Source organism: Lissotriton helveticus, chromosome 6 (genome assembly GCF_964261635.1).
Source record: "Lissotriton helveticus chromosome 6, aLisHel1.1, whole genome shotgun sequence".
NCBI classification, from domain to species: Eukaryota; Metazoa; Chordata; class Amphibia; order Caudata; family Salamandridae; genus Lissotriton; species Lissotriton helveticus.
The window spans coordinates 7,044,743-7,188,921 of NC_136067.1; positions in this window are offsets into that span (position 1 = coordinate 7,044,743).

The window sequence follows — 144,179 nt, forward strand, 5'->3', positions numbered from 1 at the left end:
AAGTCAGAGTGTGGTAAGAAATGGGGGGTCAGAGTCCCAGGCTGTAGATTCACAGACACAGCAGAGACGTAATTGCCTCTATTTCAATTTCAGCCGACCTATCTCTACTCTCCAAGCGCTGACAAACTCCAGTTTCTGGTTGTTAGACCTGTCAGCCCTAGGGTGGTCTTTCCCTATTTTCTTTCGCCCATGCGTCATTTTTCCCACCTTCTTTTTGTTGGCCTTAGGTCTCCGTGCACCTTCCCATTGCCAATCAATGCTAAGGTGCAGGTGCTCTCTACTTCAAACATGGCTGCCACTGACCCCTGCTACTGCAGCGTGGTCTTTTTCTAGTAGCACCCTAGTTGCCAGGAGCTGGCTGGGACCCCAAACATTGTTGAAATGCCAGCCTTCCATCGACTGCCCATAGATAGAGTGGGGAAGCTCCTGGAACCTTCCAGAATAAAGGCGGAGCCTATTTTTGCCGCCTTAGAGAGTTGTCACCTGACCTGGGCATATATAAGGAAGGGAGGGAAACTTTTTAGTCAGTTGGGGCATCACTGACCTGGGGGACCCACGCAGGAGATTTAGGCGGTAGGGCCTAGTCAGGGGCCTATGCCACTGGGGGTGACAGGGCTTAGGTTCTGCCTTCCAAGTAGAGTGAGGAACCCTGAACTAGCCCACTGATCTGGCCCGGCGGGAGGGGAACCCAGGGACCATCTGAAGTGACCTGCTGACAAGCCCTCAACTCACCCCCCCCTCTTGTAAGAAACCAGGAACCTGCTTCCACAGAAGGGCGCCAGAACCATCAAGCGCCAAGAAGAAGACCCCTTTCTTATGGAACCAGGACTACTGGGTATCAACCGGGTACTGGGCTGTGCCATCTCTGCGCCCCCTAGCTTCAACCTGTGTCCCCAGCGCTGTCCTGCCTCATCCCCCTGACTGAACTGCCTTGCTTGCCGACCTGTGAAACCTGTCTAATTGCTCCTCAATTGCTCTCCTGCTGGGCCATCGGAGAAGCGCCGCTATCCCCAGGGCTGTAATGTCCTTAAAAGCGCTGTAACCCCCCGCCCCTAAGCGCGGGGCTGTGAGAAACTGCCTCCACTTACGAGCGCGGCCAACTAGGCACTTGAGTGCAAAGACTGGCCCCTCGTGATCGCGCCGTGACCTTAGAGGCGTTAGCTGGCCATCACCGCCGCCGCCGGTACCTGTGGTGAGGTGCTGTAACCCGGGAGGCGCTGGTCCGCCTTACTCACCGCCGCGGCCCCGAACTGTTTTGCTCCGCTGTGGCCGCTGCTGTTGGGCCTGTGAATCACCGCCCCGTGCGGAGGCCTATGCTGACATCGGTATTCCCCCGGCGGCCCTCAGAGCCAGGAGAGGGCCGCCGTTGCATTCCCTCAGGCCATGGTAGGCCTCGAAGCCGGTAACCAGCAGCATGTGACGGGCGTCAGAAGAAATCCCGCCCCCGCCGTGCACTCATTGGCTCCCTGCGGGCGCGCCCTTGCCCCTGATTGGTCCCCGGGGCTCTGCAAGGCCGAGAGAGGCCCGGGACCGGCGTGAAAGCCCCCACCAGCCCGGAGGAGCGCCGCACCACCGCAACCCAGAGAGGGGGGGCCCGAGGAAAGCCCGAGCCCCTCCCAAAACCGCCGCAAGGGGCCGGAGAAGGCCCGAAGAGCCAGGTAACCCCGGGGAGGAGGGCGGAAGGCTGGAGGAGGCCCGAGTTCGCCCCTCTCCTGGGAAAGCTGTAGTAGGGCCCTGTTGGCCCCATTTAACTCGAAGAAGGCCTCCTTAAGTGGAAGGGAAGGGGGGGGGGAAAGTACCCACAGGCCTGCCAGGCCTTTGAACTGAGCCAGGATATTAATTAGGCCCTAGTGAACTGCCTACAGAGACCCCTTCTTATCAGAAAGGCCATGTTTTATATGCATAAGCCAAGTTTTATATGCTTAATGAAATGCACATTTTCACTTGATGCCTAACTTATGGTTCCCTTAATGAGAAGCACATTTTTTACCTGATGCCTTGTTCCCTTTGCCTGATGAAATGTACTTGATTTTCAATGACATGTTTTAATCCTGTCCAAGGCAGTGGCTTCTGAATGCCTACAGGTATATGATGAAAAGTTTACTGCCGGGTAATGAAGCCTGTGTTCCCCTAAGGCAATGGTTATTGAAACATGCGATGGTGATTACTGAATTGCTCCCTTTTGTTCCCCTGATGAGATACCTTAATGGGTTATTGCTACTGTGTTATTGATTGCTCTAAATGAATTACCAGACATGACCTTGATTTAGATAAAATTCATTGATTTGAATCAAACTTACTGGTGTGGTCTCCGTCATTGTGTGCGCTCCCTGCCTCAGTGGATGTGTGTGTTGTGTAGTCACTTAAGACCTGAGCTTTCGGGTGCCTACCCGCTGTGGTTCTGAAAATCTGGACCTTGTTGTTTTCCCGGTATCGAGGTCCAATACCCGTGTCACAAAACCTCAACGTACCATGACGATTTTTGGTGTCTATGAACCGATAATGATTAGGACATCATTCCTATGTATTTGCGTCACAATCGAGGGTTGCCAACACCCCAAAATCGTAGTCTCCGTCCCAATCCCTTAGACTCCATTTTGTGAACGGCATCCATCTTACATCTTGCCCTCATGTTAAGTCAATTAAAGGTCGAGCTTGATCAAAAGGGACACGTCGACCTTCCTTGACTTCCCCCTGACCTGTCCCAACTGACTCCATTGCCTTAAGCCAAACCTGTTTGGGCAGCTCCTCGCCCAGTGGCCGAATACGATAGCATCAATACATAACATTCCACAAACCATTCACTACATACAGACCATGCTTTCTGCAAACATGCACCTGTCCACGTTCCTTGTTTATGGCCAGTTTAATGACTGGGTTGTACCTTTCTTTATTGGTGTTTCATCGATATCTGATGGGAGTTCCAGATCTAACTGGGTAATCTATCAGCAAACTGGACATCTAAAATATGGGCTTGCTTACATGACTTCGCTCTTTGTATTATTGTAGAAATATGTGTATAGCCATATCATAAACTCAAGAATTCTTGCTTGGAGCCATATATCTTGTATATAAGGAGAAGGCTGGTTCTGTAAAAACGAACAGTCTCCCGAGAACCTACTCTCCGTGTGGTGTACTTCTGGGACACGTGTTACTAGGTAGCTACCAATAAAACTTGATCTTTGACCGTGACTAGAAGACTCAGTGTTTCTGTGGTCCGGAACAAGGGAGAACTCAGAGGTCTTCGGGTGTTACCCCCTGGCACCACCGGGTTCCTAAAAACCCGGCACCTCACCGCTCGTGCCAGGCTACCCCCGGGGAACTGGTGACCCCAGTTCTACACTGGTGATACCAGGAGTTCTCAGATTTCCCAGAGAATGAAAATGTAGAATCGAATGTACTAAGAGTTGAGCAACGCAGGGCAGCAAGCAAAGTTCCTGTGCCACATTGGGTCAATTAGAGAGCGCAGAACTGAACCATATCGACAAAGCCATGATGCAGTTCTGCTCTCTCCGTGCGCGGGCACACTGGGTGCTGCTGAGCAACAACGCAGAGACTTTGGAGGCATAGTGCACAGGTGTGGTCAGGGTTGATTTAGGCATACCTTCCTGCACAAAAACTGTCATTTGAGGCTTTTTTTTCTGTTTGTATGTGTGCTGCACAATGCACCACGCATGCAAAGAGGACACAGCGAGGGGAAATGAAGATGTTTCTCCTCATTACACCTGCGTTAGGCAAGTGCACGGTTGGAGCAAACTCATGTCTGCAACTCTTTGTAAATATGGATTTGCATCAAAATTCACAGGTGGTTCATGGGAACGCCCGTGCGCCACCGGTGGAACGCATCCCTGGTGCTGAGTATGAAAGGCAGCGAAATGCCTCCTTCATCCTTATGCAAGGGGCGGAGCACACACACTCAATGTAGAGGCAGCAGGCTTCCCATAAACGATAGCAACAATTCCAGTCAAAAAGCAATCGCCTACATTGGCACTATTGCCAATGTAGGCGATTGCTTTAGATTCACTTTAGAGCAGGCTAGAAAATATATATTTTTCATCAATGTCTGTACGGTGGGTCAGAGCAGTCTGGAACAATTGCCCCTCTATGAACTACCTGACATTCTTGTCAGGGGACCGAGATCAGGTGAAGCTGTTGATTTGAATGGTGCAGTTTCTGGGTCATTAGCCTGTGCATGAAACTTGAGAGCAGAGACGAAGAGGCATATTTACAATGGCTGGCGCATCTCTGCAAATCAGCAGGGATGCGCCAGAACAGGTACGACACGCAAGTCTCCACTGGCGCCACCATGGATGTGTCGCATTTACAATGCAGCGTTCCATGGCGCAAAGATAGGCAGATGCGTGTCGCATCTTGTGGCATAAGGGCGGCGCAATGCTGGAGTCGTGTCGCAAGCACGACGCAACTCAAGCATTGCACAAGGGCCACCCATACCTAACGTGGTGCGCCACTCGTTACGCCTGGTTCAAGCAGGCGTAAGGTTTTGTGGCAGCGGCCTCGGAAAAGTGACTCAGTGAAATTCACTTTTACGAGGCATTCCTGCGACGGAACGCCTACCCTGCGACGGAACACCCACGTGAAACCTAACGCAGGTTTCATGTTGCGCAGGGCTTTATAACGTGACGCATCTCCCTAGATGTGTCACGTTGTAAATAAGGCGCAAGGTGGCGCATGTTTTACGCCGCCGCTGCATCACAGAAGTGTGTCAAAGGTAGGAGCAAGCTTCCGCAAAAGAAAAATTATAATCCTTGATCAAACAACATTATAAACGACTCCCTGAGCGGGTGTGTAGAGATAGCACGTGGTGTGTGATTGCACCAAAATGTCCATTACCCCACCTTGCCGGGTTGCGTCATGGGGAAGCCTACGTTGGTAGGGATGCCATGATATGTCCCGCAGCGACTCACAGGTATGCAGGATTCTTTTCTTCCTTAGCCCAGACTTACTGCCAATTTTGTTCCATCTGCCTGTAAGACATGTTGGGAATGGGACTGAGGTCGCCCCGGCTGCTCCCCTCCCCCTCCCCCCTTGGGGCTCCTCTGTTCTTATGCAGATGCATTTCATCCAAAATGCTAAATGCAGGGCACAAGTCCTTAAAAAAGAAGTGGGGGGACTAACCTAGTTAATCAGTATGCAAGTGGCATCACAGCTCGTGGCATCGCTGCGTGTGACATCACGGCGCGTGACATCACAGCGAGTGACATCACAGGAAGTGGCATCACAAGAAGTGATATCAGATCTTAAGCCCTCACATATATGTTTAGCGGTTGTATGTCGTTACAACACATACTTTTACAACGCATGCCATTACAACGCATTTTTTACAACGCAACATCCATTACAACGCATTCCATTACAACGCATGCCATTAAAACGAATTTCCTTAAACTACCATTACAACGCATTCCATTACAACGCATACTACCTTTACAACACATACCATTACAACGCATACCATTACAACGCATAATTGGTAAGTATTGGATAGTATAGTGGTAAAAATGACTATTCTAACTCCAGAGGGTGCAACAGTAGGGTAAGTGTTGGACAGTGTAGGGGTAAAAATTGCTATTCCCACTCCAGGGAGTGCAACAGTAAGGTAAGTTTTGGATAGTGTAGGGGTACTATGCGTTGTAATGGTATGCGTTGTAATGGTATGCGTTGTAGTGTCATGCATTGTAATAGTTGCATTTTAATGACATGCGTTGTAAAAGTTGCTTTGTAAATGTTGTTCCCTATGTTTAGCAGGTGTATTATGAGTACATTTGAGCACATTTCGAGTATACTTGCAAATCCTCCTGATTTAGGCAGAAGATTCACACTTTTGTAGCTACACATAAAACAATATTACCTGTCAGCGTTAAGCTTTCTATAGCCATAGTTCTTTAAAATAAATAGTGATATTTAAATTATTACAAGGCCTCCTCAAGGGTAATAAGCGTATATAAATGCAATTTATTTTGTGCAAATACTGGGAAAGATCAACACATCTGACGCTCTTACAGTGCATGCAAATCTCCGAAACAAGCACTGAACAAAGTGCAAAGCTGCCTCTCCTAAGTATGTGTGAAGTGGTAACAAGGTGCGAGCCTTTGTTTCCCCTCCGCTTCATTTGCATCCGGTGTGAGGCTCCTGACTTCTCCCAGCAACGAGACTCCAACAAAAGGAGGCTTGAAGACCCCTCAGACTCGGCCTTTGTTATGGCCGCGTATCCCAGCAGGAGTCAGAAATAAGAGAGCCCCGCCCCGCCTGCACGTTGTTGTGATCGAAAGCAGACAACACCGTGCAGGCGCTGCTGAAAGTGTCACGGTGTTTGGAAATTACAACGGGACGAATTCAGCATCTTTTTCAGTGGGGCCCAACTTCTTGGCAGGGTGGACGGTGTCCACCCTGTGAAAGAAGTGGGGGGACGCCGTCCACCCACGTGGACCCCCCCCGACTCGTGCCCTGCCTAAATGTGCAAACTAATCTTATGCTCTTCTCATCTTGTGCATGTTTTCAGGATTAAGAGAAGTGTACTTTGTGCATGTGCAGATGACATCACAGTAGCTATGTGGTTACTCAGAGACTTAATCTCTCCGCTCGTGGTAGCAAACAGTCAAGCAATCAATCAGAGGTTTGTTAAGCGCGACTACTCACCCGTAAGGGTCTCAATGCACTGGGGGTGGGGGGGGGCAGGTTCTAGTTAGAACATATCCTATCCCTTCTGATATTTATGAAGCGGTTCATTTCTCCATTCTACTAAGTCCCTCACAAAATTTTAAAGGAATTCTTTTATATAGACCTCCAGGAGCACGGACTGACTTTCTAGCTAACTTTAACACGTTATTAGAATCATTAGCGTTAGATGAGTCATTCACCGTACTGGGTGATTTTAATTTTCATTTGGAGAAAACAGACGGCAATGACACCCTCACATTACTGACAGATATGGAATCCTTAGGCCTGGTAAGAAAGAGTTAAAAAAGCGGCGGAAACAGGTCATTGCGCATTTAGAATTTGGAAGGACATAAACAATTTTAAAAAAATTTACAATTTGCATTTATCCACCCTTCTAAATGACACTCGTCCGGCCATTTCATCTGACCCTAACATAGCTACCGAACAGTTCATGGACTGGATAAGTAATGCCATGAATCAACTGGTACCAAATAAAACCATCTCTAAAAACAGATCTTCCCCCTCAGCACCTTGGTTCACTAACGCTCTCCGAGAACAAAAACAGAAGTGTAGAAACTATGAGAGACACTGGCGTAGATCGTATTCCATAGAACAAAAGATGCAGTATAAACAAGAACTCAATAAGTACAAAAAAATGATTATGGAAGAAAAAAGAATGTTCTATACCACACAGATTGAAACAGCTAAAAACTCCCATAGAGAACTGTACCAAGTTGTGAAGCAACTATCTGGAAGCACACCAGTTGTTGCTCCCTCTCCAACGCAAGCACTTACTGATGCTCTGGCTCTATACTTTTTTGAAAAAGTTAATAATATCTATGCAGAGTTTTCTTCTAAAATAACCACTAACAATAACCTATCTAGTATCAACTCCCCTGACCACTGCTTATCACATTTCTCGGAAGTTAATGAACCGAACATAGTGGACATAATGAAGGACATAAAATCGGGATCGGCGCTTGACCCTTGCTCTCTCCCCTGTCATCAATCTGATTGCGCGGGTGATAACTCAAATTTGTAATGCCATGTTTGAGACAGGTATATACCCAGCCGTACTGAAAAACACGCTTTTCAAACCTCTCCTAAAGAAACCCCACCTGGAGGCAGATGAACTGAAAAATTATAGACCTATAGCTAGTCTGCCTTTTCTGGCTAAGGTTGCAGAGAAGGCAATGAATACGCAACTTTCGGAATTCAGTGAGAATCATCATTTATTAGATGATACGCAATTTGGGGTCCAGTAAACTTCATGGAACTGAAACCGCTCTCATTGAAGCTACAGAGGACATTAGAATAATAAGAGACCAGGGAGGCACTGCAGTGCTTATACTACTGGATTTGTCTGCAGCCTTTGACACGGTCGATCGTGCTATCTTGATTGAACGTGTCACGGCAATGGGCGTCCAACACAGAGCCAAGGATCTGCTGACCTCCTTCCTGTCGGAAAAAACGCAGGCAGTTAGCCTGGGGCCATTTCGATCGGCCGAGCTAACCCTCCCCTGTGGAGTTCCTCAAGGCTCATCCCTAAGTCCGACAATTTTTAATATCTATGTGTCGGACTTAGCCAGAGTTATAAAATCTCATGGGATGGGCCGTACCTCCTATGCCGACGACACCCAGCTGGTGTTGGCAATTAACAGGAATGGAGATCAAGTGGAAAAATGTTTCCAAGAAGGCATGCTGGCCATCAAGGACTGGATCGCCAGTAACTGCCTCAAACTTAACTCCGAGAAGACAGAAGTGGTTATTTTAGGGAAACTATCCCCAGTCTGGTCCAGCTCCTGGTGGCCTCCATCAATGGGGCCGATACCTCAACCAGTCTCAAAGGTTAGGAATTTGGGAATAATATTTGACGATAACCTAAATTTCGTTTCCCATGCCAACCAAGTCACTTCTACAGCCTTCTTTAAACTTAGAATGATCAAAAAACTCATCCCATTCCTACCAGAAAGTGCAGGGAAGACACTGATTAGCACTCTGGTAATGTCGTCATTAGATTACTGCAATGGACTGTTTGCAAATGCACAATGCAGGGTCATCAAAAAAATGCAAACGGTCCAAAATGCAGCTGCTCGTTTACTTTCAGGGCCACCTAAATTTCAGGCCATCTCACACGTTATTCGTAACTACCACTGGCTGGCGATCAGGAATCGCATAAAATTCAAGACCTTATGTCTGACTTACAAAGCTGTTCACAATCAAGGCCCAAATTTTTTATCTAAACAGCTGGTTGTATACTGTCCTACTAGACAGCTCAGATCTACAACTGTCTACCAGCTAGTGGTGCCTCGTACCAGGACAATGGCTAGGGGAGACAGACGTTTTGTGGTGACAGCAGCCAAGCTATGGAATGCATTACCATTAAAGATCCGCGTTGCTCCTTCACTGCATCAATTCCGCAAAATGATAAAAACGCAGCTGTTCAATCAGTAAACCCAGCCTTTTTTCTTTACATCCTCACTGAATCTGTAGCGCCGAGACTCCCAAGGGCATTTGTTTGCGCTTTACAAATCTCAAAAATGAATAAATAAATAAATAGTCCATCAATGAGGGGGGCTGTTGAAGAGCCAGTTTTGAGGTTTCTTGTGCAGATGGGGAGCAATGTTGTCTGTCTGAGGTGGAGCGGAAGGTCGTTCCAGGCTCGGGCCGTGCGGAAGGAGAAGGAGTGGTCTCCCGATCTGGTCTTTCTGGTGCAGGGGACCACAGGATGGGAGAGCTGGGCTGATCGTAGGGTCCTTTGGGGTGCGTGGATTGTGAGTCGGCTACCTTTGGTTGCTCTTAGTTTGAGGTGGGACTTCTTTTCCAGGAGACATTGTTTCTGCCATGAGACATTTTGATGATCCCCCTTTTGTTAACAAAAAAGATAGAGGTGGCTGTTTCAACTAAAACTAGGTTCTTTTCTGCTTTAATTGGCCTGCATGGAATGACTATTGTTTTAGAGGCAATGAGGAAAAGCAGAGACTTTAGATGGAATAGTTAATTCTACTGCAATAGCTTTGCTGTTAGTGACAGAACTACTAGACGCTGGTGCTAAGGTGATCATTCAAAATAGGATGGCGTTAGATTACCTTTTAGTGGCCAAAGGCGGGGTCTGCACCACTGTGGGTAGTGAATGTTGTGCCCATCTACCAACACTAGCCTTAGCACACATGAACAGATAGATCACAGTAAGGGAAGCATCAGAAAAGTACAGGAGGTGCAGACTGGGCCAGATCTAAGCCCCCGTGGCATCTGGACATGGCTAAGGAAGGTTTGGACCTTAGGTAATGAAAATATTTGAATCAACTGTTGCAATTGTTTTTATTACGGTAGTTATATATATATATATATCTATTAGGCTAATATTGTGCAACATCCAATGCTCTTGCAAAAATAAAGGCCCACGCAGCTCCCATCTGCTTTTTGACACCGCTTCAGATTTACAAAGATCTGTGAATCTGTGAATTTGAGGCAGCGACAAATACTTACGACTCTCCAGGGGAGGTGTAAGAGTGGCACCATGAGAAAAAAAGACTTTTATTTCTCCTAGTTTTTTACTCTTTCTATGTTTGCTGCATTCTGCAGCACACACAGAAAATGCAAAACGCCACTGATGATTGTTTATGAGCATGAAGGTGTCCCTTCCTGCACAACAACAATCTTCCCCAGCAACGCAGGCACCCTTTCTCCATGGTGCATGGGTGCCCGCACTGGCGCTAGGCTGCTTGGGTTTGCACCGGCGCAGGGGTGAGTAGAGGAAAACACAGTATTATTGTAAATACGGTGCATTCCTGTACTTTGAAAATGACGCAGCGTGGCACAGCAAAATTGCTTGCATCACCACGCTGCACCATTGTCTTATAAGAAAAGCGTTTGTAGAAATATGTTTGGAATAATGCCCCTCTGTATTCTAGAAAGAAAGGTGCTCTCTCTCTCCCTCACTCGCTTTGGCCCTCCCTTCCTTACATGGTTTCTTATTCTCCCCTTCGCTACCTCTCTCCCCCTCACACACTTTGCCTCTCTCTACCCCTTTCTTCCTCTCTCTCTCTCTCTCTCTCTCTCCCTCTCTCTCTCCCTCTCTCTCTCCTTCTCTCTCTCCTCTCTTCTCTCTCTCTCTCTCTCTCTTCCTCTTCCTCTCTCTCTCTCCTTCTCTCTCTCCTCTCTTCTCTCTCTCTCTCTCTTCCTCTCTCTCTCTCTCTCTCCTTCTCTCTCTCCTCTCTTCTCTCTCTCTCTCTTCCTCTTCCTCTCTCTCTCTCTTTCTCTCTCTCCTTTCTTCTCTCTCTCTCTCTCTCTCCCTCTCTCTCTCTCTCTCTCTCTCTCCTTCTCTCTCTCCTCTCTTCTCTCTCTCTCTCTTCCTCTTCCTCTCTCTCTCTCCTTCTCTCTCTCCTTTCTTCTCTCTCTCTCTCTCTCTCTCCCTCTCTCTCTCCCTCTCTCTCTCTCCTTCTCTCTCTCCTCTCTTCTCTCTCTCTTCCTCTCTCTCTCTCTCTCTCTCTCTCCTTCTCTCTCTCCTCTCTTCTCTCTCTCTCTCTCTTCCTCTCTCTCTCTCTCTCTCCTTCTCTCTCTCCTCTCTTCTCTCTCTCTCTCTTCCTCTTCCTCTCTCTCTCTCCTTCTCTCTCTCCTTTCTTCTCTCTCTCTCTCTCTCTCCCTCTCTCTCTCCCTCTCTCTCTCTCCTTCTCTCTCTCCTCTCTTCTCTCTCTCTCTCTCTCTTCCTCTTCCTCTCTCTCTCTCCTTCTCTCTCTCCTCTCTTCTCTCTCTCTCCCTCTCTCTCTCTCTCTCTCTCTCTCTCTCCTTCTCTCTCTCCTTTCTTCTCTCTCTCTCTGCCTCTCCCTCCCTCTCTCTCTCTCTCTCTCTCCCCCTCTCTCTCCCTCTCTCTCTCTCTCTCTCCTTCTCTCTCTCCTCTCTTCTCTCTCTCTCTCTCTCTTTCTCTCTCTCTCTCTCTGTGTCTCTTTCCTCTCTTTCTTGCTCCCACTCTCTCTCCTCTTGTAAAGCCCTCTCCCATTCCCCAGTATCTGGGCCAGAAGCTCCCTTACAAGCCCCCACCCCCTCACCCCCAGGGATGACGCATAAATGGACTCTTCTTGGTGAAGGTGCGTCTCCCTTCTCATCCTCACGGTGCTGCTTCCCTCTTGTGCACGCGCAGCACCCCAAGCTTGCTACAACCCCCCCCTCCCCCCCCCCCCCGACAGTGGCCTCAATAAATCACAGACTCTGGCGGCTCTGAGAGTGACCCGGATGCTCGCGTCCTCCCACAGAGCGCCTAGGAGTCTCATTAGACGATTTGTGGCCGCTTTACGAGGCTTCGGGACCCGCCTCCTCTTAAAACGCTGAGCCGGGGGAAGTGCTGAGCCCAGGATTAAAGGGGTTTACTAGAAAATAAAAGCATTACGAGGCAGCCGATACGGCAGAGAAAGACTGCACTCCGAGAGCCACTAAAAACACTCTCTCAAAGAACTGGGTGGGATAGACCCCCTCTGTGGAGCCCTGGGGGAACGCAACAGACGGCATCCGCACCTTACTGGACAAAGGAGAAACTGTGGCCTCGTCCTCCTCGACCTCTCAGCGGTGTTCAACTCAGTCTCCCAACGCACCCTAATATGCAGACAAGTCCCTCGACTGGATCCGCTCCTTCCTCTCAAGCAGAACGCAGCGGTCAGACTCCCTCCTTTCCTACACCAACCACCTGCAGAGTCCCCCAGCGGTCCTCCCTCAACCCTACACTCTTCAACTTCTACATGGCTCCGCTCGCCCCCATCATAAGAACCTGGACTCAACATTGTGTCGTACGCAGACGACACCCAAATCATCCTTTCCCAACTAACGAACCCAACACCGCCAGACACAACTTTCGAGAAGGCATGGAAGCCGTCACCAAATGAATGAAAAACACCTGCCTTCCACTAAACACCAACAAGACAGAAGTACTCATCATGGGCCCAAACCCCGGCGCATGGAGTGACACCTGGTGGCCCCCCACCCTCGGAAGCCCGCCAAACCCCATGGACCACGCATGCAACCTTGGAATCATCCTGGACTCCGAGCTCAAAATGGACCGCCAGATCAACGCTGTCTCGTCCTCCTGCTTCCACACCCTCTGCCTCCTACGTAAGACCTTCAAATGGATGCCCCTCAAGCACAGAAAGACCGTAACTCACGCCCTCGTCACCAGCAGACTCGACTACTGCAACACAATCTACGCCGGAATAACCAAAAACCTCACCCGCAAGCTACAGAACATCCAGTCCTCGACCTGCCAAGGCGCTGCCACATCTCACAGCACCTGCGCACACTCCACTGGCTCCCCATCAAAGCTAGAGTCATTAAATTAGGGTAGGCTTCTGATGCACAAATTAAATTTCAGGTAGTGTCTGTGAAACAACAAACCATGAAGAAGGCAACACTTAAAAGCAGGTGCTTCAAAGGGAATGTTCTCCATTGTTAAATCACACTAGAGACATTGGCTTCATGTTGCTCAAAACGAAATCCTTGCTCCGTCATTTCAAGAGGAGTCACATCCAGCATGTTGCAGTGCAAACGAATGTCAAAACTTGATACATTAATTGCATCAAGCAGGGTTGATAGCAGTAATGTAACAAACATTAGCAAAGCCAATAGGTTTCGCCTATGCAAAAGCTATTGGCTGTGTCAATATGTTTTAGCCGGTTTGTAAACCAGAGGTGGTGCTGTACAGCATGGCTAAAAGTTAGCGGCCTACAGGAGAGTGGCGTGAAGTGGAGTGTCGTTTAGTGGAATAGAGTGGAGTTTGATGGAGTGGCGTACAGTAGAGTTCAGTCCATGGAGACGAGTGAAGTGGAGTGTGATGGAGTGGCGTACAGTAGAGTTCAGTCGCATGGAGACGAGTGAAGTGGAGTGTGATGGAGTGGTGTACAGTAGAGTTCAGTCGCACGGAGAAGAGTGAAGTGGAGTGTGATGGAGTGGCGTGCAGTAGAGTTCAGTCGCATGGAGATGAGTGAAGTGGAGTGTTATGGAGTAGAGTATAGTAGAGTTCAGTTGCATGGAGACGAGTGAAGTGGAGTGTGATGGAGTGGCGTACAGTAGAGTTCAGTCGAATGGAGACGACAGAAGTGGAGTGTGATGGAGTGGCGTACAGTAGAGTTCAGTCGCATGGAGACGAGTGAAGTGGAGTGTAATGGAGTATAGTAGAGTTCAGTCGCATGGAGACGAGTGAAGTGGAGTGTGATGGAGTGACGTACAGTAGAGTTCAGTCGCATGGAGACAATTGAAGTGGAGTGTTATGGAGTGGCGTACAGTAGAGTTCAGTCGAATGGAGACGATTGAAGTGGAGTGTGATGGAGTGGCGTACAGTAGATTTCAGTCGCATGGAGACAATTTAGGTGGAGTGTGATGGAGTGGCATACAGTAGAGTTCAGTCGAAAGGAGAGGATTGAAGTGGAGTGTGATGGAGTGGCGTACAGTAGAGTTCAGTTGCATAGAGACGAGTGAAGTGGAGTGTGATGGAGTGGCATAAAGTAGAGTCCAGTCGCATGGAGACGAGTGAAGTGGAGTGTGATGGAGTGGCATACAGTAGAGTTCAGTCGCATGGAGACGAGTGAAGTGGAGTGTGATGGAGTGGCATACAGTAGAGTTCAGTCGCATGGAGACGAGTTAAGTGGAGTGTGATGGAGTGGCGTACAGTAGAGTTCAGTCGCATGGAGACGAGTGAAGTGGAGTGTGATGGAGTGGCGTGCAGTAGAGTTCAGTCGCATGGAGACGAGTGAAGTGGAGTGTGATGGAGTGGCGTGCAGTAGAGTTCAGTCGCATGGAGACGAGTGAAGTGGAGTGTGATGGAGTGACATACAGTAGAGTTGAGTCACTTGGAGACGAGTGAAGTGGAGTGTGATGGAGTGGCGTACAGTAGAGTTGAACCGCTTGGAGACGAGTGAAGTGGAGTGTGATGGAGTGGCGTACAGTAGGGTTCAGTCGCATGGAGACGATTGAAGTGGAGTGTGATGCAGTGGCATACAGTAGAGTTGAGTCGCATGGAGACGAGTGAAGTGGAGTGTGATGGAGTGGCGTACAGTAGAGTTCAGTCGCATGGAGACGATTGAAGTGGAGTGTTATGGAGTGGCATACAGTAGAGTTGAGTCGCTTGGAGACGAGTGAAGTGGAGTGTGATGGAGTGGCGTACAGTAGAGTTGAGTCGCTTGGAGACGAGTGAAGTGGAGTGTGATGGAGTGGTGTACAGTAGAGTTCAGTCGCATGGAGACGATTGAAGTGGAGTGTGATGCAGTTGCATACAGTAGAGTTGAGTCGCATGGAGACGAGTGAAGTGGAGTGTGATGGAGGGGCGTACAGTAGAGTTCAGTCGCATGGAGTGGAGTAGTGTGGCTCACTGGTTAGAGGCGGCAGGCCTGAGAGCAGAAGTCAGCCCGGGACCAGGGTTCAATTCCCGACGCGGCAGGGTCGTGGACCTTGGTCAGCGGACTCGATAATTCTCGCTTCGGTGCTTACTCTAATCAGGGGTTCCACTCGGCAACTCTGGGCATTAGCTTGCCTAATCTCCACAACGGCCCCACCAATTCCAGGGATGCCTGGCTCCACCTTGGGGACTCCCAGCAAGGGACCATCCCACAGGGAAAGCCAGGACGGGTTCCCCAGAGTTATACAGCGCCGGGACGCCCCGTTGCTGGGGCAGCTGTGCGCTTTACAAGTATACTACATTTACATTTACATTTACGATTGAAGTGGAGTGTTATGGAGTGGCGTACAGTAGAGTTCAGTCGAATGGAGACGATTGAAGTGGAGTGTGATGGAGTGGCGTACAGTAGATTTCAGTCGCATGGAGACAATTTAAGTGGAGTGTGATGGAGTGGCATACAGTAGAGTTCAGTCGAAAGGAGAGGATTGAAGTGGAGTGTGATGGAGTGGCGTACAGTAGAGTTCAGTTGCATAGAGACGAGTGAAGTGGAGTGTGATGGAGTGGCATAAAGTAGAGTCCAGTCGGATGGAGACGAGTGAAGTGGAGTGTGATGGAGTAGAGTATAGTAGAGTCCAGTTGCATGGAGACGAGTTAAGTGGAGTGTGATGGAGTGGCGTACAGTAGAGTTCAGTCGCATGGAGACGAGTGAAGTGGAGTGTGATGGAGTGGCGTGCAGTAGAGTTCAGTCGCATGGAGACGAGTGAAGTGGAGTGTGATGGAGTGGCGTGCAGTAGAGTTCAGTCGCATGGAGACGAGTGAAGTGGAGTGTGATGGAGTGACATACAGTAGAGTTGAGTCACTTGGAGACGAGTGAAGTGGAGTGTGATGGAGTGGCGTACAGTAGAGTTGAGCCGCTTGGAGACGAGTGAAGTGGAGTGTGATGGAGTGGCGTATGTTATGTTATGTTATGTTACGTTGTTTTTGTATAGCGTACGGCTACTCGAACTGGAGTGTCCCGACGCTTTTTATTTTCCACCAACGGCTGATAAAAGGTAACATAACACAGTAAAAACAGAGAGAAAAAAAAATAATAAACCAGTTAACGTACAGTAGAGTTCAGTCGCATGGAGACGATTGAAGTGGAGTGTGATGCAGTGGCATACAGTAGAGTTGAGTCACTTGGAGACGAGTGAAGTGGAGTGTGATGGAGTGGCGTACAGTAGAGTTGAGCCGCTTGGAGACGAGTGAAGTGGAGTGTTATGGAGTGGCATACAGTAGAGTTGAGTCGCTTGGAGACGAGTGAAGTGGAGTGTGATGGAGTGGCGTACAGTAGAGTTGAGTCGCTTGGAGACGAGTGAAGTGGAGTGTGATGGAGTGGTGTACAGTAGAGTTCAGTCGCATGGAGACGATTGAAGTGGAGTGTGATGCAGTTGCATACAGTAGAGTTGAGTCGCATGGAGACGAGTGAAGTGGAGTGTGATGGAGGGGCGTACAGTAGAGTTCAGTGGCATGGAGACGATTGAAGTGGAGTGTTATGGAGTGGCGTACAGTAGAGTTCAGTCGCATGGAGACGAGTGAAGTGGAGTGTGATGGAGTGGCGTACAGTAGAGTTCAGTCGCATCGAGACGAGTGAAGTGGAGAGTGATGGAGTGGCGTACAGTAGAGTTCAGTCGAATGGAGACGATTGAAGTGGAGTGTGATGGAGTGGCGTACAGTAGAGTTCAGTCGCATGGAGAGGATTGAAGTGGAGTGTTATGGAGTGGCGTACAGTTGAGTTCAGTCGCATGGAGACGAGTGAAGTGGAGTGTTATGGAGTGGCGTACAGTAGAGTTCAGTCGAATGGAGACGATTGAAGTGGAGTGTGATGGAGTGGCGTACAGTAGATTTCAGTCGCATGGAGACAATTTAAGTGGAGTGTGATGGAGTGGCATACAGTAGAGTTCAGTCGAAAGGAGAGGATTGAAGTGGAGTGTGATGGAGTGGCGTACAGTAGAGTTGAGTCGCATGGAGACGAGTGAAGTGGAGTGTGATGGAGTGGCATACAGTAGATTTGAGTCGCATGGAGAGGATTGAAGTGGAGTGTTATGGAGTGGCATACAGTAGAGTTCAGGCGCATAGAGATGATTGAAGTGGAGTGTGATGGAGTGGCGTACAGTAGAGTTCAGTCGCATAGAGACGATTGAAGTGGAGTGTGATGGAGTGGCGTACAGTAGAGTTCAGTCGCATAGAGACGATTGAAGTGGAGTGTGATGGAGTGGCGTACAGTAGAGTTCAGTCGCATAGAGACGATTGAAGTGGAGTGTGATGGAGTGGCGTACAGTAGAGTTCAGTCGCATACAGACGATTGAAGTGGAGTGTGATGGAGTGGCGTACAGTAGAGTTCAGTCGCATGGAGATGAGTGAAGTGGAGTGTTATGGAGTGGCGTACAGTAGAGTTCAGTCAAATGGAGAGGATTGAAGTGGAGTGTGATGGAGTGGCGTACAGTAGAGTTCAGTCGCATGGAGATTATTGAAGTGGAGTGTGATGGAGTGGCGTACAGTAGAGTTGAGCCGCTTGGAGATGAGTGAAGTGGAGTGTGATGGAGTGGCGTACAGTAGAGTTCAGTCGCATGGAGACGATTGAAGTGGAGTGTGATGCAGTGGCATACAGTAGAGTTGAGTCGCATGGAGACGAGTGAAGTGGAGTGTGATGGAGTGGCGTACAGTAGAGTTCAGTCGCATGGAGACGATTGAAGTGGAGTGTTATGGAGTGGCATACAGTAGAGTTGAGTCGCTTGGAGACGAGTGAAGTGGAGTGGGATGGAGTGGCGTACAGTAGAGTTGAGTCGCTTGGAGACGAGTGAAGTGGAGTGTGATGGAGTGGTGTACAGTAGAGTTCAGTCGCATGGAGACGATTGAAGTGGAGTGTGATGCAGTTGCATACAGTAGAGTTGAGTCGCATGGAGACGAGTGAAGTGGAGTGTGATGGAGGGGCGTACAGTAGAGTTCAGTGGCATGGAGACGATTGAAGTGGAGTGTTATGGAGTGGCGTACAGTAGAGTTCAGTCGCATGGAGACGAGTGAAGTGGAGTGTGATGGAGTGGCGTACAGTAGAGTTCAGTCGCATCGAGACGAGTGAAGTGGAGAGTGATGGAGTGGCGTACAGTAGAGTTCAGTCGAATGGAGACGATTGAAGTGGAGTGTGATGGAGTGGCGTACAGTAGAGTTCAGTCGCATGGAGAGGATTGAAGTGGAGTGTTATGGAGTGGCGTACAGTTGAGTTCAGTCGCATGGAGACGAGTGAAGTGGAGTGTGATGGAGTGCCGTACAGTAGAGTTCAGTCGCATGGAGACGAGTGAAGTGGAGAGTGATGGAGTGGCGTACAGTAGAGTTCAGTGGAATGGAGAGGATTGAAGTGGAGTGTGATGGAGTGGAGTACAGTAGAGTTCAGTCGCATGGAGACGATTGAAGTGGAGTGTTATGGAGTGGCGTACAGTAGAGTTGAGTCGCATGGAGACGAGTGAAGTGGAGTGTGATGGAGTGGCATACAGTAGATTTGAGTCGCATGGAGAGGATTGAAGTGGAGTGTTATGGAGTGGCATACAGTAGAGTTCAGGCGCATAGAGATGATTGAAGTGGAGTGTGATGGAGTGGCGTACAGTAGAGTTCAGTCGCATAGAGACGATTGAAGTGGAGTGTGATGGAGTGGCGTACAGTAGAGTTCAGTCGCATAGAGACGATTGAAGTGGAGTGTGATGGAGTGGCGTACAGTAGAGTTCAGTCGCATAGAGACGATTGAAGTGGAGTGTGATGGAGTGGCGTACAGTAGAGTTCAGTCGCATACAGACGATTGAAGTGGAGTGTGATGGAGTGGCGTACAGTAGAGTTCAGTCGCATGGAGATGAGTGAAGTGGAGTGTTATGGAGTGGCGTACAGTAGAGTTCAGTCAAATGGAGAGGATTGAAGTGGAGTGTGATGGAGTGGCGTACAGTAGAGTTCAGTCGCATGGAGATTATTGAAGTGGAGTGTTATGGAGTGGCGTACAGTAGAGTTCAGTCGGATGGAGACGAGTGAAGTGGAGTGTTATGGAGTGGTGTACAGTAGAGTTCAGTCGCATGGAGACGAGTGAAGTGGAGTGTTATGGAGTGGTGTACAGTAGAGTTCAGTCGGATGGAGACGAGTGAAGTGGAGTGTGATGGAGTGGCGTACAGTAGAGTCCAGTCACATGGAGACGAGTGGAGTGGAGTGTGATGGAGTTGCCAGAAAAGCCTTTTCAAGCTGGAATGCCTCAGCATGGGTAATACATGACAACCATAGCTGAAATGCCTCTGGCACCAAGGTAATATTAGTCATATTGAAGGATGTTTCACTAAAATATCATCTTTAAATATTGTTTGCAAATCTGATTTTCTACAAGCATCAACTTTTCTAAGATCTGAAAATATACACTTTTATATCTCCAATATTTGGGATACCCATCTTCATTCAAAACCATCTCTTCTAATGTGGCAGGCTCTGCTGCACACAGGAGAGCTACTTACAAGTTGCTGGAGAGCTACTATTAGCCCACAAGCTACTCGTTGGAGAAGTTGCTCTAAGGCTTTTCCCAACCCTCTCTTTGTAGCTTAAGCATAGGATTAGATTTAACATTTTGATATGTGTAAGAATGAAAGAGTTAATCAATGAACGTAAAGCCCTCTGCAAATATTCTCTTTACATCTTCAATCTTTTCTTGAAACTGAGCAACGAGAGACATAGCAGCGAGAGACATCGCAACAAGAGAATTGAACTGCATTATTACGGAGCACCGACTGCGCTGCACAGATAAAAAATGTTCTTTTAGTCTTGAGGAGTGAACTCTGCTCCGTTCGCGGAATTTGCTGAGTCTTCTGCACTCCGCACTCCGCGGATTTCATGGAGTGCAGAAAACTCCACTCCGCATAGTGCAGCAGAGTTTTCCCCGCTCGCGAACGGTAAGTTTGCGAGCACGATCTACTGCTCGGGTAGAATTTATACCCGAGCGGCAGGAAGACCAGCGCGAACGGCAGTTCGCACTGCACTCCGCCACTTGCGGAACTCTGCGGAGATCTTTTGTCACTTTACGGAGTTCTGTGTAGCAAAACTCAGCGAACTACACCCATACCATGTAGCACAGCAAGAGCGAACTACAATTTAAGGCAACTTCAATCGCAGCTTACATGTAAATTGTTGGAGCGGCACAACTCATGGCTTACAGAAACTCTCCAGAATCAGAGAGACTTCGAGACATTGGTTGACAGGGAGAGAGTTTATTAGAGAGGGAACTAAGTGGGACGCCAGAAAAAGAAGGATCGAACCTCAGGATCTGCCTTTTGAATGCATCACAGGTGGGTTTCTGATCCCCGAGCTGGAGCCCTATCGAAGTTGTAGCTGCGACAGCTCTGGCAGTAGCGGCTCCTACGGTATGGCGAAGGAGCGTCGCCCCACTGAACAAAAGAAAAAAATGAAATGATAAAAGCTATCGTTATTATCTATTTAGTTTTCCTATTGTAGTCAGCGGCTCTCGGGCGGGGCTTGCCAGAGCAGGGAGAGGAGTGGTATACACTCCCTACGTGCTCACGACAAACAGTCCTGCACACTTTGCATCGTCCCCATGAGGCTGCATTTCGCAGCATGGTGTGGAACATGCCCAGCCTCCCATTCCCCGTCTGAGTGCCGAACCACAGCGCTCAGACCAATCACAATGCTGCATTGCAGCGTTTTGATTGGCTCAGGAGAGCTTGGGAACACGGGTCTTTCCTGCTGCTGGCCAGGACTGGAGACGAAAAGAAGGAAGATGATGGAGGCCGGAGAGGCGGTGGCCAGCCGTTACAGAGAACTGCTCTTTTCTTTGTTGTCGTCCCCCCTTTACTTCCTCCCCCCACTCGCCCTACCACCCTGGTCTGGTAGCAGCCACCACTGAGCTCTGGTACTGTGCGCACAGTCGATGAAACAGCCAGACAAGACTGTTAATCCGAGTCCCAGGCGTGCGGCACTCTTCTCTTCCAATGACTGCCTTTGATAAAGGGCATTCACGAGCTTCAGCCTGCTGCTGCCTGATAGGCACAGACAGGCTTTCTAGTGGTAGACACTGAAGACAGACGGCCGGGCGCAATCTTCCAGCCTGCCGAGCGCAAACAGGTGGAGTAAAAGCTCTTGAGTGATATAGGGTCGAGCAGGCAGGGTTTCATCGGAAAATGCTGAATAGTCTTGATGGGAATTAAGGGCTTTTAAAAGGTAAGACCCGCGTAATGACGCCAGCAGCACGCTGAAGAGAATCTATGTGTGCACTAATGTACTCGTAACCACAACAGGCCCTCATCGGGCAGTCAGGCACCACACAGATAATCAATTAGGTGTGGGCGGAATTTGCGAAATTCACTTTCGCAAGCTATCGCACAAATGTCAAAAATTTACACAAACACGCGGAAATATCGCAAAGACACATTTTTTTTCCCCGCCTATTCGCAATATTTTCTGCGAGATCGCGTTGAAAAATGTCTAAAACTTGCCCCTGCGGTCACCATCTTGTTTTCACTTGTCCCGCCCGCTCGCGATGCTTATTTTCTGTTCGGGGTCTCGAATGACGTGTTCGCGATTGCAAACTCACGTGGGATAGCGCAACCGGCTACCAACAATCCAACATCTCATGGCGAACGCGAACGGATAGGAAAACTCTTCGGCGAATGCAGGGACCCGTAAGTCACTACCGTGCGCGCAAGAACGCATTTTTAAAGTGCGAGCAAGAAAAACTTCAGTTTCACGGCAGATTACGAAAGTTTTGACATTTTCGCGCTCTCCGCGGAACGCAAAAATATCAAATTATCGCAATATCCGCGAGCGGAACGAAATTTACCACCCAGGCCTAGTGATCATTTTGAACTGTGAACTAAAAATGCGTAATAGGTACTGGTCATCAGTGGGGCAGTGCCATACATTCTGAACACCTTCTTGACCCACAGACATTACACTGGGAGAACCTCACACTGCCTTCAGCCTCAACTACAGAGCTCTCAATTGTGGCCCGTTACAAACACCTGGAGACGACTCAGTTCAAATGGGAGAGGGTGTGGCCTAACGGCTAGGGAGGTCGACCTCAAATCTGAGAAACTGGGCATGAGTCTCGGCAATGACGCTCAACATCCTGTGATTCTGGGCAAATCACTTAATCTCCCCGTGCCCAACAAAAAATGAATGTATCCTCGTGTAACACAACTGGTGTTCATGTAAAGCGCTCTGATACTTTAGGGTGAAGTTGGTGCTAAATTAAACGCCCCCGCCGACCTCCCCCAAAAAAATATATTAAACTCAGGAAAAAAAAGTAAGCACAAGTGGTAATCTCAATATGATGCCCTGAAAAAAATACAGCCCCACAATTTTTGGAGAAAGCAACCACTCTTAGGGAATTCAAGATTAAGCAAGAGACGCAAAACGTAGACGGGGAGCACGTCGCGTCTATGGATCGCCTTAAAAGCTTTTACAGTCATTGTTAAGAAATCGATCAACGTTTTTAGCAGTAAAGTTAAAGACACAAATATAGGACCCGAAAGCGACCCGTTCCAATGTCAGTTTTTAATTACTACCAGGTCTGAGACCCTGAGGGAACTGGCCTACTTAAATCCCTGACTGCGGCGTTAATTTAAAGTGCTCCCCCACCCTGTGAGCTAAAGCAGAGACTTCACTTCCAGTTTACCCGTTTAAAAACAAAGGGGCATATTATCAAGGGCCTTATCCCCGCTTTAGCTGGACTGTTTCCCGCTAAAGCGGCGATAATTTTATCGCCCTATTAGCAAGCTGTCGCTAACAGCAGTTAGCGACAGCTTTTAGGCGATAACGAGCGGTTTGGGGCCCACTTTGCATGTAAGCGATATTTATTCCTAATGACATGCAAAGTGGGCGTACCCAACCTGTTAGCGACTGAAAGCAGTCGCTAACATCGCTATCTCCTATTATCAACGCAGGCGTAGTGATAAAAAAATTCACACTAAGCGCGAATATCTCTGAAAACTAACGCCTGCTTAGACCACTTCTTAACCTGTATATCCAATGGGAGTTGGATATTCAGGTTAAGACCCTATTAGCGTTTATGCCTGAATATCGCTGGATTTCCAGCGATATTCACGCATTAAGCCGATATCGCCGGATATTTTATCGCATTTGAGATAAACGTTGCTAATAGCACGTTATCTCTGCGATAAAATCCGGCAATGCACGGCGATAGAAAAAATTTCGCTAAGCTTATTTAGCGATAAATATCGCTAGTTGTTGATAATATGCCCCAAAGTGAGGTACCCCAGGTGACAACACTCTTACTGCATAACTTTGTACATCTGTATGTTCGTACGTCCGTGCAGCATTTGGATGATGGTAAACAGGCACAGCTTTGTTATTCCGTCCTGCAATTTTATCTTGACATCTACAGACATCATTGGCTATATCTAAACAGGCCCCCATGCACTCATTAACTGTGGTCAGCACTGCACCTCTCTCAGGCTGGGTCAGCACTTTAGAAACACGCATCCATGTATCCATTGTATACATACAGTCCTCTGGTTAAAGTGGGCACCTTGCACCAGTCCAGAAAACCCTTATGGTGATTTATAAGGTCAATGATAACCTTAGAAAGCTATCCAAGTGGTAGCTGTGGAGAGCAGCCTTCAGGCTAAGTCTTGAAGGAATGTTATGCCGCTTGTTTTGCCAGAATGCAACCTTATAGTATTGGTTAAATGAAAAGAGTAGCACACATTAGTTATAAAAATAGGTATTTATAAAAATATAACACTATCTAGTACGACACAGTATCTCCTACATGGAGATAATGACAAAACACTCAATACTTAAGCACAGAAACGACAATAAATAGCACTAATACACAGGGGGTCCCGGGGGGGGGACCAGACCATATACTAAAATAGTGGTATAAGAGCCACAACTCGAGTCAAGACAGTGTCTAGAGGACGTAGAATCACTGGGACCCCAAGGAACCACCCTAGGTGAGTAAGTAGGGACCCCACGGAGGACGTGTGCTGTGTGGGAACATGACCGCCTGCGACGTACAATTCTATGGGAAAGTCGCGGTTGAAGTTTTAGGGCCCGATTCACAGAACTAACTTAAGACAAAATCCTAAACTTACTACTTTTGGTATTCACAGAAGGCATTTAGTAGTAGTAAAGTTAGGATTGTGTCTTAAGTTTGACGTAAGACAAACTCCACGTCCACCACCAGCACCACCACCATGGCCACCACCACCATATCCAGCACCACCCCCACGTCCACCACCACTACGTCCACCACCACCACATCCAGCACCACGTCCACCACCATCACATCCACCACGCCCATGTCCACCACCAACACCAAATCCACCAACACCACCACGTCCACTACCACCACGTCCACTACCATGTCCACCACCACATCCACCACCACCACCATGTCCACCACCACCATGTCCACCACCACCACATCCACCACCACCACCACATCCACCACCACCACATCCACCATGTCCACCACCACCATCACGTCCACCACCACCACATCCACCACCACGTCCACCATCACGTCCACAACCACGTCCACTACCACCACCACGTCCACCACCACCATCACATCCACCACCACCACATCCACCACCACCACCACCGCCGTGTCCACCACCACGTACACCACCACCAAGTCCAACACCACCTGTGACAGGTAAAGTGTCACTGGAGGGCAGGGGTAATAGGAGTGTCAACCCCGGCTGTATATGGGACATTTAAGGATGCATTTGGTGCGAGAAGACGGGAATAGGGGTTGGAAGTATTACACCAAACCCAAGATACATTTTGCAGAGGCGCAATGTCACAGGGGCTCCTATAAAAGCACTTGCAGCATCTCTACCTCACAGTGGCATACCTGCAAGAGCCACTCACTCACAACAAGCATTGGCATAGCCAATAGGTCTCGCCTTTGGGACCTTATAAGTGTTTAGCCATGCAACACTTGATGTTGTTGCACCAAGGATATTGTGCTGGATAACTAAACACTTATAAGGTCCCAAAGGCGAGACCTATTGGCTGTGCCCGTGCTTGTTGTTCTGTTGGAAGAGCAGGTGAAGGCTTAGGTAGCACTTAGAAGCTCTAGTGCTTTCTGCATTATGCTCAGCTACATAGGCAGCACCGTTCCTCTTTCGTAAGCCCGCCCCTCCAAGGTCATCAACCAGAACGTAGCTGTAGTCCATCTAATGCATTGGTATAGGCCCCCAGATGTTTTAGGAGCTCACCGCGTCCAAACAAAGCCTTTATTTTGCTACCCAGCTTATGATGGGAGAGGCCTTTCCTAACTTGCGTTAAGGGCCCATGGCACATTTGCTAGGCCACTGACACCCTCTCCAGCCCCCAAATATTGCTTCCCCTGCCAGGAATACATCTTGGGAGTTCCTACAAGGAGGGCGGGTCACTTCGTGTTGTCCATCCGTGTAATATGTACTCCAGAGGATGCCTTCTCTGAGCACAGCCGCAGCGTACAGAGTGTCTCCTTTGTGTCCTCGCTGTGGTCTAGCATAATAAGAAGCACAGGATCTCAAGTTTCGCAACTTCAATATACCTTTAAGTGGCTCGCCTCGGAGACGCAATATCACAGAAGGATGTATAAGTGCCTTTTATATTATTGACCCGAAACATCGGGACACATTATATTGATCGTAACTGGGAGTCTCGGCCGTGGGGATTCCTACAGTGCTGTGAGAAGGCGGTGCTGCCTGGAATAGCGGAGGAAGGCCCATCTGGAGAGAAGCCAGCATTAACAAAACGCCGCTGCACTTGAGACCGCTCCCCAGTGGACATTTCCTTTCATGCCTCATGGCCTGAGATGGGAAATCCTGTTTTTGCACCACACATTCCAGAACCAGAGGCAATTAAACCATGAACGGAGCTGCAAGCACCGAGTGCGCTACCAGAATAGTATTAGAGGGGGTAGGATCGGGAAGAGGGCGGCTGCACACGTGACTGAGGTACATTATTAGTGCTGAGTGCAGGAAAAACAAGGGTTTACTCAACAGAAATGCCCTGTGGGAGTTACATGCGGATCACCAGCAAACTTTGCCTCCCCACCCCTGCTCACCTATGTTCCTAATGCTGCCAGCAGTGCGTGTTTAGTTGCCAAGCAGAGAAACACAACATTCCTAAAACACGAGCGAGACGGAAAACTAAAACAGTGCACCGCCACGAGCATAAATCGATAAGAGTGAAGATTACATGTGATAGGGCCATTCCCCATGGGAGGAAACCAACCACACAAAGGGTGGACAAATACAACCAATGCACCAATGAAAACCAGCATTTCAGAATGGCACACAAAATAACCAATGGAAATCAATGGGCGTGCCAAAAGCCCACAGAGGAGATACAGCATGTTGAGACCGCGCATGTGCGCTACCTAGGATCGACCTAAAAAAGACTTTTAAAGGCGAAATCCAAAAAATGAGTAGATGGCATCACCGCGGCCAGTAGAGAGCAAGAGCGATACATCCAAAGGACCCAAATGAGAAGCACCGGGGGCAGTGGGAAGGGGGGGCAGAGGCACAGCTGGAGACCGCCCTCTGCACTCCACAGGTAGGCGGAGGGGAGCGGCAGCCTTCTATCTGGCAACAAACCCCACATGTCCAAGTATGTGATATTTTGTATAACCCCAACTGGACGAATCAGCAGCTCTCGCTGTGCAGCAAGACAGATCAGACAGCCTCAGCCTACTGTCTTGGGTCAGCCCTTGTCGCGATACGTCACTCGTCATACCCTGAGGGTAGAAGCAACTCTGGATATGTCACACACTAATGGTGGGGGGGCAGGGAGGGGGTAGAAGCATCTCTGGACATGTCACACCCTGAGGGTAGAAGCAACTCTGGACATGTCACACACTAATGGGGGGGGGGCGGGGAGGGGGTAGAAGCATCTCAGGACATGTCACACCCTGAGGGTAGAAGCATCTCACAAGCTTTGGCAATCACAGACTTAATCCCTCTACAGATGGAAGGGGCCGGGGACTCTCATTGGGTGACCCAGAATACAAACAAGGTGCCCACCTTAATACAAAGGGAAGAGGTCCCAGCTACAGTGTGTGAGGTACCGCCTCCTCCTCCTCCTCCTCAGGGGTGGAACAGGAGGGACATGTCCGAATCAGCGTGAAAACTCGACACCACCTTAGGCAGAAAAGCTGAGCTAGGCCGGAAATCCCCTTATAAGAAACAGGGCACCTGGCCAGTGGCGGTTGCTCTGCTGTGGCACTAACCCCTATGTGCCTGCCTCACCACTCGCTAGCCATGCTGACCGCCACTTCACCTGACAATAATGCACCAATCTCACAATCCTCCTACCTGAGCAAATGGGCACAAGAGCCCCCCTCTTTCAGTGAGAAACTTCAAGTCCACCCCCTGCCCGGGCTCAAAGGTGGGACGAGAGAGCTTTAAGGAGCAGCGGCAAATCCCACACAGGAGAGGAGGGCCCAGCAGAAAAAACTACACAGCTGCTTAGAAGTAAAAGGTGCTAGTCTAGCAACCCTTGCGTCCCTTACTGCCCCATGGCAGCCCACCGGGTCCGATGGTAGAAACAGCGAGGCCGAGCACAAAACAAGGGGCAAATTTACAAGCTCCAGTCACCACAGGAACGTTACTTTTAACGGCATTCTTGTGGTGATGGGGGCCTTGCCTTATTTACAAAGCAGCGTTAAGCCACTTAATGCGGCTTAACTGACCTTGTGAATATTCACAAATTTGCTCCTTAGTATGAAAGGGATGGGTAATGGGTGTTGCCGTGGGCGTTCCACCTCAACACCCATTCATTTTGATGCTGCTGCCTCTTTACACGGGTGGCGTATATAGGAGGCAACGCTAGAACTAAGACCAGTGAAAACCCGGTCTTAAACAGCCGAAACGAGGAGAAATGCTTTATTTCTCCTCGTTTTTGCTATTTCTAGGTGTGCTGCGTTGATGCATCACTCATAGAAATAGCACAACGCCAATGACTGTTTATGTGCAGGAAGGTGTCCCTTCCTACACATAAACAATCATTAAAAGATTGACCAGTTCCTACTTCTATGTGTGCTGCACAATGCAGAGCACGTATTTATTTATTTATTTATTTATATAAAATTTATAATGCGCTCAGTTACCCAGGGGCATCCCGGCGCAGTACAGAACAAGAAGAAGCGCAAGTTGTCACTACACTGGAAACAGATAGGTTTTCAAAAGTTTCCTAAAAGGTAGGATCTTGGGCTCTGAACGGATGTTAAAGGGAAGGGAATTCCACAGTGCCGCCACTTGCACTGAGAAGCGCCTCCCCCCAGAGCGAGCTCTCTTTACTCTAGTTGACTGCAAGAGATGTCTTTGGTCCGAACGCAGTGAATGTGTAGGCTTATAGGGACGAACCATGGGGGCAAGGAGCGGAGGGCCCTTACCATGCAGAATTTTATGGGCCGTACACAGCGCTTTGAATTTCACCCGTTCCCTGACGGGAAGCCAATGAAGCATTTTCAAGGCCGGGGCAGCTGATTGTCTTCTGGGAACATCCATCAACACTCTAGCAGCTGCATTTTGTACCTGTTGGAGGGTCTTCAGAGTCGCTTCGGGGGCGCCAAGAAACACCATGTTCCCATAATCGAGCCTCGACAAGATTAAGCCACGAATCAGGAGCTTCCTCGCTAAATCAGGGAGCAGTGGCAGAACCTTGCGAGCTGACCGAAGCAGGCCGAAGCACACCCCTGCGGTCTTCCTGGCGTGAGTCCTCAGGGACAAGTCTTCCTCCAGCCATATTCCCAAGGTCTTGATCTCCTTCTTGGGAGATGGAGGATCACCCAGAGACCGGGGCCAGCAGCTAGCGATAATAGAGGGACTGGACTTTCCCAGGAGCATCAGCTCGGTTTTTTCCCCATTCAGCTTGAGGGCGGAGTGGGACATCCAACGATGAACATTGGCAAGGCAGTCATGAAGGATTTCAGGTTGTTCCGCCAACTGGGTAAGCCCCACCGCCAGCTGAGTGTCATCAGCATAGCTAATGAGCTTCACTCCTGAAGGGGCGACCACTCTTTCAAGCGGAGTCATATAAGTATTAAATAAGGTAGGGCTCAAAGATGAGCCCTGCGGAACTCCACATTGAAGAGGGAACCAGGCTGACTGCTCTACCCCTTCCCAGACTTGGTAACAACGATTAGAGAGGAAGGATTCGAACCATTTCAAAGCCAGCCCTGTCACACCAACCTCTGACAGTCGCTGGAGGAGCACCTGATGACTTACGGTATCGAAGGCAGCACTCAAGTCCAGGAGGATCACTGCCACTGACCCTCCTGAATCAAGAATGCTCCTAGCTTCCTCCACTACAGCCAGTAAAGCTGTGTCTGTTCCCTGACCAGGGCGGAAGCCCGTCTGGGAGTCTCCCAGGAGATGCTGGGACTCAAGATGGTGGGAAAGCTGACGATTGACCAACTTTTCGGCAATTTTCGAAAAGCCGGGCAGAAGAGAAATCGGCCTATAGTTGGCCAGGTTAGTAGAATCTAAACCTGGCTTCTTCAGTAATGCCTTTACCACCGCCTCTTTCCATCTTTGAGGCACTGTGCCCTGGGAAAGTGAAAGATTAATGAGATCCGACAGCGGGGAGGACAAAGAGTCTGCCACTGATTTAAGATATTTCATGGGCACTGGGTCACTGGGGGACCCACTCCTCATCCCCTTCAAGACGTTTGTGACCTCTTCCTCTGAGAAGGGGCCAAAGGAGGTTAACTCAACAGGGCATATTACCGGTCTAAAGTCCAACTCCGGATGTTGAGAGGTCATCGGCAGTGAGAGTAGGATCTTCTCTATTTTCGAGTGGAAGAAACCTGCAAGTTCTTCACATTTTTCCTGAGGGTTATTGTGAACAACTGGGGGGACAGGGGCCTTCAGGAGTTCCTTAAAATTTTTAAAGGATTCCCCTGGACAGTTGCTTGCTTTCTCGATCCTGTCACTGAAGAAGCTCCTTTTGGCATCCTTCCGCGAATTTTTGTATTTCCTCATCGCTCTCTTGTAATCTGATCTACAATCTTCCGTCTGTTTCCTTCTCCATGCACGTTCTAATCTCTTGCATAGAGTTCTAAGACTCCTGAGTTTGGGAGTGTACCAGGGGGCGGAGCCCACTCGTCTTTCTCTAATAGGCCTTCTCTTTTTCGGAATTAGTAAATCCAGGGAATTCGTCAACCAATTCCCTATATGTTGATCGGCCGTAATGGGGTCTGTGGCAGGAGGAGGACAGGTTCTAGCTAATTCTGCCACCCAGGTATCCACTGGCAGCCTCGACCAGAGTCGTTCCACTATGTGCTGTATAGGGACAGGGTTTTTCCACTTCCCCAGCTGCCATCTAAAAGAGACTAAATAATGATCAGTCCAGGGAAGCGCCAGCGGCTGGGGGGCTAACAAGTTCTCAAAATTAGCAAAAACCACGTCCAGCTGATGACCCCTCTGATGGGTGCTACCGACATTTACAAGCTGAAGATCGAGTGCAGCCAGCGTACTTTGAAGGTCTCTTGCTACATTGTCAGTGGGATCGTCAAAATGAAAGTTGAGGTCCCCAAGGACAACAAAATTGGAGGACGCGGCAGCCAATGGTATCACTGCCTCCATAAAGGAGTCTACAAAATTACCCAACGTTGCGGGAGGCCGGTACACAAGTAGGCCAGACAAAGAGATAGTGGAGGATATGCGTATGGAAAACTGACAGCTTTCCGAGTTATTAATGCTGCAGTCTTTTGCTTTACATACATAATCATCTCTATATATTATGGCCACTCCTCCCCCCCTCCCGTCCGGCCTGTCCAGGTGAAACATAATATATCGCAAAGGAAGAGCTTTGACAATATCTGGATCCGAACAGAAGTCTAGCCAAGTTTCCGTAAGGAACAGGGCATCCAGATTATGATCTAAAATCAGGGAGTTAATTTCCGTGGCGTGGCAAGGTAAAGACCTGCAGCTAAGCAATGCCATAGAAAGCGAAGACCGGTCCATAGGAGAATTGTCAGCAGTACATACGGGGCATTGGGTAAACGGGGAACCCTCAACCCAATGGAAGCTACAACTAAGATGTCTCGAAGCGCGCAGCGACAGCAGGGTGTCCCTAGAGTACCTGTGTTTGACATCAGTATGGGCTGGGGTTTTGAGCAGAGTGGCATGCCCTATGCCCGTCTGGGCCCGGACGGGCACAGACGGGCTTAACTCAGGCGAAACTCCGGCGACATTCCGGTGATGACGCTGCGTGGTGACGCTGCGCGTCAGCATGGCTGCCTTTATGTACGCCGAGCGCCAGTAACCTATCGCGCTAACCGCGCCGCCGACAGTGTCCCCCCTCCCAAGATGGCCACCACAACGAGGCAATGGGCAGGGACCCGCGATGAAACGCGGTGTTCAACCGTTTAAAGTGGGAGTAAGGTGGCAGCAGTGCAGGTAAGCGAGTGGCCCTTTTTCTAAAAACAAGGGGAAATGAATTATTAAAAATAACGCAAATAGCAAAAAACGGTGTTTTTAAAATGGCATTAAGAGATGCAGCTTGCAGCAAAGAGGCTGTAAAGCGCAAAGTTTCTAGCGTTCTGTAAGATGAAAAGGGGAGTAGGAGGAGTTACAAATCACCGTTCTGGATTGTTTATGTGCAGAGAGGGCTGAGGTGGGAACACCCAGGCAGGAGTCACTGCCAGAAGCAATTTCTAAATAAACAAAAACCTCACACACAAGCTACACAACATCCGGAACGCCGCTGCAAGACTGGTCCTCAACCTGCCAAGACACTGCCACATCTCCCAGCACCTGCGCACACTCCACTGGCTCCCCATCGAAGCTAGAGTCACCTTCAAGATGCTAACCCACGCTTACAAGGCCCTCCACGACACCGGACCAGCATACCTGAACAGCCGGCTCAAATTCCACGCACCCCAGAGGACCCTACGAACAGCCCAGCTCTCCTACGCCGCGGTCCCCCGCACCAGAAAGACCAGATCAGGAGGCCGCTCCTTCTCCTGCCTCGCGGCCCGAGCCTGGAAGGCCCTCTCTCCCCACCTCAGACAGACAAATTCGCTCCCGATCTTCACAAAAAAACCTCAAAACCTGGGTCTCCGACAGACCCCATCCTTGATGGACTGGAACCTGTGAAAGGCTGAAGTGGAAACACCCAGGCAGGGGTGAGTGCCAGAAGCAATATCTGAAAGAACCAAGGCCTCCTCATCCATCTTGACGCCACCAGAGGGACTGATGCCGCGTCCGTCCGCAGCAGCCGTGCTGCCGGACTCAGACGCCAGACCGTGGACGGTGCGAGCATTGGGACAACAGAGAGGGCTGAGGTGGAAACACCCAGACAGGAGTGACTGCCAACAGCAATACCTGAGCGAACCAAGGCCCCCTCATCCATCACGAAGCCACCAGAGTGACTGATGCGTGGTCCGTCCAGACCTTGGATGCTGGAGAGGAATCGATGGAAAACATTATAGGAGCCGGGCCGGCCACCAGAACGACAGAGCACTCCCTGCCAATGGCAATGTTGAGGGCTCCAGGGAACCGACCTGGGCAGATGCGCGTTCTCCTCTGTCGCAGAGACGTCCAGGCATGTAAACCCCAAACTTGAGATCAGCTCCTGAAGTACAGCGGGAGTCAGGCATTGGGTCACTCATGAAGGAAACGTCCAGCTCAAAGGGTCGGCCAGTCCATTCTCCCTCCCTGGAAGATAAACAGCCTTCAGGGACCGGAGAAAGAGCCCTGACACCAAACAAACCTTCTGTGTCGGAAGAAACAGAGCAGGAACGCTTCCTTGCTGCTGATTTGGGTGGGATCTCCCCACATGATTGTCCGTCTGGACACAGACAGCCTGACCCTGCATCAAAGGAAGGACAGACACCAAAGCAGACAGTATCGGGTATAAAATTGTAAATTGATACTTGTATAGCGCACTACTCACCCGCAAGGGTCTCAAGGCGCTTGTACGAATACCGCTGTGGAACCCATCCTGGCTTTCCCTGTGAGGTGTCCACTCCTGGGCACCCCCAAGGTGGAGGCCAGGCATCCTTAGCGTTGTGGGGGCCGTTGTGGAGATTAAGCAAGCTATTGCCCAGAGTTGCAGAGTGGGACTCCATGATTGGAATAGGCACCGAGGCGAGAATTATCAGGTCTGCGGAATTTTTTTGAGCTCAAGACCCGCCGAGGCGGGGAATTGAACCCTGGTCCCGGGCCAGACCTCTGCATCAGGGTCTGCCGCTCTAACCATTGAGCCACACTTCTCCATCAGAGCGCCTTACACGAGCATCAGTTGCGTTACACGAGGACACATTTATTTTTGTTAGGAACGGGGAGATTAAGTGATTTGCCCAGAATCACACAATGTTGTGCGTCCTTGCCGAGCTTGGCATCGCACAATTCAGAAGACCGCAACCTTATCTGCCGAGTTCTGCAAGAATCCTCTCTGAGCCCGACCCGCTTCAACTCATTTCCTCATGGACAAGACGGCCAGTACTCAGATCCAGAGAAATGCCCGCATGACTGAAACCGCCCACTGGATGAAGAGCGACTTTCTAAAGCTGAACACGGACAAGACCAAAATGTATAGGAAGGGTTCACCTCGGGACTCCACCTGATAACAAATAGAGCTAGGCCTGAGCCCCCCCCACGTCCATACTGTGAACCTCGGGACCAGCATCAACAGCAAACTCAACATGACCGGCCAAGTCAATGCCGTCTCCACCTCATGCCTCCAAACCCTGAGGCTGCAGAGGAAGATTTTCAAACAATTCCCACTCAGCACCGGCAAAACTCTCATGCACGCCTGAGTCGCAAGCAAGCTGGACTAACGGCAAGACCCTCTGCCGGGATCAACAAAAAAATCACCAGAAGGATGCAGACCATTCGGAACTTGGTGGCCAGGATTACTCTTAACCTGCCACCACCGCCCTCACATCACAGCACACCTGAAGGAGATCCAAGGGCTCCCCATTCGCAAACGAGCACAATTCAAACTCCTCGCCCACCCTTTCAAGCAGGCGCAGCTCCTCCGTTGGAGCAGAGGAGCGTCAGCCCACTTAAGTTACCCTCCAAATTGAACTGATCGTCGGGATGGGGGCAGGGCCACTGCTGAGCGAAAGCAGCAGGGAGGTGAGTGAGGCGTTTGCACTTTTCCAAGTGCACATGTCTCTTTAGTCATCCGTCTTGCTATGACCAGCCAGACATGCGCACTTTGAAACCTCAAACCCAGCTGTCCTAAGACAGCTGGGTCAGAGTAAGTGCAGGGCTCCAGTGTCCTTGGGAGTGCCGAGAGTAGCTGCTCCCTCCAAAAAGGGTGCTACTCTTACAGCATGAGAGCAGCACCAGGATTGGTGTGCGCACTGCAGCATTCGGTTGAGAAGAGGTCCGGAGCAGAAGACGTCGGAGGACGTCAGTTCAGGTAATAAATATATATATATATATATATATATATATATATATATATATATATATATATATATATATATATATATATATATATATATATATATATATATATATATATATATATATATATATATATATATATATTTTTTATTATTATTTTTTATTTTAATTAAATCTTTGCGCACATGCCCACCTGCCCCCACCCTAACCATAGATGCCAGCCGCCACTGCTTTCAAGGCACTACAGAACATTGGCCCAGCATTCCTCAACTTTTCAGAAACCTCAGTTCGTCTTGACTGCTACGTGCACGAATCCCATGCATACGATTAACCAGATCAGGAGGGTGAGCCTTCTCCTACATCGCTCTCAATCAAACAATCAATCAGCATTTGTATAGGCGGCACTGGCGCCCCTAGGGGTATCGGGGCACTGTGGACCCAACGTCGGAACAAAGGTCAGAAACGAGCAGCAAGAGGCAAAACAAAGGCCAACAACAAGCAGAGAAGAGGCCGAAAACGAGCAGAGGAGGCACAAAACCGAAGGCAGCAGAGGGTAGCGACTGCGGGCAAGCGGAACAGGAGGACGGTTGCAGAGACCGCTGGCACAAGGAAGCGTGAAACGACCCGCTGCTACACATAGGAGCCTCCTCCTCACTTTTTATTCTGCAAGAAGCTGAAAACCTGGTTTTCGAGTGGTCCCACGGGAAACAATCTTTACAACGCAACTTTTACATCGCACTACCATTACAACAAAACTTTTACAACGCAAGATCCATTACATCGCTTGCCATTACAACGCAACCATTACAACGCATGACACTACAACGCATGACACTACAACGCGTACCATTACAACGCATACTATCACAACACATAGTACCCTTACACTATCCAACACTTACCCTACTGTTGCACCCCCTGGAGTTAGAATAGTAATTTTTACCCCTACACCATCCAACACTTACCTTACATGCAATATAATGTTATGCGTTGTAAAGGTAGTATGCGTTGTAATGGAATGCGTTGTAAAGGTAGTTTTTAAAAATTCGTTGTAATGGCATGCGTTGTAATGGATGTTGCGTTGTAAAAATGTGTTGTAAGGGTATGCGTTGTAAAAGTATGTGTTGTAACGTCATACATCCGGTCCCACTAGGCCCTAAGTGTGCTTAGGATCACACCTGCTCAGAGCCAGGATACCCCACAGGTGAGAGTCTGCTACATATTTGCATAACTTAGCATAGCAGGGAGCTTTCTTCCTGCGGTGTTGGAGTCCTTTGTCTTCCCAGCCCAGGAGCAAAGGCCTGCATGGTAGAGCAGGGATTTTGCAGATAATTTACAAGCCCAGTGCACATCCGAGACGTGACTTTTAATGACGTTCTGGTGGCACACTGGGCTGACCCATATATACGAGGCCACGGAAAGCCACCCTGCACGGCTTTATATGATATGGTGTAAGGCGACGCAGCACGAGTCACATTGTCTCGCACTATAATGGGGAAGCGTGCCACGGACGTTACAGTGAGTAACACACGCGGTATTTGACAAATTCACAGATTTACAACATACTATAAGCCTGGGAGTGCGTCAAAAGTCCATGCCTCCCAGGGGGGGGGCGTCGGGGTTGATTTCGTGAAGGAAGGTGTCCCTTCTCCTACAAAAACAACCTGATCTCAACTCAGACACCCTTGCACCATGGTGCAAGGGTGTCTGCATTGGTGCATGGCAGACATTTGTGCACCAGTGTTGTGAAAAAGGACAGGAATGCCGCGTACATGATAGATGCAGCGCATTACTGCCCTTTTCTTTTGATGTAGGACAGGGCAGCAGGAAGGGTTTCAGCGCTGCCCTACGACAAAAGTTAGTAAATGAGGCCCTTTATTTTGGCAGTTTTTATAAAGCTCAAACTGAACCCAGAGGTACTGGAGCACTTTACACGAACGCCACTTACATTACACGCGGTCAGATTCATGTCTCAGGCACGGGGACATTAGGGGCCAGATGTACGAGCAGTTTTTACATGCACGAACGGATTTGCGACCAGTTTGCGCATGCAAAAACCTACACGGCTGATGTACTAACACTATTTTGCGACTCGCAAAAAATTGCGACTCGCAAAATAGTGTTTTGCGACTCACTGTTAGGAAGGGGCGTTCCCGTCCTAATAGCGACTCACAAGCCATGTATGAATTTTTTGCGACCAAAATTGTGGTTGCAAAACATTCGCAATTTATCGCCCTCTTCAAGAGGGTGGTAATGGTGTCACAAATGGGAAGGAGTCCCCAGGAACCCCTCCCCCTTTGTGACTGGTTCTAAAAATATTTTTTAAGGGCAGGCAGTGGTCCCAAGGACCACTGCCTGCCCTTAAAAAATTAAACGAAAACGTTTAATGTTTCTTTTAAATGCATCCTGTTTTCCTTTAAGGAAAACGGGCTGTATTTAAAAAAATAAAAACGCTTTATTGAAGAGCAGTCCCAGACATGGAGGTCTGCTGAGCCCAGCAGGTCACCATCCCTGGGAGGGCCAGCCATTCCCAATGGGGTCACAAATTGCGAGAGGCTCATTAATATTCATGAGCCTCGCATTTTGCGACCCCATTGGGAATCGCTAATAGTGTCTCTGACACTGTTGTACATTGGCTTTTGCGACTCGCAAATTGGGACTTGAAATTTTTTCCAATTTGCGAGTCGCAAAAGCCAATGGTCGTACATCTGGCCCGAGGTGATTTGCCCAGAATCACAGGCTGTTGAGCTTACGCCGTGACTCAAACCTGGTTCCTCAGTTCCAAAGTCGGCAGCTCTGGCCATTCCGCCACATCCTCCTTCTAAAAAATGCTAGTTGCCCAGAGCAGAGAGTGACGCAAGCATCACTCTCACTATCGGCCCAGTGGTGAACTTGCAGCCAGTTCCAGGCTCTACAATGGCGGCACCAGCAGCTGCTTCGCGTATGGCGACCCCGCAGTCATCCACCTTTAAATGGGGCGGGGCAGTCAGCAGGTTGGCCACAATGTCAGCTGCCACTTTTGGCTGATACCCTGCATCTACCAGTGCCTAATTTGAGGCGGTGGTAGCTGGCGGGGTCATCACAACTCATTTTTGAGGATCAGGACTGATTTCTCCCCATCAGACTGTGACTTAGAGCATGAGAGAAAAACAAAAAAGACGGAAAGAAGTACGAAGGGAAAGATGGAAAAACAGCGACCAGGGGGGGGGAAGCAGGAATGACAAGAGTAGGGTGGGCGGGACTCACGTAATTTGCAGCAGCGCGTTTATGCGAAATTACAGCAAAATTGCACAAGATTATGCAGAATACGAGAATAGCGTAACACAGCATTCAGTGCTATTTCTTGGCGTAAAAAGCACCCTTGCGTCCAAAATGGACCCCAGGGGGCACATTGAGCTAACAAAATGGCACTAAATGCAACAGAACATGACCATCACACAAAGTTATCAAGATTACTCTGATTGCTTCGGCGGCATTAAAATTGAACCTAGGTCTGTAAAAGAACATTACAAAAGTGATATAACGAGGCCGGTAGTTTCTGATGGTGGATCACAGAGGCGTGAGGTTGAATCAAGTCTGCACAGCCTCGGTATTCGGTACCTCGACCTTCGATAGCGCTGGCTGCAGGCTTCAAAGCACATCTTTGCTCCTTGGCACTTGTTCATTTAGAAACTAAGCACTGTAATTTGCTAACCGCTTAATGGGCGCAATAGTCTGGGAGTTACGCCTTTCCGGCAAACACATGCTCAAGGTCAAACTCAACAAAAAGCCCAGACTGACAATGATGGGTGCCCGTTCTTTCATAAAAAGAACTAGAAAAATAAAAAGCGGGGCCGGAGCAGCAGAAGCAGCGTTCGCGTGCTGGTTCACCGACACCTGAGTCTTCTGAGGGTACTTATGACTTACGTGACCGCACAAAACTGAAGACTCCTGATAGATTTCAAGTCCCTGATCAGTGCTCTCCTAATTTTTTACAGGACGCATCAGACTCTCAAGCCAGTGGTAGGGAATGCCAGGATCGTGGCAAAGGTCCCACCACACAGCAGGGACTGGTTCATCCTTGACAGTTTAACATCAAAGCCACCCCCGTGTCAGAAGAAGAAAGTTGCCGCTTTAATGGCGAAATATGCCTCAGACGATGAGAACACGACTTCTAGATTGGACTCTGCTCGACAGCGCAGCGGAGGTAACCATAGTGCGGGAGGCACTACCTTGTCTGGAGGCGAGAGCAACTGATACTTTTATTACAGAAGAAATAGCAGATACACAAGTTGCCCCCCCCGGATAGACTCGGCATGAAATTGTCTTCCAAATTGAAGGCGATATACAGCGTACAATCCCCTGGGCTTTTTGGGAAAATCTCAGCGCTTGCTATAAGATTATGCTGCAGAGCAGATTGGCCTAAATGTGTGAAGAAAGTGTATTGATGCAATTGTCGACCACTACAAGGACTAACACTACTTTATCCAAAATGATGCCATCGCAACCAGGAAAGCGGGCATTAGACGTCGAGGTTGAGGTTTCCGGATTCCAAGAGATAGCGTTGCATGAAACTGCAGGTGTTACACTATTCAGAATCGGCCAGACGATGTAACGATGACATTGTCCACTGAGATGTATCTGTTGTCTACGGATTTATGCCTCTCCAATACGTCATGTCCTGACCCGGATTTTAACCAGTTAATGGGTTAAAATCCAGGCCCAGCTTGTTCTGGGAATGGCCGTATGTCGCGTGCCGCTGCACTTGTAGTCTTGGCTGAATGGGATATCTGACCAGCTGCGCAGATCCTCTTGCAACGGAGTTTCATCGAATATCACGCAAGTTGCCAATTATGCTCTTGGAAGCATCAGATTACGAGGAGCGTGTCTGTTCCTTCGATCTACTTGATTGGATAGCCTCCCTTTTTTCTACTAATGATAGGGATAAACTTTTGGAAGGAATTGCATTCTTACGTTCACATACTTTGATGGATTTTCCACCTCCTTCATAATAAAGTTTTCCTTGAGATGACATTCTTTTAAAAGTCACAATTTTTTTTTTTTTAAATTTTATTTCCTAATTTTTCCAATATGGTTTTTTCAGGAGCTTCTGAACTCTGCTGACTTCTGAACTCTGTTTTGATGTTTTGTCTGTATACTATGACCTTCTCAAGGGGCGGGTGTTATATGGCCATTATGGTCATTGTCGACTCTGCTAAGTTAGCCTGAGCTCTGCTGTCATGATGCTGCTTTTGCACACGTTACCACAGGACTATATTTTACAAGACTCTGTGTATGCCTTTCACATGAGAACGGTTTGCTTTTCGCGTTCTCTGCTAGTTTCTGGAGTTTAGTCTGAACACGATGTGCAAGGTCGATAAACAATGCCCCTTGTTATTCTGTTCTGGTCACTTCCTAGCACATAGACAAAACATGCTAAACACAGCTGCGGCTGCTGGAAACTCATGCCTTGATATTACGGGAATGGATGTTGTTCAAACACACTTGGAGAGAGTTCTTTCCTTGGATAAGAGCCATGCGGTTCCTGTGATTTAAACCTTCCATCTAGGCACTAAGGTATGGGGTCTGCTGACGAAGCTCAGAGATCTTCTATTATCTAATACAACTCAACCTTACCAAGGGGAGGGTGGTTAGGCCTTATAGTCCTTTTCCCACGGTCTCTATATGATGACATCCCCCTTCATATTCTATGGAAATGTAACAATGCTAATTGTTCTGAATTTATGCATTTTGTTGCTGGTAGTGGCTCGTATATTGTAGAGCACGAACGATAGTTAAAAGAAACATTTTGAACTATTACAGTGACTCTGCCAATTCTTTTTGTGGACAAGTATGAGTGAGTGAGCGAAAGGGTATGTCTTGCCAACGCGATTCCCGAGAGAGTCGGGAGTGTTGTGTTCTGGGTTGTCCAATAATTTGTAGCTTTGTGATTATGTAGGAGAACGAATGAGACACTATAGCTAGTCGGTTTGGGGATTTTGGGCACTAAGATGGTAGGAAGGTACAATCCCTATGCACCAGGTCCTGTTTTCCTGTGCAAAGTTATGTGTATGTGTAGAATCCCCGCAACACCACTTACCTTGCACTGGCCGCATCACCGACGTCGCACGAGGTAAGTGGTTTTATTTATTTATTTGATTCATTTTTACATTCCCATTGTAAGTCGGATTCCACTACCCCCACGCGTCCTGCCCCGCCTCACTGCCCTACAGCATTTACCTCTGCGAGCCGTCGCCGGTTCACCTACAAAATGACATGGGACATGGACGCTTAAGAAAAATATATTTTTTTAAAGGGGTGGAGGAAGCAACATCGAGTAGTTGAGCAACACAGGAGATCAGTGGGCAGAAGCAACACAGAAAGTGCAGGAGGGGAGAAAAGCCATGGACGAGCAGGCAAGGGGGGTACAAGGTGAGGGGAGAAGTACGCGGAAAACAAAACGTAACATGGAGTGCAGGAGGAGGGAAGTATCAGGAAGACGGCTGGAAAAACATGAACTCTCATAAAGTGCTTAACCAAGATTAAAAAAAGAAGTGTTTGAAAAGCAAGTGGTGGAAGCCTTGAAGAGATTCCAATCAAAAGTGACTGCAAAGAGGTCATGCTCCATGAGAGGGACAAAACCAAGATTGAAAAGCTGGAGAACAAATACTACGCAAGGAAATGGGAGTGGCAGTAAAGCCAGCCAATGAGAGAGCTCCAGGACCCTGTATGTGCTTAGTAAGCCCACAATATGTCTTGCAACAGACAGATGTATCATGTCCTGTCTAGCAGGCAAAACTCACTGTCGGACTTCAACATGTACTACACAAGCCCACCCAGGAAACTCACTGAAAGACTGCAACATAGAAACTCAGTGACAGGCTGCAACATAATGTGAACAGACTCCCCAAAGAAAGCTCACTGACAGACGGCAACATGATATGTGGAGACCGACCTAAGAAACTCAACGACAGACTACAACATGATGTACACAGACCCACCCAAGAAATGTACTGTCAGTCATCAACATTATGTGCACAGAACCACCCACCCAAGATACTCACTGACAACTCCACCATAAAACTCACTTACAGACTGCAACATTACGTGTACAGACCCACCCTAGAAACTCACTGATCGACTGCAACATGACGTGCACGGACCTACCGAAAAAAGTCTCACTGACAGACAGCAACATGATGTGAGATGAAGAAAGACGTTCACTGAGACTTACAGAGCAAAAATGGCGACAACACCCTTCATCGCCCCACTTAACCCAACTGAGACAGTCCAGGAAAAGCCTACAATAAAAGCATTCTAAAGTCAAAAAAAGACTTCTTCAGGAAAGAACTGGATAACTCAATAAACAGACCGAGGAAACTATTCGATCTACAAAGATCAATCCAATAAATCTGCCAGATCGGCCCCAGCCACTATGAAAACAATCTTAAACAATGAAGATTTCTCCTCCTTCTTTACAGACAAAGCAAATTGATTGGAGGTGGAGCTAAAAAAAGCAGCTGTAGACCCTGAAAGTGTTGAGAGTAGGGTTGGGCGGAATTTGCGAAATTCACTTTTGCAAATTATCGCGAAAATGTCTAAATTCTCCACAAACACGCGGAAATATTGCGAAGATGCAGAAGTCTTTTTCCCCCCCTGTTCACAATATTTTCTGCGTGATCGCGTTAAAAAATGTCTTGCCAACTTGCCCATGCGGTCGCCATCTTGTTTTCACTTGTCCCGCCCGCTCACAATGCTTATTTCCTGATCGGGGTCTCGAATGACGTGTTCGCGATCGCAAACTCACGCGGGATAGCGCGACCGGCTACCAACAATCCAACATAGGAAAACTCGTCGGCGAACGCAGGGACGCTCGCGCGCGCGAGAATGCATTTTTAAAGCAAAGCGCGAGCGAGAAAAAACTTCAGTTTCGCAGCAGATTGCGAAAGTTTTGACATTTTCGCGCTCTCCGCGGAACGCGAACATTTCAAATTATCACAATTTCTGCGAGTGGAACGAAATTTACCGCCCAGGCCTAGTTGAGAGCACCTTAGGTGAACATCAGTATCAACTAGATTTGGAAAAGCCCAAAAACAATGCTCGTTGGTCAGTATTCAAGCCTCTCAGTGAACTAGACATTGCAAAGATTATTTCGACCATTAAACGTAATAATCATTTTAACGATCCTTTACATGCAAAGTGTTGGTCTTCATTAAACATCTGGTCATCCCGTCATGGACAAAGGTCATCAATGCTTCGTTGACAGAAGGCAAAATACCGGACTGCCTAAAAACTGGGCAAGTCACTCCAATTTTTAAAAAAACAACACAGAACCCCTCTGATCCCAACAATTTCAGACCAGTAACAAACATTCCCATGCTAGCCAAAGTCCTGGAAAAATGTGTGCAACAACAATTGAGCCTTCATATTTTAAAATTCAATCTGTTAAATGACTTCCAATCAGGATTCAGACAAAACCATAGCACCGAAACAGCAATTCTGCACATTGTGGATGACGCTCTACTTGAACTCGACCATAACGAAACATGTCTCCTAATCCTGCTGGACCTTTCGTCGTTGGCTTTCGACACGGTAAACCATGCCAAAATACTGGATCGCAGGAAAAACATAATGGGACTAGAGGGAACAGTCCATAAATGGTTTTGTTCCTTTCTTGAGAACAGATCGCAAAAATTCACAGTCAATCAAACATTGTCAGGTTCAACCAGAAATACAGTCGGAGTTCCGCAAGGGTCAACACTATCCCCGGCGTTATTTAATCTGTACGTAGAGCCACTCACGGAAACATTTCAAAGAGCAAATATTTCCTTCTACATGTACGCAGATGACACTTTGCTGTAAATCAAAGTCGCATCGACAGAAGGGATAGGTATCATGAACCAGGCACTAATGAGAACCATCCAATGGCTAACCAGCAACCACCTGAAGCTTAACCCTCATAAAACCGAATTCCTGCTGATCACGCCCCAGAAAAGATCCAAGAACATTATAGAGTGGACCAATCTGATCACGGCATTAAAGTGTATTCCAAAGATTGTTGATTCCACCAAATCCTTGGGAATTATTCTGGACAAAAATTTGAACTTTAGCATATATCAACACGATGGCAAAAAATGCACGGTTCCATTTAAGCTACCTCAGAAAACTAAAACCGTTCCTAAATAAGAGAGGCGCTGGTCATCTCAAGGATCGAATATGGTTGCACAACTCTGGCCGGGCTCCCCAAGATCTCAACAGCCCCATTGAAAGCATGTCCTAATGCAGCCACAAGGCTAACAGCGAGATCCAAAAAATTCAACCATATCTCCCCTCACTTGAAAGCTCTCAACAGGCTGCTCTTCGCAGCAAGAATTCAATTCAAGTTGGCATGCATCACTCACAAAGCGATACACTACAAAACACCAGGGTACCGAGCCCAGAAACTCACTCTATCAGGAAGGTGCGGGGTTTCCAGGAGCCAAGCAGACCTATGACTGAAACCGGCTCGCTTTTGTAAGAAAAGAACTCACGACCAAGCGTTCTCCGGGGCAGCGCCTAGAATCGGGAACGCACTCCCTCCTAACATTAAAGAGAATCCCATCCATCGCGGCATTCAAAAAGGAAGCAAAATCATTCTATATGAGGAAATATCTTCCTTAATTTCAACAGACTCGCTATCGCCTACGGTCCTGTCATGATCATATTCTTGCTAACTCTGATTGAACATTAACCCTTTCTGGGCTTGTATATATTTATATTAAGCTTAATGTTTAGTTCTAATCATTGTACAATAACTGGTGACTTGGTAACATAAATTGTTTTGGTTTTGGAAATGCAAATGTAAAGCGCTCTGATACCCTACACAGGGTCATGTTCGCGCTATAGAGAACACCAAATAAATAAATAAAAAATAAAAGATGTGCACAGACCCAGCCAAGAAACTCACTGACAGACTGCCATATGATGTGCACAGACCCACCCAAGAAACTCACTGACCGACTGCAACATGATGTGCACAGACCCAGCCAGGAAACTCACTGAGCGACTGCAACGTGATGTGCACAGACCCACCCAAGAAACTCACTGACCGACTGCAACATGATGTGCACAGACCCAGCCAGGAAACTCACTGAGCGACTGCAACGTGATGTGCACAGACCCACCCAAGAAACTCACTGACCGACTGCAACGTGATGTGCACAGACCCACCCAAGAAACTCACTGACAGACAGTTAACCCTTTCTGGGCTTGTATATATTTATATTAAGCTTAATGTTTAGTTCTAATCATTGTACAATAACTGGTGACTTGGTAACATAAATTGTTTTGGTTTTGGAAATGCAAATGTAAAGCGCTCTGATACCCTACACAGGGTCATGTTCGCGCTATAGAGAACACCAAATAAATAAATAAAAAATAAAAGATGTGCACAGACCCAGCCAAGAAACTCACTGACAGACTGCCATATGATGTGCACAGACCCACCCAAGAAACTCACTGACCGACTGCAACATGATGTGCACAGACCCAGCCAGGAAACTCACTGAGCGACTGCAACGTGATGTGCACAGACCCACCCAAGAAACTCACTGACCGACTGCAACATGATGTGCACAGACCCAGCCAGGAAACTCACTGAGCGACTGCAACGTGATGTGCACAGACCCACCCAAGAAACTCACTGACCGACTGCAACGTGATGTGCACAGACCCACCCAAGAAACTCACTGACAGACAGCAACATGGTGTACACAGACCCACCCAAGAAACTCACTGACCGACTGCAACGTGATGTGCACAGACTCACCCTAGAAACTCACTGACAGACTGCCATATGATGTGCACAGACCCACCCAAGAAACTCACTGACCGACTGCAACATGGTGTGCACAGACCCAGCCAGGAAACTCACTGAGCGACTGCAACGTGATGTGCACAGACCCACCCAAGAAACTCACTGACCGACTGCAACGTGATGTGCACAGACCCACCCAAGAAACTCACTGACAGACAGCAACATGGTGTACACAGACCCACCCAAGATACTCAGTGGCAGACTACAACATGATGTGCACAGACCCACACAAGAAACTCACTGACCGACTGCAACGTGATGTGCACAGACCCACCCAAGAAACTCACTGACAGACAGCAACATGGTGTACACAGACCCACCCAAGAAACTCACTGACCGACTGCAACGTGATGTGCACAGACTCACCCTAGAAACTCACTGACAGACTGCAACATGATGTGCACAGACCCACACAAGATACTCAGTGACAGACTGCAACATGATGTGCACAGACTCACCCTAGAAACTCACTGACAGACTGCAACATGATGTGCACAGACCCCCACAAGATACTCAGTGACCGACTGCAACATGATGTGCACAGACCCACACAAGAAACTCACTGACCGACTGCAACGTGATGTGCACAGACTCACCCTAGAAACTCACTGACAGACTGCAACATGATGTGCACAGACCCACCCAAGAAACTCAGTGACAGACTGCAACATGATGTGCACAGACCCACCCAAGAAACTCAGTGACAGACTGCAACATGATGTGCACAGACCCACCCAAGAAACTCACTTAAAGACTGCAACATGATGTTCACAGACCCACACAAGAAACTCACTGACCGACTGCAACATGATGTGCACAGACCCACCCAAGAAACTCACTGACCGACTGCAACATGATGTTCACAGACCCACCCAAGAAACTCACTTAAAGACTGCAACATGATGTTCACAGACCCACACAAGAAACTCACTGACCGACTGCAACATGATGTGCACAGACTCACCCTAGAAACTCACTGACCGACTGCAACATGATGTGCACAGACCCACCCAAGAAACTCACTGACAGACTGCAATATGATGTGCACAGACCCCCACAAAGACCTGTGACCGACTGCAACATGATGTGCACAGACCCACCCAAGAAACTCACTTAAAGACTGCAACATGATGTTCACAGACCCACACAAGAAACTCACTGACCGACTGCAACATGATGTGCACAGACCCACCCAAGAAACTCACTGACCGACTGCAACATGATGTGCACAGACTCACCCTAGAAACTCACTGACCGACTGCAACATGATGTGCACAGACCCACCCAAGAAACTCACTGACCGACTGCAACATGATGTGCACAGACCCACCCAAGAAACTCACTGACAGACTGCAACATGATGTGCACAGACCCCCACAAAGACCTGTGACCGACTGCAACATGATGTGCACAGACCCACCCAAGAAACTCACTTAAAGACTGCAACATGATGTTCACAGACCCACACAAGAAACTCACTGACCGACTGCAACATGATGTGCACAGACCCACCCAAGAAACTCACTGACCGACTGCAACATGATGTGCACAGACTCACCCTAGAAACTCACTGACCGACTGCAACATGATGTGCACAGACCCACCCAAGAAACTCACTGACCGACTGCAACATGATGTTCACAGACCCACCCAAGAAACTCACTGACCGACTGCAACGTGATGTGCACAGACTCACCCAAGAAACTCAGTGACAGACTGCAACATGATGTGCACAGACCCACACAAGATACTCACTGACAGACTGCAACATGATGTGCACAGACCCACCCAAGAAACTCACTGACCGACTGCAACGTGATGTGCACAGACTCACCCTAGAAACTCAGTGACAGACTGCAACGTGATGTGCACAGACTCACCCTAGAAACTCAGGGACCGACTGCAACATGATGTGCACAGACTCACCCTAGAAACTCACTGACCGACTGCAACATGATGTGCACAGACCCACACAAGATACTCACTGACAGACTGCAACATGATGTGCACAGACCCACCCAAGAAACTCACTGACCGACTGCAACGTGATGTGCACAGACTCACCCTAGAAACTCAGGGACCGACTGCAACATGATGTGCACAGACTCACCCTAGAAACTCAGGGACCGACTGCAACATGATGTGCACAGACTCACCCTAGAAACTCAGTGACAGACTGCAACATGATGTGCACAGACTCACCCAAGAAACTCACTGACAGACTGCAACATGATGTGCACAGACCCACACAAGATACTCACTGACAGACTGCAACATGATGTGCACAGACCCACCCAAGAAACTCACTGACCGACTGCAACGTGATGTGCACAGACTCACCCTAGAAACTCAGGGACCGACTGCAACATGATGTGCACAGACTCACCCTAGAAACTCACTGACCGACTGCAACATGATGTGCACAGACCCACACAAGATACTCACTGACCGACTGCAACATGATGTGCACAGATCCACACAAGATACTCACTGACAGACTGCAACATGATGTGCACAGACCCACCCAAGAAACTCACTGACCGACTGCAACGTGATGTGCACAGACCCACACAAGATACTCACTGACAGACTGCAACATGATGTGCACAGACCCACCCAAGAAACTCACTGACCGACTGCAACGTGATGTGCACAGACTCACCCTAGAAACTCAGTGACAGACTGCAACATGATGTTCACAGACCCACCCAAGAAACTCAGTAACCGACTGCAACATGATGTGCACAGACCCACCCAAGAAACTCAGTAACCGACTGCAACATGATGTGCACAGACCCACACAAGATACTCAGGGACCGACTGCAACATGATGTGCACAGACCCACCCAAGAAACTCACTGACCGACTGCAACGTGATGTGCACAGACCCACCCAAGAAACTCACTGACCGACTGCAACATGATGTGCACAGACCCACCCAAGAAACTCACTGACCGACTGCAACATGATGTGCACAGACCCCCACAAAGACCTCAGTGACCGACTGCAACATGATGTGCACAGACCCACCCAAGAAACTCACTTAAAGACTGCAACATGATGTGCACAGACTCACCCTAGAAACTCAGTGACAGACTGCAACATGATGTTCACAGACCCATCCAAGAAACTCAGTAACAGACTGCAACATGATGTCCACAGACCCACCCAGGAAACTCAGGGACCGACTGCAACATGATGTCCACAGACCCACCCAGGAAACTTACTGACTGACTGCAACATGATGTGCACAGACTCAACCAAGAAACTCACTGACTGACTGCAACATGATGTTCACAGACTCACCCAGGAAACTCAGTGACCGACTGCAACATGATGTCCACAGACCCACCCAGGAAACTTACTGACAGACTGCAACATGATGTCCACAGACCCACCCAGGAAACTTACTGACAGACTGCAACATGATGTCCACAGACCCACCCAGGAAACTCACTGACCGACTGCAACATGATGTCCACAGACCCACCCAGGAAACTCAGTGACCGACTGCAACATGATGTGCACAGACCCACCCAGGAAACTCAGTGACCGACTGCAACATGATGTCCACAGACCCACCCAAGAAACTCACTGACAGACTGCAACATGATGTCCACAGACCCACCCAGGAAACTCACTGACCGACTGCAACATGATGTCCACAGACCCACCCAGGAAACTCAGTGACCGACTGCAACATGATGTGCACAGACTCACCCTAGAAACTCAGTGACAGACTGCAACATGATGTCCACAGACCCACCCAGGAAACTCACTGACCAACTGCAACATGATGTGCACAGACCCACCCAAGAAACTCACTGACCGACTGCAACATAATGTTCACAGACCCACCCAGGAAACTCACTGACCGACTGCAACATGATGTGCACAGACCCACCCAGGAAATTCACTGACAGACTACAACATTAGGTGCACAGACCAACCCAGGAAATTCACTGACAGACTGCAACATGATGTTCACAGACCCACCCAAGAAACTCAGTGACTGACTGCAACATGATGTTCACAGACCCACCCAAGAAACTCAGTGACTGACTGCATCATGATGTCCACAGACCCAAGCAGGAAACTCACTGACCGACTGCAACATGATGTCCACAGACCCACCCAGGAAACTCACTGACTGACTGCAACATGATGTCCACAGACCCACCCAGGAAACTCACTGACCAACTGCAACATGATGTTCACAGACCCACACAAGAAACTCAGTGACCAACTGCAACATGATGTGCACAGACCCACCCAAGAAACTAACTGACCGACTGCAACATGATGTGCACAGACCCACCCAAGAAACTCACTGACCGACTGCAACATGACGTGCACAGACCCACCCAAGAAACTCAGTGACAGACTGCAACATAATGTGCAGAGACCCACCCGAGATACTCACTGACAGACCTCAACTTGATGTGCACCGACTAACCCTGGGCATAGTTTGCGTAGTAGCGCTACGCGTAGCTACACGAAGTGCACTTCGCACTATGCAAGCTACGCGTAGCTAAGCGAACTGCGTAGTGCTCTGTGCACAATGCTGTTCGCATTGATTGCACAGTGCCGGATGCTTGTCTGCACTGTGCAATCATGGCAAACTGCATCTTGCACAGTGCAAGCGGTCCTTTCCTGCCACTCAAGTAGATTTGTACTCGAGCTGCAGCTTTCTCAACGCGGACTGGTAGTTTGTTATTGCGAGCGATCGCGAGCATACGCGACATCTTGCAATGTGAAACCTGACCTCCCCCCATTGAGAATCTCGCCAGGAGGTTTATTTTCCACGCTCGCAATCGGCAACTTGATGTTGCTGATTGCGAAGGAGGAAAAAGTCTCACCGGGATGTTATTTTGCACGCTCGCGGTCACTACTTTGACGTTGAGGACCACGAGCAAGCAAAAAATGACCGCTATGCGTTTTTGCACTGTGCTACGTGCAATTCGTGTAGCGCGTAGATGGCAAACTATGCAAGCGTAGCGTAGTCCTACACCCAGGGTTAGCACGACCCACCCAAGAAACTCACTGACCGTCTTTAACATGATGTAAACAGACCCGCCCACACAAGAAAATCACTGACAGCTCCACCATAGAAACTCACTAACAGATTGCAACACGATTTAAACAGACCCACCCAAGAACCTCAATAAAAGTCTGCAAAATGATGTGCAAAGATCCCCCAAAAAACGCAACAACAGACTGCAACGTGATCCACCTGACTACACCCAAACTGAAAGACTTCATTCATCTACATGTGTAAACCCAAAGAACTCACTGACCGACTGCAACATGATGTGCACAGACCCACCCAAGAAACTCACTGACCAACTGCAACATGATGTGCACAGACCCACCCAAGAAACTCACTGACCAACTGCAACATGATGTGCACAGACCCACCCAAGATACTCACTGACAGACTGCAACATGATGTGCACAGACCCACACAAGAAACTCAGTGACCAACTGCAACATGATGTGCACAGACCCACACAAGATACTCACTGACAGACTGCAACATGATGTGCACAGACCCACACAAGAAACTCACTGACAGACTGCAACATGATGTGCACAGACCCACCCAAGAAACTCACTGACTGACTGCAACATGATGTGCACAGACCCACACAAGATACTCACTGACAGACTGCAACATGATGTGCACAGACCCACCCAAGAAACTCACTGACTGACTGCAACATGATGTGCACAGACCCACCCAAGAAACTCACTGACAGACTGCAACATGATGTGCACAGACCCACACAAGAAACTCACTGACAGACTGCAACATGATGTGCACAGACCCACACAAGAAACTCACTGACAGACTGCAACATGATGTGCACAGACCCACCCAAGAAACTCACTGACTGACTGCAACATGATGTGCACAGACCCACACAAGATACTCACTGACAGACTGCAACATGATGTGCACAGACCCACCCAAGAAACTCAGTGACCAACTGCAACATGATGTGCACAGACCCACACAAGATACTCACTGACAGACTGCAACATGATGTGCACAGACCCACACAAGAAACTCACTGACAGACTGCAACATGATGTGCACAGACCCACCCAAGAAACTCACTGACTGACTGCAACATGATGTGCACAGACCCACACAAGAAACTCACTGACAGACTGCAACATGATGTGCACAGACCCACCCAAGAAACTCACTGACTGACTGCAACATGATGTGCACAGACCCACACAAGATACTCACTGACAGACTGCAACATGATGTGCACAGACCCACCCAAGAAACTCACTGACTGACTGCAACATGATGTGCACAGACCCACCCAGGAAACTTAGTGACAGACTGCACCATGATGTGCACAAACCAGGAGAGCACCACCAAATGCGTAGGAAGGCGTGATCACTCCACAACTCACGTAATCATGCCATTCTCGCCGCTTGTGTGGGTGTGACTAACCCGATCAAGAGGGGTTAAGTGCAGGACACTGGGCGCGCCAAGTAGACGGAACGGTCCCGCAAAATTACGGTCCCAGCGTTGCCAAAGGCTTGAAACGCCACTCCAGGATCCGCACTCGCCCCCTCCTGAGATCATGGCAGGGCGTGAGGAGGATAGGCGATGTTAAGTGACCACGCCCAACCAGCCAGCATTACGGCTAACTCTGAAGGAGCTGTTCTCAAGAGTCTAGAGAACAGGCCATGTACTCCTGTCTTCCACAACCTCTGCAAAGCGGAGAGAGACGCCTTGCAGTCCCTTGCTAACGACCCAGAGATAACTATCAAACAGGCAGATAAGGGGGGAGCTACCGTGATAATGTCGATGGTGGACTACGACAGGGAATGTAGGCGACAACTCACGATACCAGTCACTATGCTCCACTAACTGCTGACCCCACACCAAGACTAACAACTATGATTACTACTCTGGTGATGGGTGGTGAAATAAACGGGTGGATCAGCAAAAATTCTGCACTTTTTCTAATAACAGCTAACCCTAAGACACCCTATTTCTATATCCTCCCGAAATTTCACAAAAACACTACACCAGTCCCCGGTAGACCCATAGTGTCTGGTATCGGGTCAGTGTTAGAACCACTGTCGAAGTTTTGCGACAAGTTTCTTCAGGCCCTGGTTAAGAAGATTCCGTCCTTTCTACAGGACACCAGGGATGTCCTCCGCCTTATTGATACCATCGAGGGGAGGGAGGGGGTCGACATGCTGGTGACCCTCGACGTGGAAGCCCTTTACACCAATATCACGCAAAAGGCAACCCTCGATGCAGTAGAGTCTACCCTACTCAAAGAAGAATGGTCCTCCCCCACGCCCATCACTTTCATTATGGAGTGTGCTGCTATTGCTCTCGAAGAGAACTTCTTTAAGTATGAAACCCCCCTGTACCACCAAATACAGGGGACTTCGTTGGGGAGTACCTTTGCCCCTAGCCTGGCCTGTATTTATACGGCTGCCTTCGAAGAGACCATCATCTGGAATGTGATAACCTGACCATCCGGCGCAGGTATATCGATGACATTTTGATACTATGGAAAGGGGACCTCAATACCTGTACAGTTTTCTGTAATTGGATTAACACACAGAACCCTTTCCTTAAGTTCTCTAGTATAGCCTTATTGCCCGCCGTAGAGGGCTATACCGGCTATTAAAGGCCCTCTCCAGCGTTGAAGGCCCGAGCCGAAGGCGAGGGCCTTTAACAAGGGAGAGGGACTTTAATATCCGGTATAGCCCAGCTACGAAGGGCTATAAGGCTATTAGAACAAAGCCTTTTGGGAGCGTGAGGGGATTGGAATCCCCTCAGGCTCCTTGAAGCCTTTGTTCACAGCCAGAGCAGTGAACAAAGAAACATTGGAATGTTGGAGCTCCGGGCTTATACCAGCCATTATAAGCCCGGAGCACTCCATTGATTTCAATGGAGCTCCCAACATTCCAATGTTCTAATACAGTTTCTGACATCAGTATCCCCTTCCTTGACCTCAGAATCTGGCACTCGGAGAGTGGTATCATGACCAACCTGCATAGGAAAGATACTGATAGAAACAGTCTCCTCCTTTACAGTAGCCACCACCCCAGGTCCCTTAGGGACAATCTCCCTTTTGGACAGTTCCTCAGAATCAGGAGGAATTGTTCCACCATGTCTGACTATAAAAAAGAGGCGGGGACACTTCAACATAAACTACAATATAGGGGCTACCCCTCAAGATTAATCCGAAACTCCTACAAACGGGCTATGAACAATCCCCGAAAAGCACTGCTAGAGACTAGAACCAAGGAACAGACTGACACACTGACCTGTGTTACATCGTTCACCAGAAATTCCCCATTCCTGAAGAAGGCCATTAATAAACACTGGGGCATCGTTAACTCAGGTGAACTCTCCGTCCCTCACCCAAGGTTTGCCTTCAAACGCACATCAAACCTAAAAGAGGCACTGATACACACTAAACCCAAGAAAGAGCCAGTGAACACACAAAGAACCCTTTGGGCCCTTCCTCCAGTAACAGGCCATTACCCCTGTGGCGGCTGCGCGATCTGCAACCTAACCAGTCCATGCAAAGAGATAAAACTCACGGAGACTTTCGTCTGGCGCCCCAGATCACACACTAATTGTAATACCTCTAAGTGCATCTATCTCCTGACATGACCCTGCGAGAAAAGATATGTGGGGATGACCATGAGACAGGTCAAGCTCCGAATTGCCGAGCATAGGAGCAATATCAGGTGCCAAAAAACCCACACGAGACTCTACGATCACTATAAAGAAAAGAACCATTCGGTGGACAGCCTTAGGTGGACAATACCCGAAGCCCATCAGAATAACACAAGAAGCGCTCTTTAAGGTAGAGCAGAGATGGATTCTCCGTTTATCTACAGATACTGAGGGCTTGAATGATTCAATCCCTTGGAGTTCTCTGGCCATTACACACTGATCCATAACTTTATGATATCCCAGTTATAGGATTAGCAAACCTACAACACAGTTAGTTGTTAAGTATCCAGCTGTTCTTTTGTCGGGGTAACTGTCACCATTACCCCCACTACTAAACTGTTTTGTTTCTCATGTGACAGCGCCGGGACGCCCCTTAGCTGGGGCAGCTGCGCGCTTAATAAACGATTAACATAACATAACATAACATACCCGAGCCACAGCTGCACCACACCTGAACAGACATACATGCTCTGTATTTTTAACTTTTACTTTATTTGTGTGATACCGTTTGGGTCGTTTATAAGTTAAGTATGCTTGCTACTATCATACTACCTTGGGCTCCTTTAATTGAACGGCCGACTGCAGCTTCCCTACACACGCTAATAGCCTTAGTTTACGACTTTTATGTCTTCGCCCTTAATTGCCTCAATAGTAAAGACATACTTCCGCTGGGTTATCACCCCTTTTAAGACATTGTTTAATTGGCTTTGACTAATACATGTGAGTGTCTTTGCCCACTATTGTTGATATTATTGCACCTTGTAAAATGGCCGCCGGGTCGGAGAAGCCTCCTCGATGTCTCTAGCCTGAGTATGCGGCAGCCCGGGGGGGTTCCACCGCGCATGCGCCGCTCCCGGGGTACCAGCTGCACGTGACAGGGGTGCTTACTAGAATGCCTCGGATGCACAGTTTAAAAATAGCGAAGGCGGCTTCGTCGATGCTCCAGCTCCTCCGTCCTCCTGACTTCTTGCGGGTAGGTACTTGGCCAGATTCCGACTTACGGACAGGTGAGTATACCCCTGGGCGCGCGTTTACCGTGTTATAGCATTACCTTGGTTCGTTGCGGTTGAACCAGCTTAATCCGACCGTTTATCCTTCAGAGTTAGCCGTAATGTCGGCTGGTTGGGCGTGGTCACTTAACACCGCCTATCCTCCTCCCGCCCTGCCATGATCTCAGGAGGGGGCGACTGCGGATCCTGGAGTGGCGTTTCAAGCCTTTGGCAACGCTGGGACCATCATTTATGCGGGACCCTTCCGTCTACTTGGCGCGTCCAGTGTCCTGCACTTAACCCCTCTTGATCAGGTTGGTCACACCCACACAAGCGGTGAGAATGGCATGATTATGTGAGTTGTAGAGTGATCACGCCTTCCTACGCATTTGGTGGTGCTCTCCTGGGTCTTGCATTGCCTTTGGCCCCTATTGTACAACGTGTGTGTCATCTCATTTCTCCAAAGGAAATGATGGATGGAGCGTTGACGCTACAAGCACTCACACCCAGTCAACTGATCTGGGTTTAATCCATCACCGTTCTTTAGCCCACTCTGCCACCCCAGTTCAGACACAGCTAAATGCAAATCAGTCTGACCGTGTGCCTCATGGGAACAGTCCAGCCCGAACTGCCAAGCCATGTCTTCCCTGGACCGGAAACAAGCTTCCGAGGACCGGTTTCTGGCATTCCAGCCGTCTTCAGCCCGGCTTGCTTGAATCCAGTGGCAAAGTGAACAAGGGACTCATGTCTGAGCATACCCTGCCATACTTATAGCGGCCAAAGCGGTACAAAAGGGGGTGGTGTTGGACGGAGCATCAGAACCAATCAAACACTCACACCCAGTCAAAAGATCTGGGTTTGATCCATCAACGTTCTTTAGCCCACTCTGCCACCCCAGTTCAGACATGGCTATCTGCAAATCACTCTGACCCTGTGCCTCATGGGAACAGTCCAGCCTGAACTGCCAAGCCATGCCTTCCCTGGAACTGAAACAAGCATCCGAGGACCGGTTTCTGGCATTGCAGCCGTCTTCAGCCCGGCTTGCTTGAATCCAGTGGCAAAGTGAGCAAGGGACTCACATCTGAGCATACCCTGCCACACTTATGGCGGCCAAAAGCGGTACAAAAGGGGGTGGTGATGGACGAGGCATCCGAATCAATCAAACACTCACACCCAGTCAAAAGATCTGGGTTTAATCCATCACCGTTCTTTAGCCCACTCTGCAGCCCCAGTTCAGACATGGCTATATGCAAATCATTCTGAACCTGTGCCTCATGGGAACAGTCCAGCCCGAACTGCCAAGCCATGTCTTCCCTGGACCAGAAACAAGCTTCCGAGGACCGGTTTCTGGCATTGCAGCCGTCTTCAGCCCGGCTTGCTTGAATCCAGTGGCAAAGTGAGCAAGGGACTCACGTCTGAGCATACCCTGCCACACTTATGGCAGCCAAAAGCGGTACAAAAGGGGGTGGTGATGGACGGGGGATCCGAATCAATCAAACACTCACACCCAGTCAAAAGATCAGGGTTTAATCCATCACCGTTCTCTATCTCACTCTGCCACCCCAGTTCAGACATGGCTATATGCAAATCAGTCTGACCCTGTGCCTCATGGGAACAGTCCAGCCCGAACTGGGGTGGCTGAGTGGGCTAAAGAACGGTGATGGGTTAAACCCAGATCAGTTGACTGGGGGTGAGTGCTTGTATTGTCAACGCTACGTCCATCATTTCCTTTGGTTCATCTCATTTCTCCTCCTTTCCCCCGCATTAGAGTACCTATGACCAAGGTGCCTGAACAAGGGAGAAGACTGCTGACACCAGTGTTAGCTCCTGAGAGGGTGAGAATTGAACGATCACAATAGGATCACCAAGTAGCTATATTGTCCTTCTTAGTATCACATTATGTAGAATTGAATTAAGTTGCCGCACTGCAATCCTTCTTTTACTGTTATTGTATATAATCCTAATACACCCAGCCTTTGCTGTCTGTTTTTATTCCCCGCCACCCGTACCAGTACTTGCCATTTTTAATGAATAATGAACCACACACAGACGATCTAGAAATTGCATTGCCATTAACAGGGGCACCATCTTTTTGTCTCCCTTTCTAGGTCCCATTAGGAATGAGCAGGACCAATCGGCCTGCTCTTTATTATCATGGGGAAGGTAATACCCTGTCCTACCACAGCGTGTAGCACTGTTATTTTACTTGGTCCTGACGAATTGCTATTTAGAGCATGAAACATGTCGACCACTAGGTAGAACTTACACTTCTGGATCATTGCACCAGTGTGTATCTTCACCCCACTTTTTTTACTTAGGTAGTCAACCACCCTATTAAAAGAGATTTAGTGGATTAACTAACCTCTTTAAGATTGACCCACCTTTCACGTCTACACACCCACTAGAGTCCTCACACCCACATGCACCAACTGGCAGGAACAGAAGAACTCCGGTAAAGAGCCCCTTTACGGGTGCCCGTCAGACATTGCAGTGCCAGTCTGACGAGGAGCAGAACCCAGATGATGAAGCATGACACCTAGCTCGCTGGTGTGTGAGGGTTTTAGTTCCGAAAGGGGGATTCGCCCTACCCCCTTTCACTTCACGTAGTGTTGGTTCATTTATTCATTTATTCTTCTCCCCTTGGGGAACAGTGTATCCTTTTTGTTCACTTATGCACAGACCCACCCAAGAAACTTAGTGACCGACTGCAACATGATGTGCACAGACCCACCCAAGAAACTTAGTGACCGACTGCAACATGATGGCACAGACCCACCCAAGAAACTCACTGACCGACTGCAACATGACGTGCACAGACCCACCCAAGAAACTTAGTGACCGACTGCAACATGATGGCACAGACCCACCCAAGAAACTCACTGACCGACTGCAACATGACGTGCACAGACCCACCCAAGAAACTTAGTGACCGACTGCAACATGATGTGCACAGACCCACCCAAGAAACTTAGTGACCGACTGCAACATGATGGCACAGACCCACCCAAGAAACTTAGTGACCGACTGCAACATGATGGCACAGACCCACCCAAGAAACTCACTGACCGACTGCAACATGACGTGCACAGACCCACCCAAGAAACTTAGTGACCGACTGCAACATGATGGCACAGACCCACCCAAGAAACTCACTGACCGACTGCAACATGACGTGCACAGACCCACCCAAGAAACTCACTGACCGACTGCAACATGATGTGCGCAGACCCACCCAAGAAACTTAGTGACCGACTGCAACATGATGTGCGCAGACCCACCCAAGAAACTCACTGACCGACTGCAACATGACGTGCACAGACCCACCCAAGAAACTTAGTGACCGACTGCAACATGATGTGCGCAGACCCACCCAAGAAACTCACTGACCGACTGCAACATGACGTGCACAGACCCACCCAAGAAACTTAGTGGCAGACTGCAACATGATGGCACAGACCCACCCAAGAAACTCACTGACCGACTGCAACATGACGTGCACAGACCCACCCAAGAAACTCACTGACCGACTGCAACATGATGTGCACAGACCCACCCAAGAAACTTAGTGACCGACTGCAACATGATGTGCACAGACCCACCCAAGAAACTCAGTGACCGACTGCAACATGATGTGCACAGACCCACCCAAGAAACTTAGTGACAGACTGCGACATGATGTGCACAGACCCATCCAAGAAACTCACTGACCGACTGCAACATGACGTGCACAGACCCACTCAAGAAACTCACTGACAGACTGCAATATGATGTGTAGCGATCCCCCAAAGAAACTCAGTGACAGACTGCAATATGACATGCACAGACCCACCCAAGAAACTCAGTGACCGAAAGCAACACGATGTGCACAGACCCACTCAAGAAACTCAGTGACATGGGCATGTGGTCTTGAACATCCCCTCCACCCCCAAAGATGCTCATTGACAACCTGCAGCAAGATGTACATAGACCCCCATAGTCAACGCATAGACGGACTGCAGTTCATCCAAGTCCAAGGAGCCTGATCGGTCATCGACGCGGAATCAAGCGACACCGTATACGTCACACCCACCATCAGTGACCGGCACGTGTCCTAGAGGAGGCTAGGATTGTAGTGGCCTGCACTGCATGGAAGGCCAGAATGCCTTAAGACAGGACAAGTAGTCCCGATCATCAAAAAACCCACAGTGGACCCAGCAGATCCAAAAAACTATCGCCCAGTGACCAACATCCCTCTTCTTGCCAAATTAATAGCGAAATGTGTACAGAATCAGTTGAGCCGGCACATCGACAACTTCTCACTGTTAGATGACTGCCAATCGGGATTCAGAACAGGTCACAGCACGGAAACAGCAATCCTTCACATTGTCGATGATGCACTTCAGGCACTAGATCACAATCTTGTCTACTCATCCTCCTCGACCTGTCCTCAGCGTTTGACACAGTTAACCACGAAAAACTACTGAACAGACTTCATGACAGGATGGGAATTTCTGGCAAATGCCCAGAAATGGTTCGAATCATTCTTACAGAATAGAACTCAGAGATTCCTAATAAACCAATCATTTCGTTTCAAAAATCTTTATTTCGATCACTGATCATAAAAGATACATATCAATATATACAGTTAAAAACTTATTAAACCAGAGTGATCCAACAGTTAAAAATAATTGAATTAAAATACATATGAGACAGTAGATACAAATCAAGTGATAGGGAGCATTATACCAGTCTTTTCATAGCTCGGCTGCGGATAAACCAGAGTGATGTTAAAAATTTTGAAATTGCAAAAACCACAGCAGCAGAAAGATCTGTTTTTAAAACTCTATAGGCGGTTTGGTATGATCTAAATCCCATGTTCCTGAGCAATGGTACTAGCCAGTATTTCCTGCTCCGCTCGTAACCCTTACAGAAGAAAACAGCATGCATATCATCCTCCTTTGGATGTGCACACATTGGGCAGGATACTACAGTGGAGCACGATTTCCAGGATGCTGTAAATGAAGCTAGTGGGAGGCATCCATAACGCCACTGTAGGAACAGTTTCCTCGTTAATGGAGGAGCTATCTCGTCTAAAGTTTTTTCAAGGGAATATGAGTCTTTCACTTTCAAAAATGAGTTTGTCAAGGACCCTTCTCGAGTGTCATTAATTGTTCTAGTCAACATCAAAGCATAATAAGCACTCGCAATGACCTTTTTTGGAATCCTGGTACATGAGTTTAAGGGGTCTGTCCACAATTCCGGGTAGCCCAATTCATCGAACCTCCCTTTCACATACATTAACCACGGAATCTTCCTTGTATTCCGTAGTTCGAGGAAATCCTGTAATTCCTCCCTATAGTGAACGAGATCTGGGCTGCTCCACAATCGCCTCCAAAAAATTAGGGGTTTGAGTCCTAGCTCCTCTGTAATAGATTTTATTCCCAGATCTAATCTAAGGGGCAGCAAAGGAGTGCTCTGGGGGAGGGCAGCTACCTGTCTCAGAAATTTATTTTCAGTTGTCTGTAGCTTTGGATATCGGATGTGACCCCACAGCTCACCCCCATATGTAACCCCCGCTCGTGCTTGTGTTTTGTATATATGAATAATTGGGGTAAATGGACGATAACATGATTTGTTTGCCAGGCGCAGAGTGCCACCCGCCAACTGTGCCAGTTTGATGGTCACTCGGGCCTGATGCGGCGTCCAAGTTAGATGTTCATTTATAGTGATCCCCAAGTATTCAATATTATGCACTCTTTCTAATTGAGCAGTGCCTAGCATAGGGGGTGTTCGTTTTCGGGATTTGGGATTTAAAATCATAAACTTTGTTTTTTGTGGGTTTATTTTCAATCCCCGGTCAGAGCAAAAATCCAGGAAACCATCCAAGATGCGTTGGATCCCCATCGGGGATTTAGACAGCAACAGGGTGTCGTCTGCAAACATAATAGCAGGCACCCTGTTGCCAGTCAACTTTGGAGCATCGGAATTGGCAATCCCATTAAGGTGGGCGACAACCCCGTTCACAAAGATGCAAAACAGGGTAGGTGCGAGCACGCACCCCTGTCTCACACCCCTGCGAACGGGGAACCTTTCGGTTAGTTGGCCACCTTTGCCACATCTTACGCGGGCATAATTGTTGGAATGAAGTCTCATCAGGATTGCCAATATATCCGCAGGGACCTTCAGTTCTTCCAAGACTTTCCACAACCTTGCTCTGGGAACTAAATCGAAGGCGGCACGTAAGTCTACAAAGATGGTATATAAACTTCCGCCCTCGATTACCGCTGTTCTCCAATAGAGAAGGTGCAGCCTAAAGATTTGGTCTATGGTAGATACTCCCTCCCTGAATCCTGCCTGATACTGAGATAGGATGTTCATCTCTTCAGTCCACGCCTGCAGACGATTCAGGATCAGTCTGCCAAAGAGTTTCTGTGATGTGTCAATCAGGCTGATGGGCCGATAGTTGGAAGGGAGCAGGGGGGATCCCTTTTTATAAATTGGGACCACCTCTGCTCCCCTCCAAGTATCAGGCACCATCATCCCCCCCCAAATGGCATTGAATATCAAGGTCAGGTACGGAGCCCATATCCCTGGTTCCTGTTTAAACAGGTCCCCTGGGACCCCGTCCAGGGCCGGTGCTTTTCCTGGAGCTAGCCCTTTAATGGCATCCCTCACCTCCTTCTCAGTAATGGGAATATCCGGGGGGCAGGACATGGTTGCAGCTCTAACACTGTTTAATTCCCAACTGCCCTCCGCGTACAGTGCTTCAAAGTGGGCCTGCCATACAGAGGGGGCAATATTGGGCTCGATTGCAGACGATAGGTCCTCCGTGCCATTCGCCACTATGCACCAAAATTTTCGGGAGTCTCTAAATGCTAATGCTTTCATGAGATTCTCCCAGTAATCTGAGTCCCATTCCACCCTCGCGTTCACTAGAAGGGATTTGTACCTTTTCCTCCTTGCGCGGATTTCTTCCTTGCTAAGGTGTCCCTTGATAGCAGCTAACAAGTGGGCCTTAGCCTCCCTACACGTGGCATTATACCAGGAGGTTTTCGGCTTGTGGGCGTTCCTTTTCCCTGTGGTTTTAAACAAATCTTGTTCTAAAGAGACAATAATACTATTATGTATTTGTGCTAGTTCTCCTCTGGTGTCTTCATCTTGGACCTTGGTTCCTAAATAGAAGGCTTTTTCAAGCAGGGGAGTTAACCTTTCATATATGCGGGGTATACTATCTGTGCTATTCGCCAACTTCTCCCACTTCACTTTCCTACGGTTATTTTCGAGTAGGAGGCCCATCTTTTCATTGCCCGATCCCTGCGAAGTGTCCTCCCTCCCAGTGAGTGAATATAACACTTCCAAGGGGTTATGGTCACTATCTGTTCTTGGGCAAACTTTAAAATCAACTATTGCAGGCCACATGAAAGTTTTGACCATGATATAATCGAGTCTGGACTCACTACCAACTTTATTGTAGGTAGGATTACTCGGTATATCCGATTGACATCGGCCATTGCACGCCCTGAAACCAAAGTTGAGCGTAAATGCATTTATCTGCAGGGCTAGAGGAGTCCAAGCCCTTGGGGGAGGAGCCACCGTCTCAGGTATAAACCAACAAGAATCTTCATCTAACGATGGACCATCACGTAGTCCAGGCAGAGGTTCATAATGGGAGTTGAAATCGCCCCCAATCAAACAAGCAAGTTCAGGTGGAACGCCCTCTAGAAAACTAGCTAACTCGTCCACAGTACTCGACTCTTTATGCATCTGTGTCGGCCTTGAATAAATATTAATCAATAATAGCTTCTTAGAGTCAGGCCATTCAAGTAGGACAGCCAGCAAATCGTCCGAAGCAGTCTCTGAGTAGGTAGCTTGGCAGCCTAGGTCCGTTGCTACCGCTATCATTAGTCCCCCGGATGGCCTACCCCTGCCCCCCCATTTGGCTGCTTTAAAGAAGGACGCAAACCCCGGTAATTCTATATCTTCACGCGCCCATGTTTCTTGGAAGAGTAATAGGTTTTTAGATCTAATGTAGGAACCCCATTCAGGACAATCCAACTTGTTGGAGAGCCCTGCCACATTCCAAGAAATAGTTGTAATAACTGTCGATTTATTGTGTGGAGTACTAATAGGACCCATATTGGTGTCAGTGAACTCAGGGTATACCCTAGGCTCTAAGATAAGTCGGTTCTTACCCAGTAGTTTAGCAGCCAGTGATGGGGAGGGGTACAACCTGCTTGAGGTCGGGCTAAGTTCAACTATGCTACCTGCCCTAAGATCTAAATCGGGGATTTTAGATGTAATAGTAGCAGGTGATTGGTCTTGAGAAGGAAGACTTCCCAGAGGGGCAGTTGCACAAGTAACATTCCCCGGATCAACCTCCTGTCAATCTACCAGATCTAAACTGCTGTAGCGATTCTGTATGGGTAAATAAGCAGGGTAATGGGTTCTATATGGCCCGGGAATTCCCCTCTTGTATTCGCCATCCCCCCTCCTCCTTCTGGTGACAGTTTCCCAGCCCGCCTCATCCCCAGCACTAGGGAAATACTCTCTGGTTCTTTCCCTATGTGGCGGATAATTATTTGTCTCCCTCCTCGTAGTTATACTTCCCCAACCAGCCTCACCCCCCCTGCTAGGGAAGTACTCTCTAGATCTTTCCCTGTATGGCGGATAATTATTTGTCTCCCTGGGGCAGTTTTCCCAGCCCTCCAATAGGTCCTGATGATGCCCCCATCTTGGATCCTCAGAGCTGTATGAATCGGAGGGGTAAAAGAAGGCAAGTGGAAGTGTTTGTATAATACTGCCAAAGTCCTCATCCGAAACATAGGAGCAGATGTTTTTTTTTTTTTTTTTAAATGTTATTAACATAACATAACATAACATGTATGCAGCTGAATTGGGGTCTCTAAAAGAAACCTGAATACAATCTCCTCTTATGGATTTCCTGGTATGCCCCACCCAAGCTACTCTCCTGGTCGTGGCTATGTCACTCGCTGTTCCTCTTGGAAGTGGTCTATTAACCGAGAGCCAGTTTATCACTTTGTTCTTAAGTGAGGTGACTGATTCAAATGTGGGGGGATTAAGTTCAGGCACCCCTGCCATAATTACGGTATAAGGAGAGGCTTCTGGGGGGAGGTTTATGAACTGTAATTTTCGTTTCGTGTGTGATTTCTCTCCATCCAGGGGAGGGTCGTTCTTGGTTTTTGGCGGGGGGATAGAATTTTCTTTAGACGGGGGGGGGACTGGTTTTGGAGAGGCGTTATTTGGTTGCTTTGAGGGCGATACAGCCTTATCTGCAGCTAGGGCTTGTGGTGCATTCTTAGTTGGGGGTGCAGTGGTTATGGGGATTGAATCTGAGGGTTTGTTATTAGAAAATGCCAGGTGACTTTTATCTTTGCTGGGATCCGACCCCAGACCCTCTTTTGATGTTTTGGTCCCACTGGTAGCAATTTTGCTCGCATCAGCACGTTGCACAGTTGCCTTTTCAATAGCGACTAGTCTTGCTTCAATCTTAATCAGTCTTGCCTCAAGGGGGCTTAATAGAGACCTAAGCAGTGAACCTATGTCCTCTAATGTAATATCATCCGAGGAGGTGTCCGCTTGCATAATATTAGTGCAATATGGGGACGGAGGATGTTTGGGCGTTCTAGGAGTAGCTATCAAACCCGGCCTCACCGCTACTGAGGCAGGTATAGATGCTTTCCCCCCAATACCTTTAGCTAGTTTGGATTGGGGAGTATTAGGCCTGAGCTCTTCTAAATTTTGCAGCCCAAATTTCTTTTTCGGAATTGCCCCCTCTCTGGATCCCTTGTTGCATTCTGTGTTAGCCTCTGTAATAGAAACTATCTCTATATTCTCAGTAGGCGTAGGTTGAACTGTTTGTATAAACCAATCACTTTCACCTTCCTGCCCAAACACAATTGGAGTACCTCAAGGATCTACTCTATCTCCATCACTGTTTAACCTGTACATCGAACCTCTTACAGAAATTCTGCGAAATACCAAAATATCTTACCACATGTACACGGACGACACGCAGATATACATCAAGATTGCGTCCCTAGAAGACATAACCTTAATGAATGAGACCCTCAAAATGTCGCTAAAACGGCTAACTATCAATCATCTCAAGCTAAACGCAAATAAAACAGAATTCCTACTTATCACACCAGAAAAGAATCAATCAGAAGTGAAGGAATGGTCCAAAATGATCACAGCGTTAAATTGCACCCCTACTCTAGTCGACTCGGCGAAATCACTTGGAATCACACTGGATGAGACCCTTGATATGAAAACCCACATTAAAGTAATGAAAAAAAAACGCCCGTTTTCATCTGAACTACTTAAGAAAAATGAAATCATTTTTAACGGAGACGGACCTAAAACTAGCGGTGCAATCACTGGTTATCTCGAGGATTGAATATGGGTGTACAACGCTAGCAGGTCTACCAAAAATTTCCACAGCACCACTAAAAGCATGCCTCAATGCAGCGGCAAGACTTATTACAGGAACGAGGAAATTTGACCATATCTCCCCTCACCTGAAAGCTTTAAACTGGCTACCTTACGAAGCTAGAATACAGCTAAAAATGGCATGTATTACCCACAAAGCGATTCATTACTACACATCTAGAAACCTCGCCCAGAAAATAGAAATTTCAGGAGGAAACAGACCTGCCCGGAGTGCCAATTATCTGCTGCTGAGACCACCTATCTTCGGGAAGAAAAAAACCTATGAGAGGGTGTTCTCAGGAGCGGCCCGAGAATCTGGAACTCTCTTCCCCAGAGCATCAGAAAAATTACAAACACAGCAACATTTAAGAGGGAAACTAAGATCTTTCTTATTAGTAAGTGCCTTCCATAGGCAAGACAATTCACTATCTAAGACTTAACATTGAGGTGATTATTAGATAACAACGTAGGACATATATAGATAATCACCAACGATAAGATGACACCGGCGATCGTCACGAGACTAACTATGGGACTGGTGTAGATAAAGTCCTAAAGAAAAGTCTCTAAAAACAATCAGATACGGAAAGACTTCGTACATCTATATAATATAATTAGTACCTAAACTACCTCAGAACATAATATATTCGTGTTTTATCATGTACTGGTCCTTTTTATCGTTATCTTTACATTATCTTCCTATGCACCAGTTATGGAAGTATTACTAACTAATTTCTTTACAGTCATATTGCAACACAACACTCTACAGAGATTAAAGCCAGAGAGAGCAACACAACGCCCTAAAGAACTAAAGGCCGAAGCCAGCCACACAACACCCAACAGAATCTAAAGCCGACATAACTCCCTAAAGTACAACAACACTCGACAGAACCAGAAACCGAAGACACCAACACAGCACACTAAAGAACAATAAGACAACACTCTACAGAACTGAAAGCCAGACACCAACACAGCACACTAAAGAACAACAAGACAACACTCTACAGAACCGAAAGCCAGACACCAACACAGCACACTAAAGAACAACAAGACAACACTCGACAGAACTGAAAGCCAAAGACACCAACACAGCACCCTAAAGAACAAGACATCACTCTACAGAACCAAAAGCCAAAGACACCAACACAGCACACTAAAGAACAACAAGACAACAGTCTACAGAACTGAAAGCCAAAGACACCAACACAGCACACTAAAGAACAACAAGACAACACTCTACAGAACTGAAAGCCAAAGACACCAACACAGCACACTAAAGAACAACAAGACAACACTCTACAGAACTGAAAGCCAAAGACACCAACACAGCACACTAAAGAACAAGACAAAACTCTACAGAACTGAAAGGCAAAGACACCAACACAGCACACTAAAGAACAACAAGACAACACTTTACAGAACCGAAACCAAAGACAGCAACACAGCACATTAAAGAACAACAAGACAACACTCTACAGAACCGAAAGCCAGACACCAACACAGCACACTAAAGAACAACAAGACAACACTCGACAGAACTGAAAGCCAAAGACACCAACACAGCACCCTAAAGAACAAGACATCACTCTACAGAACCAAAAGCCAAAGACACCAACACAGCACACTAAAGAACAACAAGACAACACTCTACAGAACCGAAAGCCAGACACCAACACAGCACACTAAAGAACAACAAGACAACACTCTACAGAACTGAAAGCCAAAGACACCAACACAGCACACTAAAGAACAACAAGACAACACTCTACAGAACCGAAAGCCAAAGACACGAACACAGCACACTGAAGAACAACAAGACAACACTCTACAGAACCGAAAGCCAAAGACACGAACACAGCACACTAAAGAACAACAAGACAACACTCTACAGAACTGAAAGCCAGACACCAACACAGCACACTAAAGAACAACAAGACAACACTCTACAGAACCGAAAGCCAGACACCAACACAGCACACTAAAGAACAACAAGACAACACTCGACAGAACTGAAAGCCAAAGACACCAACACAGCACCCTAAAGAACAAGACATCACTCTACAGAACCAAAAGCCAAAGACACCAACACAGCACACTAAAGAACAACAAGACAACAGTCTACAGAACTGAAAGCCAAAGACACCAACACAGCACACTAAAGAACAACAAGACAACACTCTACAGAACTGAAAGCCAAAGACACCAACACAGCACACTAAAGAACAACAAGACAACACTTTACAGAACTGAAAGCCAAAGACACCAACACAGCACACTAAAGAACAAGACAAAACTCTACAGAACTGAAAGCCAAAGACAACAACACAGCACACTAAAGAACAACAAGACAACACTTTACAGAACCGAAACCAAAGACAGCAACACAGCACACTAAAGAACAACAAGACAACACTCTACAGAACCGAAAGCCAGACACCAACACAGCACACTAAAGAACAACAAGACAACACTCTACAGAACTGAAAGCCAAAGACACCAACACAGCACACTAAAGAACAACAAGACAACACTCTACAGAACCGAAAGCCAGACACCAACACAGCACACTAAAGAACAACAAAGACAACACTCTACAGAACCGAAAGCCAGACACCAACACAGCACACTAAAGAACAACAAGACAACACTCGACAGAACTGAAAGCCAAAGACACCAACACAGCACCCTAAAGAACAAGACATCACTCTACAGAACCAAAAGCCAAAGACACCAACACAGCACACTAAAGAACAACAAGACAACACTCTACAGAACCGAAAGCCAGACACCAACACAGCACACTAAAGAACAACAAGACAACACTCTACAGAACTGAAAGCCAAAGACACCAACACAGCACACTAAAGAACAACAAGACAACACTCTACAGAACCGAAAGCCAAAGACACGAACACAGCACACTGAAGAACAACAAGACAACACTCTACAGAACACAAAGCCAGAGATAGCCACACCCTACAGAACCGAAAGCTGATGACAGCAACACAACACCCTACAGAATCGAGATCTGAGGCAGACATTTCGAATCCTGCACCCACACCGTACTAGCACCCCAGGTCTCCTTGTAAAGCCCACCTGTGTGTAAGCATTGAGCTGAGGTATGCTGTATGAGCAGAAAGTGCTAGGAATTTCTGAAACGTGACATGTGGGCACTATGAGAAACATCATAAAAGTCTACCCTGGAGCTTATCCAACCTCAGGTCAAAGGCTCCGGTCCTGGTTCCTGTGGCCAGGCCCCAACCACGTCTTGTGCACAACGTTTCTGAGCGTGCTTCAACATAGGGATCAATAAACCACTATTGATTAATAATCAGGGCTGTCACACCCTGGAGCCTAAAATATCACCAGCTGACAGCACCCTTGCGCCAGAATGTGCAGCAGAATGCATGAGTGCTGTGTTTATGACACGACGGACGAGACATAATGAAACGGAACAGAGAAGGTAAGTCGAGATAAAGCTGGCAGAACAGCAATGAAATAATCAAACTGTTAACAAAGAAATGAGTGTGTGCTGGAGAGCAATACCTGCGGACCACGGGGGCAGTAGAAAAAGTATCCTTTCCAGGTATAGAAGTAAAAAAACTACGGCCCTGGCACATGAATGTTTTATGTCGAAACGTGTTGACTAGGGGGGTGGGCATAACTTGTGTAATGGGCTATCGCGGCTCGGGCTTTAACACTGCAGCAGGCCTTTAATAGCCGGCATTGCCCACTATGGCGGGCTATAAGGCTCTATTAGAACACTGGAATGCCGTGCGCCCCACTGTAGACAATGAAGTGGCTCGGGGCTTATACTGGCCGGTAGAAGCCCGGAGCTCCAACTCCACAATGTTTGTTTTTCCATTTCTCCCTTTCTAATTTAGAGCATTCTACCCTTAGTGGTGGGATGTTCTAATAGCCTTGTAACCCTTCTTATTCGGGCTATATCGGTTGTTAAAGGCCCTGTCCCTCGTTATAGGACCTCAACTACAGCTCGGCCCTATGACTCGCGTTCAGGGCCTTTAGCAACTGGTATGGCCCTGGGCAGCGGGCTATAAGACTACTTTAGAACATTTGAATGTTGAGAGCTCGATTGAAGACAGTGGAGTGGCTCCGGGCTTATAATGACTTGTACAAGTCTTCTGTTCCAGCATTCTAATGTTTACCTTTTGTTCTCTCTTTTTAATTTAGAGCATTTTACACATAGTGGGTGGAATGTTCTAATAGCCTTTCAGCCCTTCTGCCTGGGGCTATCCCGGTTGTTAAGGCCCTCTCCCTCGTTATAGGCCCGAGCCGCACGGTTCAATTCCTTTAACAACAGGTGTAGCACTCGGCAGCGGGCTATAAGGCTATATTACGTTGAATTACGTGAAGAGTGCAACTCTCCATTTAGCACTGTTTTCTTACAACAAAATGCACCCTTGTGTTCGAAATGAAGCCGCGGATGCATTTTGAGCTATGAAAATAGTGCTAAATGCAACAAAACGGGAACAGCAGCAGCTGTTCACACGCCTTTCCTGTGCTCTTGGGTAGGATTTTTTTAATTCCACGTACCTACCACTTGCTCAGATACATAAAACAAGCATTGGTAACGGTAATAGGTCTCTTCTAAACAAGCGCCATTGAGTCTGCCAATGTGTTTCAGCCATGTTGTACACAGTGTGGCTGTTGTTCAGCATGGCTAAAGGTCAGTGGCGTAGAGGAGTGAAGTGACACAGAGTGGAATGGCCAAGAGTGGAGTAGATTGTTGTAGAGTGCAGTGGCTTTAAGTGTCGTGCATTGGAGCGTCATTGAGTGGAATCGTGTGGAGTGGTAGAGAGCAGACTCGACTGGTGCAGAGTGCATTGGCGTAGAGCGTTGCAGAGTGCAGTGGCATTGAATTAAGTAACGTACAATGCAGTGTCATAGAATGAAATGGCATAGATTAGAGTGCTGCGTAGTAGAGTGCAGTGGCATAGAGTGCAGTGGCATGGAGTGGAGTGATTCAGAGAAGTCTGCAGTGGAGTAGAGTGTAGTATGCGTGTAATGGCAGCTCATTGCCATTACAGACAGCACTTCTTCGATTGAAAGGACCATTACATTTGCACAGTCGTACAGATTTACAAATAAAACAATACAGCTCACAAACGATAATGTGCGGAAATTGCATCATACAGTGTAGTGATTTGTTTCGATCGTATGAAAGTATTTGTTTCCAACACACTTAAGAATTAACATTAAAATGTGCTTTGTTTGTGCTTTGCTTATTCTGATAAATGCTGAAATACTTGCAAAGTTCATTTGAATGAGATTGCGTCATAAATCCTCTCACTGTGAAGTCAGAGAAAGAAAAGTAAACACCAAGCTCCCTCGGAAGACACAACCTGACCTTTGACCTCTGCCTTTGAATGCACAGCAAATGTGACAAGATCAGAACAAGATTGACAGGCCTGTTTACAGGAAGGAGCAACCAGGGAACAATAGAAGGGGAGTTGGGGTGAAAAGGCGTTACTGCTTGGGAGGGGTGAACTCACCCTGGACCGCCTAAAACAAATAAAGCCAGCCAATAGAAAGCCAGAGAATGTGAGTCACAAAGCACAAAGCCAGTGGTAAGCAGTGGGCGGATTGCATTCTCAGGGGGGCTGTCAGGATGCCCCCAAGGTGTCTTTGCAAAGCAGACAGCTGCGCAGTCTGGCGGGCTCTGACCTAAAAACACAAGAAGAACCGCTGCAGCAATTCACAATCACGAGTGCGTTTTAAAGGTAAATTGAGCATGTAATCCGTCTGAGAGGCTGAAAATAGCTGCCCTTGAACACGGCAACGGGGACATCATTACACCTGGGAGAAGGAACGCAGATCTCAAACCTTCAAGGCTCACGCTTTGGCGTTTTTGTAGATGGCATGGGAGCTATGACATTTCTAGCCGCCTGTAATAAATAAAGTAGTTGCTGGAATGTAATAAGTTATTACAGCTGAGTTCTGACGTCACAATGTCCTCTGCCAGAGCCATCAGGCCACAGAGCATCATTGCAGCTGCAGTTTAAACAAGGAAAAACAGGAAGGGGCTTTTCTTTCTTCTGATCTGCTCTTCTCAAACTATCAGCAACATTTAAATATTTATGGCACCTTTTTCCACACAGTAGGTCATTACAGAAAATATAGGAACCCTGCATGTTAACACAATCTCAGCTGCAGCATTTTTACTGTGACTTACAATAAACTGATTCTAATATCTTATTTCAAAAAACACAGACTGCTTTTATGTTTTGCAGCATAGATTCTGCCTTTGTTCTTGTGGTCTGCAGTGGACATGAAAGAGCAACGCGCCAGCCTGCTTCGTGGGGAGGGTGATCTCCCGGCATGTATTATAAATAAGGTTCCCGGTTTTACGGTATTTTTTTTTTACATTTCCGCCTGTATTTATCCATATTTCTTTTTTGGCCATTTTATATGTATTTATCCATATTTATTTAGTGTTTTGCAGAAAAATGAAGTTGTAAAACTGTACATTTCCATATATATTTAACTGATCGACGCGGACTCATACTTTGATGTCTGTCGTGTTTTAGCTATTTAAGCTGCCAAGTATAACATAACAATATATCCTCTGGTAAATACTAGCATTGCACCACAAATGCATGTCAACATATGCCATTATTTAAAGAAATGTCATCCTGTTTTTAACTTCCCATGCTGTCCATCTGCTCATCTGACTCTTTTAATAGTCACTTAAAAGAAGCACAGATTTCTATATTTATCCACTTTTAAAAATAAATGCATACAGAAAACATATTGCTTTATGTCTGTATTTATCGGTAAAAATCCACACAAATGGAAAACTGGGAGCCTTAATTATAAGGAATAAAATACCCTCTGATGTACATTGAAAGGATATAGCATGTCACCTCGGAGTTCCATGGTGGGTGTTGTCATTTCTCACTGTTATTAATGATTATATCAATATCTTGCTTTGCATAGCGCTTCATACCGCACATCGGTCACCAAAGCGCTGTAAATAACGAGTTCCTATTACCTGATTTAATATCACTCAAAGGCATGTACAGCGCATGGGTGCTTGTGTGTTTTGTTTGTGTCTGGGTATGTGCTTATGTCAGCTTGCGTGTATATTTCTGTGTGCATGTGTATTAGTTTAAACATTGTCTGTGTGATGTGTGTGTGTGTACGCCCCCACATCATCGGCTCAGCTAGGTCACTAGGTGCAATGTTGAATAAATATCGGAGTATGCACCAGGGAGGTACCAATGACCACCTGAGCACATGAAGAAAAATCAAACCCTTCTTGCCAAGGTGTGACTTTCAGCTAGCCGTGCAGTCCCTGGCAGGCCTGGGCAGTAACTTCCGTTCCGCTTGCAGAATTTGCGGAATTTGGGTAATTTCGCGTTCCGCGGAGAACGCGAAATTGCCAACATTCTGCGTTCCGCGATTTTGCAAAATTGTTTGCTTTCTCGCGTTCTCAAAATGCGTGTTCATGAGATATTTCCCCCCGAGCATGCAAACAGCGATTGCGAACAGTAAAAAAGCATCGCGCACAAGCAATTCCGCATGTTCGCGGAATTTCTGCGTGTTTGTGGAGATTTTTTTACCATTTCGTGGAGATTTGCATAACACAATTACGCAAATTCCACCCACCCCTAGTCCCTGGTCATCTCCCGATCAGACTAGGGAAGCGCGACTCTCGCAGAGTTCCTCAAGGCAAGGCAGGTGCTCCTAAGAGCCACTTTGAACTCAGCTGCAAGGCTCATCACGGGTTCCAGAAGATCCGATCACGTTACTCCAGACCTAGAGCAGTTCAAATGACTCCCAGTCGAAGCCAAGATACAGCCGAAGACAGCCTGCATGACACCCAAGGCCCTTCACCACAACGCTGGACAAAAAACGTGAGCTGTCTGGTTGTAGGCATTTCTTATGAAGCACCCACCCCCTACTGTTGAAACCACAGAAGTTCAACAAAAAGAAAACCTACGCGCGCTCCTTCTCCGGTCTAGCGCCAAGATATGGAACGCACGGTCTCCTGAAACCAGGTCCAACCCTGGACAACAGATTAAAAAAAGCTTCTATTGAACAGAGTCCGTCAATGGAGCGCCGTGAAGTCGCTCAGCGCTGCCTGCGGACGCCTCCGGGCCGCCTCCAGGGCGCGAATATTCCCGGTTGATTCTCAGGGCCGGCGCTAGGCATGGGCAGTGTGGGCAGCTGCCCAGGGCCTCACACCGGGCCACAAGCAATGCTCACAGCTTCAGCTGGATAGGTGTGAGAATGTCTTGGTGGATGAGAGTTAGCACTGTGGGGGGCGCTACAATGCTGGACGATGGGCCTCCCGCGGCGTCTCTGAATGGGTCTCTTTGCAATCGGGACAAGAGAAAGCGTCTCCCCCCCCCCCCCCCCCCCCCCCATGGACCCTAATTGCAGGAGACACCTTTCTCTCGGTTGGATCGGCCGGGAAACAAGAGGACACAGGACTGCACTGCGCAGGCAGCGAGTATGAGAGGAGAGGCAGAGCGCAGTCAGGCACGGCTCAGCAGCGCCTGGGTAGCAGCCCTAGCTGCACAGGCGTTCACGGTCCCTGCCTGCTCACTGCCCAGTCCTGCGCTCCTGCCTGGTCCCTGCGCTCCTGCCTGGACCCTGCGCTCCTGCCTGGACCCTGCGCCCCTGCCTGGTCTCTGCGCTCCTGCCTGGTCCCTGCGCTCCTGCCTGGTCTCTGCGCTCCTGCCTTGCCCCTGCGCTCCTGCCTGGTCTCTGCGCTCCTGCCTGGCTCCTGCGCTCCTGCCTGGCCTCTGCGCTCCTGCCTGGTCCTGCCTGCTCCTTGCGTTCCTGCCTGTTCCTGCCTTGTCCCTGTGCTCCTGCCTGGTCCTGCCTGGTCCCTGCGCTCCTGCCTGGTCCATGCGCTCCTGCCTGTTCCTGCCTGGTCCCTGCGCTCCTGCCTGGTCCTGCCTGGTCCCTGCACTCCTGCCTGGTCCCTGCGCTCCTGCCTGGTCCTGCCTGGTCTTTGCGCTCCTGCCTGGCCCCTGCGCTCCTGCCTGGTCCCTGCGCTCCTACCTGGTCCCTGCGCTCCTGCCTGGTCCCTGCGCTCCTGGCTGGTCCCTACGCTCCTGCCTTGCCCCTGCGCTCCTGCCTGGTCTCTGCGCTCCTGCCTGGCTCCTGCGCTCCTGCCTGGCCTCTGCGCTCCTGCCTGGTCCTGCCTGGTCCTTGCGTTCCTGCCTGTTCCTGCCTGGTCCCTGCGCTCCTGCCTGGTCCATGGGCTCCTGCCTGTTCCTGCCTGGTCCCTGCGCTCCTGCCTGGTCCTGCCTGGTCCCTGCGCTCCTGCCTGGTCCCTGCGCTCCTGCCTGGTCCTGCCCGGTCTTTGCGCTCCTTCCTGGCCCCTGCGCTCCTGCCTGGTCCCTGCGCTCCTGCCTGGCCCCTGCTCTCCTGCCTGGTCCCTGCGCTCCTGCCTGGTCCCTGCGCTCCTGCCTGGTCCCTGCGCTCCTGTCTGGTCCCTGCGCTCCTGCCTGGTCCCTGCGCTCCTGCCTGGCCCCTGCGCTCCTGCCTGGTCCCTGCGCCCCTGCCTGGCCCCTGCGCTCCTGCCTGGCCCCTGCGCTCCTGCCTGGTCCCTGCGCTCCTGCGCTCCTGCCTGGCCCTTGCGCTCCTGCCTGGTCCTGCCTGGTCCCTGCGCTCCTGCCTGGTCCTGCCTGGTCCCTGCACTCCTGCCTGGCCCCTGCGCTCCTGCCTGGTCCCTGCGCTCCTGCCTGGTCCCTGCACTCCTGCCTGGCTCCTGCGCTCCTGCCTGGTCTCTGCGCTCCTGCCTGGTCTCTGCGCTCCTGCCTGGCTCCTGCGCTCCTGCCTGGTCCCTGCACTCCTGCGCTCCTGCCTGGTCTCTGCGCTCCTGCCTAGCTCCTGTGCTCCTGCCTGGCCCCTGCGCTCCTGCCTGGTCCCTGCGCTCCTGCCTGGTCTCTGCGCTCTCCTGGTCCCTGCGCTCCTGCCTGGCCCTTGCGCTCCTGCCTGGTCCTGCCTGGTCCCTGCGCTCCTGCCTGGTCCTGCCTGGTCCCTGCACTCCTGCCTGGCCCCTGCGCTCCTGCCTGGTCCTGCCTGGTACCTGCCCTCCTGCCTGGTCCTGCCTGGTTCCTGCGCTCCTGCCTGGTCCCTGCGCTCCTGCCTGGTCCCTGCACTCCTGCCTGGCTCCTGCGCTCCTGCCTGGTCCTGCTTGGTACCTGCCCTCCTGCCTGGTCCTGCCTGGTTCCTGCGCTCCTGCCTGGCCCCTGCGCTCCTGCCTGGTCCTGCCTGGTACCTGCCCTCCTGCCTGGTCCTGCCTGGTTCCTGCGCTCCTGCCTGGTCCCTGAGCTCCTGCCTGGTCTCTGCGCTCCTGCCTGGCTCCTGTGCTACTGCCTGGTTCCTGCGCTCCTGCTTGGTCTCTGCGCTCCTGCCTGGCCCCTGTGCTCCTGCCTGGTTCCTGCGCTCCTGCCTGGTCTCTGCGCTCCTGCCTGGTCCCTGCGCTCCTGCCTGGACCCTGCGCTCCTGCCTGGTCCCTGCGCTCCTGCCTGGTCTCTGCGCTTCTGCCTGGTCCTGCTGGTCCCTGCGCTCCTGCCTGGTTCCTGGGCTCCTGCCTGGTCTCTGCGCTCCTGCCTGGCCCCTGCGCTCCTGCCTGGTCCCTGCGCTCCTGCCTGGTTCCTGCACTCCTGCCTGCTCCCTGCGCTCCAGCCTGACTCCTGTGCTCCTGCCTGGCCCCTGCGCTCCTGCCTGGTTTCTGCGCTCCTGCCTGGCCCCTGCGCTCCTGCCTCGTCTCTGCGCTCCTGCCTGGTCTCTGCGCTCCTGCCTGGCCCCTGCGCTCCTGCCTCGTCTCTGCGCTCCTGCCTGGTCTCTGCGCTCCTGCCTGGCCCCTGCGCTCCTGCCTGGCTCCTGCGCTCCTGCCTGGCTCCTGCGCTCCTGCCTGGTCTCTGCGCTCATGCCTGGCTCCTGTGCTCCTGCATGCTTCCTGCCCTCCTGCCTGGTCTCTGCGCTCCTGCCTGGTCCCTGCGCTCCTGCCTGGCTCCTGTGCTCCTGCCTGGTTCCTGCGCTCCTGCGCTCCTGCCTGGTCTCTGCGCTCCTGCCTGGCTCCTGTGCTCCTGCCTGGCCCCTGCGCTCCTGCCTGGTCCCTACGCTCCTGCCTGGCTCCTGCGCTCCTGCCTGGCTCCTGCGCTCCTGCCTGGTCTCTGCGCTCCTGCCTGGTCTCTGCGCTCCTGTCTGGCTCCTGCGCTCCTGCCTGGTCCCTGCGCTCCTGCGCTCCTGCCTGGTCTCTGCACTCCTGCCTAGCTCCTGTGCTCCTGCCTGGACCCTGCGCTCCTGCCTGGTCCCTGCGCTCCTGTCTGGTCTCTGCGCTCCTGCCTGCCCCCTGCGCTCCTGCCTGGTCCCTGCGCTCCTGCCTGGCTCCTGCGCTCCTGCCTGGTCCCTGCGCTCCTGCCTGGCCCCTGCGCTCCTGCCTGGTCTCTGCGCTCCTGCCTGGCCCCTGCACTCCTGTCTGGTCTCTGCGCTCCTGCCTGGTCCCTGCGCTCCTGCCTGGCCCCTGCACTCCTGCCTGGCTCCTGCCTGGTCCCTGCGCTCCTGCCTTGCCCCTGCGCTCTTGCCTGGTCTCTGCGCTCCTGCCTGGGTCCTGCGCTCCTGCCTGGTCCTGCCTGCTCCTGCCTGGCTCCTGCGCTCCTGCCTGGTCCCTGTGCTCCTGCCTGGCCCCTGCGCTCCTGCCTGGTCCCTGCGCTCCTGCGCTCCTGCCTGGTCCTGCCTTCTCCTGCCTGGTCCCTGCACTCCTGCCTGCCTCCTGCGCTCCTGCCTGGTCCCTGCGCTCCTGCCTGGCCCCTGTGCTCCTGCCTGGCCCCTGGGCTCCTGCCTGGTCTCTGCGCTCCTGCCTGGCTCCTGTGCTCCTGCCTGGTTCCTGCGCTTCTGCCTGGTTCCTGCGCTCCTGCCTGGCTCCTGCGCTCCTGCCTGGCCCCTGCGCTCCTGCCCGGTCCCTGCGCTCCTGCCTGGTCTCTGCGCTCCTGCCTGGTCCCTGCGCTCCTGCCTGGTCCTGCCTGGTCCCTGCGCTCTCCTGGTCCCTGCGCTCCTGCCTGGCCCTTGCGCTCCTGCCTGGTCCTGCCTGGTCCCTGCGCTCCTGCCTGGTCCTGCCTGGTCCCTGCACTCCTGCCTGGTCCCTGCGCTCCTGCCTGGTCCCTGCACTCCTGCCTGGTCCCTGCACTCCTGCCTGGTCCCTGCGCTCCTGCCTGGCCCCTGCGCTCCTGCCTGGTCCTGCCTGGTACCTGCCCTCCTGCCTGGTCCTGCCTGGTTCCTGCGCTCCTGCCTGGTCCCTGAGCTCCTGCCTGGTCTCTGCGCTCCTGCCTGGCTCCTGTGCTACTGCCTGGTTCCTGCGCTCCTGCCTGGTCTCTGCGCTCCTGCCTGGCCCCTGTGCTCCTGCCTGATTCCTGCGCTCCTGCCTGGTCTCTGCACTCCTGCCTGGTCCTTGCGCTCCTGCCTGGACCCTGCGCTCCTGCCTGGTCCCTGCGCTCCTGCCTGGTCTCTGCGCTTCTGCCTGGCTCCTGCGCTCCTGCCTGGTTCCTGCGCTCCTGCCTGGACCCTGCGCTCCTGCCTGGTCCCTGCACTCCTGCCTGGTCCCTGCGCTTCTGCCTGGTCCCTGCGCTCCTGCCTGGTTCCTGAGCTCCTGCCTGGTCCTGCCTGGTCCCTGCGCTCCTGCGCTCCTGCCTGGTCCCTGCCCTCCTGCCTGGTTCCTGCACTCCTGCCTGCTCCCTGCGCTCCTGCCTGCTCCCTGCGCACCTGCCTGACTCCTGTGCTCCTGCCTGGCCCCTGCGCTCCTGCCTGGTTTCTGCGCTCCTTCCTGGCCCCTGCGCTCCTGCCTGGTCTCTGCGCTCCTGCCTGGCCCCTGTGCTCCTGCCTGGTCTCTGCGCTCCTGCCTGGCCCCTGCGCTCCTGCCTGGCTCCTGCGCTCCTGCCTGGTCTCTGCGCTCCTGCCTGGCTCCTGTGCTCCTGCCTGGTTCCTGCGCTCCTGCCTGGTCTCTGCGCTCCTGTCTGACTCCTGTGCTCCTGCCTGGTTCCTGCGCTCCTGCACTCCTGCCTGGTCTCTGCGCTCCTGCCTGGCTCCTGCGCTCCTGCATGGTCCTGCCTGGCTCCTGCGCTCCTGCCTGGTCTCTGCGCTCCTGCCTGGTCCCTGCGCTCCTGCCTGGTCTCTGCACTCCTGCCTGGTCCCTGCGCTCCTGCCTGGTCCTGCCTGGTCTCTGCGCTCCTGCCTGGTCCCTGCGCTCCTGCCTGGTCCTGCCTAGCTCCTGCGCTCCTGCCTGGTCTCTGCACTCCTGCCTGGTCCCTGCGCTCCTGCCTGGTCCTGCCTGGTCTCTGCGCTCCTGCCTGGTCCCTGCGCTCCTGCCTGGTCCTGCCTGGTCTCTGCGCTCCTGCCTGGTCCTGCCTGGCTCCTGCGCTCCTGCCTGGTGCCTGCGCTCCTGCCTGGTCTCTGCGCTCCTGCCTGGTCCTGCCTGGCCCTTGCGCTCCTGCCTGGTCCTGCCTGGCTCCTGCGCTCCTGCCTGGTGCCTGCGCTCCTGCCTGGTCCTGCCTGGTCTCTGCGCTCCTGCCTGGCCCCTGCGCTCCTGTCTGGTCCCTGCGCTCCTGCCTGGTCCCTGCGCTCCTGCCTGGCCCTTGCGCTCCTGCCTGGTCCCTGCACTCCTGCCTGGCTCCTGCCTGGTCCCTGCGCTCCTGCCTGGCCCCTGCGCTCTTGCCTGGTCTCTGCGCTCCTGCCTGGTTCCTGCGCTCCTGCCTGGTCCTGCCTGCTCCTGCCTGGCTCCTGTGCTCCTGCCTGGTCCCTGTGCTCCTGCCTGGCCCCTGCGCTCCTGCCTGGTCCCTGCGCTCCTGCCTGGCTCCTGCGCTCCTGCCTGGCTCCTGCGCTCCTGCCTGGTCCCTGCGCTCCTGCCTGGCCCCTGCGCTCCTGCCTGGCCCCTGCGCTCCTGCCTGGCCCCTGGGCTCCTGCCTGGTCTCTGCGCTCCTGCCTAGCTCCTGTGCTCCTGCCTGGTTCCTGCGCTCCTGCCTGAGTCCTGCGCTCCTGCCTGGCTCCTGCGCTCCTGCCTGGCTCCTGCGCTCCTTCCTGGCTCCTGCGCTCCTGCCTGGTCTCTGCGCTCCTGCCTGGCTCCTGTGCTCCTGTCTGGTTCCTGCGCTCCTGCCTGGTCTCTGCGCTCCTGCCTGGCTCCTGCGCTCCTGCCTGGTCTCTGCGCTCCTTTCTGGCCCCTGCGCTCCTGCCTGCCTCCTGCGCTCCTGCCTGGCTCCTGTGCTCCTGCCTGGTCTCTGCGCTCCTGCCTGGCTCCTGATCTCCTGCCTGGTTCCTGCGCCCCTGCCTGGTCTCTGTGCTCCTGCCTGGCTCCTGTGCTCCTGCCTGGTCCCTGCGCTCCTGCCTGGCCCCTGCGCTCCTGCGCTCCTGCCTGGTCTCTGCGCTCCTGCCTGGCTCCTGTGCTCCTGTCTGGTTCCTGCGCTCCTGCCTGGTCCCTGCGCTCCTGCCTGGCTCCTGCGCTCCTGCCTGGCCCCTGCACTCCTGCCTGGTCCCTGCGTTCCTGCCTGGTCTCTGCGCTCCTGCCTGGCCCCTTGCGCTCCTGCCTGGTCCCTGCGCTCCTGCCTGCCCCCTGCGCTCCTGCCTGGTTCCTGCGCTCCTGCCTGCTCCCTGCGCTCCTGCCTGGTCCCTGCGCTCCTGCCTGGTCCCTGCGCTCCTGCCTGGTCCTGCCTGGTCTCTGCGCTCCTGCCTGGTGCCTGTGCTCCTGCCTGGTCCTGCCTGGCTCCTGCTCTCGTGCCTGGTCCTGCCTGGTCTCTGCGCTCCTGCCTGGCCCCTGCGCTCCTGTCTGGTCTCTGCGCTCCTACCTGGTCCCTGCGCTCCTGCCTGGCCCCTGCGCTCCTGCCTGGCCCCTGTGCTCCTGCCTGGTCCTGCCTGGTCCTGCCTGGTCCTGCCTGGCCCCTGCGCTCCTGCCTGGTCCTGCCTGGTCCTGCCTGGTCCTGCCTGGTCCCTGGGCTCCTGCCTGGCCCCTGTGCTCTTGCCTGGTCCCTGCGCTCCTGCCTGGTCCCTGCGCTCCTGCCTGGTCCCTGGGCTCCTGCCTGGTCCTGCCTGGCCCCTGCGCTCCTGCCTGGTCCCTGCGCTCCTGCCTGGTCCTGCCTGGCCCCTGCGCTCCTGCCTGGTCCTGCCTGGCCCCTGCGGTCCTGCCTGGTTCCTGCCTGGCCACTGCGCTCCTGCCTGGTCCCTGGGCTCCTGCCTGGTCCTGCCTGGCCCCTGCGCTATTGCCTGGTCCTGCCTGGTCATGCCTGGTCCTGCCTGGTCCTGCCTGGTCCTGCCTGGTCCTGCCTGGTCCTGCCTGGTCCCTGGGCTCCTGCCTGGCTCCTGCGCCGCGCTGGACGCACCTGCGGGCTTCACCTGGGCTGTCGGTGGGTCCCATGGGTGTCGGCGGGGGGTGCACCCCGTGTCCAGTGGGTGGGGTGAAGGGTTCCTTGGCGCTCCTGGCTCCGCTCCGGGGGGCGCCGGCGGGGCTGGGGCGGCAGCGGCTCCAATCCAGGGGAGAAGTGCGTCCACGCGGGTCCTCGGTGGCCGGGCACAGATGCCCGTGGGTGGGAGACGGGCAGGTGGACGGGCCCCAGGGGGGTCCTCTGATGAGGGCAGGTGGGCAGGGCCCCGGGGGGGGGGGGTCTCCGTGGGGGGTGCCCGGGGTCAGGGGCAGCTGGCTCCCTCCTTCGCTGCAGTTTCCATGGGTTTCTCCTCGATGCCCCCCTGGTCTCGGGGTGCCCACACTGGCCCTGCGCCCAGTGCCCGCTCCATCTCTGCCCGGGGGGACCCCAAGAGGAGCCTGGGGGGTCCGTGCCAGTCCAGGGGGGTCCGTGCCAGTCCAGGGGGGTCCGTGCCAGTCCAGGGGGGTCCGTGCCAGTCCAGGGGGGTCCGTGCCAGCCCGGGGGGTCCGTGCCAGTCCAGGGGGGTCCGTGCCAGTCCAGGGGGTCCGTGCCAGTCCAGGGGGGTCCGTGCCAGTCCGGGGGGCGCTCAGAGATCGATGGGGCGATCAGTTGCCATCAGTGGATGAATGGATGGATGATCAGCTCATAACTCCTCATAAATCCATAAGAATCAGTTCCTTAGCTCATAGATCGATGACGTATCAGTGCTCAGGTCATACATCCATCCAGTATCGATGACGTCTCAGGGCTTGAGATCACGAGTCGATGGGTTGATTTGTCCCGGATCCTCCAGAGGCGGCTGCGGCAGCGGGCAGGGCGCGGGCACCTCTTCTCTCCAGCTCTGCCTCTCGTCTGGGTACCAGTGGGGGGGGGGGGGAGACTGACACTCTGAGCCCCTCCCCCACCCGGCACTGGTCCTGGCACCAGGCTCCGACTAGGAAGAGGCGGCACAGACACCGGAGGGCAGTGAGGGTAGTGAGGAGGAGAGGGCAGTGGGGACGCAGGGCAGTGAGGAGATGAGGGCAGTGGGGAAGAGAGGGCAGTGGGATGGTGCGAGTGCTGCGGATGCTGCGGATGCTGCGCCCGGTGCGCAGGAGGCGGCGGATGCAGGGAGCCGGCGCTGGTTGCTAGGAGGCGCAGGGATGCTGCGGAGAGCACGGGGCTGGGGGGAGGGGGCGGTGAGAGGGGGGGGCAGTGAGGATGGGGGCAGTCAGGAGGGGGGGGCAGTGAGGATGGGGGCAGTGAGGAGGGGGGCGCTGCAGCCCCCGCAGACGGCAGCTGGACGCCTCAAGAGAGCCTCTATTGATCCGGACGCGGCCGGTGAATGAAGCGAGTCAGAGGCAGAGGCGGAGATGAACAGCGCCCCCCGGAGGAGGCGGGGCCCGGAGGGGGGGGGGGGGATATCGGGGGCCGGGGGACCGCAGCATCTCACGGAGGAGGGGAGGGAGCCCCCCCCCCCCCCCCCCCCCCCCCGGGGAGCAGACACTGTCCACTCGGGGCGACACTACAGGCGGCAACACGTCTGAGCTGGGAAGAAAATGACCAAGATCACACGGAGAGCAGCCGTCACTCACACTCAGTGACACCAGACCTCAGTCACACGGAGGGAGTGGAGGAAAGCGCCTCTTTGTGCATGCTCACCCCCACCTGTGCCCGATGCCGGAAGTTATTTAAGTGCGCCGGGCTCCTGCTGACCGGGTCCCAGGGCCAGATCTCTCTCCCAAACCAGTTCCACCATTGGAACAACTTCAGCCGCCCCTGTAAGTCCCTAGTAAGTACTGCCCCTGGTACCTAGGGCATTGGGACTGAAGAGGGTGCTCTGGGGCTGCAGCTCTGGTTGTGCCACCCTAGAAACCCCTCACCAAGGCTATGCCCTCTGCCACTGCCGGCTGCGTGTCTTGGTTCAGAGAAATCCAAAGAGTCGACTTGGCACACGGCCCTGTGTGCCATGCCCCCACGCACTGCAAAAGGTATAAGTTACTCACCCCTACTGCAGGCCTTCAGCCCTAAGGCCAGGTGGACTAGACCCCAGGTGAGGGCGTGTCAGCAGGAACAGATGTGCCCCTGAAATGTCCAGTCCCAGATGTTGTAAGTGCACAGGGAAGTCATGGAGAGTCCACGGGCTGGATTCTAGTCATCACGAGTTTCCTCGCTCCATGGCGGCTTCACTCCCTAAGATGTTTGGTACCAAACAGCTGTCTTAAGAAATCCTCTCTGATGCAAGTGTTGGATTCACGAATACATTCACACAGGACACACTTTTAGAGGGTGTTAGACGGACCGGGAGGGTCGGCCGAGGATAAGGGGAGAGGTCTCCGGGGAGATCCGTCTCCAGCAATCGTACAGACAAATAACTTCCCCCCCACTGACGTACACCACACAAGGATAAGGTTCAACTTTACTTTATAAGCAATTCTTTAAGTACGGTGGGGTGGTACAAGGAGGTCTGGACTCCGGGGTCCCCTCTATTCTAGTCTCTTGGTTGGGTAAGGGGGGTAGCGGGACAGTCTCGTTACCACTCTGGGGGATGTGGTGGTAGATGAATTAGCTCACAATCCTCGAGCTCGGCGTTCTAGATGATCGGGCCGCGGCGGAGCCAGCAGGTCCCGGGATGGTTGAAGGTAGTGACGGTCCGCGGCGGAGCCAGCAGGTCCCGATGAAGATGGGTGCAGAGAGCCGCGGCAGCGCCAGCAGGCGGATCGGTAGTTCGCAAGGCAGGGCTACGGCAGCGCCAGTAGTCCGTCAAGGATGAGTTCTTCACTGCGTCTCTCGACTCCAGGATACAACTGCCTTCCTGCTCTGGAGCTGCGCCAGTTATAGGTCTGGCGCCCTTTGATGTCCGGACCCTCGCACTGGGAGGTCGGGAGGTCCGGGATGAGGGAGTCCAGACACCCAGCAGGGGGGTGGAGCCAGCGCCTGGGGGAGCTGGGGGCGATCGGCACCTGGCGGGGGAGAGCCATCGACACCTCTTTCTCCCATTGACCTGCCAAGTAGTCCGCTCACCTCCTGGGTGGATGGTGGTGCCGGGATGTCGGGGCCTGGCCAGGCCCAGGGTTAGGGTTGATCGGAGGCCACGCGGCCTCGTGGTGCCGTGTCCAAGATGGCGCCCAGGCCGGGCGAGAGGGCCGGTAGGGAATCGGGCCCACGATGTGGAGATGTTCAGGGGCAGGGGCCCTATAGGAGACGGGAAACGGGTTGTTGTTGCGTGTAACGCCTGAGGAGCGGGGCTCGGGCCTGGTCGTGCGGGGAGGGAGCAAGCCTTACACGTGGCCTGTCCAACATGCGTCCCCCCCAGCTGAAGGCGGGGAGAGTCACCCATCCTCTTGGGGACTCTCCTCGTCGAGGCGGAAAAAGCGTGACAGGCCATCTGCGTTGGCGTGGTCTTGCCCGGGTCGATGTTCCACAGTGAAGTCCATCCCCTGCAGGGAGATGGACCAACGTAGTAGTTTCGGGTTTTCCCCCCGCATCTGCATTAGCCATTGCAGGGGTCGATGATCGGTCTGGACCCGGAAGTGGGTGCCGAAGAGATAAGGCCGGAGCTTTTTGAGGGCCCACACCACGGCGAAGGCCTCCCTCTCGATGGTGCTCCAGCGTTGTTCTCGGGCCAGGAGCCGTCTGCTGATGAAAGCCACTGGCTGGTCAAGTCCTTCGGGGTTCAGCTGGGAAAGGACTGCCCCAACGCCATGGTCGGAGGCATCTGTTTGGACGATAAATTCCCGACTGTAGTCGGGGGCCTGGAGCACCGGGGCGGAGCACATGGCGGCCTTCAGCTTCTCGAAGGCCGCTTGACAGTCTGGGGTCCAGTTGACCTTCTTGGGTTGGTTTTTGGATGTGAGTTCCGTGAGGGGCCCTACAATGCTGCCATAGTCCCTCACGAACCGCCGGTAGTAGCCTGTGAGTCCCAAGAAGGCGCGGACCTCGGTCTGGGTGATGGGGGGCTGCCACGACTGGATGGCAGCGATCTTGAGTTGCAAAGGGGCCACCAGACCGCTTCCCACCTGGTGCCCGAGATAGGTCACGGACCCCTGGCCAATTTGGCATTTGCTGGCCTTGATCGTGAGGCCAGCTCGTTGGAGGGCCTGTAGCACCTCTCGGAGGTGGTGGAGGTGGTCGGACCAGTGGCGGCTGTACACAGCGATATCGTCCAGGTAGGCGGCGCTGAATTCTTCGAGTCCTGCCAGGACCTGGTTCACTAGCCGCTGAAATGTTGCTGGGGCATTCTTCATGCCGAATGGCATGACCTTGAAGTGATAGTGGCCATCAGGAGTGGAGAATGCAGATCGTTCTTGGGCCCGGGGTGTGAGACCGATCTGCCAGTAGCCCGCTGTCAGGTCGAAGATGCTGAGGTAGCGGGCAGCTCCCATGCGGTCGATTAGTTCATCTGCTCGGGGGATGGGGTGTGCGTCTGTTCTGGTGACCGCATTCAAGCCCCGGTAGTCGACGCAGAACCGAAGCTCCGGCGTGGCGCCGGGGGCGGCCGCTTTGGGGACCAGTACCACTGGGCTGGCCCAGGGGCTGTCTGAGGGCTCGATGACCCCGAGCGTGAGCATCTTGGCCACCTCCTCTTGGATGCAGGCCCGTACCCGATCTGGTACGCGGTAGGCCCGATGGCGGACAGGGGGACTGTCTCCAGTGTCCACGTCGTGTAAGCACCAGGGGGTGACCCCTGGGGTGAGGGAGAACAGGGTGGCGAACTGCAGCAGGAGGTCTCGGCAGCCTTGGCGCTGTTCCAGGGTGAGGGCCTCCGAGAGTCGGACCCCGTCCACGGAGCCGTCCTTCTCCCGAGACCGTAGGAGGTCAGGGAGGGGTTCGGAGTCCTCCTCGGTTCCATTGTCGGTTGCCATCAAGAGGCTGAGCTCTGAGCGTACAAAGTGGGGTTTAAGTCTATTAGCGTGGAGGACCCGGAGAGGGTTTCGTGAAGATTCCATATCGATGAGATAGGTGACAGGGCTCTTGCGCTCGATTACTTTGAAGGGCCCCGTCCATTTGTCTTGCAGGGCGCATGGTTCGGTGGGAGACATTACCCACACTTGTTGGCCGGGTTCAAATTCGATGGAGGATGCATTCTGATCGTACCACCTTTTCATGTCCTCCTGACTGGCCTCCAGGTTTGCTTTTGCCATCTCTCTGAACCGTCTGGTCTGGTTGCGGAGGGTTAGGAGGTACTTGAAAACATCTGGAGGGTTCTTTAGAGGGGGCATTTCCCAGCCCTCTTTGACTAGGCTGAGCGGCCCCCGCACCGGGTGCCCATACAAGAGTTCGAACGGGCTGAAGCCGAGGGACTTCTGGGGGACTTCTCGGTAGGCAAAGAGAAGGCACGGTAGTAGCACATCCCACTGGCGACGGAGGGGCTCTTCCAACCCCCCAATCATCCCTTTGAGCGTGCGGTTGAACCGCTCAACCAGTCCGTTTCCTTGAGGGTGATAGGGGGTCGTGAATCGGTAGGTGACCCCACACTGTTGCCAGAGGGACTTCATGTATTTTGAAATAAAGTTTGTGCCCCGGTCGCTGACGACTTCTCGGGGGAAGCCCACCCGGGAGAAGATCCCCATCAAGGCCCGGCCGACTACCGGGGCTGTCACAGTTCGCAGGGGAACAGCCTCGGGGTAGCGGGTGGCGTGGTCCACCAGTACTAGGATGAACCGATGTCCTTGTGCTGTACGGGGGTCCAGGGGTCCCACAATGTCTATCCCCACCCTCTCGAACGGGGTGGTGACCACTGGAAAAGGTTGCAGAGGTGCTTTAAGCTTGCGGCCGCTCTTCCCGCTGGCCTGGCACGTGGGGCAAGATCGGCAGTGTTGGAGTACGTCGTTCCTCATCTTGGGCCAGAAAAAGTGGGTCACCAGGCGACTGTAGGTTTTATCCTGACCCAGGTGGCCAGCCAGGGGGACATCGTGGGCCAGGTTTAGCAAGAAGTCTCTAAAGCGGAGGGGCACCACTAGTACTCGACTGGCCCCTAACTCTGCGATTCTCTGTTCGCTGTACAACAGGTCATTGTCCCAATAGACCCAATGGGTTCCGGAGGTATCCCCTGCACTCTGGGTGAGGGCTTGTTGGCGGAGTCCCTCGAGGGAGGGACAGGTCTTCTGCTCGTGGCGAAACTGTTCTTGGGTGGGCCCCCCCTCCTGACGCCACTGATCCAGGCCGGGAAGGTCCTGAGGCTGAACGAGCCCCTCGGGAGTTTGTTCTGGGGTGACGGCACGGTCGGTGTCTGGAGCGACCGGGGGAGGAGGTGCCGGCCATTCAGGTTCTTCGGGTCGGGGGATGGCACGGGCAGCCATGGACCGGGTGGTTACGCACGCCCAATCCGGGATGCCCAACATCCCTAGGTGCTCTCTCCTCTCTACGGCGGCCCACGGGGAACTCTCAAGATCATTTCCCAGGAGACAGTCTACGGGGGCATCATCTCGGACCGTCACTTCCAACATGCCGGAGACTCCTCCCCACTCGAAGGGGACGCAAGCCATCCGACATAGACTCTCCGAATTGTCGGCTGAACGGACAGGGCAGAGGACGTTCGGCAGAATCTGTTCTGGGGTCACCAGGTGACATCGGACGGCCGTTACACTGGCCCCGGTGTCACGTAGGGCTTCGGCCCGGCGTCCATTAATGTTCACCCATTGACTGTACTTCCGGGTGTTGGCGGGTAGGGGGACCCGCGGGACCATGTCTCTTCCCCCTAGGCACGCTAGAACCATGGCGGCTGGTTCCCATTCCTGGCGTTCTTGCTCACATTCCTCATGTTCTTCGTAGATTTGTTCTTCCCCCAGGGCGGCGGCAGCCATCTGGCGGGGTCTCGGTGTCTGGCTCTGTGGACAATTCGGGTCGTTGGCGTAGTGGCCGACTCGCTGGCATCGGTGACACGTGACATTGGCTCTGTATCCCGGCCGCGCCGGGGTGTTGCCCCGGTTGGCCGGGGGTGGGGTGCTGGTAGCGGGAGCGGCCGGGGCGTTGTCTCTCCCTCGTCCCTGGCCCCCTCCTCCTCCTCGGGGACGGTGCTGACCGTGGTTGTTCCGGTTCTGTTCATGGGGCCCAGTTCGGCCCACTCGGGTAATTTCCCACCGGTCAGCCTCGCCGGCAAGCTGTCGTGGATCAGTTAATTTACTGTCGAGGAGGTGCTGCCTGAGCTCGACGAAGCAGTTGTTCGATAGATGCTCCCATACCATGAGATTGAAGAGTTGCTCGTAAGTCGTTACGTTGCTTCCCTTGATCCACCCCTCGAAGGCCCGGCTGAAATAGTTCACGTATTCCACCCAAGTTGTGCCCGGGATCCGAGTGCAGTTTCGGAACCTCTGGCGGTACATTTCGGGTGTGAGCCCATAGCGGGTGAGGAGGGTAGCTTTCATGTGGTCATAGGAGGTCATCAGATGGTCTGGGAGCTGTAGCAGGGCATCGCGGCCCTCATTGACGAACCTCCCCCATAGACCGGCTCCCCAGTCGCTTCGATCGATCCGGTGGGAGGTCATAGCGATCTCGTAGGCCTTGAACCATTGCTGTATGTCGTCCTCGCGGAAATATTCTCGAACGACATCCTTGGGGATGTGTACCTTCCTTTCTGTCACCCCCGGGGGGCGCGGTTGCTCGGGCACTCCTAATTCTTTGTTCTGCTTGCGTAAGTCTATCTCAGCTAGTTTGCGTTCGTGTTCGTACGCCAGTCTCTTCTCTTCAAGCTCTCTTTGTCTCTGTTTCTCTTCCCGTTCTTCTCGGAGCCGCAGATGTTCCAGATTTAGTTTTTGTTCGGCTAATTTGAGTTCGCCATCCATTTTGAGCCGGGCCATCTCTAGCTCATGTAGTCGGTTTCTTTCTCGTTCTTGGATCTCATCTTGCGAGAGACCCGTTCTTCGCTCCTCGGGAGCCGTGGTGTCTTTCTCTGCTGTTGCGAGATTTTGGTCCGGGGGTCTGACGGCCCCGGTTTCTGCCCATGACTCAATGGCGTGCTTGAAATCGTCTTTAGTATTCAGACCGGTGGTAGCGATACCTAGTTCAATGCAGAATTGTTTCAACTCACGATGGCTGTATTCTTCCAATTTCTCCATCTGGAATTTTTCGGTGGATCCGCTTTCTTTGGTTGACATTGTGGTTTTGTCGTGGGGTGAGCTACTCTCTGTACGATTACGCGTTGATTCGGATCCCGTCGCTGGCCACCAATGTTAGACGGACCGGGAGGGTCGGCCGAGGATAAGGGGAGAGGTCTCCGGGGAGATCCGTCTCCAGCAATCGTACAGACAAATAACTTCCCCCCCACTGACGTACACCACACAAGGATAAGGTTCAACGTTACTTTATAAGCAATTCTTTAAGTACGGTGAGGTGGTACAAGGAGGTCTGGACTCCGGGGTCCCCTCTATTCTAGTCTCTTGGTTGGGTAAGGGGGTAGCGGGACAGTCTCGTTACCACTCTGGGGGATGTGGTGGTAGATGAATTAGCTCACAATCCTCGAGCTCGGCGTTCTAGATGATCGGGCCGCGGCGGAGCCAGCAGGTCCCGGGATGGTTGAAGGTAGTGACGGTTCGCGGCGGAGCCAGCAGGTCCCGATGAAGCTGGGTGCAGAGAGCCGCGGCAGCGCCAGCAGGCAGATCGGTAGTTCGCAAGGCAGGGCTACGGCAGCGCCAGTAGTCCGTCAAGGATGAGTTCTTCACTGCGTCTCTCGACTCCAGGACACAACTGCCTTCCTGCTCTGGAGCTGCGCCAGTTATAGGTCTGGCGCCCTTTGATGTCCGGACCCTCGCACTGGGAGGTCGGGAGGTCCGGGATGAGGGAGTCCAGACACCCAGCAGGGGGGTGGAGCCAGCGCCTGGGGGAGCTGGGGGCGATCGGCACCTGGCGGGGGAGAGCCATCGACACCTCTTTCTCCCATTGACCTGCCAAGTAGTCCGCTCACCTCCTGGGTGGATGGTTGTTGGACCCGGTCCTTTGGGCAGGTTTACCCCGTGACTTTTTGCTTTTTCCTAGCCTGTTTTGGGAACCTGGGTTGGTGATTTTTAGGCCTCTGCGCACTTTTTCACTGTGGTACAGTGTAAAGTGCGTGTGCTTTCTGTGTATGGATGGTGAGTGACCTGCCCTCCCATAGGAATGAATGGGGAATATGTATGCCCATGGTAGATTCCTGATGCATGGGGAGTGCAGGGTCGAGTTTGATATGTATGAACTCGTGAGAATGAATGCTGCAGAATGGTATATGCGGCATGGCTGTATCTAGTCCAGAAGCGCCACTTTTAGAAGTTGGCATAATTGTGTAGTGAGTCTGCTAGCACGTGATTGGCTGATCGGCCTGGCCCAGGCATGCCTGGGCCTGTTGGTAGATGGACTGTCTGGAGGAGGGGGTCTGAGTCAAGCCGTAGATGAAAGGCCCCCCATCTGCTGTTAGGGAGGAGTGGAAAGAGCTCTGGTGGTGCCAGGCTGTGTCTGTCGGCCCACCCTGGATGACTCTCCCTCCCGATGGCCCCCTGTCACCTCTGACCTGAGGCTGACAGGAGAGGGAAACCAGATACTCCCAGAGCTTAGGGCTCGCCTTGCACGAAAGCTTCAAAGGCTTCAAAGCTTTTTCTGTGTATAAGAAGGGGCTCTGCCCCTTCCAAAATGTTCTTGTCTTTGCTCTTGTGGCTGACTGGGATCTACGAGGGGTGGGCGCTGCCCAGCCCCTGGACACCTGAATTCCTGGACTCCTGGGGGACCCTTCTGCCTGCCTGGGCTGAAGGGGGGACTTGGCTTTGCCCCTGGGGAAGTTCTGGGACCATGGCAGCATGGAGAAGCTGCCCTTTTCCTGTGGAGAGCGCTGGAGTTGGTTTCTAGCGCCTAGAGGCGCTGTGCTTCGCCTTGAGCGCCTGGGAGCGCTCTGCCTGCTGTCTAGCGCTTTGGAGCGCTTCATTTCCCCCAAGCGCATGAGAGCGCTGTCGCTGGACTTTCTAGTGCTTAGGAGCGCTTTTGGTGCTCGCTTATAGCGCTGGAGGCGCTGAGGATTCCTGGCCGTAGTTACTTAATTAATTACGAGTGCCCACCTCGATCTGCCGCGGTGAAAACAAACCACGAAGGGGCCGCGACCGGATTGGCCGGTGGATAGTCGCGTCATCGGCGAGGCCGCGCTGCCACTGGTTGGCGGCCTCGCGTCATGAGAGGCTCGTCGCAGGAGCCGCGACGCGATTGGCTGGGCCGCCCCTGAGTCCGTGGTGGAAGAATGGGGAAGACGAGAAAGGTGGCGGCCGGTTAACAGGGCTCCCGTGTGCCGAGGGAGCCCTGCAGCGAAAGGAGAGCGGCCGCGAGCGGCTGAGCAGCCCGGCGGGGCTCCGTGGTGGAAGAGGAGCCCCGCGCTGGCCAGACGAAGAGAGCCGCCGCCCGGAGGAGCCGCCCCTGAGGCCCGGTGAGTTGAAGGGCTGGGGGGCTCCGTGTGGACCGGGTGAGACGGGGGCTCCGTGATGCTGCGGCTCCGTGAGGGAGCAGATGGGTTCTCGTGGTGCCGGTAGAGGCACCAAGGAAGGGCGGCCCCGAATGGCAGTGGGTCGCCCCACCGTGAGCAAAGAGCCCGCGAGGGGCTCTTGAGGGCCCGCATTGCTTCGTGTTGGTGCCGGGTTAGAGGCGCTGCTTCAGGGCGGCCCCAGATGGCAGCGGGCCGCCCCAACGGGGTGTAGAGCCCGTTTGGCTCCAGAGAGGGCCATATTCGAGAGGGGGGGGCTTCGGGGCATATTGTCGGTGCTCGTCCCCTCCTGCCCCCGAGTGTGAGGACTAGAGTCCGGTGAGGCTCCTGGGGGCATCATTGTTCTAAGAGCCTGTGTGGCTCCAACGTCTGTGTAGTGTTGCCCAGAGCCTGTGTGGCTCCTACAGTTTGGCGCAGTTTGTGCCTGAGGGCCAGTGAGGGCCCTGGCGCAGTTTTGATGATTCTCCAGCTGTCCAGCAATTAGTGGGCAGCTGCACCGTTTAGGCGCAAGTTGGAGAGAGAGTCCCTGTGTGGGACAGCGAGGGCACCGTGGTGCCAGGCCTACCCAGCTGCGCAGCACTTAGAGCCAGCTGCTACGTTTAGGCCCTTGTGAGTGTTCCCAGGGGCCCAGCAAGTAGTGGGCCCCTGCATCGTTTAGGCCCCTGACATTGAGACTCAGGGCGTTCTAGCCCCAACAAGGCCAGTTGGCCTAGGGACTGCCACAGGTGGTGGCTTATGTAGGTTTTGCGCAATTGTATGGTTATTGCACCTCTGAATGTATTTCCTTGCATCATGTTTTATTCCTGCACCTCTGAATGTTTTAGACATCATGTGACTTTTGCGCTACTGTATTATTCTGGTACCTCTGAATGTAATTTTATTGCATCATGTGCTTTATTCTTAACACCGCTGAATGTGTAGGTTTATACATCAGGTGTTTCTCTTTATTACTCCTCTGAATGTGTTCATGCATCATGGGTAAGGTGTTCTGGTTTATACCCCTAAATGTGTTTATTCTTAGGTGGTTGTCTTTTCTACTCCTCTGAATGTAGGTTTATTGCATCATGAGTAATGTATTCTTTCTTAGACCCCTAAATGCTGTGTGATACTTAGGTGGTTCTTCTTTCTTAGTACAGGTGGTCCTAGTAAGGTCCTGGTCCCCTGCGTGACAGTCTCCCAAGGAGTTTAGGGTTGCGTAGGTGGTACTTACCTGTTCCCAGTAGTTACTGGATGTGATCTATAACTGTTACTTTGTGTTACAGTGAAGTTTATATACTTTTATTCTAATTTCTGACAAGTATTTCTATATCTGCAAAGTGTTGATTCAGACAGTGGCCCCTGTGGCCCTGTCTTGTAAATAATCCCTTGTGAATATTGCCGTGCCAGTTGGCACAATGTACATGTGTGATTTCTATCTGATATGTTTTGACAATACAAAAGTTATTTTAATATAACCTTGTGTGGAGTCTCTTTTGTGGTGTGCCTAGTATGTTGTTGCTGTCGTGCGCTGACGCAAATGCTTTACACATCGCCTCCGAGTTTAGCCTAGACTGCCCGCGCCATGCTACCTAGAGGGCGAGCAGGGGTTATCTTGGCGTGTGACTTCCTTGCCCTGACTGGAATGGTGGTTTCTGCCTGGCTTTGGCATAAGCCTTAGCCTACCAGAAATAGCCGGTTTCCAACATTGGTGGGTCAGCGGTGCGGATTTGGACTTGCGTTTGCCCAGTGCCATAGCGACAACTGGCTACATTACAAAAACTCTGCGTTTTTCAGATAGTCACATATTTGGGATTATTGTTTCTGATTTTGTTTTTCCTCAAAAGTGTCATTTTCAGATGGTATTCCTGCGCTTTATGTTAAGTGGCAGATGAGAGAAAATGACAGGGCGGGACGCCAGTAGATAGGGGAGGTTCCCATAGGTTAGGAATCCCTTGCTGGGTCCAGTGTCCAAGCCTATTCCTGTCCCTGTGTGGGTAGATGGAAGAGAGGGAGGGTGGAGGAGAAATTGCTTGCTCAGGAGGGTGGTTATTCCCTGAGTGTGTGTGTGTGTGTCTGGATTCCCCAGTATGGTAGGATCCAGTGGTGGCAGCTTAAATGTGTCCAGTGCGTGAAGTCCCATTCCCAGTTCCCAGAGTATGGTGCCTGGTGCTCAGTAAGAGAGTGACAGGTTGAGAGTCAGAGGCAGTGAGGAACTGTCTCACCAGTCTGGAGGGGGAGTGTGTGGATGAGTGGTGTCTTGAACTGGAGGAGTTCGTGTGAGTTTTTTTTTTTAAGGAGCTTGCACGTGAGGTGTACCTCTGGTGGTGTGCAGGACGTCCTGCAGAGGCATTGGACAAGAAGGTGGATGTCTGGCGGTGTGCTGGATGTCGTGCAGAGACATTAGAAAGTGATTCTAAAAGTAGTGGCTTGTGTATCTGATGATCCTGTGTAGGTGAAGAGGTTCATGTGTAGCCCAGCTATGTCCCATTAGGATGATAGGGGTGTAGGGGCTCACGTCCTGTCTCAGTGGAGGCGGAGTGAGTGTGGGACGGTGTGTCCCACGTTAGCCCGAAACCTTGTCTCAGGGCCTGGAGGGTTCCCTAAGGGAGCGCCAGGTCAGGGGCCTAGGCTGTACTTATAAGTCATTTGAGGAGGATCTTCCTGTGTCAAGAGGACGGGGAGTTTCTGTAACCAGAACTCCGGCGGTCCTAGTGTTGGGCAGTACCGCTCCTAAGTGGAGGGTGCAGAAGTCCTGCTTCGCTGGGCATTTGACCATCTAGAGCGCTCGACCATTTTTGGGGCCTCTGGAGGTCATTCCCCGAGGAGGGGGGAGGCCAGGTTCAGGTTCAGCCTGACCTGGAAGGAAGGGCATCTGGAGTTAGTGTCCTGACCGGTTGTTGGCTTCCAGGGGTACCGCTCCAAGGTGGGAGGGTGCAGAACTCTGGAGGGGGGTGCAGAGGGACGGTGTCCTTACTTCTGACCCCGGTGGGAGGAGAGTGTGTCGCTGCTACGCCGCTGGCGTGTGCTCTGTCTAGCCTGAGACATACTGTGCCTGTGATAGTGGAACTGGAAGGGGGTGCAGAAGGACGGTGTACTTCTGACCCCGGTGCAACTTAAGGGTGTAAATCCTAGGTTGGGAGATTAGGAAACTTCTAGGTTAAGAGGAGTCTCTACTAAAGTGGATCAACTGAAGAGACTGAGGAGGCGGCCCTTGCTGTGTGTTCTGGGGCCCACCTGCAGTTTGTTGTTTCCACTAAGGTAGAGGAAAGGGGGCTTTGCTGTGTGCTGTGTCCCCCCACCTGCTTGAAGAGGGACTGTGCTGTGTGCTTTGTACCTCAGAAGTGGAATCGTTTCCAGGTGGTAGACCAGTGACGGAGTGAGGTCCTGATCTGGTAGGAGAGTTGTGTTCTGGTGAGTGCTTCCCTGTGAGGGTTATTCCTTCACCCTGACTGGAAGCCAGGGTCCCTACTTGGTCTAAGGTACTTACCTCTGCCAACTAGAGACCCCCAGTTCTAACATTGGTGGAGTAGAGGTAGGGTGGGGCATGCTTGCCCGTGATCTCTAGTCAGCCTGAGGGTGTGGTCCCTAGGTTGTAGGATCAGTGGTAGTGTAGCTACCCTGAGGGAGGGAGTGGAGATTGGCTATTGTGTGCCAGGGGCTGCTGCCCCCACTCTGTGGAGTGGTTAGGACCTGTGATCTTTGGATGGCCTAGGGCCTGGTCCTGGCTGTGGATGAATAGTGTGTACCAGTGGGGTATCCTAGTTGTGTCAGAGAGCTTTTGTTGAGGGAAATCCCTGTGGGTTCTGAGTGGCGAAAAACTGTAAGGTGGCCCTGCCCTGCAGGCCCGTCTCCGTGGTTTTGTCGCCCAAAGCATTGAAGACCATCAGTGTAGTGATTGGTCTACCCTGCGTTTTGGCTGGAAGGGGGATGTGTTGGACCCGGTCCTTTGGGCAGGTTTACCCCGTGACTTTTTGCTTTTTCCTAGCCTGTTTTGGGAACCTGGGTTGGTGATTTTTAGGCCTCTGCGCACTTTTTCACTGTGGTACAGTGTAAAGTGCGTGTGCTTTCTGTGTATGGATGGTGAGTGACCTGCCCTCCCATAGGAATGAATGGGGAATATGTATGCCCATGGTAGATTCCTGATGCGTGGGGAGTGCAGGGGCGAGTTTGATATGTATGAACTCGTGAGAATGAATGCTGCAGAATGGTATATGCGGCATGGCTGTATCTAGTCCAGAAGCGCCACTTTTAGAAGTTGGCATAATTGTGTAGTGAGTCTGCTAGCACGTGATTGGCTGATCGGCCTGGCCCAGGCATGCCTGGGCCTGTTGGTAGATGGACTGTCTGGAGGAGGGGGTCTGAGTCAAGCCGTAGATGAAAGGCCCCCCATCTGCTGTTAGGGAGGAGTGGAAAGAGCTCTGGTGGTGCCAGGCTGTGTCTGTCGGCCCACCCTGGATGACTCTCCCTCCCGATGGCCCCCTGTCACCTCTGACCTGAGGCTGACAGGAGAGGGAAACCAGATACTCCCAGAGCTTAGGGCTCGCCTTGCACGAAAGCTTCAAAGGCTTCAAAGCTTTTTCTGTGTATAAGAAGGGGCTCTGCCCCTTCCAAAATGTTCTTGTCTTTGCTCTTGTGGCTGACTGGGATCTACGAGGGGTGGGCGCTGCCCAGCCCCTGGACACCTGAATTCCTGGACTCCTGGGGGACCCTTCTGCCTGCCTGGGCTGAAGGGGGGACTTGGCTTTGCCCCTGGGGAAGTTCTGGGACCATGGCAGCATGGAGAAGCTGCCCTTTTCCTGTGGAGAGCGCTGGAGTTGGTTTCTAGCGCCTAGAGGCGCTGTGCTTCGCCTTGAGCGCCTGGGAGCGCTCTGCCTGCTGTCTAGCGCTTTGGAGCGCTTCATTTCCCCCAAGCGCATGAGAGCGCTGTCGCTGGACTTTCTAGTGCTTAGGAGCGCTTTTGGTGCTCGCTTATAGCGCTGGAGGCGCTGAGGATTCCTGGCCGTAGTTACTTAATTAATTACGAGTGCCCACCTCGATCTGCCGCGGTGAAAACAAACCACGAAGGGGCCGCGACCGGATTGGCCGGTGGATAGTCGCGTCATCGGCGAGGCCGCGCTGCCACTGGTTGGCGGCCTCGCGTCATGAGAGGCTCGTCGCAGGAGCCGCGACGCGATTGGCTGGGCCGCCCCTGAGTCCGTGGTGGAAGAATGGGGAAGACGAGAAAGGTGGCGGCCGGTTAACAGGGCTCCCGTGTGCCGAGGGAGCCCTGCAGCGAAAGGAGAGCGGCCGCGAGCGGCTGAGCGGCCCGGCGGGGCTCCGTGGTGGAAGAGGAGCCCCGCGCTGGCCAGACGAAGAGAGCCGCCGCCCGGAGGAGCCGCCCCTGAGGCCCGGTGAGTTGAAGGGCTGGGGGGCTCCGTGTGGACCGGGTGAGACGGGGGCTCCGTGATGCTGCGGCTCCGTGAGGGAGCAGATGGGTTCTCGTGGTGCCGGTAGAGGCACCAAGGAAGGGCGGCCCCGAATGGCAGTGGGTCGCCCCACCGTGAGCAAAGAGCCCGCGAGGGGCTCTTGAGGGCCCGCATTGCTTCGTGTTGGTGCCGGGTTAGAGGCGCTGCTTCAGGGCGGCCCCAGATGGCAGCGGGCCGCCCCAACGGGGTGTAGAGCCCGTTTGGCTCCAGAGAGGGCCATATTCGAGAGGGGGGGGCTTCGGGGCATATTGTCGGTGCTCGTCCCTTCCTGCCCCCGAGTGTGAGGACTAGAGTCCGGTGAGGCTCCTGGGGGCATCATTGTTCTAAGAGCCTGTGTGGCTCCAACGTCTGTGTAGTGTTGCCCAGAGCCTGTGTGGCTCCTACAGTTTGGCGCAGTTTGTGCCTGAGGGCCAGTGAGGGCCCTGGCGCAGTTTTGATGATTCTCCAGCTGTCCAGCAATTAGTGGGCAGCTGCACCGTTTAGGCGCAAGTTGGAGAGAGAGTCCCTGTGTGGGACAGCGAGGGCACCGTGGTGCCAGGCCTACCCAGCTGCGCAGCACTTAGAGCCAGCTGCTACGTTTAGGCCCTTGTGAGTGTTCCCAGGGGCCCAGCAAGTAGTGGGCCCCTGCATCGTTTAGGCCCCTGACATTGAGACTCAGGGCGTTCTAGCCCCAACAAGGCCAGTTGGCCTAGGGACTGCCACAGGTGGTGGCTTATGTAGGTTTTGCGCAATTGTATGGTTATTGCACCTCTGAATGTATTTCCTTGCATCATGTTTTATTCCTGCACCTCTGAATGTTTTAGACATCATGTGACTTTTGCGCTACTGTATTATTCTGGTACCTCTGAATGTAATTTTATTGCATCATGTGCTTTATTCTTAACACCGCTGAATGTGTAGGTTTATACATCAGGTGTTTCTCTTTATTACTCCTCTGAATGTGTTCATGCATCATGGGTAAGGTGTTCTGGTTTATACCCCTAAATGTGTTTATTCTTAGGTGGTTGTCTTTTCTACTCCTCTGAATGTAGGTTTATTGCATCATGAGTAATGTATTCTTTCTTAGACCCCTAAATGCTGTGTGATACTTAGGTGGTTCTTCTTTCTTAGTACAGGTGGTCCTAGTAAGGTCCTGGTCCCCTGCGTGACAGTCTCCCAAGGAGTTTAGGGTTGCGTAGGTGGTACTTACCTGTTCCCAGTAGTTACTGGATGTGATCTATAACTGTTACTTTGTGTTACAGTGAAGTTTATATACTTTTATTCTAATTTCTGACAAGTATTTCTATATCTGCAAAGTGTTGATTCAGACAGTGGCCCCTGTGGCCCTGTCTTGTAAATAATCCCTTGTGAATATTGCCGTGCCAGTTGGCACAATGTACATGTGTGATTTCTATCTGATATGTTTTGACAATACAAAAGTTATTTTAATATAACCTTGTGTGGAGTCTCTTTTGTGGTGTGCCTAGTATGTTGTTGCTGTCGTGCGCTGACGCAAATGCTTTACACATCGCCTCCGAGTTTAGCCTAGACTGCCCGCGCCATGCTACCTAGAGGGCGAGCAGGGGTTATCTTGGCGTGTGACTTCCTTGCCCTGACTGGAATGGTGGTTTCTGCCTGGCTTTGGCATAAGCCTTAGCCTACCAGAAATAGCCGGTTTCCAACAATGGTGGTGCCGGGATGTCGGGGCCTGGCCAGGCCCAGGGTTAGGGTTGATCGGAGGCCACGCGGCCTCGTGGTGCCGTGTCCAAGATGGCGCCCAGGCCGGGCGAGAGGGCCGGTAGGGAATCGGGCCCACGATGTGGAGATGTTCAGGGGCAGGGGCCCTATAGGAGACGGGAAACGGGTTGTTGTTGCGTGTAACGCCTGAGGAGCGGGGCTCGGGCCTGGTCGTGCGGGGAGGGAGCAAGCCTTACACGTGGCCTGTCCAACAGAGGGTCCCCTGCAACCTAACCAAACACTAGTGCGGTCTCTCTGGCGAGTCTTCACCAGTCTGCCACCAACAGGCATGCTTCTGACCTTTTTAGATTTGGGGGTCTTTAGTTGGCAGAGGTAGGTACCTTTGACGTAACAGGGACCCTTGTGTCTAGTTAGGGTAAGGGGGTACACTCCTTAATAACCCCTGCTCACCCCCTCGGTAGCTTAGCACGAGCAGACAGGATTATCTCAGAGGCAGTGTGTAAAGCATTTGTGACCACATACAGTAACACAGTGACAGCACTACAGATGGACACCACACAGGTTGTATTATAAAAATAAGTATTTTTAAATAGACTTAACACAAGACCAAATGAAAAAGATCCACAATACTGCACTTTAAAATGAACTTAAAAATAGGTTGTTCACTTAAAATCAGTCTCTAGCAACAGATAACTCCAACGTGAGTTATCACGACGTCGTGACAGGAGAAATGCCAAAGTAGGGAGCCGACCGCGAGGTGGGCGGAACCGGGCCTGGAGTCAAACAGACCCCCAAAGAACAGTACCTTAGAAAAGCGATGAAAAACAAAGACAGCTCACGCCGTCAGGAAGGTACAGCTTCGTTGGCGCTGCGCGGTGTCGGTTCCTTACTACCCCAGGGGAAGTGTGACTCGGTTCCTTACTGCAGCGCAGGGGAGGTGAGACGACGGTTCCTTACTGCCTTGGGGAGGTGACGTCAAAACTGCGCCAAAACCATAGTTCTTTACTGTTAGAAGGGGCGATCTCAGAGGGCCAGGTTGTGCTCACCCGACAACCCCAGGACCCACCTCTCCCACAGATCTTGCCGAGTTTTTATCGTGAGGTCCTCACTGGGGAGGACTTCGAGTCTAGGATCGTACACACTGAGCTCACACCACACTTACGAACGGACTCCACACCGTTGAATTTCAGTAACAAGTTCTTTATAAGCAGAAAAAAGAAAGTAGCACTCTTATGTACAAATGATCGAGGGATCACAAAGTCTTTGAGGGTTCGGGAAGAGGGAAGTGGGACAGTCTTTAGCCTTTGGGCCAGTACGAGGCGTACCCTACGCACAGCTCTCAATCCTCAAGCCGGGGGATACGAAAGATGATGGTCGTACTGGCTGCTTCACTCACGTCGAGTCGGCTCAGTCGTGATGGTGGTCTCGATGGTCCAACCGGACCAGAGTACTCCTCGAGCCGCGACGAGGTCAGCAGGGCTCGATCCGGAGAAGTTCGTGAGGAGCCGCGACAGCGTCAGCAGGGCTCAGATGGTTACAGGTTCAAGCTCGAGCCGCAACAGCGTCAGCAGGGCTCCGAGGTCTTTGCAAGGTCGAGCCGCGACAGCGTCAGCAGGGCTCCGAGGTCTTAGAGGATGGCGAGCCGCGACAGCGTCAGCAGGGCTCCGATGGTTACGAGTTCAAGCTCGAGCCGCGATAGCGTCAGCAGCGCTCAGGTGGTTCTGTTCCTTGTGGCGAAGAGGGAGCCGCAACAGCGTCAGCAGGGCTCGGTGATGCAAGGGTGAGTTCTCCTTAGGATCAGCCGCGATCAGATCAGCAGGGCTTCCAGGTCCAAGATACAACTGCCCGCTAGTTGTCGGGCGGGCCCTGATATAGTTCATTGGTCCTTTGATGTCCGGACCCTCGCAGGCGGAGGTCTCATGCCTTGGGGGTCTTACGATGTCGTGCTGTTGATGGATTCTCGGTCACCCACGTCGAGGATCGGCTCCCCGATGTCGATGTCAGCTTCGGAGTTGATGCGGCCCAATAGCAGGCGTCGGGACAACAGCACAAGTCAGAGCAGCGCTCAAGGCTTTGGGCTGGTTATGGCGTCGCTCGCTGGCGTTGATGTGGCACAGCGGCCGGCGGCGGGTCTATGGTGCAAGTCGGAGCAGCGCTCACAGCTTCGTTGTAGAAGACAGCGTAGCGCGCCGGTGTCAGTGTTGCACTTTCCTTTTGCAGCAGCTAAAACCGCAGTTCTAGATGCAGGCAAGCAGAAGGGGTGAAGTCTTGTATCCATGAGACTTCAGGCAGGAGGCATGCTCTAGTCCTTTTCTCCTTTCTTTGGCAACGAAGCAACCACTGCAGGCCAACCCCAGCAACACGCAGCTTAGGGGAAGTCTCCTCGTTCAGTTCCATGGTACTTCTCCTCAGCAAAGAGTCGTCTTGATTCCCAGAAGTGATTTAAAGTTCTGGGTCCCCTCTTTTATACACCAAAATCCTTTGTCTCTGAAGGCAGAGAGTGTTTGTATCTAGTCCAAACCAGTTCTGTGCAGTCCTGGAGCACTTTGTTTACAGAACTTCTTCTTTCCTTTGACAGTGTGGCCCAGGGTCATCAGACACAGCACAGGAGGTGGAGCCGGCATTGTGGATGGCAGGCACAGCCCTTTTCAGGCCCAGGTGCTACTCCTCCCACCACTCTACATGCAGATCTCTCTATTCAGTCCTGTGCTGGCTCACCCTGTCTCCTGGAGACCCGCAGCCCCTGTCACTCACAAACCAGACAAGGAATACACATCCTAGCAGAGGCAGGCTCGGATAGGTAGGCAAGAAAATACCTGCTTTCTAAAAGTGGTATTTTCAAACACAGAATGTTAAAACCAACTTCACCCAAAAATATATTTTATCATTCACAGTTCAGGCATACTAAATTTGTTTTCTACCATGTTCCCTGGGTCAGTTAGGATTATAAGCTGTTATAATAAAACTGCCCATTCTGGCCTATGGGGAACAGATAGTGAAAAATGAAAATGGCTGTAATTCACTATTAGGACATGCCAAACACATCAGGGCATGTCCCACCTTTTACCTACAATGCACCCTGCCTTGGGGGTTGGGCCTACCTTCGGGGTAGCTAATCTGTAGAAAAGGGAAGGTTTGGGGACTGGGAAGTGGGTGCACTTGCCAAGTCAATATGGCAGTACCAGACTGCACACAGGCTCCTCAATGGCAAGCCTGAGACACACTTTACAAGCTTCTCCGGTGGGTGGCACAATCAGTGCTGCAAGCCCACCAGCAGCATTTGGATTTACAAGCCCTGGGCACACTCAGCGCACTGTACTAGGGTCTGACAGTAAACCAAATAAGCCAATCACGGAGTCACTAATCCATACATCAATTTACAATAGAGAGCATATGCACTTTAGCACTGATCAGCAGCGGTAAAGTGCCCAGAGTCATAAAACCAACAAAAACAGGTCAGGAAAAATACAGGAGGAAGGCAAAAAGTTTAGGGATGTCCCTGCAGAAAGGGCCAAGTCCAACAGACCTCATGGGCTGAGGGCCAGCACTCTCAGAGGTCTGAAACAATGCCTGATCAGGGCTGGGGGTGTCTCACACCTACTCCAGGGCAGGATGGCCTTCCAGGGTGGAAAGCTTCAAAGGCAATGCCGCCTTCGAAATCCAACCCAGGAACCTCCAGACAGTGAGGAAGGCCAATCCCACTTTCCTGCTCCACTTTTGGAGGGAGGAAATGTTCAAAAATAAGTTAGATAAGGGGGAGGATCCCCTCAGCCGGCACCAGCCCTAGGGCGGGGCAGGTGAGGTGAACCACTGTCCTGAAATGGCTCCAACTTGAGATGGTGAGAAAACCTCCAATCAGGGCCCGGATGGTGCCTCTTTCCACTGGAAGTAGTCACTAGAGGGTGTAGACACCCTAAAGGTAAGTAGCCCATTGGCTGCTACCTCTTTCCCCTTGTAACTCCCCTAAATTCAGTATTTTGGTGGCTCCCAGAGACCTTGACTTCAGAATCCACAGATACTAAAGTAGACAAAGGACGATGACGTGCTGCTGATCCAGGAACTGAGCTCTGCTGCAGAAGAAACGGATGCCAAACCCTGCCAACTGCGAAAGGATTCGACAACTGCGGTCTGCCATCTCTGCCTGAGACCTGTGCAGCCTCCGGGAACCCCGGAGCCCTGCCAGCCTTTGTCATTTGCCTATGACATCCCTTTGGACTAGTGGTACTAGTCCCTGGAACGCAGCCAGTAAAGACCGCCACGAGGTGAAGACGGGCACAGACTGCGTCAACGCGATTCACTTCGTCACCGAAAAGTTGCAGCAGCTAAGGCCTGTTGGTCACCAGTCTGGTAACTCACCCCTTCAACACATCCACTAGTCTGAGGGATCCTCACAGTACCTGCAACGGACGCCAGAAACAGCCCCGCTCCTGCGCGCCTGTTCCCACCTCCTATAGCTTTGTGTGCGTATAAGCAACAACTTGGGCTTGACCACTCGACCGCGATGGACTGCCCTCTCAGCACCTGTAGCTGAACGCCGCAGGTGACGAACCAATTCTGCATCCCAATACCTCCATCACCTCTGACCCAGGTAAGCCAGAACTGCCTGCGGGGCTCGAGCCCTGGGGGTTCCAAAACTCTGACTACCCCAGAGTAGAACTTCTCCTGAACTCTGGGCCGCTGTTGGCCCCCAAAACTCTGTGCCGGAGTGTTGCTTCCATCGACGGCGACAGTAATTGTGTCGGTGGTACTCCGCCAGCTAGCCCTATGCTTTTCTTCCCCTCGACTGGGACGGTCTCTGCCTGACGGTAGTGACGGCTGTTGCTTAAATCCTGTAGGCATTTGTGACTTGAACTGCATTTGGTTAAACATCGACATGCAAAGTATTCATTCACTGCTGAACGCAGTTCTTGGTTTCTAAATATATATATAAAGATACAATTTTATATTTCCTAATGGGTCTCGGATCTATTCTTGAGTGTGTGCCTCGTTTATTGCTTCTGTGAGTAAAACAAATGCTTAGCACTACCCGCTGGTAAGGCTAACTGCTCGCCCACACTACCACAAAGCGAGCGTTAGAATTATCTGCTTTTACCTCTGCACACCTATTGGGATGCACTTGACTCTCTGCACAGCTTACTTCATTTTAGTGCACTATAAAGAGAGCCAGCGTCCTGCATTGGTGGTTCAGCCGTGACATAGAAGTTTTTGCATTTGCTGGAAACACTTTGAGGCACATGCATCGAAGGATTTTGCGATTGCAAACGGTGCGAATCGCAAAAATCGGCCGTTTGCGATCGCAAAATCTGCTTTTGGAATGCATGAAGGGTGAAGGCCCTCGCAATTTGAGAATTCGCAAATATTTGCGAATTCTCAAATTGCGATTGCATTTAAGGAACCGCATTTTGCGATTACTTAAATGCAATGCATGAAACTCTAAAAAATTGCGATTTCGCAATTAGGGGGAGCAAATTACCATGAGGTTGAACCTCATGGTAATTTGCGAAAACTTTGAAAAATGCACTTTTGTGCATTGTTCAAAGTTTCATGTTGTGCACACACATGCCCTTTTGGCATGTGTGTGCACAGCATATGTGCACAGATTGATTTCAGGGGTGTAACAGGGTGTCCTTTGGACACCCCTGCACCCTTGAAATCGCATTCTATATTTGCGATTCGCTAATTGCTAATCTCAAATTGAGAATGTCTTCCCATTCATTTCTATGGGCCTCTAGGCACATAGAAATGAATAGGGAGTTATTCTTTAATTGTGAATCGCAATTTGCGAGTCGCAATTAAGGAATATTAAGAAATCACAATTTATTTAGCGATTTCTTGATGCATTGCATTTTGCAATTCCTTAATTGCGATTCCTTATTTTTCGCAATTAAGGAATCGCAAAAAACAATATTGATGCATGTGCCTGTATGCCAATATTTGACCCCATGAGTAAATCTAAAAATTGTCATTAGCTAGTCAAGTGTTTGATTGGTCTATTTCCACACAATTTCTAAAATTAACTAATAGGGACTTGGTTAAGTCCCTGGAAAAAAAACTTTTTAGAAATTTTAAAATCTGTACTTTAGTTAAGACAAAGTATTTTAGTGGGTAGTTATTTTTTTTTAACTTACAAAAAAAAGTGCCAACTTTAGTAAAATAATGCCTGATTGCGATAGCCAGGTTCAGGAGGTCACCCTGACCCCTTACATGGGGCTGAGCCACGCTCCTCTGAGAGGCCATTGTAAGAGCGATGGAATGAAACCCGGCAAAAGCCCTAAAAAGGAATAATTTGGAGAACTGATAGCTCAGTTCGAGATCGATGACCCAGAACCGGTAGACCAGTCTGAGGATGAAGAGCGTCTCGATGATAATGGTGTTGAGGACGGAGTTGAGTCGGTCTCCTCAGATACAGCTGAGACCCCCTCAGTTGAGGACCTCAGGCTGGAGGGAATGGTCAGAAGACGGAGCTTAGAAGCTCAGCTCCGGGAAATAGAACGACAAAGGAAAGAGATGGGCCTCGGACCCATCTCTGGTGGCAGCATATAAATAAATAGTGAGGGTGAGGGTTTTATGACTCTAAAGTCCTCAACGGGATTGTCCCTAAATATACAGATGGTGATGACATCACTAAATCATTCACTGAATTTGAGAGGGCCTGAATAGGTAGAAAAGTAACCTGAAAAACTTGGGCTCCTCTCTTGTGGGAACAATTTTAAAATGCAGGGATAGACTCCTGACATTGCCTGAAAAAAGATGCCGAGTCTTATGACCTCATGAAGGGTACCCTGATTAAGGGCTTCAGACGTACCACGGTGGAGTATAGAATACGATTCAGGGAGACTCGAAAACCCAAGTCCATCCTGAGTGTAATTCATTGATTTTTCAGTGGAAACACTCGGTGGTTGGTTAACAGGAAACAATGTGAATGACCCCGAAGGGCTTTAAAATTGAATTATGAAGGAGCGTCTTTTAAGGAATTGTTACAATGAGAAGTTTCATCAGCATCTGGTAGACCTAGGTCCGCTTTCTCCTCTAGAGCTGGGGAAGAAGGCAAGCCACGTTGTGAAAATAAGGGTGACCAACTGGTGGGGGTGACCAAAGGAAAGAGGCCAAAAAGACCCCCAAGGGAAATACATTTTCTTCAGGCCTCCAAAAACCTTCTCAGGAGGGTGGGCCCGAAACTCATCACAGCCCAAACTGGGTACCAAGGTAAGAACTGGGATCCCAAGAAGGCTTGGGGTTTTGATTGCAAGACAACGGGACACCGAATTGGAGACTCTAGCTGAAAATAACAAAAAGAATGCCTCTAGTCCATCTGCAACAAATGCAGGTGTGATTCCCCAGATGGGATCACAGGTGAGCCCCGGCCAGGTCAAGGTGCTCACTGAGGCAACTCTAGTCTCAGGGGGAGGGGTGGATGTAGCCAGCTGTGCTGTCTGGCTCAGTAACCTGGAGTGTTACATACAAGACCCAAATATTAATGGGATTAGGGTGGACGCCGCAGGGCACAGGTGCCCGAATCACCATAGTGGCTGAGCCATTGGTGTCCTCCGATCACTACCTCCTTGGACAGACCTATACAGTCCTCAACGCTGACAATCAGGCTAAGGTAGATCCAAAGGCCTTAGTAAGGTTAGATTGAGGAGGGGTTAGTGGCCTAAAAAAAGAAGTGGTGTCTTTTGCTATCTCTGCTTGGAAATGATTTGGTGTTCTCAGCATGGGCTGAGGTAGAAAAGAAAACCTATGCAGCGATGCTGGGAACACCAGAATTAGTATTTGTAAAAACAAGGGCTCAAAGCAAAACCCAAGGCGGACAAGGAGGTTTGGAGCGTGAAAGGATGGACCAACTTCCCAGGAGAAAGGGCAGGAAGATTGGGGATACGCTTCAAAACAGACACCCAATCAAGACCCCTCTCCTCAGGGAGAAGCCTTGGCAGCCCCAGAGGGAGTTGAGACTCAGGAGCTTGGGCGTTATACGACAGAGCTCTTAGGACCATGGGGACACCCTAGGGAAGGTCTGTGCCAGGGTCAAAAGCCTATGCCAATCTTGGAAGCCTGGGGCAACAAGCTGCTGATCAGAAAAAGGGAAGCGTCAATCGTTCCCACTGTTCTTATTGGGAGGAGGGGCTCACATACTCTGATGCCAGAGACGGCAAACTTGGAACTACTAGGAGAGGGGTCGTGCCTCAGAGGTTTAGAGAGTTTCTCCTAACATTGGCCCATGACATTCCTCTAATTGGGCATCCTGGCCAGACCAAAACCTGGACTCGGTTAGCCAACCATTTCCACTGGCCAGGAATGTCCCAGAAGGTGATGGATTTTTGAAATTCCTGTGCCACCAGTCAGGCCAATGGCAAGACAGGTAGCCACCTGAAGGCCCCCTTAATTCCACTTCCAGTGGTCGGGGTACCCTTCGAGAGGGTACAGATTCACATTCTTGGTCCCCTTGAACCTTCAACAGCCTCCTAAGGGAATACGTTTATTCTGGTGGTAGTGGATCAAGCCAGCAGGTACCCAAAGCAATTTTATTCCATTTTATTCTATTCTATTCTGTAGTATTTGTACAGCGCATGGCTACCCAGCGCTTTTCCCAGCTACCGAATAATGGCCCGGATATGACACTGTTCCTTGAATAGCCAGGTCTTCAAGGCTCTACGAATGAGAGTTCTTGCTCCAACTGGCGTAGCTGCAGAGGCAGGGAATTCCAGGTCTTGGGTGCTAGAAAGGACGTGAAGCGTCCACCCCAGCGTGATCTCTGAATTCTGGAGACCTTTAGTAGGTGGGCAGAAGCTATTCTAAGATGCCCACTGGGTACATAGGGGGAAGCCAGTGAGCGTAGTAGTGGGAGACACCTGCTGTTGGATGCATAGGGACTTGAACGGCACTTTGCACTCCACTGGAAGCCAGTGGAGACTCCTGAGAGCTTTAGTGGCTGGCTGATATCTGGGTGTGTCTGTGAGAAGTTGAGCCTCCACGTTCTGCACAATCTGAAAACTCTTGAACACATAAGATGAGGTATAAGGCATTGCCATAGTCTAAACGTCCTAGTACCCGAGCCTAGACAATAATTCTCCTGACTGAGAAAGGGAGGAGCTAATGCACTTTTCTCAGTAACCTCAAGGTGCCATGATACCAGCTAGCTGAGGTTTTCCAGGCCTGATGTTCCATCATAAGTTTGGGGTCTCGCCATACTCCGAGGCTCTTTACTGGGCCAGTGGGGGTCGGTAGCGTACTTAGGCAGTCTGGGATGGGTCTCGGTAGACTGCCCGAGGCTTATTGTCCAACACCATGGCTTCTGTCTTGTCTTCATTCAGTTTTAGTTAACAGCTGGCCACCCACCTGGCTAAACTAGTCTGTGGTTGGTTTGGACAAGGAAGTGGGAGCCAAACAAGTATAGTCTCAGCTTCTTCAGGGACCAATCCACAACAAAGGCTTCCCTCTCAATATCACTCCAACGGTGCTCTCTGGGGAGAAGCCTCCTGCTTATGAAAGCAATAGGTTGGTAGTGGCCATCGTGATTGTTCTGGGGTAGGACCTCTTGGCTACTGCTTGTATGCATGAGGTAAGGGATGGGTGATTGGCTGTCTAGTCAGGTGGAATAGACATGTCAAGCTGGGTGTCATCAGCATGGAACAGCAGCGAGAAGCCAAACGATTGCACAGATTAGCAGGGGGAGAATATATAAGTTAAAGAGAGTAGGACTCAGGGAGGAACCCTGAAGCACTCCAGAGCTGGGGTAAGACTAGTCAGGTAGTATGGTTGATCTAGGACCTGAAAGATCCTGAAAGGACCTGAAAAGATAGCCATTTCCTTAAGGACCACCACTGCACCTGCAGTGGCGAAGGCACTCCTTGTTTTATTTTTACTGGGTTGGCTTTCCTAATGAGGTAGTATCAGACAAAGATACCAACTGCACGTCTGCATACTTGAAGCACATGGGGGCTGAGAGTGGGGTGACCTATAGGTTCACTACACCATACTACCCACGAGCAAATGGGCTTGTTGAAAGATTTAACAAGACCCTAAAAGGCACGATTGGTTGACTCCCTGAAAAACTCAGAAGGAGATGGGATGTTCTACTACTGGTGGTCTGAGATTCTCATCTCTGACACCACAATTCTGGAACTCGCTTCGCCCTGAACTACGACTGGCCACCTCCTATATCCAATTTAGGACGTGCCTCAAAACTTGGGCCTACAACTAAACCCCTCGATCACTGTGCCCCCAACCGACCCCGCTTAGCGCCAAGAAACAGTTTGGTGAACGTGCACTTTATAAATTGTTTTTAACATAACATACTACCTTGCCTGTTTTTTGCTTATAGAGAGGTGCCACAAAAGGGAGTAGGGTTTCCCCCTTTGAACTTTTGATTGGACACCCTGTAAGAGGACCCCTCTATTTTTTCAAGGAAGAATGGGAGAGACCCCTCCAGGAACCAAAACAGAACATTGCGATTATGTACTTGGCCTTCGTTCCGAGATGGCGGAATGCATGACAAAAATAAATAACCTTAAGGCCAGCCAAGAGCTCCTGAAGATTTGGCATGACTAAAAGGCTGTCATGGTGGGGTTCCAACTAGTGCAGAGGGTGTGGGTTTTGGTACCTGTAGCACCTAAGGCCCTCCAGGACAAATGGAGTGGGCCCTAACTTATCCTTCAGGGAAAAGGGGAGGTCACCTTGACACCAGTAGAAACCCCAATAGAGTGATATATGGAAATCACTTGAAACCCTACAATGACAGGGCTGATGTGACCATGCTTACGGTTACAGATCAGTAACAGGAGGCAGAGAGCGAGCCACTCCCTGATCTCCTCTCTCAGAATTCTAAAGATGGGTCAGTTGATGGAGTGGTCTTTTCAGACACCCTCACTGCCCAACAGCAGACTGACACTGGTGACAGCCTACCCATCAAAAACAAAACATACAGGCAGTCTGAGCATGTCAAAGAAAGCATCAAATCTAAGTTAAGCAAGATGCCGGAGTTGGCAGTCATTAAAACCTCAGAGAGCCCCTGGGCCGGCCCAGTTGTGTTTAAGGCATGGAGAAGTGTGGCTCAATGGTTAGAGCGGCAGACCCTGATGCAGAGGTCTAGCCCGGGACCAGGGTTCAATTCCCCGCCTCGGCGGGTCTTGAGGTCAAAAATTCCACGGACTCGATAATTCTCGCCTCGGTGCCTCCAATCATGGAGTCCCACTCTGCAACTCTGGGCAATAGCTTGCTTAATCTCCACAACGGCCCCCACAACGCTAAGGATGCCTGGCCTCCACCTTGGGGGTGCCCAGGAGTAGGCACCTCACAGGGAAAGCCAGGATGGGTTCCACAGCGGTATTCGTACAAGCGCCTTGAGACCCTTGCGGGTGAGTAGTGTGCTATACAAGTATCAATTTACAGTTAAGGCTGGGCAGTGAACTCTGCTCTGCCGGTGAAGGTCACAGAGTTTTGCCCACTCAATTTCAGCAAAAACACTCTGCCGAAAGATGTAACGGAGTTAACCGCCCACGCTCACTTTCTCAAGTGCTGCTGCTATTCCTCACCAAGATACCCTTTGCCTTCCACCTCGCAGTCCATGCCACCAACTAGCAGCAGATACAGCCTGACAAACCCAGTGGCCTCTGAAGACATTCAGTGGAAGAACAACAATGGAGCCAGGTCGGCTCGGCTTTCGGCATCAGCGCTTCCTCTGTGATCCCTCCCGAGGAGCCACATGTAACGCGTACTTGGCTGGCCACGAGTGGCTTGTGCATAGCATACTAAGCGCCGGGACATCTCCGTGAGAGGTAGCTGTTGCGCTATATAAACTTCAGTATTATTATTATTATTATACTCAGCTTAGGTAACCCTCTGAGGCGTCTGAAGGGTCGAGCTGTCCCGTTCCGAGCCTCTGTATTCATGGTAACTCCTTGTGCCTCCTCCCAGATATAAGATGTGGCTGTTGCGGGTGCACATCACTCGTCTCTGCAAAGCAGCGCTGCGGGTTTGGGGAAGAAGCCAGAGCGCAAGGATCATACCATTGACATCAGCCAAGTCATCATGAGAATGGCAATCAAGCTCTTGAAAGCGTACAAGCAATTGGGCGAGGGAAAGAGGGGAGAACTTTAGTTTAAGATAGGGTGAGGCCGAGGGGACAAGGGCAGGCTGGAAAAAGCTACCGCCTCAAGATGGCGGCGGAACCATCAGAAATACACGACAGACCGGCCACATCAGGTAGGACCATCTTTTATTTCCATCGCTGACTTCTCTCCCTCCATTGCTGTGCGTGATCCAATGATCATCATCCGGGAACCGGTTCACAGAGACCTCTGCTACGTTCCGAGATCCAAGCAGTACTGAGAGACCGGTGCATCTGGTGGGGGGAGTGTGCCTGCTTTTTTAGGGTGAGGGAGGGAACGAGGTGTGTCTGTGGCTCTTGTATCATGAATGGAACGGTCTGCATTGAGCCAGAAGTGCTTCCCCCCGGGTTCCAGGTTATTATAACTTATTAGCTTAATACTTGGCCCGCATGCAGAACTCTGCCGAATATCACAGAGTTTTTCGGTAACTCCGTGGAATTCCACGGTCTCCAACTCCGCGAGCTCCACCCAGTTGTGTTAGTCCCTAAGCCTCATTTCCAGGAGGGAAAGAAAGAAATGAGGTTTTGTGTGGACTATAGGGGCCTGAATGTAGTTACAAAGAAACATACACATCAATTTCTAAGAGCTGATGAGCTGATTGACAGGTTAGGGGCTGCCACATATCTGAGTACCTTTGATCTCACACCAGGGTACTGGCAGATAGATTTGACCCCTGGAGCCAAATAAAAATCCTAATTTTCCACTCCAGACGGGCACTTTAGTTCACTGTGATGCCCTTTGGTCTGAAGAATGACCCTGACACCTTTCAGAGGTTGGTGAATAAAGTCCTTGCTGGATTGGAAGCCTATAGAGCAGCCTATCTTGACGATGGTGCTGTCGTTATATCCACCTGGCACGATATCCTGATCCACCTCCAAAAGGTCCTGAAGGCTCTGCAGAGGGCAAACCTCAGTATCGAGGCAAGTGAATGCCAGATAGGGCACAGCAATGTTGTATACTTGTGCCACCTTGTGGGTTGAAGCCAAGTTCAGCCCTTACAGCCCAAAATCCAAACCATTCTGGATTGGGGAACTCCAACCACCCAGACCCATGTCCGGGCATTCCTTGGTTCAACCCGGTACTGCAGGATGTTTGTGCAGGGACATGGGTTCATGGTGGCTCCCCTCGCAGAACTGACCTCTAACAAAATACCCAAAGAGGTAAACTGGACAGTGAGCTGTCAAAATGATTTTGACATCCTGAAAGAAGTGATGTGCTCAGCATCCGCTCTAAACGCTCCAGACTATGCCAGCTGTTCATAGTGCAGACATATGCCTCTGAACATGGGATAGGAGCGGTCCGATCCCAGACCAATAATCTTGGACAAGACCGTCCTGTTGCTTTCACAAGCAGGAGGCTTCTCCCTAGAGAGCAGCGTTGGAGTGACATTGAGAGGGAGGCCTTTGCTGAGGCTTGGTCCCCGAAGAAGCTCAGGCCATACCTGATTGGTTCTCACTTCCTTCTCCAAACCAACTACAAACCACTCCGATGGCTCATGCAAATGAAAGGAGAAACCCCAAACTTTGAAGGTGGTCCCACTGGCGTCTCCTTCCCGCCTGGATTACACTCACCAATTCTGGGTCATCTCGTCTTTCTTCTATAACCTTCCTCGCTTCCGGCACCTTGTATTCCAGGTGGTGGGTGGCGGTTGTGCCATACTTCGTACCCTGGGTCCTTCCTGGAGTCGTTGGAAGTTTCCCCAGGGGCAGCTTGCAGGTGCCCTGTGTCCTGGCATTTCCTGTTTCTGTTCATCCTGTGAAAGGAAAAGAAAAGACAAACATACCCTAAAGGATCAAAAGGCTCTCCTACTGTGGTGACGCGATTGCGCTGCTACGTATACTTGTATGCTTAAAAAAGGCCTAAACGTATCTGAATGAAGTCCCCTTGACGTTTCCTGATGTTTTTCTGTATTGTTTTTGGCACCTTGAGAAGGCTGCGTCCGAGGATTGCCGTCTGTGGATAGTTTCCTGCGGTTAAGGAAAAATAATATTTGCCTGCATATTTTTTGCACTTTTTTGACTACGCACATCTGAAAATACATATATCACTTGTGTCATTTTGTTATATGTATAAGAGAATTATTTTTGAACTATACTTTTTCTTTTGTTTTTTATACATTAAGGGTAAGGAAGTTGTCATGTACTCTTAATTGCATAAGTGATATGTAAACACTGGCTTATTTCTTTCTTTGTCTTTCTTCTACTTGCTATAGAAGTTCTCTGACTCCTGAGGGAATACATTTTGGATTATAGTGGAAGCGGGGAGTAAATCAGGTAGTAAAGATAGTTACTCACCTCGTTGACACATCCACCCTGCCTCTCTCTTGCCCTTAGAGGGTCTCACTCTAGTTCTCTCTTAGGGTCCCACTCATCTTTCATTGATGACCCCCTGCTGCACTGGTCACACCGAGGGACCCTCTTCGGTTCTCATTCCCTTGTCTCTAGACTCTAGAATACCGAATTTTACCGATTCGGTATTCTAGATTCAGTAAATGAGATGTAGTTAATTATTCGGTAATTTTTACCGAATCGGTATGATTCGGTAATTACCGAATCGGTATTTACCGATTCGGTAATTGACATTGATATCCGATTCGGTAAAATTTCCGAATTGTCAAGGGGGACAGGGTGTCACTTTGACACCCTATTGCACCCCTGATTCTGGTTTGTGTGCCGCATGTATGTGTGTCACATGGCGCAGGTGTACATGCACAGATGTGCATGTACACAGGAATTCGTTATTTACCATAAAATATTATTTAGTGGTAAATAACGAATTCTTAAGGGCTTGTGGCACTGTTTTCAGTGCCACCTACATCTAGATTTACAGATTCGGTAAATATACCGATTCGGTATTTTATCGAATCGGTAAATGTACCGAATCGGTAAATTTAAGGCCCCCTACATGTCAAAAGCCAAATACCGGTTGGTAACGGCCGAAATCGTCCGTTACCGACCTGTATTTGGTGTCCTACATCGGGCCTATGATCTTATAGGTCTAGAATAAGTGCAAAAGAACCACACCATGTATTTATTAAAATATGTATTTATTATAAGACTCTCACTAACACATACAGATATCTCCTAGCTGAAGATATACGCAATACACACAATACTTTTCAATAGAAACAGGTTAGTAGCAGGAATACACAGTGGTCACCAGGGGGAGACCAAACCATATACTACAATATTAGTATGCGAACTACGACTCAAGTCTGGACTATACCCAGAAGATGTAGAAGTGCCGGGGACCCAAGGAACCACCCCGAGGTAAGTACCCAGGAACCCCACGGAGGCTGTGTGCATGGAGAGAGACGTTACGTACAAGCAAAACCTCAAACATGCGATAGGATTTGGGTTTGGGAAATTGGTGAAGAAGGGGAAGGTGGGTGAGTGACAGAGAAGAGTCGAAGAGAGTGGGGTTGAGAAAGAGAGGATGATGCCTGAGACCGAGGAGACATTGGAGGAATCTTTGGGAAGTGAGTATCAGTTGAAAGCCTAGGATGCCACCAACATGCAACAACCACGGGCAGCAAATGTGGCACTATAAGGTGCCTTCACTTAATATGCCACCAGCATGTTGCCACCAGAAGCAGCAAATGTGGCACTGTTGGAACTGATATTTGGCAGGTAGCGTTTCCCTAAAGTTTTTACCTTTTCCTCTCACATTTTACTGGTTCTCACTTGGAGCATCGAGCGGAATTTGCATAGTTGACCTACGCATAGCTCTGCGAAACGTACCGAGGAGGCTTGCTCTTCCCTTAAGTTAGCATGGGGAAGGAGTCACCTGTATTTCAAGTTGCGATAAGGGATTGCAGGAGTGCAGCCTCATGATGTCTCCTATCAATGGATGTGCGAGATCAAACCCGTTCCATTGGTAACAGTGGCCTTGGCTTTTCTTGAATGGAAATGCAACATGTGGAAAGTGGGCATTTCTCAAACTCTCTGTGTGCCATAGTGTTTGGTGCCTGGGGATTAGTAGACGTGTGGCGAGTCCACCACCCAGAAAAACGACAATTTACGTTCCAATCTGACGCCCACAACAGTCATTCTAGTATAGACTATATACTCACCCCAGCAGACCAAGCAGTGCGATTTAAAGAGATACCCCACGTGGCAGGAGGCATCTCTGGGAAGCATTTAGGATGGTGGATTGGGGCAGGGCATTACTCTGACTGCTGGTGTTCGGAAGGAAAAGCAGGCAGTGCTAGAAAGACAGAGAGAGACATTTTACAATTGAAGGGTGAACTAGACAGGGATGAATCGGAAACTGTCAAACAAAGATTGAGTGTTAAAAAGAATATAAAGACCTAGGCCCACATGCATCAAAGCAAAAACCGGTTGCAAACAGGCAGATTCTCAGAAGCTGCCCCTTTGCGGCCGATATTCTTGCATTTGGGATGCAAAATCGCAATTTAAGTAATCCCTGAATTGCGATTACTTAAATAGCGATAGCATTTAAGGAATCTCAAATTGAGATTCCTTAAATGCAATGCATTAAAGTAAAAAAATTAGCGATTTCGCTAATAGGGGGAGCAAATTACGATGTAGTTGAACTTCATGGTAATTTGCAAAAACTTTGAAAAATGCACTACATTTTATTTTTTAAAGTTCCATTTTACACACACACACATGCCCTTGAGGCATGTGTGTGTGTGTAAGATGTACTCATATGCAGATTTCAGGGGTGCAACTGGGTGTCCTTTTGACTGGAATGGATCACCTCGTTCCTCGCCGGAAGGACACACAGAGTCCGCCTTCCCCGTTCAGATCAGAAGCCACCAAAGTCATCTGCGGCGTCCCTCAAGGCTCCTCGCTCAGCCCAACCCTGTTCAACATCTACATGAGCCCCCTCGCAGCCATCGCACGCCAACACAGCCTCAACATCATCTCCTACGCCGACGATACCCAGCTGATCCTCTCCCTCACCAACGACCCCGCCACCGCCAGAGCCAACCTTCACGAAGGGATGAAAGACGTAGCCAAGTGGATGATGAACAGCCAACTGAAACTGAACTCGGACAACACGGAAGTCCTCATCCTGGGATCTTCACCCTCCGTCTGGGACGACTCCTGGTGGCCCCCCGCCCTGGGCAGCGCACCCAAACCAACAGACCACGCACGCAACCTGGGCTTCATCCTGGACTCCTCCCTCTCCATGACCAAACAAGTCAACGCCGTATCCTCGTCGTGCTTCAACATCCTACGCATGCTACGTAAGATCTTCCAGTGGATCCCCACCGAGACCAGGAAGATGGTCACCCAGGCCCTCGTCACCAGCCGTCTGGACTACGGCAACTCCCTCTACGCCGGAACCACCGCCAAACTCCAGAAGAGACTCCAGCGGATTCAGAACGCCTCAGCACGACTCATCCTGGACATCCCCCGTCGCAGCCACATCTCCGGACACCTGAGAGACCTGCACTGGCTCCCGGTCAACAAGAGAATCACCTTCCGTCTCCTCACCCACGCACACAAGGCCCTACACAACCAAGGCCCAGGATACCTCAACAGCCGCCTCAACTTCTACGCTCCCACACGCCAACTTCGATCGACCGACCACGCCCTCGCCGCCGTCCCCCGGATCCGAAGATCCACTACAGGAGGAAGGTCCTTCTCCTACCTGGCCGCCAAGACGTGGAACTCCCTCCCGACCCTCCTCCGCCTGACGCAGGACCACCTCGCCTTCAGGAAGCAGCTCAAGACCTGGCGGTTCGAGCAGTAGCAGACCCCCCTCCCCCAGCACCTTGAGACCCTCCGGGTGAGTAGTGCGCTATATAAATGCTGTGCTTGATTGATTGATTGATTGATTTGACACCCTGGCACCCTTGAAATTGCATTATCAGTTTGTGATATTCTAATTGAGAATCTCTTCCCATTCATTCCTATGGGCCTCCTGGCCCATAGGAATGAATGGGGAGGTATTCCTTAACTGCGACTCGCAATTTGTGAGTCGCAATTAAGGAATGTTTAGAAATCGCTATTTTTTAAGCGATTTCTACATGCATAGCCATTTGCTATTCCTTATTAGCGAATCCTTATTTTTCGCTAATAAGGAATCGTAAATGGCATTGTTGAGGCGGCAAAAGCAACGAACAGAGCTAGGCAAAAGAAGATTTATGAGGTTAGGGACAAGGCAGGAAAACTACTCGCCCGGCTCAACAAGCAAGAACAGGAGAACAGATTAGTGACAGACCTAACAACAGGAGGGGGCATAATACGCGACCCACAGCAGATAGATGTACAGTTCGCCGCACAGTATGAGCTTGTGTACTCCACTACGAACACATTATCAGAAACAGAATCAAGTGACCTACTATCAGGCATGTCCCTCCCAACACTAACCATGGAGGACCTACCGTTTTAGAGGGTGACATAACAAGTGACGAAGTAGCTCAGGCAATCAGGGAACTTTAGTCCGTCAAAGCAGGAGGACCTAACGGCTTTCCAATAGAACTCTACAAGTTGGCGACCAATACGATACCTGATAGACATGTATGACGAGAGTTGGAAATATGGCAAACTTCCTGTTGATCAGCGACTAGCCACAATAGTGGTCACCCACAAAGAAGGTAAACCAAGAAAGGGTTGCTGTTCTTATCGCCCCATCTCCTAACTTGATGCTGAAGCTAAAATCCTTGCCAAAATACTTGCCTCGTGCTTACTGCAGATCATCCGGAAACTCGTGCATCCCGATCAGTCCGGCTTTATGCCAGGAAGGAGTACATCACTTAATTTGCGTAGACTCCATGGAGTGCTGGGACAGGTGAACACGTTAGGAGAAGACGCGGTAGTAATGTCCCTAGTTGCCAAAATGGCATTCAACACCATTGAGTGGCCTAATTTATTTGCAGTTATGAGAAAGCTGGGATTGGGTCCTAATTTTGTGGCCTGGCTAAGACTCCTCTGTCGTGATCCACTAGCACATGCAGTGGTCAATGGTACTTTATCCCCATCCTTCGCTTTACGGAGAGAGATGAGACAAGGTTGTCCCATATCAGCACTACTCATTGCCCTAGTATTGGAGCCCATTGCTTCATGGATTGGCACAGACCCTCTGATAAGGGGTCTGCACTGAATGAGAGACTGGGAGGATCGAATATCTCTCTAGGCAGATGATATATTTTTATACCTGGCCTCGTCTAAGTCCTCGAGACATCGAGTGATACACATCTTCTACATTTTTGGGAAGAACTCAGGCTACACAATCAATTGGACAAAGTCAATAATTTACATACTGAAAGGTGAGACTCCCCCTCTTCCCAGGGAATGTGAGGCAACAATAGCCGTAGAAGGGTTCCGATACCTGGAAATCTACATCACCACTGACCCCACAATTCTATAATCAGAACCATGTGCCCCCACTACAACACCTGAAAAGCAATATGCAACGTTGGAAAACCTTCCCACTAACCCTACAGGGATGCACCGCATTATTTAAAATGATGGCACTCCCGCAATTTCTCTATATACTACAGAACACGCCGTACCCAGTCCGAACCACTTATTTTAAAACTATTGAGAACGAACAGAGAGAACTCATTTGGATGGGGAAGCAACCTCGACTAGCCATGCAGAAACTGGTAAGAGGATGGTACGATGGGGGAATGGGACTCCCAGACATGCGTAAATATTATTGGGCATCACAACTAACTGCCATTAACCATTGTACATTTTGTCCATTTAACGAGCCGGGATATAGAATGGATAAAATGGTTTTGCCCTGGGGTAGTTATGAAAGGGCACTGTATACAACACCAGCGTGACTACACCACACGGGCCCTTCCAAACACCCAATGTAGGTTTGGCATGCAGTCAACAAGAGCTTGGGCTGGGCATCAAGCATTGCACCGGCCACCCCACTACTGGACACAGAACAGCTAGGGACACTGAGGGACACTAAGGGATTCGATGAGTGGGATCTAAGAGGCATCTCTCGAGTGGGTGACGTGGTCAGGGGGAGGGATAATCCCCTTTGCACAACTACAATGCGAGTACGAACTAGCCATGATGCAAACGTTCCGACTCATGCAAAACAGGCACGCTCTTCAAGCGGCAGTCCCCAAAGGGGAGGTTCTCCCTGAATCCTCTCCGCTGGAAGACAGAATCCTAATAGGCTACATCAGCCAAAGGGCAATTTCCCTGACTTACCAAAAGCTGATTAACAAACCCCCAACTCCCTCTCTCCATGCAGAGGGAGGTGGAGAAGTGATGTAGAGGATGTCGAAGACTGGCAGGAGGTGCTGGCCCCCCCGCGAGAGGGGGCGATTTCTTCCAGGTTCCGATTAGTGCAACTTAAAATTCTGCAGAGAATATATCTCTCATGTCAAACACTCGCCAAAATGGGCTAAAGGGAGAATACAAATTCTGGAAGATTATGTAATCAAGAAGGTAGGTTTTTCTTATAATGTGGACCTCTGTATATGTTAAACGATAGCGGGAGGAGATTGTGGGCTGCCTAGGGGGAGGTTCCAGGGGCAACTCTGGCGCCAGAAGCCAAATGGTGCTTCGTAACTATATGGGATGACGCAAATGGGAAAAGCAAAGAAAAGACCTGGGTGACGCTTGAATTGGTGATGGCGAAGCGTAATATAGCTAGATCATGGGGAACCCCCGTAGCACCAACAATGCAGGCTTGGATAAAAGACTGGTGTATGCTCGCCAAAAAGACTCTATATGAAAGCCGAGGCGGCCCAAGGAAATGGGAACAGGTTTGGGGCAAATGGAATGTATACTAGGGGAACATATGTACTCCACCACCAAGTGATACTCACCCCGTGGGAATTGAGATAGCCGGCCTCTGCCATTTGGGGGTCTGGCAGAATATATGGGGGCAGAACTTGTGACATCTGAACTCTGGGGCCAGATCACGGCCCCATAAAGATAGAGACCTACATTCCGGGGACTCATGGCAGACAGGACAGAAATTTAGTGGACATATCTGTGGTTCAAAGGAATACACTTGGGACCTTCCCCCAACTTGAAAGGCCCAATGGGGTATAACTACCCTATGCCACCCCACTGGGGAGGGAGATTGGCTTGTAGGGACAGAGGGCCATAGACACTGGACCTTGTGGTGCACATTGACAGAGGACTCTGCTGTGCAATTGGAGGATAACTGCCCTAGGACAGGAACGCATGCCTTCCTGAATGGTGGGCCGACTACTTGCTGATGTGTGGTACCCTGAAGTGGGTGAAGTGGGCTCCGAAGGACCTGATGGCTCATCTACTGTTCTTTTGGAGGTCTCAGGGACGTTAAAGATCTTCGATGAGGTGCCCGCACCATCTACCGGTGAGATCTAGAGTGCGGTGCCCTGTAAGTGGCCACATTGCCTGCATTCACTCAGCGTGTCCTGGTTGGAATTTGGATACTATTGCCCACTCCGCCCTCATAGACTGACGCTTGCGATCTTACTCTAAATTATCACAAAGGAAAGCATCGGCACTCTCTAGATGGCCACCTCTTAGTGGCTCACCAATTAAGCGATTCATTAATTACAACACTAACTTATTCTTGGTGTACTGGCTACCTTGCGTGCCCCAAAATGCGGGAATATCCGCTAGTTCTATGCTCATGTGGAAATTAGCAGAAATCGCTGTTAACTTGAGCTGAAGCCATTTTGTTTTTGGCAGCCATTTTTGTTAGCCGTGTGCTCGCCATGTGCTTTCTCCCTCTTTACTGGTTTAAGGACCGGTGCATCAGTGAGCCTCTAAAAAAGCTTTTTATTCCAGACTCAGAGACCGGTTTTCACCGCTGACAGTATTCAGCCCCGGCGTCCATCAGGGCGACCGCCTGCACCTTTACTGTGCCTCACACTCTTTTTTCCCTTCGCATCGGTTCAGTCCGGTGATTAGAATTCAGCCTGCTCATGTATATCGTGTCCTGTAGATGATCGCCAGCCATTGACATTGAAACGTCATCGACCCTTACAACCAGACATCTTTCTAATTCGAAATAATTGTCTCTGAGGAGTTCACCCTTGTGTTGTCAAAGTGATGTACATTTTTTTGAATCAAAAATCTTGTCCCTGCGTATATATTTAAGTGCTCCCTCCAGCATTAATTGAAAATCCCTAATTGATAGCTTTTGCTCTAAATACCGGGCGCATATTCCTGCCTCATTCTCTAGGACCATTTTTTGGCCACATAGGAACCATTGTATTCTGCAAATATAGAATTTCAGACAGCACGGTTTGAGCTCGGAACTAAAGAATCGCGTCTGGAGAACAGAATGATTAAAGCGGAGCTCAAGCCGTTGCCGGCATCTATGGTAAATTGCTTCCTGCATTGTTGGGACCCCGGCACACATAAGTGTCTTGTTGGCGGTGAGTGGATTTACCAGTTGCGGGATCCAAAGTGGCCCACTTCATCGACGGTGCCACGTTTCTCTTGTGCGCTACGTCGACTGCATGCTCATTGCGTGCGGTGTCCGATTCACAGGTCGCGACCCTCGGAGGTGCTAAATGCACCCATCGCAGAGTCTCATTCTACCACATGAGGCACTGCTGAGTTTGCGTGTGTCCCCAAAATTGTCTGGTGCAACCAACATCAAGGTGTGCCAGACGCACGTAATTTCCAGGGAGGTACGGAATTGCAACTCTACTTCGTCTAACCTGAAGCATCTGGTGCGACTCATCTTGTTGTGCACCAGACCCTGTCCCCGGATTGCTGGGGCATCACTCTGATCAACGTGTACCACACAGGGCGCCTCCTCAGCCTGAGAGGCCCCCCCGAGTGTTGTGCTCCATTCACTGCTTGTTCCCTCCCTGGTCCCATTATGGTGGACCAGCTGCCCTCTCCCCATCTGGCCCTTCCAAGGACTTTGTGGTGCCAGATGTGAGTAAGAAGAACTGACTAGGCTGGAGGAACGCTTCCAAGAAGGTTCGCGTGCAGGTCAAAACAATGTGTGATGCGTACGTGATTCACAGAACTGGGCTGGTGCCAGAAGGCCCTGGTGGACCCCTGTTTGTAACGAATTGTTGCTCTTTGCCCGTTTCATTTTCGCAACTTGTTGGTGAACTTCCTGAGTGGTGCCAAGGCCCCCCTTTGTTTACGTCTACCTCTTGTTTATGCTTACCATCTATCCCCACCTGCTTTCTGGGGACCCAGACGAGGTGTGACCTCAGCCATGAGTGGCCCTGTGTCCAGAGGGAAGGTGAACTTCCATCTGGGGTGTCCGCGGCAGTGGGGGTAAATTGGAGGGTGGAGGAAGACTTGGTACAACAGGGTTTTCAGCTTGTTATCTATTGACCTGCTTAATATCAGTGGTACCGCATTAAAGTGTTGTGTGCGTATGAGTGTGAAAGTGCCCATACAGATCGGGCTGGTATCTGTCACTTCGCATAACAGTACAAAGTGATTGTGAGTGTCGGGTGTGACCGTCTGTGGACCGCCTGTGCGTCATGACACTGGTCGACGGTGTTGGTTTATACATTGTTCCCTTAGCAAAAGCACTTTACCTCTCAACAGTGGGTTTATTCGCATGGCGGCGTCCCGCAGCGCTGTTAAGTGTTCTAATTCTGTCTATGCACATATTACTGATATCGTTTTAGCCCAAGGTGCACCCTATAGCCATGTGAAATTGCAGGAGTAGGATTGTGTGGGTGGGCCGGGGGCTGACAACGTGTTGCACACGTATAAGGGTGCTGTGTGGGATTTAGAATAGGACTTTTCCCATATGTGTTTGTTATCGAGATCTGATCAACAGGATTGAACCTAATACTGCTAGTAATATTGCCAAGTGCGATTTATGTCCAGAACTCAGTGACATTCATGTTGCGTTGTTTAATGTGAGTGTTTGAATACAAGCAACATTTCTCAACTTCAAGTGTGATGTCTATCATTTGTGTTGTGTGTGTTCTTGCTTTACACGCTGCTGATGAAGGACGACTCACTGACAAGCCACCCAAGGGTGAGCACGGGTTGTACAGTGTGTGTAATCGCCTGACCTTGAAGGGAGCACTGCCACAAGTATGCTACCACCACGAGCAGCAAATGTGGCAATGTAGGAAGCTGGCTGTCCATATCATGCACTAAAACGAGGTACTCTGTGCAGAGAGTCCAGTGAGTCCCTTATTGGTTTACGGAGGCAAAAGTAGATAATACAAACGCTCTATTTGTGGTAGTGCGGGCGAGCAGTTAGGCTTATCAGAGGGTAGTGCTCAGCATTTGTTGTACTCACAGAGGCAATAAATGAGACACACTCTCAAGAATAAATCTGAGACCAATTTGCAAAGAAAATATTGATTTTTATATAGTTTTCCAGACCTAGATCTTCATTCTACAGTAAGTACAAATAAAGTTATGAATTTTTAGAATTCGCAAAATCAATCACATTTATGAGCAATTACGCACCATCGAAATCAATACGGAAAAAGAGAAAAATGCATGTAAAATCATGCAAGCGACTTTCAAGGTTCACCTTTGAGATTTTGGTAGCAAGCAAGACCAGGTCCAATATTCCACCAGTGGATTTTTGGGAGCATCTCGGATTCGGCCAGGAGCAGGGTGCTGAGGTCCTGGGTATCTGGTGCATATGGAAGGGGGTGGGTGGGGGGGGACTTGAAAACTGTTGCAAAGTCATCCTGTGCTTTGGGCACCCCCATTTTGTGGCACTGGTGGTTACTGACTAACCAGGCCCAGGGCCAGTTCTATGCTGAAAACACAATTAGAATACAGTGAAAACACCTACATACACGAGGTTACATTATGGGTTAGGGTACCCCTATGATTGGCATAACCTCCCCTAAAAGGCCCTAGTTCATAATAGGGCAGGGAGATTAAAACTGCCTGTAAGTCCTCAGTATATAATAAGGCCCAGCAGTTTAGAGGCCAGCAGCCCTTTCCGCACGTGCACGTGCGCCCTGCTGAGGCCTGAGGTCAGTTTAAAAGCAGCACTGCGTTGCAGCACTACTTTTAAATGTAAATTGTGCCCAAACTCGACTTTGGTGTTTGGGGTACTTAAAAATTAATAAACGACACTATTTTGGCACATTAGGTACCACCAGGGTCTTCCCGAGGTGTCCCAGGGGTGGAGCGTCAGGTACTTATAAGGATGACCCTAAACAATAGGTTTTATATGCCCTGGGGATAGAGAAATTGCCCATTTCACTTCCCTCGTTGCACTAACGTGCTTCACAAGATCGACTGTTGTGTGAGGAGCACTGTGGAGGGAGGATCTGCAATATATTTACATATTCAGAACCCCTAAAGTTTCCTCTAGGTGTCCCATGGGTTGGGGGTCTTGTAGATATAGGCAGGGACCTCATAAAAGATGGTTTATAATCCCTGGTATTGGAGAAATTGACCAGTTAATTTACCCGTTGTAGATCCCCAGCCACATAGGTTAACATGGTGTTCAATTATTGATTAATAACTAACACTAGGCTTTGCAAAACATATCATTCAAAGACTCCGGAGAATGGTATTGATACATCCAACAATGTGCTGTTGTTGAATTTATCCCAAAATGTACAGAATAGAAGTTATATGGTTTTCCTGTCGATGAGCCAACATGCAGCCTTCCAGTGGTCTGCCCTGATTGGTCAGACTGTAGTGGATTAGCCCGGCTGCTTTGATGAAGTGATAAGTGGCACCTGGGGTGAGGAGCCGTTCTGGGAGGAGAGGGGTCTGCTGCATAGGAATGCCAGCGCAAGGGGGAGGGGTCATACTCCATGAGCTTCAAATGGCCAAGGGGACAGGCAGAGAAAATCAGGTCCATCTGAAACCCGCTGATCGTTCGCGAGGACCGGATGTGAGGAGAGCTTTACCTGCTGCTGTTCAATGCAGAAAAATGAAGTTCCTACGGCCGTTTATGTAAAAACATTATGCACTCTCCCGATCTGAATGTGTGACCCTGGTTATACATTATCTGATATACGTACATGGGATCCTGAAGTATTTAACCAACAACCTGCGAAAATAACCCCCTTTTAATAGAAATATGGAGTATTAAACTGCATTTGGCGGGTCCCGAATGAAGTAGTGTGGATTCTACGCCATCCCTGTGGACCTTGTATGAATCGGCAGCTTCCTCCTTTTTTGGATCTGTGCAACAGTGGCCCAGATCTGTCTTTCGTGTATTATTCTTGAGCTGTGTCTTCCCCCTCTCCCTCGGCGTGAAAGCCCTGATGAAGGTGCACCCATAGATCTGGGCCTTGGCACCGAAACGCGCGTTGGCGTTACCTGATTGTGGGATTCTGTCTTATCGATCTGGACTCTCTGGCTGTGTGCTACGAAGGCTCTGCTGGATCCCATTTTTATGTCATTCCGGGAATTACGTTGAGGAAGTTGTATTGAGTGTGGCACCTGTGTGAATGTATGTGTGTGAATGAAGGACTAGTTAATGTATGGTTGCTGAGAGGTTGATGTGGGGAAACTATGTTATATTATGTGTATTTATTGATGTAATTTTCCATCTATTTATTGAGTTGTTATGGTGTCTGATTTTTTAATTACAAGTACATTAATTGAACATGAAGAAAAGAAAAGAAAGATTTTGTACATTTATATTTGAAATTCACTCTATCCTGTGACTTTTCTGTTGCCCCTTTGGTGAGCTATGCATGGAAATTAGTGGACTCTTTATGAGCTATTGTTGAATATACATGGGTGGACTTTTCTCCTAACGATTGCCTTCTTTTCCCCTGACGTCTGCCCTTATTCGTTGCAGGGAGCCCCTCCTATATTGGCTCATCTATGCCCACCCCTCTGAAACCAGCCAGATGACAGGTTTAAGGAAGAAACGTGCAGACTCCAGGGGAAGGGAGACTATGGAGATGAGACATTCTGGAGAATGGTTAGTCAGCTCTCGCCTCTCTGCTGAGACTCCCGACATATTGAATTTTTGAGAAATTGTGCTTTCTGGGAGACCATTGTGCCACACTTTGGAAGAAATGGCCCTGCTCTGGGGTGTTGCCCTGCACCCTATTAGACAGTAGTGCCCTCCTGCTTGACCCAGAGAACACTAAATAAGCATCTGAGAGGTAGAGATGCTCTCAGCTCTGCTGATTGAAACTGAGAGAAGGAGAAAGATTGCCAAACTAGAAACATGACTTGCACCATCAGGCCCTGCATTCTGACTGGCTGCGCCTGTTGTATTATCTGGGACTGCAGCCCATTGGATGTACCTTGCTTCAATAAAGAGTGGGCTCGCTGCAAGCTGCATGTTACCAGAGCCCTCCTGTATCAACTCCACCAAGAGTCCCCTGTCTGGAGCGCATCCAGTGGACTTTAAGGATTTTGTACAAGTGTATTGTGGGAATTGTGGTCCCAAACTTTCCAGGACCATCTTGGAGCTTCCAGACCAATGGATTGTGTTTGGATCCTTGGACCCTCAAGAGGAGCTTCAGGAAGAAGTTCCAGAAGTTTGGAAAAGTTTGATGCAACTTTGGGAAAAAAACTCCAGAAGGCAGTGGTCTTCAAACTTTTTAATGCTGAGCCCTCCATGTGAAAAAATAAATCATTGGCGGCCCACCCTCAAAATGTTTCACATTGATTCTATTAAACTGCCAATGTTTAAATATGTCTAGACATATTTAAACGTTGAAGTTAAGTTCTGCACCGTTTTAAAAATACAATGAGATACATGATTGACAAACCTACTATTCAGGCAGGCCTTACTAACATGTACAAGTATCCACAGTGTGAGTATTAAAAATGGGGGCAGGTGGGGTTTGAAGAGAGAATATTTGGAGTCCCTTCTCTTTTGAGACCTTCTCCCAGGAAGGATATAAATGACAAAAGATGTCAGTGATGGCCATTACAGAGCGGCTCACCACCCCTCATTTGTTTCTGCTGAAAACAAAGCACTTTTATCAGCACAACGCTTCTTTTAACCGGAGCCTGGTGCTCCCCCTGTGATTACTTTAGGCCCCCTAGGGGGGCCCGCACCCAGGTTTGAAGACCCCTGCCATAAGGTGACTGAGTGCTAAAAAGTGTCATCCTTTAAAAAATATATACATATCTCAGGTTACCTACATTGGATTTCTTTCATTTTAGTTTCTTTTTAAAAATAAAATATTTTCTATTGTTGTAAATTGGTATTGGATTTTTATTGTGTGTTGTGTCATAATTATTTACTGAATTTGTGTTTTTAAATGCTTTACATTCCTGACTCTGAAGTTAAGTGTGCCTGCTTGCAGCCGAGCTACCAAGGGTTGAGCATGGGAATCATTTTTCTGAGACGTATACTGAGCCCAGGACCGTGTTAGTGACCTTATCGCCAGTGGTCGATGCATATTTATCACTACAAATAATCCACTTTTGAACATTTGGTGTTTTCAGTGTGATTCATTTTGACGGAACACGAGACGCCACTCCAGCCGGCAATGCGTATCCTAACACAGATAACCGGTATTTTATCCCCTACAACCGCACCTGGACAATTACGGGCCTAAGCTGCATTTATAGTTCGTTGACAGCCAGTCTGCTCGCTACACCATATCAGGTAACCGGAACCCTATTTTTTATCGCAGTGCTTGAACAACCACGGGTCCTAGTGACATACACATTCCATCAATAGCCGTTTGCTTTGCAAACCACAATGAACTTCTTGAAGTGGTTATAGACGTTTTCCTGTAATAGAACACCCCACTATAGAACACCCTTCTCCGACCTTTTAAATCTGAAATTTGAAGCACGAACATTTCCTGAATAAACAAACGGATTCCCTTGAGAATCAGTAAACCAGGAGGTTTTTACCATAACCGGCCTAACGCGGCAATACGCCGTTATTATACCCATGCCCAAGGAGTGGCTTTATCATCCAGTGGCAGTACCCCAGACACAAAGGTTCTGCCGCTAGAATTTGATCAGTTTTATTATCAAAGCTTGTGGCTTCAACATCCGAAGATACAGCTGTTGAAACATGATGGCAGTGTCCTGAGGAAGACACATTCAACGAGTCGAAACGCGTAGACGGAAACCATCTCTCCTCTGTATCATTGGGAACATTATTAATACAAATTGCATGTATAAATGATATATCTACTGAAAGAAATATTTTTATTGTGTTTTTTAATCTATCATTAGGCCCCGGAGGAAGAGCCTCATTGGGCTCGAAATGCATCGGGCATCTCAATGAATAATGAAAGGATGATATGTTTTGTTGTGTACACTATATAATTCTACAATCAAAGAGTACAGAATTGTAAAAATTATGAATGTTATCTTCAATGTATTGAATTAACAAGTTATGTTGACGAAATTTGAATTTCTCTTTGACAATGATGAAGTTTTGAAAAAAATAAACTAAAAGAGATTCGCAACAGTGCACAGTGGTCGGGTGTAATTCACTCGAGATAGGTTGGTTTCAGTGTTGGCACGTGAGGACAAACGTGCTACCACTGTTGCACGCGTAGATTAACTAGATTTAAATAATTCCACTTGGAAAACGTGAAAAGAGGTGTGCTTCTCCTCCCCAAATTCATTTCAGTGTCCTGAGGAAGACACATTCAACGAGTCGAAACGCGTAGACGGAAACCATCTCTCCTCTGTATCATTGGGAACATTATTAATACAAATTGCATGTATAAATGATATATCTACTGAAAGAAATATTTTTATTGTATTTTTTAATCTATCATTATGTCAATTAACTGTTTCATGACACCTTTTTATCAAATTTATTAAATTGAATTCTCTATGTTACCTCAGTGCCTTATTATTACTCGTTATTGTCTTGTTTTTTTAACTTTCCCAGTATTTGTGTGTTGCCTGGGTTTTCTATTTACCATATATTGTTTGCCCTGACCCAGGAACTGTATCCTTATCAGGGGGTCCTTGTTTTCTACACATTCAGTGTGGATAAGGACTTGTGTTTGAAAAGCACACCTGTCAGTAAAGTGAATTAAGATTGTAAAAATACTCTAAATTGTCTTAGAACAAAACTTTTGAGTTTTGAATTTTTTTAATTTGGACTAAACTGATTTTTAATCCATTGTTTTGATTTTTCCAAAGTTGTTCTAAGTCTGATTGCTAGTTGTTGTGACCCAAAACACGGGATACCATGGAACTGGAGCTTGCTAAACTGACTAAACTCAGAGAGCCCGATTCACAGAACTAACTTAAGACAAAATCCTAAACTTACTACCATTTTGGTATTCACAGAAGGCACTTACTCATTTTGGTATTCACAGAAGACACTTACTCATGTTGGTATTCACAGAAGGCACTTACTCATTTCGGTATTCACAGAAGGCACTCACTCATGTTGGTATTCACAGAAGGCACTTACTCATGTTGGTATTCACAGAAGGCACTTACTCATTTCGGTATTCACAGAAGGCACTTACTCATGTTGGTATTCGCAGAAGGCACTCACTCATTTTGGTATTCACAGAAGGCACTCACTCATGTTGGTATTCACAGAAGGCACTTACTCATTTTGGTATTCACAGAAGGCACTTACTCATTTTGGTATTCACAGAAGGCACTTACTCATTTTGGTATTCACAGAAGGCACTTACTCATTTTGGTATTCACAGGAGGCACTTACTCATTTTGGTATTCACAGGAGGCACTTACTCATTTTGGTATTCACAGAAGTTAGGAGTCCTAAATGCCTTCTGTGAATAACGAAAGTCATTAAATTAGGATTTTTCTCAGTTTAGTAGTAGTAAATTGAGAAAAATCCTAATTTTAAGACTTTCGGTATTCACAGAAGGCATTTAGGAGTCCGACAGTAAGGAGTCCTAACTTTTCTACTACTAAATTGAGAAAAATCCTAACTTTAAGACTTTCGGTATTCACAGAAGGCATTTAGGAGTCCAAAAGTTAGGACTCCTAACTTCTGTGAATACCGAAATGAGTAAGTGCCTTCTGTGAATACCGAAATGAGTAAGTGCCTTCTGTGAATACCGAAATGAGTAAGTGCCTTCTGTGAATACCGAAATGAGTAAGTGCCTTCTGTGAATACCAAAATGGTAGTAAGTTTAGGATTTTGTCTTAAGTTAGTTCTGTGAATCGGGCCCAGAGTGGCTGAGCTTAGGGGTTTGTGTAAGGCTAGGGGGCTACCTGCTGCCCTCAAGGTTAGGAAGGCAGAGTTGGTTAGGTCCCGGAAGGCCTGGGCCAGGCCCGCCCCAGAGAATGAAGGGCAGGGGAAGCTAACCCCCAATGTCACTCAAGAGGAGCGTGAAGCCTCGTCCATTGTTTCCAGTGTTAGCTATGTAATTCCAGATGGTGGGAGGAGGGCAGGGTCCCCGACTCAGGAACCACGGCTGTACCTTGCAGAGAGGCAGCTTGAGGCCCAATTAGCTTTAATAGCTTTGGAGCAAAGGAAACTGGAACTAGCTTAGGAGCAGTGGGAGGAGAAGAAGGCAAGAAGAAATGGGGGCAGTGACAATGAGGAGGAGAGTGAGATGTCCGGGGGGGGGGTGGGTTTGACCACAAGCTTCCCAAGAGTATAGGATCCAGGTACACAAAGGGGATGACATTTATAAATAGGTGACTGCTTTTGAAAGGACCCTAAAGATGTGGCGGATCTGCTCCAAGCATTGGGGTTCATTTTGTGGCAACTAATTCCGGTAGTTGGGAGGGATAGGCTCCTGACCCTGAAGGGGGATGAGGCAAACTTCTACTCTCACATAAGGCAATGCCTCGTCAAAAAGCTTGGTCTGACTCCAGAGCAGTCCACGCGGTGCTGGGTGGACTTTATGGACAGTTCAGTCACGGCACTAGAAGGCTGAATCGTTGGTAACAAAGTAGACACATAGGAGGGATTGTATAGTTTGTTTTTGAAGGAACACATTTTGACTCAATGTGCGGCAGAGAGGTTGCACCAGTATCTAGTGGACTCTAAGCTGACAGACCCCAGAGAGCTGGGGGAAGCAGCTGATGAGTGGGTGAGAAACCAGGTTTCCATTCAGCATCAGGGGGGTGACCAGATGAAAGGAGGACAAGTCTCTCCCCAGGGGAAATCCCAGGAAAAGAAGGTAAAAAACAGAAGGAGTCCCCCAAAGACCCACAAAAACCTGAATGCAGGAGCTAGGGGGGACTAAGCCAACACAAATTCAAAGGGAGGGGGTTTCAGGGAAAGAATGGTAGGTTCTTTGACCCCTCAAAGGTGGTAAGTGCTTTGGCTGTAACCAGCCAGGACACCAGAAGGGAGAGGCTGTCTGCATCAAGAACCCCCCCCCACTAGTGAGCTGTACCCAGGGATTGCCAGTGTAAGTGTGGGGGTGGAGAGTGCCCCAGAGAGGGGTAGGCAAGTGGTCGAGGCAACCTTAGTGACTCTGGGTAGGGTGAATATTGCAACCCTGGCAGCCTTACCTCCAAATATGGATAAGTGCCGGAAGAGGCCTAAAGTCAATGGGACTAAGGATGGGCTTAAAATTCATTCCGCTCGCAGAATTTGCGGATTTATGGCAATTTCACGGTCCGCGAATCACGCGAAATTGCCAAACAATCCACAATTCGCAAGTTTGCATATTTTTATTGCTTGTTCGCGCTTCAAAAATACAATCTCGCATGCACTGCGTTGACTTACCTTGCTTCTGAGTTTGCCGAGTTGTTTTCCTCCTGCGAAAAAGATGGCCGTGCCTAAAAACAACCGCATGGGTAAGTTTGCAGTAGCCGCGCTGAAGAAAAACTCAGCGAACACGCAAATATAAAAAAATCCGCAAGTTCGCACAAATTCGCAGATTTTGCGGATCGCAAATTCGCTTTCACACGAATTTGCGTACCGCGAATTTGCAAATTTCAGTCATACTTAAATGGGACTGAGGTTGAGGATTTAAGAGACACACGGGCTAGTGTAACCAAACTCCATCCTATGGATGTGGTAGATGAGGAATGGGGAGGTGCGACAGGCCCTACGAAGATAACAGTCTCTCCTGTGCCCTCAGTCCAGTGTTAACTGGAAAATGAAGATCTCAAAGCATCTGAGTGGTCAGAGGTAGAGAGAGGTCTTTATATGAAAATATTGGAGCTCCCTGAGTGGGTATGCGCTGTGACCTGGTCACAGACAATCCAGAAAGGAGGGGCTGGACACTTGGACCCTCGAGCAAAGGGCCAAGCATCCAAGGACAAGGGCACTAGGCCGGGTGAGCCAGCCCAGGGAACTCCAGAGGTACAGGAAGAATCCAACCCTGATGGGGAGGATCTGGCCTCTGAGGGAGGGACTCCATCCCTGCCAGAGCTGTCAGATTTGGCAGAACTGACAGGAGCCGGTGGACCCTCCAGAGAGGAGTTCAGTCAGGGACAGCGTGACTGTCCCACCCTTGAGAGCTTGAGGTGGATTGCTTCTAAGCAAGAGGAGGGGGATGACAGTGGGTTTCACAAACTCTACTGGGAAGATGGACTGCTTTATACTGAGGCAGAAACCTCAAGGAGGGGGCCACCAGGAGGTTGGTGGTACCCCAGAAGTACAGAGAGTTCATCTTAACCTTAGGTCATGATATCCCCTTGGCAGGACATTTGGGACGGACAAAGACATGGAACCGGATGGTGAACCATTTCTACTGACTCCTTATGTCTGAAAAGATAAAAGAGTTTTGCAGCTCCTGTGTCACCTGTCAGGCCAGTGGCAAGGCAGGGGCAACACAAATGCTCCCCTAATACCACTGCCAGTGGTTGGGGTTCCCTTTGAAAGGGTGGGGATGGGCATTGTCTGTCCCCTGGACCCATGTACTGCATCAGGGAATAGGTACATCTTGGTGGTAGTGGACCATGCCACTAGGTACCCTGGGGCAATCCCTCTTAAAACCATAGATGCTCCTGCAGTGAGTAGAACACTGCTTGGTGTGTTAATCAGAGTTTGCTTTTCTGAAAGAGGTTGTGTCAGACAGGGGCCCGAACATTCTGTCCAGCTATCTGACAGCGATGTGGGATGCGTGTGGTGTCAACTACAAGTTCACCACCCTCTATCACCCCCAGACTAACGGTCTGGTGGAGAGGTTCAACAAGATCCTGAAGGGCAAGATCAATGGGTTGTCTGACAAACTCCAGAGGAGATGGGATGTTCTCCTCCCATGCCTACTGTTTGCCTACAAGGAGGTTCCACAGAAAGGGGTTGGTTTCAGCCCCTGTGAGTTGTTCGGGCACAGAGTGAAGGGGGCCATTGAGCCTGCTGAGAGAGTCTTTGGAGAAGCCTCTCAAAGCCGCAAAGGACAATGTTCTTGACTATGTGCTAGGCCTGAGATCTAGAATGGCAGAGTACATGTATAAGGCAAACAGGAAACTGGAGGCCAGCCAGGAGCTCATGAAGCACTGGTATGATCAGAAGGCTACTTTGCCTGAGTATACTCCAGGACAGTTGGTGTGGGTGTTGGAGCCTGTGGCTCCCAGGGCCCTCCATGACAAGTGGAGTGGGCCCTATCCAATCTTAGAAAAGAAGGGTGAGGTTACCTACCTGGTTGACCTTGGCACCCCCAGGAACCCTCAAAGGGTCCTGCATGTGAATAGATTGAAACCCCACCATGACAGGGCAGATATGACCATGTTACTGGTCACGGATGAGAGAGTGGAGGAAGAAACTGAGCCTGTGCCCGACCTCCTCTCCTCTAATGTGCAAGATGGGTCAGTGGAGGGGGTTGTGCTCTGTCCCAAATTGCTAGACCAGCAGCACAAAGACTGTAGGCAGGTGTTGGAGCAGTTATCTGGCATGTTCTCTTTGACCCCAGGCATCACTCAGTGGCGTGTGCACCACATTTACTTCTCCTCATTACTTCCTCTTTCTTTGCGTGCTGCATTTTCCTGCACGCATAGAAAGACGAAAATGACCTAGGGTATTGTTTTTGTACAGTAAGGTGCCCCCTACTGCACAGAAACAATACTGCATGCAGTGCAGGCACCCTTGCACCATGGTGCTAGGGTTGGCACCAGATAAAACTGCACCAGCGCAGGTGAAAGGCAGGAATGTGCCGTATTCTTCTTTGCCATTTACCTGTCACGTACACAGCGCAGCAAATGGTTGTATGATGTTACAACGCATACTTTTACAATGCAACCTTTAGAACGCATTTTTTACAACGCAACATCCATTACAACGCATTTCATTACAACGCATGCCATTACAACAAATTTTTTAAAAACTACTGTTACAACGCATTCCATTACAACGCATACTACCTTTACAACGCATACCATTACAACGCATAACATTACATTGCATGTATGGTAAGTATTGGATAGAGTAGGGGTAAAAACTACTATTCTAACTCCAGGGGTGCAACAATAGGGTAAGTGTTGGATGGTAATGTTATGCGTAGTAATGGTATGCGTTCTAATGACTGAGTTGTAATGACATGCGTTGTAGTGGTATGCGTTGTAGTATCTTGCGTTGTAATGGTTGCGTTGTAATGGCATGTGATGTAATGGATGTTGTGTTGTAAAAGTTTTGTTGTAATGGTAGTGCGTTGTAAAAGTTGCGTTGTAAAGGTTGTTTCCAGCAGCAAATATTGTGCTGCGCTTCAATGCGACCTTGCTGCGTTGCACTCCTCAACAGTTTTTATAAATGTTCCCCTTAATGTCTTTCTACTGAGGAAAAACATGACTGGCCCTAGTATACACTAGACAAACCTTTATAACTGCAAAGGGGTCACAGCCTGGATGGGGGGTCAATAGAGTGACGTCAAATGGATGCCAAAACCAGAGGGGCCAGGGCAGAGAAAGGAGGGTCCCGTAGCCTGCACCCCAACCTTTAGCTGCCCTTGGAAGGTGAACCCACATGTAGCCGGCACCCCCAAGGTGTGTGTCAATAAGGACAGGGGTAGAGACAGGGTCCTATGTCAGATACATTGATGGAAGGCAGCCACTTCCGGTCGAGTTTTGCCTCCATTTCTGTGCTGTTTGCTGCAGACATGGGAGGGTGGAGGGCTGGCTGCCTGCCCAGGCCTGCTGGAAGCTCTGAAGACGTGATCATTAAAAATATCCATCTTTTCTGTGCTGTGCTTGTTTGTAATACTTGGGGAGTGCAGGGAGGGGAGGCTGCAGTCTGCTGGGGACAGAGAAGACATGGCCAATGAACTCTGCTGTCATTCACAGAGCACATTTTTGGGTAATTTTATGACCAGGTTTTGGAAGACGGGGACGGGTTCAAGTGACTTTGGAATAATGGTAGAAATACCCAATATTTTCCCTATTTTCTGTCACCCTTCTGCTTTCGTAGGCCCAGGTGAAATTTCCGTTTACGAATTTCGGGGCATATTTACAAAGAAGTGGCAGAGTGTATTGTTAGCCTCCTTGGCTTAACGACATGCCCCGCCACTTTTGAAACGCAGGGCTGCACCCTATTTACAAGAATATGGTGCAGCCCTGCGTTTCCCCCTTGCACTGGCACCAAGTTTAGCAGCCCAGCGCCAACACAGGCACCCTTGCACCATAGTGGAAGGGTGTCTAGGTTCAGGGGAAGATTGTTCATGTGCAGGAACGCCCCCCCTTCCTGCACATAAACAATCTTTAAATGCCGCTTTGTAACTTCTATGTGTGCTGCTAAGTGCACAACACACAGAAGTGGCAAAACAGCATTAAAAAATATATATTGTTTATGTGCAGGAAGGGGGAACTTCTGGTGGTGGATCGCCCACCGCAACACCCATTGCCTTCCCCTTTCACGCTAAGCATAGCGTGAAAGGGGGCCTTATTTACAAGGCGGTGTTAGGCCAGATTAAGTGGCTTAACGCTGCCTTGTAAATAAGGTGAAGTCCCTACCCCCACCACAACATCACTGAAATATGTAGGTACGTACCTATTTATTTGTGTATGCACACATATAAGTACACATATATGTAGATACGAATGTGTGTATGTATGGAAGAATACATGCATCTTTAATTTTCACGGACTGTCCATAATTTCGCCCTAATGTCCTGTGTCTGTGATTAATGGTTTAATGGACAGCATTTGTCTGTAATTTTACCCTTCCAGGTGAAGGACAATAGTTAATTCTGATAAATGAGAATTCCCCGGCTGGAGTGGAAGGGAGGGGGTCTCCTGTGCTGCGTTTCCGAGAGAGGGGCGGTAATATACATTTACCGATTCTAAAATACCAAATTTTACCGATTCGGTATTTCAGAATCGGTAAATGGTATGTAGATAAAAATTCGGTAAATGTTACCGGTTCGGTTATTCCCATTCATTCCTTTGGACTTGGAGGCCCATAGGAATGAATGGGAAGCCATTCACTATTACATATTCAGTAAAAACCGAATCAGTAATAGGGGGAACTCTTTCAAGGGTGGCCGGGTATCACATTGACACCCTGTTGCCCCCCTGAATAGTGTTTAGGTGCACATGTGGCGCACATACATGCCCTAAGGGCATGTACGGCTGCCACATGGCAGTTTTAAAAAAGCAAATATTTGCCTTTTTAAAGGTATTCGTTATTTGTAGTTGGTGGTAAATAGCGAATCCTTAAATGAAAAATGCACTCACTTGAGTGCTCCCTACATTAAGGATATGCCGGCAGATGCATCAACGTAGCCTTTTGCTATTCCTAACTAGCGATTTTTAAGGAATCGCTATTTAGGAATAGCGAAAGACTATGCATGGAGGATTCGCTATTAAAATAGCGATTCCTAAACATTCCTTAATTGCTACTCGCAAACTGCTGGTCGCAATTAAGGAATGCTGTCCTATTAATTCTTATGGGCCTACAGGCCCATAGGAATGAATTGGAGATTGCATGAGCAATTTGCGAGTACCAGTAGGTACCAGTAGGTACTCGCAAATTGGTCATGCAATTTCAAGGGTGCATGGGTGTCAAAATGACACCCTGTTGCACCCCTGAAATTGATATCTGCACACATGTTGCACACACACATGCCCTAAGGGCATGTGTGTGCGCAACATGAAACTTTGACAAATGCACAAAAGTGCTTTTTTCAAAGTTTTAGCAAATTACCATGAAGTTCAACTTCATGGTAATTTGCTCCCACTATTAGCGAAATCGCTATTCTTTTGACTTTCATGCATTGCATTTAAGGAATCTCAATTTAGAGATTCCTTAAATGCAATCGCAATTTAAGGAATCTCAATTTAGAGATTCCTTAAATTGCGATTTTTGCATTTGGGATGATGCACCCCAAATGCAAAAATACCGGGAGCAAAGGGGCAGATTCTGAGAATCTGCCACTTTGCTCCCGGTATTTACTTTGATGCATATGCCTGTTGGTAATTTACCGATTCCTTAAATTACCGTTTGGTAAATTACCGAATCCTTAAACCTGCCTCTTCCATCTCAAACCCTACGTACCGGTCGGTAACGGCCGAAATTCGGTAATTTCGGCCGTTACGGACCAGTATTGGGCTTCCTACATCTGGCCCGAAGTCACTTGAAGTTTCATGTGAAAAAGATCAACAAAGTAACTATTTTGTTGATCTTTCACCATCAAGAAACTACATATACAATAATGCTCACCTTAAATGAAAAATAAATGAAAGTTAAATCAATCAGTGGGAAATGCATTATTTTACGTTATGAAACCTCTATTGGCCAATGCGATCACTGCAGGTGCGTGTGAGTGCGTGCGTGTGTGCGTGCGTGCGTGTGTGTGTGTGTGTGTGTGTGAGAGGTACTGTAAGGGCGCGCCAAGCTGTGGGGAATGTGTTTTTTATACGCAGTAAAATAAAAATTCACTGAGTATACATTGTAAATGACTGAAAACTATACTTTAGAAGCACTTTTTACCTTTAACCTAAATTTACATGCGCATTTTGTGCACCTTTTTCATTTTTATATATGGTGTTAGATTATCCTATAATCTTCATTTATTTAACGTAGTGTACTATTCTTATTCCAAAATTGTGTAAAAACACTGGGGCATATTATCAAGGCGGGCGATATGAGATTATCGCCGCTTTTGCGGACGCTTTCGGCCGAAAAGTGGCAATAATTTCATTGCCCTATTAGCACGCTGTCGCTAGTGACAGCTTGTAGGCGATAGCGAGCGGTTTGGGGCCCGCTTTGCATGTCAGTGATATTTATCGCTAATGACATGCAAAGTGGGCGTACCCAACTGAAAGCAGTCGCTAACACAGCTATCGCCTATTTGCCAGGCAGGCGAAGCGATAAAAAAAATTGCGCTAAAGGCAAATATCGCCAAACCACCTGCTCAGACCAGTTCTTCACCTGCATGTCAAATGGATTTCCAGCGATATTCACGCATTTTGCGGCTATCGCCGGATATTTTATCGCATTGGAGATAAACGTTGCTAATAGCACGTTATCTATGCGATAAAATCCGGTGATGCGCGGCGATAAAAAAAATATCGCTAAGCTCATTTAGCGATGAATATCGCTAGCTGTTGATAATATGCCCCACTGTTTTATAAGGGATTGAGGAAAATAAATGAATCTAGTCAGTGGCTTAAGCGCACTATGTGTGACAGCGAAGCCGAGATTCAAATCCCGGGATTCCCTGTAGGACTAAATGGAGTGACCTAAGTCAAATCAATTTACTTGATGTGTCTAATTTACTTGTTAGTGACATTTTAGACAATGATCAAGTAATTCAATTAAGATGGACTGTGTACAAACATCTCACTTGCATGTTTTATTAGCCTGTAATGTTCCACCGTCCATAAAAATAGTATTGGACATGATCCTCGGGGCACCAGAGCACTGGGTCACTTCGGTCACTCCTAGTGTTGTCAAGAGCAAGGGTTAAAAAATGTTTTACGGTTCATGTTTAGAATCTTTCACTTCAAATACATGTCAGTGGAGTGTTGTGATCTAATGTAATGAATTGATACACTGCCTATATTTTTTTTAAAGATGTTATTGTTTAACGCTGAGCGAAGTACTACGCTACGCTCGCGTAGTTTGCAAAGTTCGCGCTACTTTGCACTACGCTAATTGCACATAGCACAGTTCAAACATGCGTAGAGTAACGTAGCATAGTGTAGAGGTCATTTTTTCACATGCTCGTGGTCCTCAACGTCAAGTTGGGAACCGCGAGCGAGCAAAATTACATCCCAGCGAGACTTTTTCCTCGTTCGCGATCAGCAACATCAAGTTGCCGATCGCGACTGTGGAAAAGAAACCTCCCGGTGAGATTCTCAACGCGGGGAGGTCAGGTTTCTCATTGCGAGTGGTCGCATATGCTCAAGATCACTCGCAATGAGAAACTACCAGTCCATGTTGAGAAAGCTGCCACTCGAGTAGAAATCTACTTGAGCGGCAGAAAATTACCGCGTGCACTGTGCAAGATGCAGTTTGCATGGATTGCTCAGTGTGGACAAGCATCCAACACTGTGTAATCAGTGCGAACAGCCTTTTGCACAGTGCACTTCGCAGTTCGCATAGCTATGCCTAGCTACACGTAGTTCGAGTAGTGCAAAGTGCATTTCGCGTAGCTACGCGTAGCGCTACTACGCGAACTACGCCCAGGGTTATTATTATTGTATGCCAAAAGAGGTGACATAGCATGGTAGTAGCCAGGTACATAGCAAAAGATTTATGGAACATTTACAAAAGAACAGTGCTGGGCTACGTACAATTATTAAGCTGTACCACACAATTTCTAATATTTTCTGTCACACACTGACCCTTTACAAATAGGCCTCGTGGAGTTTGCAGAGTTTTACTCCGCTGAACTCTGCGAAGTTCCAGAAAAACTCTGCTGCGCTCCGTTGCGTTCTGCTAGCAGCAGAGCTTGTTTAATTGTGTTGCTTGCACTGCCTTTTAGTGCCGTGAGCTTGTCCAGCGCTATAAAACCAGCACAAACTGCACTACACCTAGTGCCAGAGGGTGCTGCTTCCTTTCTGCCACTTGTGTAGACATTGTACTCGAGTGGCAACTTCCTCAACGCAAGTGGAAGATTTACCAACGTGATGAAATCTCTGCAGGAGGTGGTCTAGGGCATGATTTTTTCTCACGAGCACTCGCCTACTTACCTTTGGCGAGTCGCTCAAGAGATAAAACTCTGCTCCGCGTCACTTCATGAGCTTTTCTGAACTCTGCACACCGCGTGGAACTTCGTGGAGGGTTTCTTAAACTTAAGATGGGGGAATACTCCCAATAGGACCATTTCAAATTAAATAATTAGTACACAGCTCTTCATCGTCAACAGCACCTCGAGATCTCTCTGCCAGTATGAAAGGAGTGTGCGGAAAGACCAAAGCATATGAAGCGAAGTGGCATCTAATTGCATACGACGAGGACATGCGGCCGCTTCTCCATGGTGTATTTTGTTATTTCGGGGAGGTGTAAGGTAGGCTCAGTTCGCAATATTAAAATGATTATAAATTGAATATTAACCCCTTCCATGCTGATGACGAGCTCAGCTCGTCATCAGCGTTACCAGCCGTGTGCTGATGACGAGCTGAGCTCGTCATGAATCGCGGTAATTTGAAAATTGCCGCATACAGCGGGAAAAACGGCCGCACGCATGCGGTTAAAGTGAATATACTTAAAATGTGAGTGACTGGAAACTTTGTTGGGAGATTTCAATATTCAGCCCAGACTGCATCGTACAGATTTTTTGGCCATGTCAGACCCCCAGTTAGCACGGAGAGAAGCCCCGGAGAGCGCCCAATGTTGCAGGAAGGCTCTGTAGACCCATCCTATCAGTTTGGTGCCAGTTCTTTGGTGTAGAGCGTCTGGTACACCTTGTGTGGGGTTGGTGCTAAGTGGCGGGTATGATATAGGGCATTTAATGATTGTTTGAGGTGCTCGTAAGAAAGGAATTGACCCGGGTGAAGGCTCTAGTCTGCCATAAGGGTTTGGAAATCCAGTAGCTCACGTCAACAACCAAATCCCAATTTTGAGAGGCCTTCAGCATGCCACTGACTGAGATGCCGTGAGCGAAGCCATCCTGTGTGAGTAGGGAAGCCTAGAAAAGGTATTTCAGGGGTGTCGGGGTTCTTCATGTTGATGGGTTTATGGGTTCTAGTAAGGTAAGAGGAGGAGTGCGAAATACCCCGGATAGCGTTGGGTAGAATGATCTGTAGGAAACAATGAGTAGTGCAGTAACTCTCCTTAACCCCCTCCACGCTCATGACGAGCTCATCATGAGCCACGGTTCCCATGTGCTCATGACGAGCTGAGCTTGTCACTGCCGTTAGAACGCTCGCAGGCGGGGCTAATTCCCCCACTGTGCTGAACGTTCTATTAAAATGGGTGTGGCCGTGACGAGCGGCCAGGCAGCCAACAAAACACCCATTGGAGCTGTGCAGATAAATGATAGCGTCCTAAGTACAGAAAGGCTGTTCCACCAGCACTCACGGGTAGCTTTAGAGTGGAAAGAGCTGCCCGGCCCCCAAATCAGGTATGGGACGTGTCTGAAGATGGAACAAAAGTTGAGGAGTGGAGACTCTGCAAAATAATACAATAACTGGGGTAGCACCCCCATCTTCACCAGTGTGACGTGGCCCATTAGTGGATGTGGAAGAGAAGATCAAAAAGAAAACTGGGCTCGGAGGGACCGTGCCGCACTCCCCATGATTCCATCCTGCAAATCAGAGGGGGGACAGCAAATATGAATCCCTTGGTATCGAAAGGTAACTGATTCCCAGTTCAATCTGAAGTCTTGTTGTATATAAAGGGGAAAAAACTACCACACGTTAAAGAAACTCTTCTTACATTTTAACCCCTTGGCTGCGGGGCTGATTCCCCCGCTGTGCTGGGGGGGGCGGGGCACGCGCACAGCGCCCCGGTGCTCGTGACGAGCTCAGCTCCTCATGAGCCACGGTGCTTGTGTGCTCATGACAAGCTGAGCTCGTCACGGCCACACCCGTTTCCTTAGAACGCTCAGCACAGCGGGGAAATTAGCCTCGCGTGCGAGCGTTCAAACGGTCATGACGAGCTCAGCTCGTCATGAGCATGGGAGAGGTTAAAAGCTTTATCATGTCCTCACATTTTGCTTATACAATTTACATCCCAAATATTTCTGTGGTTTTTTTTTTAATTTTGTGACGATTCTTACACTTAGGGATGAGCCAGACCACTGGTCTGTCCTTGGCTCGACTGCAGAACCATTTTAAGACATGGACAGAGTGGGCGAATGCCCAGCGCAGCCTTCCAAGGCGTCTGACCCCTGCCCACCCTTCACAGTACGACCAGCGGACCATTGCACCAGCAGAGTGTGCCCGGGTAGTGGGTGCAGCTTGTTCAACCCCTTGACAGTGCTTCTTCGGTTTCTCAGCCCTGTGTTGAGACAACTCTTCAGGTACACAATACTTTCCGATACTCATGGCGGGCACATCTTGTCTAATTTTAGGGATTGTCCCACCTTGTTCTTCTCTTCCTTTTTGTCTGTTTCTTAGCAACAACTCTTTGAATCAGTTGCTATGGATCACTCATCTGATCTGGGTTTCATCCTGCTCTTTAATTCTTTTCGATTGGTAGATCGGGTTTGGGGTTCTGACATAAATGCAGGGCCCCGGACACACACGCAAGTGCTGTGAGACTACAGACAAGTTGTGTGTACCTCACATCCTGACAATTGATGTGAGACTGTCCCCCCACACCATCTGCTCTGCCTCATTAAATGTTGAGGTACCCAGATGTTTTTGTCTAAACTAGCAGAAAGTCACTTACCTTAATACTTCCCAAACTGTTTGCCATGGGTATTACATTTTTTTTAATCAAAATTCTGTTGTCGCTTTGTCGTATAGAAAGATTGGGTCAATTTGGGTAGGTCGTATGCCCTTGACACTGTTAGGGGTGGGTGGAATTTGCGTAATCGCGTTACGCATCTCCTCGAAACGGTAAAAAATCTCCGCGAACACGCAGAAATTCTGCGAACACGCGGAATTGCTTGTTCGCGATGCTTTTTTACTGTTCGCAATCGTTGTTTGCGTGCTCGGGGGGAAATATATCGCAAACACGCATTTGAGAATGCGTACAAGCAAAACATTTCACAATGTGGCGGAACGCAGAATTTTGCGCAATTTCGCATTCTCTGCGGAACGCGAATTTACCCAAATTCTGCAAATTCCGCGAGCGGAACGGAATTTACCGCCCAGGCCTAGTGCTCAGGGGCATTAATTTACTTCTGAACAAGGACATAATGTGCCACCTGATCGCAGCACACCTAGAGGCAATCACGTGAAGACCACAGTTAATGAATAGCGCTAGGTAGAAAATAGTAAACAACGGCAGTGGTAAAGTAGCAGCCGTGGTCTCTCCTTGGATGTGTCCTTTAAATTGAGCTTTTGTCCTGAATTTTGACCCTTTGCATTAAACTTTTTACAGTCCTGTCCAGAATTTGGCTCCATGCCAGGTGGCCACTCTAAACCAGAGCAAGAGGGAGAAAAACACAAAACAAGGAAAAAAAGGGGGAGAAAAACACAAAATGAGGAAAGAAACAGGGAGAAAAACAAAACGAGGAAAGAAAGAGGGAGAAAAACACAAAATGAGGAAAGAAAGAGGGAGAAAAACAAAATGAGGAAAGAAAGAGGGAGAAAAACAAAACGAGGAAAGAAAGAGGGAGAAAAACACAAAACAAGGAAAAAAAGGGGGAGAAAATCACAAAATGAGGAAAGAAACAGGGAGAAAAACAAAACGAGGAAAGAAAGAGGGAGAAAAACACAAAATGAGGAAAGAAAGAGGGAGAAAAACAAAATGAGGAAAGAAAGAGGGAGAAAAACAAAACGAGGAAAGAAAGAGGGAGAAAAACACAAAAAGAGGAAAGAAAGAGGGAGAAAAACAAAACGAGGAAAGGAAGAGGGAGAAAAACAAAACGAGGAAAGAAAAAGGGAGAAAAACACAAAAAGAGGAAAGAAAGAGGGAGAAAAACAAAAAGAGGAAAGAAAGAGGGAGAAAAACAAAATGAGGAAAGAAAGAGGGAGAAAAACACAAAAAGAGGAAAGAAAGAGGGAGAAAAACAAAACGAGGAAAGAAAGAGGGAGAAAAACAAAACGAGGAAAGGAAGAGGGAGAAAAACAAAACGAGGAAAGAAAAAGGGAGAAAAACACAAAAAGAGGAAAGAAAGAGGGAGAAAAACAAAACGAGGAAAGAAAGAGGGAGAAAAACACAAAAAGAGGAAAGAAAGAGGGAGAAAAACAAAACGAGGAAAGAAAGAGGGAGAAAAACACAAAAAGAGGAAAGAAAGAGGGAGAAAAACAAAAAGAGGAAAGAAAGAGGGAGAAAAACAAAACGAGGAAAGAAAGAGGGAGAAAAACACAAAAAGAGGAAAGAAAGAGGGAGAAAAACAAAAAGAGGAAAGAAAGAGGGAGAAAAACAAAACGAGGAAAGAAAGAGGGAGAAAAACACAAAAAGAGGAAAGAAAGAGGGAGAAAAACAAAAAGAGGAAAGAAAGAGGGAGAAAAACACAAAAAGAGGAAAGAAAGAGGGAGAAAAACAAAAACGAGGAAAGAAAGAGGGAGAAAAACACAAAAAGAGGAAAGAAAGAGGGAGAAAAACACAAAAAGAGGAAAGAAAGAGGGAGAAAAACAAAAACGAGGAAAGAAAGAGGGAGAAAAACACAAAAAGAGGAAAGAAAGAGGGAGAAAAACAAAAAGAGGAAACAAAGAGGGAGAAAAACAAAATGAGAAAAGAAAGAGGGAGAAAAACACAAAAAGAGGAAAGAAAGAGGGAGAAAAACACAAAACGAGGAAAGAAAGAGTGAGAAAAACACAACACGAGGAAAAAAGAGGGAGAAAAACACAACACGAGGAAAGAAAGAGGGAGAAAAACAAAAACGAGGAAAGAAAGAGGGAGAAAAACACAAAAAGAGGAAAGAAAGAGGGAGAAAAACAAAAACGAGGAAAGAAAGAGGGAGAAAAACACAAAAAGAGGAAAGAAAGAGGGAGAAAAACAAAAAGAGGA